The 144179-nt window shown below is 39.1% G+C and overlaps 1 protein-coding gene across 1 annotated transcript; it reads right to left on the bottom strand.

Annotated features, from left to right (window-relative positions):
* Positions 1-56580: 56580 nt before the first annotated feature.
* On the bottom strand, positions 56581-142996 carry HIBADH (3-hydroxyisobutyrate dehydrogenase). Its single transcript, XM_052799372.1, has 8 exons — positions 142861-142996; positions 134211-134371; positions 128941-129050; positions 126331-126452; positions 70732-70865; positions 70080-70156; positions 62895-63051; positions 56581-57569 (listed from the first exon to the last, which is right to left on the bottom strand). The coding sequence occupies exons 1-8, from the start codon at positions 142940-142942 to the stop codon at positions 57411-57413; spliced, it is 1002 nt and encodes a 333-aa protein (XP_052655332.1). The 5' UTR covers positions 142943-142996; the 3' UTR covers positions 56581-57410.
* Between the last annotated feature and the right edge of the window lie 1183 nt (positions 142997-144179).

Below are 144179 nucleotides of genomic sequence, written 5' to 3'. Positions count from 1 at the left end.
AATTGATTGCACTTTTCAGTGATCATATGTCTGACAATTTGTTAAAGACAGAAAGCTTTATCTTCTGTCATATTATTAAAAAGTCATAATACTCTGATAGACTTTTTTTCTGTTTTTTAATCCAAGCAAGCAGTGTGTCTCTGTTCTCTTTACTCATCCAATGCTTTGTCAGCAAGACAAGGAAGAATTTAGATTGTATTTCTAAGATGAATGCAGTTGTAAGCGATGCATACCATGTTCACATAGCAAAATCATCTCACTTGGCTCTCCCTGGCTAGGGAGCATTCTCCTGAGGAGGCTGATCCTTGCAGAGTTGGAAAGCCAAGAGCAGTGCCAGGTGTCCTGAACCTCCTCCCTACTATGTATCTTGAATACACTGAGAAAATGTAGGTGCAGGGAGGAGTTGCATCTCCTTGCCACACTTCTCAGTGGGCAAAGGCTTCCAGCTGCTATCAAGCCAGTGCTAATGTGCATGTTAAGCAGGTCTATGCAGGTACATGGTGGCAGCATACCTTTTTTCTCTGAATATTCCAGGAGTTATCGTCTCATTGGAACAACTGTGCCAGCAAAGTGTCCCTCCATGGCAATCATAAGGAAGGCATGCAGTAGAAATTTGTAACAAAAATATTTTGGCATTCCATTCATGCTTGTAATAATCCTTCCAGATGGCACTAGTGGGAGAAGACCTGATGCTATCTCGCTCTGTAGGCCAACCTGGCTCTCTAACTGAATCCAGAAACAGCAGAAAATAAAGTGCAGTGAGACCATGTTGGCTTCATCAGTTTTTGGGCCTTGAATTAGGGCCTTGAACTAGGACCCAGGACTGGGAGCCAGTGTAAAATCCTAGCATCCTCAAGGCTACTAAGTGTCCCAAATTAAAGATTAGTTAAAAATTCTTGGAGAACATTTTGTTTTCCAGGTCAATTCAGTGCCCTATCTGTAGTCTCCAAATAGGCGGGTATTATAATGCCTAATGTTTAGGCATATGCCCGCAGTGCCTGAGCGTGTCTTGTGCAGCTGGCAAGGGCTGCTAATGCCATGATGTGCCCTTTTGCTCAGGAACCCAGCAATTAGGGCTTTCCTGCGGGATATGAAAGACCTGGGACCAAACTGTTCTTCTACCTCCTGGGACATGCACGCACATCCTCTTTGAAAAGCCCCATTGCCCCAGGTGATGTGGGAAGTTAGATTCAACCACTTTGGCTGAAGCTGCTCTGCTACATGTAGGATAGTTAAATATTCAGGGTGAGGAAGGAAGGAGAAAGAACAGCCTCCAGTTGGTTGGGCCCATAGAGGGACAAGCAGCAGTACTAGTGTACCCTGTGCTACCCGCTCCCCACAAGGTCACCATTCTCTCCTCTTCCTGGAGGTCCTTCTCTGGCCCCTGACAGTGAGCGATAACTGATGCTGGGATCTCCAGGGGATCACCAGAGTGGAGAGGCAGGCGTGGGATGTGCTGCAGATGGGTGGGCAGCAGCTGGGGGAAGAAAGAGTCTCCAGGTGCTGCAAGCCCTTTATTTTTGCCCTGACTGGACGGCCTCACCACTCCAAGATCTCTACAGGCGATCACAACATTTATTCTAAAGAATATTTAAGTCAAACACAAAGCGACTAAGCTTCAATAGGAGAAAGGAAGGCTTCCCCACCCCAGAACGCTGTAAGAGCTAACGGACAGACAGAGCACGCCTTTGTACAATATGTATTCAGATTCCCTTGGGCTTGAGGGAGCAAAGGCACTTAATGTGACGGTGGCACCTAAGTCCTCTTGCAGAACCAGCTGTAATTCCCTACTAGCTGAGAAACAATCCCATTTACAGTAATTATACATGTGTTTACAGCTTCCAGAGGGAAAACAAATAAAGCAATTAATGTAATTTGCAAAAACAAAGTGACTACTCCACATTAGGAATGACTCACCTGACAAAAAATATTTTCTGAAATAATCAATTTTTTCACAGTTCAGAAATCTTGGAAATAAAGAAATAATTAATGATTTTTGTAAAAAATTTTAAAGAAATAGTTAGTGAATGTTCTTTTATTTTAAAAAAGGGTGTAGAATTACTTAATCTCATTAAGATAACACAGATTCTTCCAATAAAACTACATGCTTTCTACCGTAGGAAGATTTTGCCTTAAGAGATTTTGAAGTCCCTGAAATGAGTACACACTATAGCACATCCAAGTTCTGTGGGCTGTGGCACGTGCATCTACAATAGCTATCGCACACAATGCATATATAGAATCTTATATGGTAATCTTGCGTCAAGGGAAATACTCTCTTTGACTTCAGTGGGAATCGGAGAGGCCCTTAAGGATTAGAAGAGTATACCATAACAGAAACAAAGCTTAGTTTAGATGTGAATCACAATGCTGCCATTGAGTTTATGCTCAGTTTAACCTATTAAACAATGTGAGATGAGCAAAAATTACTCATTTCAATACTGCTGATTTTGCAGACTTCAGAAACTGTGAGTATGAAATAAATAACTTGCTTTTAATAACTTTCAGCATGGATAATATATTTAAATGTAGGAAGATGTAAATGGTGTATTTTTATTGCATTGCTGGTTACCTCTCTGTATCAATTCAGATAAATGCGGAAGTTTAAAATTACAAAAAACTGCCTAAAAAAATTTGTCTGTTCATCACAAGTAAGACAGTAAGACAAGTTGGTAGACCATGCTATTGTGGAAGGTTCTGAAGATTGACTCAACTATATCAATACTGTACTGTATAGTCTATAGTATACAGTACTATAGATAGTACTGTATTTCCTGAATGACTGGCCTGATTGTATAGCTATGTCTGTATCATAAAAATGCAATGACAAAATTGCATAAAGGAAAAGACTGGAAGTCACTGTACACAAATCTAAGTAATATTCCTCACCTTTATTCTTCATTAGATGGATTTCCTGTGTCAATATACAGTGTTCATTCGTAAAGACAGCACTCTGAAAAGACAAGATCATTCTAAAGGGCTCTTATCACTTGAGAAGTGTGTAGCTGCTGGGTGTTGGGGTTTTTTTTAAATAAATAAAATGAACATTTCTTAGAACCAATGCTTTGGGAGTTTAAAAGGTAAATTATTCATATTGCAAGACAGGATGTATAAGAACTAATTTATCTGACATATTAGGGAATGGCAGGGAAATTGGTGATTATGAAATTTGTTTGCTTTTCTGCTGGCTAATTTGCTGATATGATAAATTTTTATGAAATTGTCCTCATGCTTGGTAGGTAAAGCTGTGGTCACTTTCTGCATAGCTGCTTACCTTTGTGAAGTCTTTTCATCTGTCTTCTTCTACTGGATCTAGTCTGTGACCCTTTTCACCATCAAATCTTAACTCCACATACAAAACTGAACAAATAGCAGAACACACAAAACTCTCTAATCTCTTGTAATACCTTCCACGAGCCTTAGTTTGTCTGTTTTCTCCCTTTTACTACCTTTTCCCTCCAGCTTTCTTTTCCTGTATCTCTTTTTTTCTTGCCATGACCACAAAGAATTGAGACACAAGGATGTGCTCACTACCTGCAGACATATAATTTCTATGCAGAGCTGAGTCCCTTGTACTCATAACCACCTTGCCCTGGACTCTTTCCTTTGCAACATTCCCTGTGAATGTAGCTTCCTCAGTGTAGCAAAAATGGGTTATCAAATTCTAAGGAAGCACAAACAGTCCAGGGTATCAGGTGACTATGAGTATTACTGGGGAGCATTAAAATGCATGAGGACTATAACTCAATGTTCCTCTGAAGATCTCTCATGCTTAGAAATGGAGCTGCGGCATTTGCACAAGTTTCCACGTAACTTCTTTCTGAAATTCCACTTTCCACTGGTCATATATTCCTTCCTCCTGAGCTCCTGCACAATTAGACCTTTATCTGTTTTGTGGTTTGTTCTCTTTGGCTCTGCCTTACTAGAAAAATGAGTCATGTTTAAGAACAGGACTGGGCAACCTCCAACAGTGCTTTTGCCTCTGTGAGTGGAGACAGAGACTTCAAACTTGATGGGTACACAAAATCCATCCATGAGACATTGGACACCACCAGTTTCATGTGGGTCAAAACCCTTTTGGGTAAACTGTGACTTCCAGAGCTTTGAAAGTATTTAACTTCTTCCTGAAGTCACAGCGTAGCAATCCCCTGAGCTGAAGATGATCTGTCCCTGGACATGAGCTTCTGCAGTGCCCTGCTGTTGTGCATAGTAACTCATCCTGCATGACCTATTATTTCCGAAAGAGTCAATGTACAGAGGGCTGAGATAAAAATCACAACTGATAAACAGCCAAGTGAAAAAATACTTCATGTGTTTCTAGGATTTGGGTTTTAAGTCTCACTGCAAGTGAGAGAGAAAAAGGGAGAGAGGAACAGAGAGAGGGAGGGAGGAAATCTTTCTAAGTCTACAAGAATAAATGTCCTCCTGAACTTTCAAAATCTCCTCTCTAAATGTGACTTCATTATCCTATTTACAATAAAAATACTGTATTATGACATATACCAACCTATAAACATAACATATATCATGCATGGGCCACTTTATACCCAATCCAATTATCTGGATCAGTGCTGTAATCCATTTGGGTAAGGACCCAATTGTTTGGGAAACAGATGTTGATTTTATTTCAGATACAGTTCTGGGATTATTGTTCCCTGTCTGTTTAAAAATATTAAGTTAAATTAGATTTTAAGATATAGCATGCTTCATTGTGATTTCCACTGTAAATCCTGTTGAATGCATGTTAACTTCCTGCCTTCTTACTAGGAGGGAGAGAAAATAAAACTTTTCAATATAGAATTCTTTTTCTGTGTGTGATTTTATAGCAGCATGTATGAATGAAAGTTGGAACCACCTTTCAAAATAAGCTGGTAAACTTATAATTAAACAGATGACAACAAATTTGCAAAAGTCTCTCTGGAGACGTGCTCAATAAGACTGCAAACTATATATGTTTTTTTATTAGTAGTGACTAATTTTTTTGGAATGGATGAAGATCAGATTTGCAGCAATTAAACTCATAACACATAAAACCTCATTAAGCAAGTTTGTATACAAAGAACACTGTGCTTTAGCTGTTGCTTTCCTAAAGTTAATTTTGTTTTCCATCTGCTTCTTATCTGATCAGCAAGCATATAACGAGACTGGTTGTATGAAAGGCCTGTAGCAAAAAATTTCTCTACCCCAGTGAAAAGACACAGTAAATTGGGCCAAGTGTTAAGGGCTCACTTTAAAATTCTTCATAATTCTACATTGTTACTTTCAAAATCATTGTTTCCAAATTCTCACTTTTCTTAGCCACTCTTCTCTCTAAATTACTTTTCTGAATGTTGAGTGCCAAAGCTGTAAGTTGTTTCAGCCTGATCACAATATCAAATCAGTTTTAGCTCTAAGTGATTGTGATCTCCAATAGGCCCACTGTCCTGGTTTTGGCTGGAATAAAGTTAATTTTCTTCTTAGTAGCTGGTATAGTGCTGTATTTTGGATTTAGAATGAGAATAATGTTGATAACACACTGATGTTTTAGTTGTTGCTAAGCAGTGTTTGTATTAAGCCAAGGACTTTTCAGCTTTTCTTACTGCCCTGCCAGTGGAGGCTGGGAGTGCACAAGAAACTGGGAGGGGACACAGCAAAGACAGCTGACCCAAACAAGCCAAAGGTGTATTCCATACCATATGATGCCATGCCCAGTATATAAACTGGGAGCAGTTGGCCGCGGGGGCACTGCAGCTCAGGGGTTGGCTGGGCATTGGCCAGCGGGTGGTGAGCAATCATATTGTGCATCACTTCTTTTATATATTCTATTATTATTATTCCTTCATTTTCTGTCCTATGAAACCATCTTTATCTCAGCCCATGAGTTTTACTTTTTTTTCCCCTGATTCTCTCCCCCATCCCTCTGGGGTGGGGGGGAGTGAGGGAGCGGCTGCACAGTGCTTAATTGCCAGCTGGGGTTAAGCCACAACACCAACCAAATAATTTTCATTCCCCATTCTTAAAAAACCCCAACAAATGTTTCCAGAGATCTTTGAATATTCCTTTTAAACAGAGGTGATTCTGTTTAGCAAGACCAAACAAAGTTTTGTTCACAATAAGTGTCAAGAAACTCAAGACATGGCCTCATATATTTCCTACTGTAGCGACCCCATTAATATGCCACCTTAATGGCCATGTGCATAATGATGCTCCTCTGGCCAGGATTAACAAGCCTTTCTTTCGACATGCCGTTTGAAGCATGTTCCTGCCATGACCTATTTGGTACCGGGGTGAGAGGGCTAGCGGCAACCTGAAGCATGAGACCATTCACCACTGCCGCTGTGGCTGGGGGGTGAGCCTGTGGTCTGTCTGCCGGCCAATTTTGGCTCTCGCCGACATAAAAAAGACGACTCCTGGGGCACTTTAGGCTCCAGAGGCCAACTGGAGAAAATATCTCACCTTGTCATGTCTGTCAGACAAAGAAGCTCTTCTTTCGTTTTCTTTCAGTCTAAGCCCCAGTTGATGCTATTCTCAAACCTAAATCTTGAATACTTTCACTGGCCATCAGGGAGGACTATGGTTAAGAGCATGGAGGCTGCTCCCATCCTGCCACTAGCACAGGTGCTACGAAGCCCCTTGTGAGGCTCACAACAGCTCCCACATTGTCCCACGTTTCAGAAAGGACAGTGGTTGCTTTCCTGAGGTGATTCATGGAGCCAGGCAGATGCTGGCTTTACCCGTCACTAAAACAATTGTCATAAACCACCTGAGGAATTAAATAAAGAGGGCGAAAATACCTACCAGAGCAAAGGTACTGCATAAGGCAAAATCCCGCATGTTCTGTAGTCTGAGGTAATGATACTTTCAACTTGGTCTTGATCTCTTACACAGAAGGGTTAAACCTCAGAGTGTGAAAGAGCGGGACTAGACATCAGAGGGTTACCAGGTATACTAATTCTTTACATTATTTTAATGTAACCCACTATGTACATTTACACTTTATATACAAATCTGCTTTATTTACTAGATATTTGAAAATCTCTTCATGCTACCAGTCATTTTTTTTTTTCTCACGGTGAAGCAAATGAGATTTTAAAGAGGAAAGTTGCATCCAGCAGCCAAAGATAGAGTTCTCTGGAGTAACAACCCCTAATGCCTCCTGCTGCTGCAATTGCCATAGAAACAGAAATGCCACTTATACTGCTCTCCCTCATCTGTAATGAAATATTGCCACTTGAGGGGATTTAGAGGGTTGCATGCAAAGACCTTGATCCTGTGAGGTGCTGAACACACCTGCTGAGGTGCTGGGACCCTCGTTCCCAAGGTATTTCCATGTATCACATCTGTTGATTTTCAAAACCAAAGGAAGGTGGATGTAAAAAGACTTCTGAGCATGTGAGCCCTGCATGCCTTTTAATTCTTGCTGAAAGGGCTGAGGGTTTAGGACTTAACTCATTTCCCAATGCTACTGTCTGGGACTTCTGCTGTTTAAACAGTAATAGCTCTGGTCCCTTCACAAGTCTGCTTGGTATGTATCTGAGGGTAGAACGGGTCACAGAAGGCAACCTCTGATGCAGCACAGACAGATGCCAGCACAGCACTAAGCACGTTGGTTTAAATTGCCCAGTTCTTACTATTTTCATATCCTTATTTCAATCCTATCCAGTCAGGTGGCTGAAGCATGATATATTCCTTATTTACTGCTGAAGGTACCAGAAACTATCCAGAGCAAGCAGCCAGAGAACTGTCTACAACTTAAATAAAATTCGGGGTTTTTTTTAGCTCCACAAAGGGATCTCGTTTTTTACAGGGAAAGCAAACTGGGGCAATAATAATCAAAGTAATATTTACCCCTTAATAACTGCCTATTTTTATACTGGTGCTAAAGGTTAATAGCACTGTTATTTACTCCTCTGCCAAAAAGTACTGAAGGATAAGAAATGTAGCAGTCAATAAAGCTGAGCCGTCAGATAAATAACATTCATATTACTCTCTGACAAATTCTTTTGCTACATGGGGATATAAATAACACTAAGAAAGCAGTTCCTACATTACAAGTTTACTGATGTGTAAAATGTAATTTTAAAAAGAGCCCAAAGCACCAAGAGCATGACTCGCTGTAACATGATATATAGAAAGAGATATATGGCATATCTAACACCTGTAAGGAGAAGAAACTGGGAGAGTGAGACATCTTTGTGAAGGTGGGATGCAGCACTAAAGTGGAAAAAATGGAAAGAGCAACTCCCATTCAGAGAAGCGATGATAGCTTTATGCTCTGAATGAAGCTTCAAAATAATAATGATAATGTTTCTGTTTCTGTGTTCACAGTCCTCAGAGGGATGGATTGGCCAGGAACAGGCTGGGTCTCATAGCAAAATGCATTTTGTTTATGTTCAGAAAACACGAGCTCCTGATGCAACACAGGAGATTTATCTCTGAGAGTTTTCTTTTCCATAAGCACCCAGGATGGACCAGGCTGCATCTCTCCAGCAGCTAACAGCCACAAAAACAGTGCCCTTTTGGCCAAATTGTCTGGCCTTATAATAGCACTTCGTCGGTTCAGCCCCTTGAAAGTGAAAAAGAGCGCTGTTTGCATTTTTACATTGGGTTTTGGAGTGACTCAGTAAGAAGACACATATAGGTAGGCAGGCAGGCAGATAGATAGATAGACAGACAGAGAGGAATGTGTTTCCTAAACTAAACAGGTATAAAATATTGGCATTAGAAAAAATGGATGTGGAAAATGGCAGCACGCATGAAATGAGTGTTGGGGGCAAGAAAGAAATGTGGAAATGTTCTTCAGTGTTGTTGATGCTTCATATAGACATGTGTCCCTTTGTAGTGTGTGTGGTGGAGAAAGAAGGAATTGCTTCATCCAGGAGAATTGTACAATTTCTTTTAATTGATCTGCCTCCAGTTTCTCTATTGCTCGCTCTTTCAGAAGGCTTTCTTTGTGATGCTTTGGCTACAAACCTATGTTGTCTGAGCTACTTACGTGGAGAACATTGAAAATCAGTGAAATTCTCAGCTTCATCTAACATAGATCATTAAAATTATATTCATACCATTACTACGGAGAGGCCCTGCAGCCCTTCCTGCACTCTCCTTTGCCTTCAGTCCCTGGCTGGGGAGAGCCGGTGCTGGGCAGGAGGCAGGAGTCCTCCTCAGACCCAGCTCTGCCTTGCTGGGGAGAGCTGAGCTGTTCGACAGTCCCATAGCTCCCGAAGGGCTCTGGGGGGGGTGGCTGTGTGGCCCTGCTCGAAGTGCTGTATAACACCATCCTTTGGATGACTGCTTCCAACAGGTTTTATTTTGGAGCTTATTGAATAATTACACCCACCCACCCCCAGTCTGAGGTGGGTATTTACAGGAGCTCTTGTCCTGCAAATTGCTGTGTGCTGTGTTTTCTGCTGTTTTGCATCATTAAAGAGAATTTCTGCATCGTGTTACCTATCAATATGTACAAATTATAAAACTTCCAATTTCCTGAAAATCTGATTTGGGAAAATGTTGGTCTTGCCTATTGTTTGGTGCAATAAACAAGCCTCTCTCTTATCACCCGTCAAAGACCCCAGTGACATCTGCTCAGTGCCTGTCTTTTGTAGGGGGGAGAGAGAGGTGAAAGAAGGACAGCCAGAAAAAAGAAGGGTGGACTGTAAGCTAGTGACCTTACAGCTGAGCTTGGCTATTGCTGAGATGGATGACTGTTCTTGAACAGTCCTGGATTTTGCTTTTTTATGAGAGTTAATAAAAAGATAATTTAGGTTTATTGTCCATGTTATTAGTATTTTGAAATTTCTTGGAAATATTATGTTGATATTTTAAGTTCTATGTTTCCAGAAAAATTGTATCTCCTCTTGCTGAATTCCAAATGATCATCCTCAGAGCATTAATAAGCACACAAAGAAATGAGAATAGGAAAGCCATTTCTAAAATGCCAGAAATGTCTTTGTTCAGCTAAGAAAATCTGTAGCACAAACCAGGAGAGGCAGAGTATTTAAACCGTAGCAGCATAATGACAAGAATAAGCAAGTGTACTGATGGTTTGGACTAAATATGTAAGTAAGTAATACATTTCAATCAGATCTTGACACTGTGGGATTATTTAGATGCAAGTGGAAAGATGTCCCTTCAGACTTTTCCATACTAATGGCAAAAGCATTTTGTAATCCAAACAACTTCTTCCAAAAAATAAAGAAATGACTCAAATTTATATTAATTAAGTATATATGGAGAAGTACTTCTGCAGCAGAGGAGTGAGACCTCTCTAATTTCTTTTAAAATGTGTTTCAAACATGGTAGCTGCCATAATCAAAAGGATAAATTTTGCAAACACTATGAACATATCCATTTGGGAAGTCAGAACAAATATGATGTAGACCCGTCTTTTGTCATAGATAAATAGTTCTTTTTCTAGCAAGCCCTGGAGTATTTAGAGCAACCCAGCAAAGTCCAATGAAGTGTCAACTCAAGCCAGAAGCATTATTATTTATTGTCAGTTAGGACCTTCATCACTTACCGACATCACTGGAAATATTACTGGTGATTGATACTGATGGCAATGATGATTACTCTTGCAATAAGCTTAATTAAAATAATGAAGTACTGTTGCACAGAACTTGGTTGTTGCCCAGGCAGGATAATGTATAAGCAGCACAAGGAAGTCATCAGCTCAGAGAGTGCTTCATATTTCAAGTGTGACATCGCTAGGGAAGCAAAGAGGCATTGTGTGTCATTTCTCTACTATTCCTGCTCCATCTCCTACATGTGTGCATATACAAATAATTGCTGGAGTAGACACAGCAGCTATTGCCTCTTAGATATTAATCCTGACTCTCTACCATAATGAAGTGTATATTGGTCATAGTGGTGGTATTGCTGTTTTTATAAGATGCAAGTCTCCGAGAAACTTTTTCTTGTCATTATTCTTCAGGAAGCTCTTCTCTGACCATTTGGTTGTGACAGTTTAACTGATCTTCATCTGCCACAGTGCGTAACCCATGCAGTCAAAGGTTGTAAGGGACCTGGAGGGAGGAGAGTAATTTCTGACCTCTCTTGTTCTAGGTAGCCAATGCCAGAAAAAAACCCAAGCGCTAAGGTGTAACATCATCTCATTATTCTTGGGAAGTCAACTTAAGCTCTTAGCTGTGCACTTAAAAGCTCAGAATATAGATGTAAACTCTGAACCATCCAGGCTGGCTGAACTTATCTCAGACCCAGGTCTCCCACAGCATGGGGCGCAGCTATAAAGACCATGGGCAGTTCCAATCTCAGAACAGGAAGATCTGCATTTATAAAGGAGAATACCATCCCCTTATTCTAGGTTTTTTGGATCACGTTAATTAAGACAGTAAGCTGTATAAACATTTAAGGGCAAGCTGATTATAAGGGTTTTCATAACAAGAGATTTATTTCTGGCTGGTGTGGCTTAATGATTCAAAGTGAAGCAGGGATTATTTAAAAATCATTTAAAGAATCACGCATCTGTCATTAGGTAAGACACAGACACTCATTTAGGAGGAAATTTCATAAGAGCTCAGGAAAAAGCCTTTTCTGAGCAGGTAAAACACAACTGTTCAATCAAATTAGGAGCTAAGTCTAGAGTTGCAACCACATTGTGCCATTGAGATGGTCTAATTTTGGATATTCTGTCAGTTGTCCTTCCCTATTTCTAGGTCAAAGATTGATGATGTTTAATGTTATTTTGCCTGGAAGCTTGCACCTTGTCCCTTTGCCTGTCCATAGCTCATGAAACATGCCAAGTATTTATTTTTCTTCCCTGCTACTTCCCACTTACTTTAATTCACTGAGCACTTCCCTTTGCACTCACACCAAAATTTTGAATATAACCTTCCTCTTGAATGAGAAAATACTGTAAAGCTAAGCAGTATTTTGTATAAATTACACACTCTGCAAGTGAAAAGGAGGAGACAGATGATGTCCAGATGAAGGAGAAAGGGCACGGCATAGGCACTGGTGTTACTCGTACAGACCTGCAGACTCCTCTGGTATAGCTGAGGATGCACCCTCACCAGCACCATTCCAGTTGCCCCAGCTACCACTGTTCCAGTACCACTAGTGTCCTCTCGATTTATGCCAATAAATTATTTTGCCTGAATAAACTACCTTTTCTCATTAGTTAAGCCTGTATCCTGTCTCTGTTAAGGGGAAGGGAACTACAAAACAGATATGCAATCAGCTGAACAGTGATGGTTGTAAAACTGGTTTCACATAAGATGATATCAGGGTTTGAATTTTCTTGTGCATACCAAGAAAGTATATTTGCCTTTGCAATGAGATGTTTTGCTTGTTAAACACCACACAAAGTGCCAACTGCAGAGTGGGAAACCACCTGAATCGTCTCTTACAGTCATTACAGGCAATCATACAGATTGAGGTCTAATATTTCTTAAAGAGGGGAGAAATGGTTCAACTAATACAGATGTGTTTGGCTAAGCATCCTGTTCTCAGTAGAGGATGGCATTTTCAGAAGATACATTTGACCCAGTTTTGTAGCACAATAAAATCTCTGTGGCTTTGTGTCTTGATATACCACCAAGAAACTGAGAAAAAAGTTGCCCCATTTAGGCCATTTGACAAACTTACAGGGAAATGCATTCAGCCGTAGTTTCTAAAGAATTGTGTCAGGAGTGGAGCAGCGGAGAGAGACCAAAGGGGAAAGAGGAGAGGTGTGTGTGTCTGTTCCCTAAGAGAAGTCTTGTCAAGGAGAATTACTCAGAGGACAGGCACAAGAGAGTTTCAGCTAAGCAGGAATAAGAAGTTTATTTGGTGAAAGTAAAGAAAATCTGTTGTGTTAACCAAAACTTAAAGGTTAACTTGAGCTGGTATGGGGAAGGAATGGGGAAAAAAACAAATTAGTATAAAGCAACTTAGTGCTCAAGACTAGAAATTTGGGGGTGATACAAAACAAGACAGCTTTACTTACAAAGCAGACAGGTGCTCAATTTTAAGTAAATGTGCTTAAGTGCTTTATTGAAAAAGAAGAAAATAGGCAACATTTAATGCATTTCTACACAGGACAGTGGTGCATGTTATAAAAATTAAGGCTTCAAAGAGTTCCCACAGAAAAAGTAGTCCTTCCTTCAAAGAATCCAAACAGAGAAAGGATGTAAATTTTCCTTTCAGACACCAAAAGGGTCTATGCAGACATGCTATTCATAACCTGAAGTCATCCTTTTCAATGTTTGTTCACCAGTTTTGCTTCTAATATAGTGAAGCAAGGAGTCTCAAAATGCACCATCATACCTCAGAAAGAGATCCTGGTGCAAGGTCAAATATGTGGGCCAGTTAGGGAGTTAAGAAGAAAAATTAGAACATTTCAACTATAACTCCCAGAAGGTACCACAGACATGTTCCTGTTTAATTGTTTTTTGAAATGCAAGTTTTCAGTTCTGCTGAACTTTTTTTCATTGTGAAAAAGAAGACTGTTCAGTAGAAAAATCCGATGACAATCACTTTTTCCTATGTTTGTCAAACTTTTGAAAGGACAAATGAATACCAACTCTTTTCCGTCCTAATATTTTTTTTTTAGGCCCAGATGCAGAACATACACATTTCATGCAAGCAGGTCATTAAAAACTGTATCTTACTGTTAAAAATTACCTAACTGTTATATCTCAAAACATAATTATAAATGCAAAGTCATGAATATGTGAGGGTATTTCTAGTGGGGCTCTGTGGAGACTGGTTCTCTGCTAAAAAGAAATATTAATCATCTTGTATTGAAAGTAAAAGTTATAAAGCATGTCTGATAAGGATGGAGGAAGTGGTTAAATTATGATGATAGGTCAGGTATTATAATCCTTGTAATGATGTGATGAACTGGAAACAGTCAAACAATATGCATTTTAACACAATTTAACAGTTTTCCCCCTGTATTTGGCACTGGTGAGGCTGCACCTCGAGTACTGTGTTCAGTTTTGGGCCCTTCACTACAAGAAAGACATTGAGTTGCTGGAGCGTGTCCAGAGAAGGGCAACCAAGTCGGTGAGGGGCCTTGAGCACAAGTCTTATGAGGAGCGGCTGAGGGATCTGGGGCTGTTTAGTCTAGAGCAGAGGAGGCTGAGGGGAGACCTTATAGCTCTCTACAAGTACCTGAAAGGGGGTTGTAGTGAGGTGGGTGTTGGTCTCTTCTGTCAGGTGGCTGGAGATAGGACGAGAGGAAATGGCCTCAAGTTGCGGTAAGGGAGATTTAGGTTAGATATTAGGAAAAATTTCTTTACTGAGAGGGTTGTCAGACATTGGAATAGGCTGCACAGGGAAGTGGTTGAGTCACCATCCCTGGAGGTATTCAAAAAGCGTGTAGACGGGGTACTCCATAACATGGTTTAGTGGGCATGGATGATGGTTGGACTCGATGATCTTGAAGGTCTTTTCCAACCTAAATGATTCTATGATTCTATAATAATTTACAAGGTCATATAGGTAGGAAAAAATCAGGTAGAGAGAATGTATACTACTAACACTGGGAAAGAAGTGATTTTGGAAAGGACTGAGAGGTCACAGCAGACAGACTAGTAAATATGATTTCTCAGTGTAAAACTATGGCCAAAAGGGTTATGTGATGTTTTGATATATAACTGAGGATAAGAGGGTGATATTGTCTATAAATACAGTATCAGTTAATTCACTAGTAGAATGCTGTGGCTCTTTTTTAGTGTCCTTCCTCAATAAGGATATCAAACCATTGGTTGAGAAAAGATCTATAGGAATAATATGAAGCCTAGAAAGTTTGCCTTATGAAAGAAATTCTATATATTTAGCTTATGAAGGTGAAATTTAAAAGCTAAATTAATTCTGGTTTATAAACATCCACCCAAAGAAAGAAGTTCTCAGTAACTCTGATGCTTCTCAATTAACAAATGCATAGCATGATCCAGGCAGCAGAAACCAAAAGCAGAAGAACTGAAACTAGAAACATGCAGGTTTTAAGGCGAACAAGGCAGCTCTTAAAACAGACTGATGATAGAGGAAGAAGTTTTCCACAGCCTGATGCTTTTAAATTAAGATCAGGTTATCCACTAGTATTTGTGCTGTAGTTGAACTAAAAGCGGATATCAGCAGCTGAGCATCTGCAGTCTATGCAAACAGTCTGTTAAGATGATGTTTATTGCTCCATATAGTCTTCGCTGTTTATCGATATATCGGAAGAGGACCATTGTACGCGACACATCATGGAACAGGCTGCCCCAGCGTGTATCTGAGGAAGCAGATCTTATCAAGTACAGAAACCAAAGATAAGGTAGAAGGCCACATTTCCCTACAGACAGCATTATACAGAGGGAGAGGGAGAATAATCGTCACTGTAAGAGTGGATAGTGAAGTAGCAATGCTGCAGAGAAGGCAAAATGGTTTAGGAACTTGAGGTAGGGTCCTATCCAAATTACGTGAAAAAGCAGTATGTTGATATTAATTCTAACTGATAAATAGAAATTAATCCATACTGGAAAGATTAATTTGAACTATCCGATCATATCTGGTTCTGATCTCACTATAGCTACTCTGCAATCACCTGTCAGCACCACCTGAAATAGCAACCCCCCCCCCCAAACAATTAAATAAAGAAGAGAACACAGACTAAGCCAGGGACTATTATAATGGCATGATATAAATCTTACCAGGATTCTTTTGTTTTCCTATCTCAAAGATGACATAACAGAAATTGGAGAGCTTGCAAACAGCTAAGGATGATAAGGAGTATGTAAATGCTTCTTATTTTGAGAGGATTTACATTAGGGAGAACACAAATTTAACAGCTAATAATAGGATACAGTGTCATGTCTAGTATAAAGATGGGACACTGCACTTTTGGTTACCCTCTATCTTAATTAAAAAATGAAAGACAGTCAATATAATTAAAGAGAAACTTTTTAAAAAATGAAAGACAGTCAATATAATTAAAGAGCAACTTTTTTTTTTTTTAACAGTGCCTAACCAGTGCGACACAGACCCTCATTTTAGCCAAGTACTTAACAGGACTGAAAAAGGTAAGACCGTTGCCTAAAAGAATGGCTAGCAGCATCTTAAACTGAATTTTAAAAAGATTTTTCCTAAGCATGCAAATAAACCCTCATGCCTGAGGACAAAAGCCAGCCACTAGACGACAGAGGGCTAATGAGCAGCTTCCCTAACGGAGCAGTTACTCCAGAAGGCCTCAGCTCAGCATTTCTTCACTGGTTAGGAAAGCATGTTGAGTGGAAATGTTCAAAGGGGTAGAGAACAATTAGGTGTGCAACTTCCATCTAAAGCAGGGGGAGGAGAAGAGGTGAATGCCAGACTTCCACCAGGCTGTTGAAAATATTCCCATGCCTGAAGTTAAGCATGTGCTTAAACACCTTGGGCTTTCACGGTAGAAATGGGACCCTGGATTAGAGGACTCATGGAGTGGATCAAGCATGGGGAGCCCTATGCTGCTGTACAATAAAGCTGAAGTCTCTTTTCCTGTTGTTAATCTCTTTCCTGTCTGTTAGCCTCAAGGCACAGTGAAGAGTTAATTGATTTTCATCCAGGAAAAGAGGACTTCACTGAAAAGTGCAGTCATGGAATTTTTTATTTTATTTTAAGCACCAGGCACACCTGCCAGGCCTCCAATTATTCCTCAGGAGGAGAAAGTCTACTGTTTTTCCTGTGAGGAAACCCTCTGATCCAAGCACTTGTCAGAGGTTTGTACTTCATCTATGCACTGTGTTAATCTTTCTTCCCTTTTAAAACCTGGTTGCTGGTGGAGGTTTGGGAATGCCTATCCTTTTGTATAAGTGTTTAGTGGTTAGGGCATTTAACCAGAGAAAGAGAAAGCCAGGGCTACTTTCCTCCTCAGCCCAGGAAAATGTCCCCTGCAGCCCTGCTGGCTGCCCAGCAATGAGGAAGATGAGGTTTTTGAGCCCCTTGGGCTGAGGTGGCCATCCAACCTGGTCCCATCATTCCTGGGGGCTAGCCCATTGCAGAAAAGGGGAGATTCCTCCATGTAGCATCTTCTAGAAAAAAGCATTCTGTGTGGGACCTAACCCTGCTGCTGAATGCTGGGGGTCTGGAAATGCCCATCAGGTCATGCCTCCTTGTTGACTTAGGGAGCCAAGTTGGTGCAAACACCACCTTAGGCCAGAGCTAACCGTAGAGTTGTGCTGCTTTTCGGAGGAGAATTGTAATATGATAATTAGGAAGCACCATTAGGAACCAGGAGGTGAAGACAGTCGTTTTGCACCATTTTGTGCAGTGGCATTAGGTGTGAGGTTAAGCTCCAGCACAGGCTGTTGAAGCTGCATGAGGGTGCTGCCTCATTGCAAAATCTGGACAAGTTTGGGTGAAACCAAACTGCAAGATCTTCTCTGGGAGAGCACAGAACTCTCCAGTCACTCATGGACATCTACTGGTGCTGGTCTGAAAGCTCCTCAATTTGTCCTCAGCCCTAACACAGACAATGTGGACATTGGATCCTAGGTACCAAACATTTCCCTCTACAGATCCACTCCTGTTGCATCACTTTACATGCAGATGAAGCCTTAAATGTAAAAAATCAGTCTAATTCTTATTTGAGAACCTCTGTCCTTTTTTAAGTGGTTTTCATCAGTCATGTTTTGAACCGCTGCTGCAGTACTCTGCCAGAATAGTTTTTATAGTACTACATGGGGAAATGAGACCCGCTTTGCTAAGATTTGAAATAAAAACAAAAAAAACCCCCAAACCGAAAAGCAAAAAGCAAGAAAGATTTGTCTTACATTCAAACTTGCACAGGAGGCTATAATGGCTCTACATTTTTTCAAATACCAGCACGAGTTCTGTTGTGTGTCTTGTACCCACTAATGGATTTTAACTTTATTACTATCCAGTTTTATTGGAACTAATCAGAAGACTGTAGGAATGAAAGGACTCCCAGATTACTGAAACAGTTAATTTTTTTAAAGCCAGGCTACTGAAGTGCAAGTTAAAAGGGAGGAGCAGATCAAATCCATGTGTGGGTCATTTAAGATCTCAGTCTCATTTTTGAAATATAGATTATCCAGGATAACATGAATTCAGCATTTCTGTGTAATGTTGGTTCATTGATTGATCCCTTAGGCCAACAGGACTCGGCTGTAGATAGATACCTAAAAACGAGTTTTAAAACTTTACCATCTTTTTATATTTTATAACCTGTCAAAAAAAAACCCCAAACCAGTTAGAGGCTCTGCCTTTTCTCAAGTTCTGATTATCACAGCAGCAGATCTTCAGCAGAAATAATTTTTTCATACAACTAAATGGTATTTGCCACGAAAGCACACGTCGAGTCATGACTCCGGAGAAATTCCTGGGTGAACAGTAGCAAAGGTGAAACAAATGGCTAACACCTGCCAAAACCTGCATGGAGAGTGCTGATGTCATCAGCAGTGCCATCACTTCGCAGGCAAAGCCTCCACTCAGGTCTTGACAGGTAAGGGTAGGAGGCTATGACCTTCAAATAGTCTATTTTAAGATGCATTTTCTGTGTGGTCTTTTTAAGTCTCACTGAAGCCTGGGCAGGACCCAGCCCTTTACTCATCAGGTCCTTATTTATGTTTATTTATAAGCTTTTCCATGGAGGTCATCCTGGTACTATGTGAGTGCATTATGTATATTAATGGCCTTGTCCTCAAGCTATGCTAGGAGTGATGAAAGTGCGATTCCTCCCTCTGACAACAGGGAACTGATGCAAAGAGGGGCCAAGGTCATGCACAGAATCTGAGGCAGAATCTCCTGTGACCCAGCCTCAGTCTTAACTACTGCTCTTGTTTTTGGTTAAGTTATAGCTACTTACTTCAGTGGGAGCTGAAGCTTTCACGACACTTCCCAGGGTCAAGTCTGAAATGACGTATCAGTAATGTGATAGACAGACAGTCAGACGGATACACATATACACAAACTTCAGAACTAAAGCTTCATGAGCCGTTTCACAGACATCCCTGGAGCTCTGCTGGGCCCATTCTGTGAGCAATATGGAGCTGGAGGATGAATTTCTGGCTCCACCATGGGCTTAGCATGGGAGTATTGGCAATTTATTTAACTTTGCTGCAGTGTACTGTAAAACAGACATTCTGACGCTAGAGCCACCCTGCCAAAGCCTTTTTGAACAAAACACTCAGATCAAAAGCAGTTGTTCAGATTTTGATATCCTTCATGAAACAATTGACTTTTCAAACCTTGTTACCCTAAAAATACAATACTGTACCCTAAGAAACCATCCACTGAAGCACAGGGAAGGGGAATACCCGGTCAGTATCACAATGATGCTTAATACAGTTAATAGCAGCAGCAGCAACAATAACAAAGTATAGTATTTGCCCATTTGCCAAGGCCACTGTTTGGAACAAAACTGCACATGGAACTAGTTAACCTGTGTGATAGTAAAATACTAGCAATCTGTATTATGTTGACATTTAATAACCAGTTAAGAAAGATGAGAAAACACAGAGGAAATTGCAGTCCATCCTGAGGTATGCTGAAAAGAAAAACAGATTACTCTCATCTCTTAAAAGACTACCATGCTGTAGCATCAGAAATGATAGTCCAGGCTAAATGGCAATGGATTTAAGGTTTCAGGACACACAGCAGCTGAAATTGAAAGTAATGTGGATGAAGGTGATGTGTTTAGCCTCAGGAAGCATGGAATTAAACTGTCTGCTGGTAGGAGGTGAGAGGGGAAAAAGCTGGAAACGCAGCAGTCCCTTGTTGCAGCAACAGCAACCCACAGGAAGGTGGGAGGGGGAAGGAAAGAGGGGGATGAAACCACAGCAAGTTTTCCCTTCAGCGTACCTAGCAGGAGATTAACAAAGAATATGCTTAATTATCGCTTCCTGCCCACCTGCCTAGTTCCTTGAAGAACCAGAGCTCTCTCAAATAACATTCACTCCCTTGGCAAATGCAGTCCTAATGGAAGTGGTTACAAATTAACCAAGTCAGTTTGCTTCTTTTACCTAGAAGAAATTGCAATTATTTTCCTCTACCTTTTTTTCAGACCTGCTGGTGAACTTTCACTTTTCAAGGATCAAAATCTGGATGTCACGCTGGGGTAAATCAGCATAACTTCTGTTCAAGGCAGTGATATTACCTGCATTTACACCAGTCAGTCATCCATCAGTTCTGGATGATCAAATTCACTGTCCTATTTACTGCCTTCAGTAATTCCGTGTTATCCTAGCCGGTGCTAGATTTATTTTGTTAATAATTCATGGGTTGCCTTCAACTTATGACTCTCTGTGCTACACAAATGATATGGAGTAATTAAACTACCTTTAAAGCACCTTGAGTGCTGTTGGCAGGAACAACAGCAAGTATTTAAAAGAATATTTAATACCGTGCACTGCCGGCATGCATGCTGGGAAACAAGCTCACATCCCAGAGCCTACCCTGGGCCAATCACAAGAGAATGGCTTAATTGGTTAATCATATAAATTACAGTCACTTAATCATTTTAATCACCATCAGCCAATTAGCTTGGAGTTATGGGCTCTGAGGTAACAGTTATGCAAATGTTTGTTCCACTGCAAGCTATTAACAGCCATATTTTCTATATCAAGCTGACAGTGACTGATGTGAAGAGGGAAGTGAAGAAAGTGAGCATTTATTTAGTTTAAACTTCTCTCCTTCTAATCAGAATGAAGCAAATTATAGGAATAGCCTTAAAATAGAGCAGTTATCTTTTTTATCATAGAAATTATTCTCCATCAGTTATGCTAGTGTGGGCACACTGAGGTGCTCTCCTACATGTTTTTGCAGAACACTACCATTGCCCCAGTGTCCCAGCATTCCTGTTGCTATTAATGAACTGTTTCACTAGTAGGATAGGAATAAATGTTAGCATTCAGTTACTGGAAATCTGCAATAGTGAATGAATGCTAGTTGGTTACAGTTGATCAATGGTGGATAATTTCCTGGAACACATGCACGAAACCTTTACTGTGTAACTTTGAGTCTTACCTGCTCTGTTTCTGTCAAAATCACCCCGAAGTTTCATCTCCATGACCATTGTGTCATTGTGCTGGCTTAAATGACACTTACTAGTCACAGCAAGGATCAGAATTTAGCCACAGGTCTTTCTCATAGGTGAAAGGGAATGGATGAGATTTTTCAATATCCTATGGCTCATTTACATTGCTTGGGTAAAATGGGGCAGCACAGCAAAAACCCAGACATAGGAAACGCAGAGCAGCAGAAGCGTCTTTGGTACAGTAAGACTTATGGGTGCATTGGAGCTGGGATATACAAGAGTTTTGTGTGATCAGATATCCACTGGTATTAGTTCTGTTCAGGAAATACATTGTTCTGCCCCATCACCAACTCAGTCTCTCTTGATAGGCATACAGAAGTTTCAGAGCTTCACTCCTATAATAAACCTGCTATGGAAAAAAAAAGTGTGTGTGTGTGACATTTGTTAACATTACTCTTTTATAGTATATATTTATCAGTCAAAAATACACTTAGATATCTAGTAGATATAGTAGATAAAGGGGATGTGACTGCCATGATTCTTTGGAGCACTCAAAAGTTTGTCACTAAAGGAGTGACACAGCTCTCAGAGAAACACTTTAGAGTTGCAAAGCCTCACATAGAAAATGCACTTGTTATAGTTGGTGTGAGAAGCCACAAATTGCCCATTCTCAAAAATGCCTCACTACCATCAAGAATCTGAGTTAAAAGGTTTCCACAAAACTCCACTAGTTTCGTAATATTTTACCTTGATTTTTTTGTGTGTGGTGTTGTTTTAGAACATTTGGAGTTGCAAAGATCCATATTTGAGGCACTAAGAGGCGTGATTACATATACACACATGTCACTGTCATCAGAGTTATGTATTATGGCTTGAATTAAGTGTGCCTACTAAGGACATCAGTAGAAAGAATAATACACAGTTTTAAGCCATGGTTATTTGAAACCAATTAACCTGTTGGACTCTATAATACTCAATTAACAAATTATTACAACATCTATTAACCATTTATTAGTCCTTTATCAGTTACTCATAAATAGAACCTTAAGGTAAAGCATGATCATTTTTGCTATTTAAATTAACAGTCAGTTTGGGGAGATGATGTATGGGTTAAGAGTAACTTCTTTCAGGACAGAGGGGCTGATCTTGTCAGGTAGAGCAGAAAAATAAAACCTCTATGTATTAACCAACAGAGAAACAACTTGCAGCTGAAAAGGCTGTTCACAAAGTGTTTCCTCTTTGGTGCAGGGGAGGAGGAAAGAAATATATTTCCAAGTTTCAGCTCAGTATCAGTGATGCCATGAATAAATGCGCTATGTACGTATTCTAAGTACCTTAATGAACAAAGAGCTACAAATAGGTTGCCACCTCTGAAATGCAAATTTACCTGGCAAAGCTGGGGAAAAAATTGCTGCTACAGCTGCAGATGGGTCTGTACATGCAAAGTAACTCTGATGCCAACCAGTAAAGTCTGTAATAAAGGCAGCCAAGCTGAATGGCAACTGCCCAGAGGGCAATCCCATTCATAACAGGTCTGTGAGCTAGGAAAATATTTGCATACAAATTTTATGGAGGAAATTGAAATTGAGATTAGAGCCTTGATCTTATAAAAAGACTAGACCAAGCAGTGCTCTGTGCCCACAGAGACAGGATCTGTCCGCGGCACACCACATAAGCACAGTGCCATGCCCGCATGGATGGCACGGCCCCGAATGGCTTGTGGATCAGCGCCATGGCTGCAGGAAAACCCAGACCTGAGGCTCAATCCCAAATAAGAAGACCAGGCCAGGAATGACATGTCCTCTCCTTGTAAAGGAACGAAATGCCTCATTTCACAGTCCCAGTGCCCCAGTGCTGTTGCATCTTTTGATGACCTCATTTGGGAGAAATCCTGAAAAATACTGAAGTGATACTTTTAAATTTCTGCCTTTAAGCAATACCTTACCTTTCTGTAGCACCAAGGAAGCTACCGTTGAGCAGCGGCATCTTTCATCTGTGTTGACAGGGTCCCCTGGTCTTTGCCGTGCCCTCGGCAGAGATACTTATGCCTGGTAAGCACTGCTTTTTCTGTCAAGGTCATTCCGCAGCTTCACAGACATGCTTTGCCCGAAATAAATTAATAATGGAGCACACCTATCAATATTTATTACAATTACTCAGGCAGAATGTAAAACAAAGGCTTCATCCATCATCAGCGTGCAGTCAGACCATTGCAATGACCCCAGGACCAGGCCCCCAAAACCTTCACCCCCTGTTAATGGTGTTATGTCCTGTCAGAAGCGAGGGTTGGAGCTGCTCTTTGCTTCTGCAAGGAAGATGGAGCCAGGTAAAGAGTCCAAACAAGAGGAGATCTTCCTGCAGAGGAGGGAGAAAGCTGCTAGGGCTCTAATTAGACTTCCACTAAAATATTTCCCTGTGCCAAAGAGGAAGGGTGTTGTCTAGAATATTCATTTATTCTATTAGGCCGAAACCCTCCAAAATCCTTCTATGACCCACATGCCAGAGGATGTCTTTAAGATGGTGGTTGTGCAGAACTAAGTGGTCATACTATAGCCTGTTGCTTTTCATCTTTAAAAAAATAAATACAGCTGTGATTTTGTATGTGTGTGTGCACTCTTTAAAAGCCTTTAGGAGAAGAAAAACATTATTTTCTTACTAGTTTATTGAACAACCACCAACTGTCATATTTTGCATCTGCTACTGAAAAAAAAGTTTTGTGGATGTTTAAAAAGATGCATTAATGACAGGTTTTCTTAATTTCTTTACTAGTGTTATTGTTTTCCTATCCCTACATTCACTTCAACTAAGCAGTGTGCGAGGAATGCCAGATCAGGCTTCCTGAAAATTAGGCTCAATTAAGCCAGGTGGCCTTTGATTGTTAACAATTGATTAGAAAGCAAAAGACAGATTTACAGCAAATTAGTCAATAACTGAACTTTTTTCTTTTTTTGGTAAAAGAGGTCTCCTTTCTGCCTGTTGTTATTTGTAGTATTTCAGTAAGATGACTGTATTTATGTTACCATGTCTTGATAGAAAGGCTTTTTTTATTCTATTGACAAACCTGTCACTTAGAAAAGAACATAATGCCGCTGCTGTTTTTACTGATTAGTGATAGCGTGGACTATATTAAATACGATAATGATCTTAATATATTGCCATTTAGGTACACGATGGTGCTTGTTTTCTGCTTGTAGGGAGGTCACACTGTACCACGTTATTTGTTTTCATTAGTATGTTGAGGGCGGAGAGGTACATTGGTGCATAACCCCAGAGCAGGAGCAATCTCCACTTGGGAACAGTGCTGTGCAAATGTTTTTCTCTCTGATATTTCTAACCTTACAATGAGCATGATGAATCTTTGACCTGCCTTAAGCAACAGTGTGCCTAAGGAGCAGCTTGCATCACAAACTCGATCAATATTTGTTTCAGGCATTTTAGTCCAGACAGGCAAGTTATCTGAGGTTGTGAATACCAGCAAACACAAGTAGATGGCTAGAGTTAAATTCAAGAAAGGGCCATGGCAGCGAAGTGCAGCTCCAGTGGAAGTTTAGGCACCTCAGGGAGCAGCATCTGAACAGTGGCTTTCTGAATCTCAGTTTTGGCCTGAATATCTGTTTGAACTGAAGTTTGGATGCTGGTACGTCCACTAGCTGTAATACCAATTACAGCTTAGTAGCAAGGTAACTCTGAGAAAGATCGTAGCCACTTCTTGTTTGAGAGGCCTAAATATTTTTGGAAATCTGGCTCCATAATCAGCTGCACAGAGAAGCATCTCAACAGCCCATCACCAAAGCACAGGCAGCCAACATGAGCAAGATTTTCTATCATTCTTCCTCCCCATCTCCCTGCCTCTGACATCTTCACCAGGCTGCAGGAGAAAATGAGCAGGCGAATGATATGCAAACCTGAGAGATGGGTGCATGGAAGAAGGCTCGTCCTTGTGTGGCCTGCAGTTTGAAAGCAGATACCAAAATCAGGAAGGAAAACAGTTGGACCCTGTTTTTCCATGACAGTCAAGTAAGAAAACCCATGACTCTCCTTCAAGCACCAGTATAGCTGGGTGAGGCTTGTCTTGGGCATGTCAAGGCATTGAGTGCGCTCAACAGCTATTCCACTTTGGTACAGGGCACGTTTTCCCCACTGCCAATGCAAAGGCAATGTATGACTGCAGATTTCTTGAAGGCACAGGGAACTGCAAACTCCCCTTTGACTTTCTCTCTTTGCAGTGATTGCATGTATGGACTCAAAAGATGTTTAAGGGCCACAGGGAAATTAAGACAACATCACAGCTGTACTGCTTAAGAAATGTAGGAATAGAAAGGACATGGTTAAATTAATAGGGGTGTTCTGTTGTTCAGATCTGGGAACATGGAATACAAGCCAGGTCTGGGCAGTGAATGTTAAAGCAGCAGTAAAATGGGCAACATTAAAAGTATAAAAGGACTATTATAAACTCCTGATTTAGCCTTCTTAATAAAAACTGAAAGCTGGCATTGCTTCCAGTAAGGGCTACTGAAAGTGTGACTGTGTTAGTACAGGTGGGGCCAGGGGGAGGGAAAGGAAGAGAAAACAGAGCATCAGGAGAAAGTGTGCTTTTATTGTCTGATTTTGAGTTTTATTAGCAAAGTTTGTAATGAAAAAAGTGTAGCTGGGTTGCTCCACTTTATGTAGTGAAGGACAGCCTGAAGAGTCCGCACAGAGAAAGAAGGAACTCGTCTTTTTAACATGTTCCATTTTCCATCTTTAAATCCAGAGATTTCAGGCCCCATGAAGCAGCCGAGGCAGAAGTTAAACTAAGGAGGAGACAGAAGATTTTACTTTCTTCTTTTTGGGCTGGCCATAAGTCAGAGGTCATTTGACTTCTCTTAAAGCTCTTTTATTGTGCATTGAGGTAAGTCAAATCACCTTGCACTGGGTATGGGCTAAAAAAAGCCAACTACTTTTAGCCCACAAGAAATCTGACTGATCATCTGGAGGGTTCCCTATCTTTGTCTCTGTTGACTGCACAAGGGCCTTCATCAGCTATTCTTCCTCACTGAAGTCCCTTAGCTACATGCCGAACTAAGGTGCCATGAACCTGGGGATACTGTGGGACAAAACACGACCTATCAGGTTACTGTGAGCAGCTCTTGTCAGTGTCACTTCCACCAAAACCAACCACCTCTTCTCCATGCACATTAGACTTCTAGCAACGTGTCACCAGTCAGAAACCCAAAGTGCTGATGGCCTGACCCTACCCCGGACATTGGCTAGAGACTTTATTATTAGCTTATGACCAAGAAAACTCTGTTCTGTTTGTTCTTTTCTCATACACCATATATTGAATTAACTGATGAATTTTCCCCTGAAGAACTCTGTGTTCTTCCCATCGCTCTTTCTCCTTTAACTCTTAAGGATAGCATCTAAAATAATTGAGAACTAGAGTTAAAATAGCTAAAAATGAAAAAGTTGTTGACCCTGATCTTTCAACTGTTCCTTTCAATTTTAGTTACTCTTGTAAAGACTTTTTATGAGGGACGCAGAGTATTTTTATTATCTTAACTAATTCCAATTATTTTCTCAGTTGTGTCATGCAATATGCTACTATTGATTAAGTTAATGCAGATTTTTTTTTCTTAGAAAGAAGTAGGTTAGATCTATTTGTGACTGACCAAGGCATTTGGTTTATTCTTGCCATTTCTAATTGACATAAATCAGAATAAAATAGACAAATAATTGAAAGACCATTTCCTACCAGTTTTGAATTGGTAATGGATTTAGATTGACCTAAGTCTGCAGTAACACAGGTGTGAATGAGGATCATTGAGTATAATTAATTTCTGCTTCCTCAGTGAACAGTACAACATATTTATCTGTATGAATGTCTGTATTTACAGGATAGGGCTTCATGAATGATTTGTCAGATCAGCTTCAGAGAAATGGTGATATCTGATGATGTAAAGAATAAGGTAGGTGGTGTACTGAGTACCTGCCCTCCCACACAGAGTGTTCAGCATCTTGCAGGACTAATCCCTAACTGAGGGCTGTTATGATTCACATTTATAACAACCAGCTCACCCTAATAAGAAAGGAGCTACATTTCAAACTTTGATCCAAACGTAAATTGGCTGCTGGTCAATTAAACAGAAATTAGATCATCACTCACTAGGCCAAAGGCATCAACAATATGTTGATGTATTTCTCAATAGCAATTTCTCGAAATCATTCTGCAGCTGTAATCAGAGAAGGCAACAGAGGTTTGTTTCTCTGCTTTCTTGTAGCTCTGTCCCTTTTGGGTCTAAGAGGAGGCAGCTGTGGTTGTGCTCTGGTGTATGGAACCTCTGGAGATCTGATGAAAGGAATCAGGTGACAATTTGCAAACTGTGGTGTCTGATGTTGCACTCCTAACTTGAGCAGAGTCTCATACCTCCCGTGCTGGGTGGAAAAGTCTATTTTAGAGAGCTAGATGAAAACCCATCACTAACTGGGAGGTAGGTATGGACAAGAGTAGGAATTTCCATAAATTTAGACCCCTGAAGATGAAAAAAAGTGTGGTAAGATATAGGACAAACTGTCCTAATCACTCCTTGAATTTTAACAGAAGAAATTATGCAAAGAGGTGAGGAATCAGCATCAAGTGAGATACTAGTGCAGTAAATACAGTAATTGTTCACCAAGGAGAATAGTATATCACAAATGCTTTGTAAAAGGCTGGAAAAGCAGCTCTTTGATCCTGTGTTCGTCAGTAATACATGTCTTAAAGTCTGTGATTGTTTACTATGCATCATGTTCCTGTACTTCCATTTCTATTTTATTCCAGATAATTATAAATGGCTAATATTCCCAAAAGTACAAAGCTACAATGACGTATTTTCATCTCCTTCTGAGGACTTCATGTCATTTTAAGAATAAGAAAACCTCCCCTAACTAGATCAAGTGTTTACTCCAGACCAAAAATATATCCACAACTGTAAAAGACTACGAGAGTGTCTCCCAGTCCAAAGGGTGTCTGTAGATTCCTGTCAAAGATCAAAGGACTGTGTGAAGGGCCATGTGTATGTGGGAATCTGTGTGCAGTTTATGCACTCTGCTGGATAAGAAATGCTGTGAGCATGGCTGCAAAAAATTAGAGTCCCTTTTGATTGTGTTAACCTGGTTTGTACCACCATTATCGTCATTTAACCTTTGTTTTGAATGAAAGTGTCAAGGATTATAGATAGAAAAATAATACTGGAGGACTGTTAAAATGGACAATTTTCTATGAGGCATCCATTTCCAGTGGCCTAGCAACTGCCATGAAGACTCAACAACCATATACTATATATCACCTTATTTCCAAAAAATTTCTACCTCTGCTCTGGTCTGAGTCAGGTACCAAGCTAAGGGCAAAGGTTAAGCCAGGTCATTTTAGCAACAGAAACTATCCTTTCTGACTTTAACAAAGAGGAAAGGACAGGAGATGTGGGGAAGAGGGACCAATAGTTTTAATACAGAGAATTTGACACTGGAGGCTGGCGAGGAAACATGGAAAAGTAGAAGTGAAGGCAAGACAGGCAGAAGGCAACTAGCTGGGTGAAGAGGGAGGATTTGGAGACTGAGAAGGAACTGTGGGATGAGAGAAAGGAGACAGACTGCATCAGAGGCACCACTGAGGTTACCAGGCTGTGAAACAGAAGTGTGCCTGAAGGGACCAGGTGGGTCGCACAAGGCGCTGAGCGGGGAGGCTTGGTCTGACTGACCAAGGAGACAAGAAAGAAGAGTCCAGATATGAGGCAGGATTGAATGGTGAACATGAGGAAGAGGGGCTGCCCAGCTCAGTGAGGAAGGGCGGTGGGGTAGGAGGATACTGCACTCTGTCAGAGAGGCTGTAGGAGACCTGGCAAAGGGTTGCACTTGAGAAGGGGAGAGGAAGAGGAAGATCTTTCCAGAACTGGAAACGGTAGCTGAGATCCCCAACCTGAGTCTTACTATTCCTCTGTCAACAAATAACTATGAAAACTGGTAAACATTTCTAGTACTAATCTCCCAAAACGATGACAGCTTAGTACTATTATTGGTTACTCCATTAACTCACCTACTAGAGGTCCAAAGGTCCAGCTCTGCTGATGACCCGTAGGAGTGTCAGTGTGATGCAGTTTGTTTTTCCATATGCTTTCCTGAAAGCCCTAGGAAATTACTCTCACAAAAGCATATTAAAAGGACTTTATTAATATAACAGAGTTAATCAGAATATAAGCTAGGAAATGCCAGAAGTGCCACAACCAGCCAACTGTTACTTCTCTGGGGTGTTGCAGTCCCCACTAATAAAATATCACAACCAAAATTATAACAAAAAAGCAAACAGATTTTTGGGGGTCAATCATGCTGTGCTCACTTTGAAAATGACTGCATGGTAAGGCGAGATTTTAAAAGTTCCAAACAGAAGCAATTAAGTTGGTGAAAGAAAATATAGCTATTTGCAAATATGCCTTCTCCTCCTTCACTCTCCAGCGCAACACTACTCCTAAGGGACCAGTTAATTTCTGCATGTGTATGTACTGTTCTTTAGGTCACAGTACAGCAGACTGAGACACAGAAGTTCAAGCCAAAATTGTTTTGCAGTTAAGAAAGTGTTGCAAGGTGAAGTTGTGAGGGGAAATAATAAAAAAGGAGGTCTTTAGTATCATAATTTTTTTTTTTTTACTTCAATGGGTCTGAAGCATATGTTTTAATCTAAGGTACATGCTTGGGAAATATTGTTTTGAATTAAGTCAGACTTAGATGATTAAGAGAATTAATGAATGAGGGCCAAAGCTATATACACTGCACATTGTGTAATGTTTTGGTTTAAGGGTCTCTGGTTATCAGAGAATAAAACTGACGTAAATCATGTTAGTCACATACATTAAGAATAAAACCTGAGAAAGGACTGACATACTTTAAGCAGCCCACATTGCGAGCACCTTACGGCTAATGGAGTCCTGCCTTACAGCAAGGAATTACTTTCCAGCAGGCCAGTGAGATACCAGCACAAATTAAGACTTTTCCACTGTCACAAAGAACACTTTGGATTGAACCAGGGTCTCCTGAGTCTTAGCCCAACCTTCACAGCCCTAAGCAGTTGTATGTAAACCCCTTCACGCTAACTAAAAATAGGCTAAATACATTTTAAATGGCAAGCTTTTGAGAATTGTATTTTCTCAACAACCAGCCATGGAATACAGAACAAAGCAGAGCCCAAGTGTTAATTGCTCCAACCCCATAATTAAATGCAGACATACTGTACTCTGACTGTGATTTTTGAAAGCTTGCCCACTTGGTTTTTTTCAGTCCAATAAAAAAGAACACCATCAATTTTTTGTTTGAGTAAATGCAGTTTGCAAGAGCTGACGTGACAATAGGTCATTGGCATAATTACGATCAGAAATGCCTTCATGCATTAGCTACAAGCAAAAAAAAAAAAAAAAAAAAGCAGTAGTCAAGCCACTGCAAATTATTCTGCTTATTAACATCCGGTATGCTTTAGAAAGCAGTGAACGCGCATGTGTTTATTTTGCGGTTCTGTCGGGGAATGGCCCTGGAATCAGATTTAATGCATGCCTGCCTGGATGAGCCCCTGCTCTTAGTTGGACAGATGCAAGCCTGTTTGGCCCAGAAGGCAAACACTCACATCAGCACAGTACCATGAGCAACATAATGTGCGTTGCTTTGCTAGTATGCCTTCATAGCTCTGGACCAAAGGCCAACCTACATACATCCAGACCAAAGCATTTGCAACTAGAGCCAGTGTCACTCTTCCTGCATTCGTGTCTCATGATCTGAGCCAACACTAACAGTTTTCACCTAACCCACAGCATGTAGGTCGTGCTATCCCTCTCCAAGTCTGACCTTCACTGCTAGCTCTATTTAGGAACTAAATGCAAGTTGAATATTTGTGATTCAGATGTGCCAAGATCCGGCCTTTACTTCCCAATTTAATTCAAGTGGTTGGTTTAATAAACAAGAAATCCCTTCCAAAAATGGAATCAACACATTATATGCCTTCAGGGCTCGGACGCCTAGGCTATCTATCTTCTGTTTCTGTTTTATTTGCATCCTGCACATTTTCTTTGAAAGTGAGTGTCTAGGTCTGCAAACAAAACCAAAGGTGAGATTTTCATATGATTACTTGTGGATGCTTCAACTGAACGCCAAATTTAATAGGCCACTGTAACATATGAGCAATAATTTTCATTTCCTTTAGAGGGTGGGCACCATTAGGGCATTGCTCTCGTCACCACCTGTATGTTGGTGAGGTCCCCTCACGTGGGTAGGAAGGCTGGGGTGTTGTTGCTCTCACTGGGGGTGTCCCCTCTGAGGAAGCCTTGCTCATGTGCTTGCACTTTGGAAGCGCACTGAACCAAAATGCAGGTTACCCTGTGCACACAGTCCACCTCCTTCCTCCTCGGCACCACCTATCCATTGGGCATTTACCATCTGTCTCCAGATTCCCATGCAGAGAGGGGTTAAAAGCATTGCTACGCTTACATCCTATGCTCAACGGACTTTGTACCACAATGGTTTCTGCTGTGCCCCAGCAGTACTGGCTGGTAATTTGAAAGGTGCTTTATGATCCCTGCAGAGTGAAATAAACTTGTAAGTGAGAGGTAAAGCCTTGAGCCTGAATAGTGCTATAAAGCTGTTTAACTTTAGCAAGTTAGACAATCTCAAATAATATCCCCTTGGGGGCTGAGTAAATTCTTGTGGGAGAGGAGGAGGATCAAGATATGGTGAGGGAAACGCTCGGTAGATGCTGTACTGCTGGCGGTGTCAGGGCTTTTGCCTGCGACACAGACCACGCACCCATTGTTCCACCATCCGCAGGCCACTAGCCTATGCACCCACCTGTGAAGGAGCTCTCTGAGACTGCAAAGAGGTCTTCTGACTCTCATTTGAACCTCCAAAGTATCTCTAAATCTGATCTGATGATTTCCTGAACAGGTATACCTGGGGTTTTTTTTCCTCCCTTGGTACCCAAATATAATACAGCTAGTGAATTAATCAATGTATTTTTTTCCTTCCATATCAGTACTGTATCCTGCTGTCACATTTGCATTCTGCTTTACATATTTCCTTATAAATAAGACACTAAACCTGAGGAAGCTGTGGTTGATTTAGGGAATCTCTGACACAATTCAAACGTCTTCCTGGAAAAATGTAAATTGTTCCTTTCTAAATTTGTCCTATAGTTTCGAACCAGAAATATAATTCTTCTGAAGCTGTTAAATATGGTGCAATTATTAAAAGGTTGTGGTGTGCTGAACCAAGAGGCAATAACATAACTTCAAACAGGTAAACCATCCTGTAAACTGTCTTAGAGATCCTTATTAATAACAGTAAATAATTACTATTAGTTCTATAACCAAACTGTTTTAGGCCCATGGGAATGCAGGGAGAGAGCTGACTTCTCCAGTGAGAACTGCAGCCATTATTTTGGCAGCATTGAACCTAGATTTATGGTATTCCATTAAGAAGGAATGCATTAACTCTACAACTGTCACCACTGCATTGATGTCAAAGGAAGTGCTCTGCCTGGCTTTGCTGACTTGATTGATGGAAAATAGTATATCCGTCTGGTTGCTCTCTCTCTGATGAGAAAGGCAAGTATCCTGGATCCCTGAAGCTATAGCAAAGCTCCATTTTTTTTCTACTCTTGGCTAATTTTCCTGCATTCTTTGGCCCTGGCCATGGAAAAGGAAAAACAAGACAGTTGACTTTTTTACATTGCTCAGAGAGGAAGCAAACCAACAGGCAGAGAGCAATGAAGTTGAACCCTTCTCGCCTTCCACTCCAGTTCAGTTTCAAGCTTGAACTTTGCACAAACGCTATCACCACAGTGGGCCGAACTTAAACAGCGAATTCAAACAACTACAGGTTTGGAGATCACTGCAGATTGAAACCCAGTCAAAATCTTGATTGCGGGATAAAGATTTCTTACCATGGATCCACTCTCCCAGCAGACTGCAAAAATGTTGGATTCATCTTTGGTGAATACTTAAAATAGCACCTATTCCTGTAGCACATTAAAAAGGCACTTATTTTTTGCAAAGCAGGGAAGTGCTACTATTGCTCTTGAACAGACAGAGAACTGAGACACACAGGAAATGTCTAGTAAGTAAAATAACCAGGGACCATGGTCTGGCCCCAAGGCCAGGCAGCACAGTGTGGCTCAGCTCTACATACCATAGTCTCTTCTTTCCCTTCCCCACCCCCTCAGACCCAGGGTATTTGAGTCGAAATTGCCTGCTGGGAACGGTCCCTGGCACATGCTCTCCCCTGAAGCGCGTCTGTGTGTTGTCTGGAGGAACAGCAATCAGCACAGCCAGGACTGTGCTGGGGAGTGTACTAGCAATTAAAGAGCATGGACAACTGCCGGCCTCTGCTGCCGCCCTGCTCTGTCTGTCAGGGTAGACGCAGCAAAAGGAGCTGTGTGTCCTTCCACGGACCCATAAAGGGCTTGGCAGAACACAAGCATTCAAGCCCATAAACATGATCCTTGAAACTCTCATCTAAACCTATTGGCATTTCAATTTTTAACAGCAAGCTGAACCAGATGGGTAACATTCTGCATCTGCGCATGTCCCCAACAGCTTCAGTTGTGGCGACCCAGGATATTTGCCTTTCTGCCCTGAAAGACTTCAACCAGATCGGGAGGGCACTATTCTTGTCAGTCAAGTCAGGAAAGTAACATAAGGAAAAGACAGGATCCATGATCAGATTCATTAGATTTGCAAACGAGATTCCCAAATGCATGCGTGCACGCACAGACAGAGCTGTGCCCATGCACACACATGCATGCACGGTCCAAGAGACAGTGCCTAGTAAAACTTTTCAGAGCCATATATGCAGCAGACAGGATCTGCAAAAAATAGTGCCTAAGTCTCTTCATGAACCAAGCGGTGTCCCCACAGTCACACTGGGGTCTTAATCCTTCCCGTGTCTGACCCTGCTCCTGTCTGTGGAAAGCACAGTGGACCAAGGACTTGAAAAATCTGAATTCCTCAAAAACCAAAAGGACAGGACCACAGCTAAATTACATACCATACATAAGAGATGGAGAAATCAATAAAACATATTTTTCTGAGTTTTGTTTTCACTTTGGGTCAAGAAGTAAATTCAGATTATGGACGATACCATTTTATCAGCTTCTTGCCCATACACATTGATGGTTTTGATTCTCTGTCTTAAAAAAAAAATATAAATTTAGGATGCTTTCTGTTAGTTTTCTTCCTGTGTTATTATTAGAAATCGTCCCTGCAGGCTTAAAACTAATGTTCTCTTCACAGAAATAATCTCTATTATTCATAATATTTTTGGCCTAAAATTAGTCCTTCCACAAAGCCTTCCCATCTCAGCTGAAAGATTAGTCTCTTTACTGTCTTGTTTCACTGCCTTCTTCTGTTACTCATCTGCTCATACTTCATCTCATCCAAAGCTTTTGCAAAAGCAAGGGGCTTACAATGAACTCATTAATCAGCGTTTCTGGAGTAAAGATGTGGGGAAGTCTCACCCCTGCACATCCTCTCATCATTGCTGTGCTTATCATCATCTTAAATTGGTTTGTCAGCCAGCCGCTCACCTCAGTTGCAGTTTCTTGATGTGCCAGCATCACACTCCCTATAAGAAAACATAAATTATGGCATGTAGCGAGGTTCATATACCGTTGAGCCAAAATAATCACTCAGAATTTTGTTACTGACATTTCCCTCACAGCCGCTTGCACAAATGGTGTTTCTAATTCAAGTTTTTACATTTTCTTACTGCCCGTTTTCATTCAAGTCTCATACTTTTATTAAATGTGAGCTATTGAACTAACTCAGTTCATTGAATTATTTCACAAATGATTAACACAGATTATTCCAGAAACCATCATCCTATAATTCTTTACCTTCTAAAATGTATTTACGTATTAGGTTTCTCTAAATTGCCCCCATGTAAGAATTGAGACTGCAGCATTCTGGTGGTGCTGCTTGAAGACTACTTGTATTCACTGCATGAGAAATTCAATGTAAGCCATACAGAGAGATCATAAACATAGCTGTGTACAGAGCAGTTTGAAAACTGGTCTTTTCCACAATAGGGAGCATTTTTTTCTCCCTATTTGCTTGACCACCATCTTGCCCTTTCTAACACACTTAGTCATCACTGTTTTAGAGTACCAGGCAATGTGATTCAGCAATCTTCAGGCAAAACATAGTACAGATGTGTTTGGTCAGTCTGCTGGCTAATTGATAATATATCAGCTGACAGCCTGTGGGGGAACTAGCTGCAGATGTCTCTTGTTGAGAGCCGTGTAGCTGTGATGACCATTATGAGTGCATTAAGCTTCAAATTTTGTATTTTTGTAAAGAACTGACAAACTGATGGACATTTAAATATTCTGAAATAAATATGCTAAGCATATTCCTGACTACCAGATTTTATTATCAAAATCTGCAGTTGCCAGGGTCTTCTTTTTCATATATTCATGGAAGGTATAGATGGAAAGAGGCAGCATAAGCTTTATTTGATAATATATATTTTTAATTGTTTGCATAAACCCTGGTAGGAAAGAACTCTGTGCAGCAACCTAACACACACTCTCATCTTTCTGTTTGATTGCAGACTTCCAAATAACCATTGGCAGGACTAGCAGAACACAACAAGCATATGTGTCTCTGCTTCAGTTTGTATTGCCACGACAATTATATGTATGAAACCAGTTCTTTACGATAATAGTGCGCTACCATAACAGACCCAGTCAGTTTGGTATGACTCTTCAGAGGATTTAACTTTTTATTATATTGAATCAAAAAGAAAGAAGCAATCTGACTGAATAGCTGACTCTTGAGCTAAAACATGTTTTATCCATTCATTTTTCAACAAGCTTTCAAGACTGTACTGCATAAAGTTTATTTTAGCTATCAAAAAAACTATCAAGATGTGTTACTCATTTTAAACAAATGTTCCTATTGTAGTGTCAGATTTACATGTTTTTCTGGCTCTGACTCAGGTGGATTCTTCATGGGGATCAAAGTGATAAAGTTCATTACATCAGGAAACTCACATCAACTTAGAGTACTTCAATGAAAGTGAGTTTCCTTTGCTGGAACAACTTAAAGTACATGCATACATTTTGATGTTCCTGGTCCCAGTCTTGTGATGTTCTCAGCCCAAATACTCTCCTTGGCTCCAGAGACACAGAAAAGGTCATGCAAGTATTCCAAGCTTATACCCATTATACACAGGACACAATGTTGAAAGTTGTAGCTTTAACAGAACCCAAAGTTATTTAACTACCACGAGCCTGATGCATCATTCAGGAAGATTTTTACTGTCTTCTGTGGGTTCATGATTTTGTCAGCAGGCAGACACAGATTAGGTTGCATATTTAAGGAGCTATATAATATTTAGTCTATTACTGCCAGCTTCTCCTACAGAATATTGTCCTACTGTCCAAACAGTAACGTTCCTTTACACCTACTCACCTATTCATGAAAATGAAAGTAAGATCAGGTAAAGAATGTTTTAAACCATTTTTAATGGAAAAATGCAGATCCATGCATCAGAACATTTTGTCAGAAGATGTCATTTACATAAATATTACAAAGGTTTGGGGGATCTAGAATGGAATGGCTGGTCAGAGGGAACAGGGTAAGTTGTGAACACACAGGGTCAAGTTCCCAAACACATTTCCTGTGTTTGCCTCAACTATTGAAATGCTGAATCTTCTGAACTGGAATTTTTTTCTTTCCTTTAAAACTAGTTTAGCTTGAGGCTTCGTTGCGTTGCAAGATAAAAGCGAATGTCAAACACTGGGATTTTTTTTCCAGAACAGAACTCTTGTTTTCCAGCCACCCCTACCTAAGTGAGTAAAACTGGTGATGCCATCTTTTATTTGCACGAGCTTTCTGATTTCATACCACATTATTTTGTTGGACAATATTTCTTCCTGAGCTGATCCCTGTAGCTCACAATTACTAGTCAACTGTGTTTTCAAATGGTTAAATATTTCCACCAACAGTTGCTTATCACAAATGTAGATTATGATACAGCTGTCTAAGTTATCCCCAGATTAGCTTTTTCCACCACATGGTCTTTAATCTCTAGAGGGAAATTTTCTTTCACATGCCCACCTGGATGGAGCCCCTTTTACAATTACCAGTTAGCAAGTACTTCCGTTCTGTCCCAAAACAGATCCTACAATAAATGGAGGACATGAGGCAAAGACAGACTTGAAGCATGCAAACTGTTTTATGCCATGATTACAGACAATGTCAATCTACCACTATATTGCCCAGACAAGTACTGCCAGCCTGTGTGACAGAAATGTGCTGACCTCCACAAAGATAAGTACTCAGCAAAATGGATTATTGCAGAGTTAGAAAGTGATGGGTTGAAGGCATGTGTTTCCATGGGTTCCCAAAGTGCTAACTGTGAATATTTGTAAATGATGCGTGGATAGTTTAGATCTAAGCCTAAGTGCTGCCTAAGTACCTACAGAGTTTTGCTTACCAAGTGGCTCTGAATAATGACCAGCGAAGACTTGCAGAGTTATGCTAAATACAGAGCAGTAAAGCTACATGATATTCTATAGCACTTTCCTCTCTCTCTCCTTCCAAACCTATTTCTATGTCTGGCATTAGAACCAAGCCCCAGTGAGACTACCAAGCATGAACCCTTGCCATCCAGGTCTTAGCATTAAGTCATATTCAAAGACTTAAATCCAGTCCCTCCGCTCCCTTGTCTTTCACAACCTGGGGAGAAGGATCCTCTTTGAAGATGAGGGCAAATACGAGAATCTCAGGAGAACAGGTGATTTTCACAATGTTGAGATGAAATCTTGCTGGAGACCCTTATGGGATTTCCCTGCCATTAAGCCAGAATCTGAAACCTAGCCAAGGTTTAGCCTTTAACTTGAAACCAAAACCCTGATTTAAAGCTGATCTTGACCCACATCTGGTCAACATCTTCTGAGTTTACACGCTAAAGAAACCTCCGGCTGGTTTTGTTCTTTTTAAAGGTCATGGGCTCCTGTTTGACAGGTGAAGAAGAGAGTGTTTTCATTTTATTAATATAGCAACTTATGTTTATATAGTATTTTTTTATTCCCAAAATCCTAAAGTGCTTTAGAAACCATACAAAAGGATCTCTTAATCCACTTCTGAAATACAGCTCTTAATGCAATACCATATAGCAGCTTAGTAGAGGATGTATGCCAGAAGTCTTTAATGACCACAAACAGATGGGACCTTGGTTTTAAGTTTCACCCAAAACACAGTAGCTTCATCAGCATGGTCTCTTAAACTCCAGACTGGGTTGGCAGTTCAATTCCTACTCTGAAGAGAGATTGCCACCTACTAAATCACGGATGTCACTCACGGCAGCACCAACACATTCCTCAGAGCCTTTCTGCTCAAGCCCTTGTCAGCCACAAATCCGCTCCAACCAGTGAGATGCAATATGCCTATGCTGGAAAGTGTAAGAAAGAGTGGTAAAGGGGAGAAGAATATCAGAGAAAAAACCTTGCCACCCAAGCTACACTTTCTTCTTCCAAAATACAATCTACCTGTCAGATCTACTTTCAGTTATCATCTTGTTTATAAAAACCACGTACAGGAACTTGCTTAAAACATAATACCACTGAGACATAGAAGTCAAGCTATTAACACATTAAGCTTAATCAGTAAATTACTTTAATTCATGTATTGATCACATCATCTATTTTAAAAATAAGCGTAACAGCCCCTCTGGTAATATAAAACATGAACAAAAAGAGTATACATTTCAAATGATACCTGAATTATACCTCTCCCCAGAAATCCTAGACTCATCCAATAACATTGGCAATTCACAGAGGCTGTCTATTTTTCACAGAGTACATCAGCAAAAATAAATTTCTGAATCAACCTGAATATTTTGATGACAAATTATCTAAAAAAGTCTTTTCGCATTGTGGTAAAACTTAGACTTAGGTCCTTAACTTTTTAAATATTAACCTTTTAAAAATATGTAGAGATGAAAAACAATCCTTATGATATTTATATGTATATGAGTCTGATTATGTAAGAGCAAAAAGTGAAAAAAAGATTTGTCGTAAGGGCAGATGAGACCAGCAAACAAGACCAAAATATGTTTCAAAAGACAAGGCTTGCAATTGCTAAAGCTGAAGGCTAAGTTTTTCAAAACTGACTAGCAAGTTGGGAAGTCTCATTTTTGTATGTCCTGCTAGATACACCTCTAATTTTCACTAGAGGTCTTGACTTTGGCACTCCAAATTGCAAATGCTATTTGGATATTTTATCTGGAAAGTGAAATTAAAGGAAAGAATCATTTTTGTGGATTGTATCTATGGTGAGTAAGTCGAAGGAGCAGACAAAACTGCATGTTGCAAGTTTTGAACTCAGCCATTTTCATCTTCCGAGTAGAAGGCCATAAGAATAATACAGGAGTTGGGTCCACTTGCATGAAACTGGAAAGCTATGACCACCATATCAGGCTAAGGCAGCTGCAGAGGAAGAGTCCCAGGCGATAAGCAGGAGTAATGCTGCAATGCAAGAGCTAATGAATTTAGTCTCATTTAATTCCCTTCAACTTGATCACATACTTTTCCTGTAAAGTAGTTTCTGAAGAGCTTAGCTTGGCCCGGAAAAATTAAGAATACTGCGCCAAAATAGGAGAAACAATATCAAGTCAGTTTTTTGCTTAGTAAACTATGCAAAACCTTACTGTACAATTAAGGTACACAATCCAATTACTAAAATATGTAAAATTGAAATAATAAACTTGTAGTTTGATTAGATGAGGATATAAAAGCTGTGGTAGTAAAGTCAACATTTGAATCCATCAAGTTTATGAAAATTATACTAGCAGACCATGCATATATTACTTAAGCATGCAAGCATTACTAAAGTATTCAACATTTATTAGGGAAAATAGTGGAAGTTTTGTTTTCATCTAAAATCATATCACATATAAGCATGACCTCTGTCACCTCTGTAGTGCTAAATAAGTGAGCTTATCATGCTTAGTGGCAAATGACTTTTCAGTAATTTTCATTGTTTACTAGTTCCCATTAAAGAAACTTTCAGGACATTATTTTTCATGCTGCAATGTATTAAAATAATCATAATTTTATTCATGCAAACAATGACAAGCATTTTTTTCACACAGAAAGTGCAAAAGAAGGTCCACCATGCCAGTCTGCCTAACTCATGCTGAACACAGAAATGTTGTTTCTGAGCTATGAATGCCTGGTTCTATGAGAGAATGTTTCTAAGTGAAGCTATTCAGGTTTCTGCCCTGAAGCTTTCTCAGTTTGCAGACTTCAGCCTTTACTGGTTGCAATAGAAAAAGGAAATGCAAAATCAAAATTTCAGATTAGTCTTTATATTCCATTTGTAAAAATGCATTCAGAAAAATATCTATTTTGAATCCGAATGCACCAAAACAGATGGAGTGTGGATAATTTTCTCCCATGTGCTCACGTTTCTATTACAAGATTGTTTCATATACACAAAAGCAAAGGGTCATATATTATGCAAATGGCGAATAAGAAGAAATGCAGTATCAAGTCTGAGAACCCATCATGTGTAACAACACCTTGAGGGCCACTGTCAATTGCTAAAAGAAAAAAAGGTGGCTGCTGCCTAGGGATGCATATCTGCTCTATTTATGGCCCTTCTGCTTCCTTTATTGTCCCAAATTGACACATTTTCCTTGATCTCTTTCTCTTGCTCCAGAGATCCATTCAAAGGTTATTTTCCCAATGAGGAAGCAAGGCTTTAGGCAGATTTGTTATCCTGAGTTTAGCAACTGTAAGGCTAATTCATCCCTCTACTTGGAGGGGAGATATCTGCTCATCTGCTGACCACCTCAGTCTTTTTTTCAAGCCTTCCCTGTGGCCTTTGGCAACAGATTTCTGTCTCCTGTCTTCATATCAGGCAAGTTAGGCTATCTCCTCTAAACCGTGACAGGCAATGTCCCATTGCTTGAGGGTTTAAAACAGTTAAGAAAGACATTGTTTCTTTTTTTTTCTTTCTTTCTTCTTAGTTGCTGCTATTAGCCTTACCCTCATGTTTCAGTGAGTTTTCTCCCAGCAGGGAAACTGCCTGCTGCAGGGTGCTTTGTTGCTTTCATAAATCTCTAATTAGGTCCCTATCTGATTTAACAAGAAGTCAATCCTGTCCCCAGTCATCTTGAAAGCTTTACAAATCTTTGCTTTTTGAAGATCCCAGTGAGAAAACAGCCTCCTACCTATCCCACAACTAATCTTCTCCACTTGCTTTGAAGGTGTTTCCCAATACCCTAACCTCCTCTCTAAATAAAATCGGAGCAATTAAATAGGAAAACATTGTAACATACATTTCCATGCTCAGAGGATGTCTGCCAGAGGGTTAGGAATGGTTCCTGGCTGAGGATAAGGCCCCTTACTGGCAACAACAGGGTTCATTAAAGCAGGTACAGCTCCATGATGCTTTGGCAATATCAAGATATTATTTGAATTTCAGAACCTTTGGGGTTTTGTTGGAATTTTTTTGTTTGGTTGGTTTTGTTTTTTCAAAGGGTTAATTTACTTTAATGTAATCCAGCAAGAACAATTCTAGGCTTGACAAAAGAGGGCCACCAGTGGAATTTGCTAACATTTTCTTCACTCAGATGTTGGTCTCTTCTTGCTTAGTAGATATAGGAGGAAAATGGAAGAAGCAGCTGTTTAAAAGTTGGAAACACAGTCTGGAAATCGAGACCAGTAGAATACAAGCATTGATTGTGCACTTGAGTTCCCCCCTTAGGCTTTTAAAAGGAAATTTAACATTTCCAGAGTTTGAAGAGAGTATTTCTGTACACATAACACAAGTGGGATTAAGAACAAGCCATTTCCCTGATAGCGAAAATTGAAATAGTCATACTCATGTTACCCCCCCTCCACAACTTACATGACCAATTCTTTTGTGAATTTTGTCCCCAGGGGAAGCCCATCTTAACCCAGTGGTTGCCTGTGAGGCCCACCTTTCTCTGCAGCTTTCAGGTCAAATGCCAGGGATCTGACAAGATTAATACATCTTTCATGAAGTCATGCAAAGCACATTGTGAGAGGTGCTGCGTGCCCTCCACTCACTGGATCAGGCCAGTAGGAAACTAGAAAAAAGTGTACAAAACAGCGAGAGAGCAAGACAGCAGACTGGAGAAATTTCATGGTGTGCTTTCCTTGTTGTCACACTCTTCTCTCCACATCCATCACTTACTGCTGTGGATGACAGGAGGCAGAGCTATATGGTCAGACCTGACCTGGTGCTTTTCTATTTTTACACAAGACTACAGCTCAAAGACAACTATTTCACAGGAATTGTTTCACTGCATATATATGAGCAGACAGTCACATAGGAAACAAATCACAGCATTTACTAACAGCCATATTAACATGAGGTGCAAACTTCGAATTTTTAAAGATTTCTTCTCCAAGCAATTCTACAAGCACTGTTGAGTCTGAACAGGGAGGAAGGAAGGGCTGGAGACACAGCTGAGAACATAATTCATGTCAATAAGAACTTCAGTTCTTGACATCGAGACGATAGACCCAGAAGTAACTTCTATTGCTATGACATAGAAGTAAGTGCCAAAATCCATCAGAAATGCACCTGTATCTCACATTTAGCTATCACCGGGAATTAGTACTACAAATCATTAGTACAAAAAGCTAAAAAACCCACCTGAAATCATGAAGGACAAATGTATTGAATGGTAATTACTGCATCTTTACAAGGCCAGAGCCTCTGTTTAATACTGAATGCAAAGAAGACGACAAAGATCCAAAGATGCTGTCACACAGCCTGTAGTGATCCTGACTGTGAAAGCCAGTATCTGGGTGACTGAGCTAGAATATGTTTCTTAAAAGTATTCTCAAGGATGAATTTTCACTTTTCCTTGTGAACTGTTTGACGATTAATTACTGTCGCTGTCAGCAAACAGCACTTTTATTTCCCTCACTTGAATATTTCAGTCTTCGGTGTCGAACATTGGAAGGGAACTGGAGCTTGCATCTCTGCTGCACTAAAGGGCTGGCCAGTCTCGGACATGTTCTCCCATCATAAGGAGGTCTGCTCTTCACCTCCTCTTTGGAAAGTCAGCTGACTCGTGCTTCCTCAGCATTGTTCTTCAGGTACGTTTTCCACTCACCAAGACCACACTTGTGCAGCAGGATGCCACTGGCATGGTTAGGCCAGGCAGGGTGGGAGAGAGAGGTGTCTTTGGCCAACGTAGCAGCACTGGCAGAACCTACCAAAGTAGGTGATGCTCCAGCAGTAAAATTACACTTCTGCTGGTGTAATGTGTCTATAGCTGTCCAAAGCACAGCTTTGCCTGTGACAGTGCGTGCATGTAATGAGTGCTTTCCAGGTTGTAGTTTTTACCAGTATCACTAACATACGCCCCATGCAGTTGGCCAAAACACTCCTGGAACTTTATCCAGGATCACATCCAGCTTTTTAATGTGCGCATATCTCTAAATATCAAAGCTAGCCACCTTCTCCTAAAAGTAACACTGGGACATCACCAGTGCTAAGGAGGAGCAATTAGGATATTGATGTGCAAATGAGTGGACTGGCCAAAATCTCAGGTTAACTCTAATTTAAAAGCTACTTGGTAGAGAAATTGTGAGACACAGCAGGTCACTTCTTTGGAGCTTGGTTTTGCATGTCAATACACAGCATGCTCCCTCCTTAAAGGTAGATGGTAACTGAAGAAGGAACATAAGGTAGCCAGGGGCGGTTTGGAGGAAGATCTTTATGAGAACAGAGATTTAATTTTGGGGGGTATAAGGTCTGTGAGTAAAGACTGGAAAATTCCTACATATTGAACATGCAGACTAACAGTGGAATAAAAATGAGAATTGTCACCCGGCACTGTTGTGGAAGCGCATCAAGTGTATTGCAAGGGACGTGTGCAAGACATTCTTTTGATCTAAATCAGAAGAAACAAAGTATAAAACCAGCTCATCAGCACACTAAAGGGTCAGGAATCCTGTGGAAAGAACTGTAGACACATTCACACATTATAGTAATACTGATGTCGTGTGACAGTGATGAGCTATAAAGAAGGGATTGGAGGGATGCACCCATTTGTGATCCCACATACAAAAACCCTATGAATGAAAAAACCCAAGAAATCTATTAAGATATATTGGATCTGTTAAAAAAACTTGCATTCCACATTAAGATAACAACAGAAAACTGACATTGCTGCTGCCTGGCTCTTACCTCCTGTTAGGTACATTGTATTGTTTCCAAGCAGTGACAAACAAAATTGAACATTTCTCCAAAGGTCACGTCTATCACAGTTTTTATTTTCTCATTTGATTTAGTGTTTTAGGGTCTTGTTATTTATTCTATGTTACCTATTCGGTGAATTAAATCATTCCTCCTCTGGATAGAAACCAAATGTTATTTATAGAGTTGAGTGAATATTTCACAGCAAATAGCCTATCCAGTCAATTAAAATTTTCCTTCTGTTCATTATTTGTTTATGATCAGCTTGCTATTTGTTATGTCAAATTAAGGATGGTAGTGCAGCCTAGATCAATGGAAGGTTTAGGCTGTCATGCACAAAATCATCATACTTCATCAAGTTACAGCAAATGAAATTATTGCCAGTTGAATTCTAAGTATATTCTGCTGCCCATTATCAGAAAAGCTTTCAAATAGGACATCGCCGCTACATTCAGGGTGGCCTGGCAAAGTTTGCCTTTCACCTTGATTGAGACTATCACGACTCACAGGGCCCCCCTACTAAGGGAAACACAAATTTGTAGCACCTAGTACGGTGTCAGACATCAGCTCTTTCCCACAGTAAAAAGCATGAACATTTAAAGCCACTGCATGCTAGGAAGCATTTCTGACTTAGACCCCTAACTATTTTCACTCTGGCTCCTTTTACGCAGCTGGTTTGGCCACCAGCACAGATCTTTCACCCAGAGCCTGCTTTTTGCTGGTTCTGGTTACTATAGCATGAATAGAACAAGAAAGTTTTATTTTAGAAAGGATAGTTTACTCTCACTGAGGACCCGGGGATCTCTACAGTTGTGAAGTGGTCCCTTTGTGGGCAGAATGCTACAGTGAAGCCACAGGTTTCTAACCTCACCACAGGGTAGAGGAGCATGAAGCCATCTCATTGCAGGCCAGCATGCTTGGGTGTCTGTGGGAAACACCTTGGTAGAGGATGCACAGAGAACCAGAGCTCGGTCCCTGTCCCTCCCCAGAGAAGCTCTGCCCTCGGGAATTATGCTAACATGTGCTTTTGTACATGACAAAAAAAACATACTGGGAAGAGTCCAACAAAGGGCCATGGAGATGATGAAGGGACTAGAGCATCTATCCTGTGAGGAAAGGCTGAGTGAGCTGGGACTGCTCAGCCTGGAGTGGGGGCTGAGTGAGGATCTTATAAATGTATATGAATACCTGAAGGGAGGATGCAAAGAGGATGGAGTTTCTGGGCTCTTTTCAGTGGTGCCCAGTGACAGGACCAGAGGCAATGGGCACCAACTGAAACACAGGAGGCTCTGTCTGAACATCAGGAAAACTGAGCACAGGCACAGGTTGCCCAGGGAGTGGAGTCTCCGTCCTTGGAGATACTCAAAAGCCATCTGGACATGGTCCTGGGCAACTGGCCCATTCTGGGATTCTGTGGTTCTTCCACACACCTGAGGTGGATTCTTCCACACAGGGGTGGCAGACCGCTACTCAGCATAGTGGTGGCTTCAAATTTCAATGGGTTGTCCTTGTTTACCTCTTCATCTATGACAATGTTAAATAGACCAGGTTCCTAATTCTGACCCTGTAATTCCTGACTTCTAGCTATTTAATATTTGGCTACCTGTCATCAACAAATTTATTGATCTTAACTCAACTTTCAAGTCCAGACAATTTGACCCTCTGTTAATTTTTGAGAGATCCTATCATACAGTAATACAATTCAGAAGTCAGCTATACTCTTCATATTCACTATTTCTTGCAAAATTCTTTGGTTTAATGATACAATCTGATTTTTATAAAACACCTGACACTTTTTGTAACTTGAAGAGCCACATTCCAATTTGAATTGTGCCACAAAAATTAATATGGGAGAAAAAGTCCTATCCTACCGAAATAAATGGTAAAATTTCCATTGACTCCAGAAGGACTCAGATTTATTTACTTGCTTAAGGTAGAACCATGTCCACCTGGCACAACTCAAGTCAAAGATGGAAATAAAGATATGTGCATGCATCAAGAATATCCACTGCAGTTTTTCTCCTTCATATTGATAAAAGTACAATACTTCTCAGGTCTGCCATACAGCACAGCTGATGAACATGCCTATGCTATGCTAATTTTTCCCATAGAGGTAAGGAAGTCCACAGGAAACAGAATTACGTTCAATATCATATGCTTTTTAGTAAATACTTCGGCAACATTCTTTTAGTACAGTACAATTTGTTAGCCTTTATGGCATGCAGTAAATTAATAAGACCTACACACTGATTTTTATTACTTTAGGTAGAAAGACCACAGCCTTCTCAATGTAACTAACTGAGCAACTGTAAATTACTGTTAACAACTACATGAGAGAGAAGGAAGTAGAAAAGTCACCTCCACATTGATGATTGTTTCCTATTCTTCCTTTGTGGGTTTTGAGAAGGGAAGCTTTCAAATAAAATAAATAAATAAAATAAAGGGGAGACTAATGGATTGGAAACCCTGTATCTCTACCAAAGCTGCTGAGGACTTTGTAGCTCACCATCAAAGGAATTCCTTACAACTAGCAGGATTGTCAGCCATTATGTTGTTAAAATACATTTTTCATGAATGTAAATGTATTTTGAAATCTTTTAAAACCCAGGGTCATAAAAACAAGCCCTCACAGAGAGCAGTTTTAAAATCAAGTTAATATATCTTGTTGCCAGAATAGTAACCTGGTTAGCTCCATAAGCATACAAAGCTAACTGAGTATTGCAACTCCTGTATTAGAAAAACAACCATTTAGGCCAGTATCAGTATGCTTCCCGGAGTGAGCATTTACAATATGCAGAATATGGTCACAGACATGACATTTCACCAAACAGAAGATACATTTCAGTGTGGATCTCACTTCGGATGACATAAAGACAATCCCCACAGAAGTCCATGAATGTGCTTGGATACAAAATCAATGTCAGTAAGAAGAGGATCAGCTCCACACTGCTGGAAGGCTAAGGCTTGCAATCTCACACTGATCTGATATGGCACAGGTAGAATAACAAACAGAGGTTTACAGCAGCAGTGAAAAATCAGCTCCTCTGAAAGAACGTACAAGATCTGTCTACACCAGCAGCACAGTAGGAGCAAATCTGGAAAGCTACACAGTTGGTTTTGACGAGCCAGTGCCCACACTGCATGTGTTTTGTATCTGGACCTTTCTCCAGACCAGCTGCACAGAAGGCCCATGAGCAAGTCAGAGTGCCAGAGACAGACCTGGAGCACCATCCTGCTCTGTAGCTTCATCCGAACAAAAACCCACTCACTTACTCTGGGATCGCTCCGCAATGTGAATCCAAGTATGGTAAATACAGTCAGAAAATATGCTGTAATGCAGGTTCCTGCTCTGGACTACATCACTGGTTTAGGCACAGCCTTAGAGACTGATATTGGTGAAGCTGTTTTTGAAGGATGAGTGAGAGGACACTTGATGCGAACATAGTCAAAAAGCCAATTCAGGAAGCAGGAGCAAGGTACAAGATGTTAAAACAAGAGTGAATGTGGTGACATAAAATCCAACCTCCTTAATGACTTGACTACACAGTGTGTATAACACCTGTGTGAGTATTAGGGGTTGCAAAGGTGCAAGAGAAAAAAGTGTGGTTCAAATGGAGCAGGAGAGCCAAGGGAGACAAAACACACTAGTTAACAAGGAAAAAGAAAATTATAGTAATGGCTGGGGTGGAACCATATGCTGCCTTTAGGGATGAGAATGATGTGTCTCTGTGGATGATGTTTTGGGACAAAGACAAGCACATTCAGGTGTGATGGAAGAAGTGAGGAGGAGACCACATGGCAGAGTGGCTATGGGAGGAGGCAAATGAGAGACACTTTGTACAGACTGTGATCTGGAGGCAACAAGCAAAAGAGAACTGTCAGAGAGGGAGAACTGAGAACCAGCAGCAAAAGAATCAACAGAAAGGTCAGGTTTATACAGACTAAACTGAAGATATTTCTTTGTCCACTTTGGAGATGACATGAACCAATATGAGCAGATACAGGCACCTAAGAAGTGGCTGAAGATGGAAGAGAGTTCTAGAAAGCTCAGAAAGGTGCAGGTACTGCTGGACGTGTGGGACAGCTGATGTGTGAAGGCATGTGGGTCCCTGAGCCCACTGCCACCCCTGGTTGGACTCTGGTCATTGATAGGGTTTGGGCTGGCAGAGAAGGAGGCAGCAGCTGTAGAGCTCAGGGGTCAGGCACAGCAACAGAGGATGTCTTGCCTTGGATCACAACTTTGTCCCACGAGGTTCCACTCTTTGCCTGCAGCCATACTCAGCACCCAGGGCATGAGAAAAGCAAGCCTTGCAGTGTTTTGCAATGCATGTTTGAATAGACGTGGTCTAAAGTGGCTAGAGACAAAATAATTTTCTGCCTGCTATTTATATCCTTAAGCATAAGATTTTATTATGGCTTGTTGAAGAGCTACATATTTTACCGAGCCCTTTAAAATAATTCCAAGAATTTGACACACTGGTTTCCAAGAAGAGAGCAAAGAATTCCAAAAGGTGTTTTACATGCTGTGAAATTGCAGGTTCTTTCCTTTGTTCTAAATTTACTAGTAATTAATTTCCTCTAGCAATCCCATATTTGAATCTTGGCACTATAAAACTGAGGGGCTGAACACAAGCCTTCAAAGGTAGATGGCTGATGGGCTGATGCAGAGTGCCCTGTAATAATGCAGATTTTATTTTTTGAGGAAGTGTTTGGCTAATGTTCTTATGATAGCCTAAGTGAAAAACTAGCATCTGGCTGATGAAATAAATAAAAGAAAACCAAACAGGGATTTACAGGGAAGAGTTTCTAACTATATTTAGCCTGTCCATGGAAATGATATGTATTTTCCTCAGTTCAGCCTTCCACCCCATATTTTCAGGCACAAAGACACTAACCTAAGTTTACTTTCCAAGCAAAAGGGGACACAAAATGGAAATAGTGTAAGCAGTGAAAAAAACAGATTCATAACATTTTTCACTGTTAGTAGGGTAAGGCAGAACTACACGATTAACTTCCCTGTGTCTAACACTGGTATTCTGTTTTAAAACACACATACCTACGTTATACCCTTATTTATATACCTGTCCCCCCAAAGTTTGTGAGATCTTTAATATAGAAAGAATCTAGTCTATTGCTTTTAAGACCTTTCCAGCTGCAGCAGGCTTGCGCTGAAACGGCTCACACTGGTTTCAGCAATACTTTGTGTTTTTTTCCCCTTTTGATATTTCTGTCTCCCCATCAGAAATAAGTTGCAGTTTTGCTGCTTGCTCAATTCAGAAGAAAAGCAAACCATTGGCCAGGCTGAAATCAGCTGAGAAGTAATGCACTCTAAAATGCGAAAGCCACTGAAGTACTGTAGCTCTTCTATACTCTAGGGTGAATCTCACCATCTGCTATGTTTGTGGCTGAGACTGACCTCCCTTTGTATTAGACAAAAGTAATTGTGGGGATCAAAAGAAGTTTAAACAGGGAAAAATGCAAGTGCCAACTTTGCAGGCTGCACACAATTTCTGCACACAAACCAGCAAGCATCCATGAGGCATTTATTTTTATTCAAAGGCGATGAGTATTTTACAGCCTAGTGAAATCCTCTTCAGTGAACACTTCAGCTCTGGGATCCTTCTCCCGCAGATACAAGCGTCTGCTTCCCAATTCTCTCCCATGTACACTCTTTATCCAGCCAAGGATGAAAGCCACCAACGAGCGGAGAGAAGTAACTCTTCTCCAAATTTCCAAGTATGAGCTATTTTTCTAATTCCCACACTCCGGCACTAAAGAGGCTCAGCAAACATGCCAGACTGCCAGTCACCAATTGCCTATTAACATCTATGCAGAGGAAAGGCACTATTTCCAAACCAGGATCCTGCCCCTTCTCGCAAAGCAATTTTCTACTGAGATTTCTTACTAAGAGGAACCCAGTAGCTTTCCTGCAAGTAAATAGCTCGTTAAGGCTGGGAGTAGGGTTTGTGTGCAAAGACTGTCCTATGCAAATCAGAGCTGATGAGCACTTAACTAATCTGTTTACAGACCAGAGCTGCTGGGCAGGCCTCAGCGATTTTCTATCAAAGCAAAGAACCATTCTTTATGGGCATCTGGTTGTCCCTGAATTGGTAGTTTAAGCATATACCCTTGCTTCAAAGAAAGATCAAAGGATTTATTACTTCTAAATGAGTGCATTATTTCCACTTACTACTTTCTTGTTTGCAATGTGTTATTAACAGCACCATGGCAGGGTTACCTTAAGACTCGAGTTTCTCATAGATTCCTGAACGTGATTCTAGATATTACACGTAGGCTATAATACGCAGGCTGTTATATAGATGGAGAAGGAAGCAAAATACCAGCAAACAGATTAGAACACCCACTTGTGGAAAATGGATTTTAAAAAACCCAACAAAGCAAACCAGCTATATTTTAATACAAGAAAATGACTATTTTTCATTTTTCCTGTAAATGTAAACAATGAGTCTGTTTCAAAATGACAGCCACAGATCAGTGGACAGAACCAGTTTTGGCTCCTCTTCATATGAAAAGAAACACACATCGCTCCTACTCTCAGAAAAAGCTGAGATACCACAGTCACGAAGTAGCACAACGACCAGTTCAATGAACAAATTCCTATTACCCCATAAATGCCTGCCATCCCCATCCTTTTGGCTTACTGTTTATAGCTCCGTTTACTTATTAAGTCTGGAAGAAACAAGGGAGACACATTCATTATGTGCTTTCTGGCACTACTGGGAGCACATGGAAAGCAAGAAAGACCTAACATCTTATTTGCATGTTCACTGAAAGCCTACAGTCAGCTCGGGCACAGCACTGGAAAAGGAATTTTCGGGCGGAAGTGCAGAAGTAGATTCCAGGCAGCCAGGGCCAAGGCAGACAAAGCTGCCAAAACTAGAGCCACAAGCAGCCCCAGGGAGAATTTGGAGAGGCTGGTGTGATGTTTATTGCTCAGACAGCAGAGCTGGGTGGTGTGATGTGGGACAGGAACTGCATTCTGCTGGCTGTGACTTTAGTGGTGGTATCTAAAGATGTCTGCGGACTCAGTGTCTCCGTCTTTATCGTGGTGCTGGAGGGAGTAGATTGCGGTTTCCTTATCTGTTTTACAAGGAACCACCTTCCCCTGATAGACTAGTAGGTCGCACAGCACAAGATGTTGCCTGCTTCTCCACTTTTATTAAACACCGACTCCGTTTGCATCCACATAAGCTAACACAGTTATCTACCCAGGGACAAGCAAAGGAAAAAAGTCATAGTAATAGAGGTAGGGACTGGATCCAATGGCTTTCCAGTGAGAGTAACATGTTGGCATCAGGTCCTGTGACCTAACGATCTCCATTTGCTTAGCAGTGTTTTTCTCCCCTTCTCCCGACAGGGACCAGAAATTGCCTATTTTTGAGCACGAACAGCAAATGTAGCTGTAACATAGCCAAATGCAGGGAAAAAATTACCAATTGCCATACTGTGGGCTCTTGGTGCCATGCAATATATAGGTTCAAACAAGGTAGAGCTTGTATGAAAACCTTGTAGTAGAAGTGGAGAGGAATTCAAGAATATCTTAAATCCATGTGTCTGAAGCTCCAGCTTCAATCACCAGTGAGTGATTGAAGTTAGTCTTTTTTGTGGACTGCAGACTGACGGCTGCGTGACACAATTACACAACACCAAGGGGACAGACTTGTTCTAGGCATCGTACAAATGGAGGAAGAAAAAAACAGGGCACAGACTGCCATGATGATGCTGTAGAACAGCTAACAGCTACAACGTCCAATGCATTAGCCTACTAAATATTAGTCATTGAAAGCTTCCAGGCTCTATAGTCATGGAATAACATGACTGGAAACGAAAAATGGCCTGCTATTGCTGGCCACAAACTAGCCAGTTTAGGTACTAGAAACAGCCTGTCTACAGAGCACTGCTGCCTCAGTATTTACCCAGCTTCCCAGGAAGCCTCTGGGACTAGAGAGCTGCACATACACAAACAAGCTAGCTTACAGCTGGCGCAGGTATGCCTGCAACCAGTGATTACAGCCCAGTTAACACTGTTAAATCATTTGGAAGAAAGCACTCAGAACAAAGTAGGCAGCTTAGAGATTTTAAGAAGTATTCCTTAAGTTACTTCCCATATCACTTGCTTCCCTGCAGCTGTTAGTGCTGTAAGTCGCCTGCATAAATCCAAGCTAGTTTTGTCATGCATCTCAAACTGGAAGACAGACAGCAGCAACACTTGATTTTGGCCAAATAACGCTTACATCTGACCACATTTGAAAGCTATTACTTTTGATTTACTTGTCTGATTTCGCCTTTGAATTTCAACAAGGCAGAATACAATTCATTTCTTTTCTAAAAATACTATAGGGACTGAAATGTATTGTAACAATATTTGCAGTTCTTTCCAGGGTAGCTGCATTACAGGTACGTGCAAACTTATCTTTTTATCAGTTGTATTTCAGTTGGTTTTGTCCAGTGCTCCAAGTCTTTTTGAAATCAGTGAACTTCATAAAACATATGTTAGCACGTTTATTATCTCCATATACAGCATTTACTTTAACAAACAGAACACTGTCATCATTAATGGAGGCTCAGTAAAACTAAATGAAGAAACAGACTGAGTTACCTCTGACCTCGAAAATCCCGACCTCATCTCAGGGTCAAGGTCAAAAGGAAGAGTTGGGTGTAAATGCAGAAAGAGCCAGACGGCTTTTAATTATACAGTAGTTATTATGAGACATTTAGTACTTTAGAAAGGTTTATCCACCTGTTTCAATTTACCCCAAGTGCTCACAATCCATGATGAATGCCAAAACCAAAAAAAAATCACTGCCATATGGATGCCTAGTTCCATGTCATACATCTATTGAACACACCAACCATAAAAATATTCATTCTCTGTCCACCTAAGAAAACTTTGTAACTGTTGCTATTATTCTTATTGGAAGAAAATTAATGTGTAACTGTGCCAGCAGGCAGGACAGGTTGTGACAAATCACATATAGAAAGCAACAAATCTTAAGAATACCAGCAGCCTTTAAAGACCATACATCCATTATGCTGTTGCACAGAATGGCAAAGACATCCTTGCTACTGAAAGCTTGAGCTTTTCAAAAGCACCATTTATTCTAATTTGTAGACATTGAACTGAACTTCTCCCACTACTGAAATACAATTTTTTGGTTTTGCCAGGCTTGCAGTAAGAGCTCTAAGAACTTGATACTGAAGTCAGAAAAAAGGCTTCCCCTCTGCAAGTCCCCTAAACTTTAAGAGGGTCTTGCCAAACCTTAACTCTGAAATACTGCAGAGAACCCTAGCTCCACCTATTGTGTCAGTGCACAAAGAAAACGCAACAGAGGTTTCTGAAGTGCTTCAAAGTTTCCACAACTTATTAGCCAGCCTTGAAAGACAGACAATATTCTCAACTTTTCTTGAGAAAAGCTGAGTTATATTTTTATATGAAGGAGGAGAAGACAGTAATGATGATGTAAAGCCAAATTGAAAGCAACAGGTATCACTACCATCAAGTTAGTACCCTCAGAGTTGTGCCTGGATAGATCTGGTCTTACAAATCAAGCTGGTGGACTAAAAGCATAGAAAGACATCCATTGCATAAATACAGTAGCCCTTGTATGATGCCAGCCCTTCTCTGCTTGCCCCAGGGGTGGCCCCAGTCTTTCTGCTCCATAAACCGTTTAATAAAATCTTCTTGTGGCAAAGAAACAGAAGATTTAAACAGCTGAAAAGACAGGTAGCTCTGTTCTCAGGGAGGCAGGGAGAGCAGCTATTCCGTCCACCTCAGCATCTCTCTCATCCGCTGTGGGACAAGGCTGGGATGGAAACCAGCAATATCAACTTCAGCAGCTTGTGCTGGCTCCTTCCTCTCACAGCCACCACCCCATCTTCTCATAATCCTGATGCCAGTAATGTGGCACAATCCCTACCAGAGGGATGTGCTTGAGCTCCTCTGGAGCTGCATCTTGGCCACATCTGCACTGGAATCACATGGGCATTCAACACACACTGTGAAATCTTGGCAGTATTGTACTTATGGCAAAATTCCCATTGATTAAAGCAGAGCCAGAATATCACGTATAATACTTTTACTTGGTCAGAATACCTCCTCTTCCTCCCGAGGCTTGTAAGAACCATAAATAAAGTTAGAGCAATATAGTACTCAGCAGTTTTAATAGAAGGCCTCCTCTGTTAAACGACCACCAAAAATAGTTGCTTAAGACGGGTTACACTGAATCATAAATGAGAGAAGGCTGCTTAGGATTTTTTTTAAAACCATCACTACTTTTATTGGTTGTCAATGTTTTCCTGTTAGTCAATAAATGCATTTGATATAGGTGAGTTTCCAAAGTAAGCATGATGGGAGGGCTAGTTTAACATTCAAACTAATTTAAAAAGAAGTTACCTCAAGTTTCCCTTTGGGACATTTACAAAATATGCAGTTAATTTGTTGCACCTAATTTGTGTGTATGTACTGGGAGGTAATTACTGTAGAAATTCAAACAATTTTACAATCTTTCTGTTCAACTCAACAAATTACAGTTTTCAGCACCTGTTTCTGGCAGTGACAATAGTTTTAGTACTTGCTTAATTTCCACAGACCAGAAGTATCCCCCAAGCAAGGCACATTATATACATATGCACATGCAGAATAGCCATAGCTATCACGAATACCACCACCATTATATGTATCCAGTCACACAATATCCCACTGCAGAATTAGGAAAAAAAATATGTATTCTAATATAAATTGTATTACTGGCTTCAGGTATTGGACATCATTAAAGGTTTCAAGGCACTTTCTATAATAAGACTTATTTTAAAAGTTGTTTCTAACTTTGCCAAACTAACTGCTTGTTCTAAAACTTTACATGCTGGCTGTCTGCCCTGAAGCTGGGGTTTGGGGGTTTTTTTGTTTGTTTTTAATTTCAGCCAAAATCCTCCTCCAAGAAGGAGACCACAGAATATTTTGTTGGTTTGCCAAAATAGCATTCTGGCAGCCTTTCCTCCAACTTGAGCACCCTATGCTTTGGAGTAGGAATTTAAAATTTGATCAGAGGTTGTGGGAGAGGAGAAATGAACCCCAGGAAACCTAAGCTACAAGCCTTTGGGAGAAACATAAAAATAACAACAGTTTCCACATGCTTAACAGAGACTTTATGATTTCAGAAGCTAAAAGCTTCAAAGAGTGTGTGTCTCTGAGCATATTCTCTTCCCTCATGGCTCCTAACATTTATGCGTGCATATAATGTCTTCAGAAAATAATTACGCTTCCTGCAAGCCCAGGGTTACAGGTAAACCCAGGGTTACCAGCAAACGCATTCAGAGCAAACACTGCTACAGGCTGGGGTGGACAGTAGAAGGAAGCATCTCTCCGCAGTCCTGCTGATGCCAGCCAGATCTCCAAGTCAAATACAGAGGAGACAAACTTAATGAGGACTCTCCTACAATTCCTTACCTAATCCATTATAAAATTTCGAAATGAACAAGGATCCTACTGACAAAAACATCCTTCACTGCTTTACCCCAAATTCATTATGAAATTAGATCCATCCTTTGTATTATATGAAGCAGGAGTCCCATAAGAAAAAATGTTATAGTATGTGATCTTGTTATCAAAGGTCGAACCACACATCTGCAACTATGGTTCCATGTTTCTGTGTCTTCCAGCACTTGAGTGGTTGACTTTGCAATTTTAATAGTTTCTACTGAAGGTAGTTTTGTGCCTAATTTCTGAATGAATGCAATCCTGTAGAAACAGTAGTTTTATCAAAAGAGAAACAATTTTTTTAAAAGTAAGATTGCTCCCAGTAGTCCTACACTCATATATAACATTAACGAGCCCCAAATCCCTGAATAACCTAGAATGTCAGTTTTCAAAGAAAACTGAAAGGAGAACAGATCAACCAGTACTGTTTAAATTACTTTTGTATGTTACTAATGTGTTAAAACATAATGTCCGAGTTCTCAGAAGATTATTCACAGACTTGAGCTAATTCAAGCACACAATTTTGTTACCCAAACGTGCATATATAAAAGGATTCATCATACAGCCAAAGTAGGAATGTAAATGCATAACTGACGATTAAGCCTAGAGCCTGCAAATAAGTCTGAATGTGAATAGTTCTAGTGAAATCAACATGAGTATTTGTATTCATAAAGCCAAGTGTGCACCTGCACTTTTGCAAGACCAAGGAGATGGTGAATGGTTAAGGCAATACGTATGCAAATATATTACCATCTGCATTTCATGACAAGACCTCTTGAAAAGCTTGGTTTTGCAAGATAATCTGTAGAAAACCAAGCAAATTATAAAATAGGACCACAAGTTTTTGCTTAATTGTGTGCGTACAAGAATGCATCAAAACAAAAAGCAAATAATCATACAGCAAATATTTACCAGTATAGATTTTTATTTCTTTTCAAAATAATGGCGTTTGTTTAGATTTAAAATACTTCAGTAATTACCTAAAACAAATGTACACTTTGTTAGAACTTCTGGTAAGTGCTGTTCTTGAGTTCTGAAAATGTGTGACAGAATACAAGAAAATATAAAATTGGGTTAGCAAAATACAATAATGGAGCTTTACAAGAGGGACACACATTCTATGTTATTTTAACTAAGTCTATCAGGTAAACATGCTGTAACAGCTCTCCACTTAGAAACACGTGCCTATAAACTTAAGCTGCAACCTGAATCCCAGGAAAAACTCACTACTGATCAACTCAAGGCTAGTAGGTCCAAGGAAAAAAAAATCCATCTCAAGCTGTGTTTCTTCATCGAACAAATCTTCCCTTTTTCCATAAAGTATTAATTTTTAATTTTAATAGATCGCTATATATCATAAAATCACTATATTACATTCTCTTACTATTCAAGATTCACCTAAGTTTGTAGCCATAATGTAAGTTATTTTACATGCAGTTAAGTATTTCATAAAAAAAATATTTACTTATTGCATCTAGTGAAAAAAAACCTTTTATGCTTCTTAAAAAAAAAAGAAATCACTGTATGGCTAATTGCCAAACAATCCTTTCCTCTGGCTTGCTTTTTCAAGAATTATGAAAAAACCCTGGAGTTCATTGTGATCTAGACAACCAAAGACGATTAGTCTGTATGGGATCAGGATACACAGTATTTGATTACACCCACATACTTCTCAAACAAGCTATAAGGATAAAAAAATGTGGTTTTTTTATTGTGTCCATTTCCAAAGGACAGCTCACAAGGTTTCCTCCTCACGTAAAAACTGGAACACAGCTGAGAAGTCTTTCAGGGCATAGCCTTTTGCACACATCATCCTGTAGATCTGATGTGCTTGGGATCCCAAAGGAACTGGCGTCTTTGTGTTGGTGGCAGAAATCTGGGCCAAGCCAAGATCCTGTGAGGAGGGAGAAGAGGGAGGAAGAGGGCAGAGGGGAAGAACGGAAGGAAACAAAAAGAGAAAAAGTCAGGGGAGAAACAAGGATATAAATAGTCATGTACATATTATAGGTTATTTGGCTTCCATTGTGAAGAGAACTCTGGTGCCAACAAATACAATACTCCAGCCTTAAAATTTCAGTCCTGGAAGAAGGGAGTCTTGTTTAGTTTTTAATTTTAAAAACAGTAACTCAATGTTATTCAACAGAAAAACCTCAAACTTTGCAAGGCAGGCAACCTCCTTCAGGACAGGAGAATTTTAAGATTCTAGATCACTATATAACCTGGTAGCAAGACTCAGACTCTTTTTTCCCACTTTGTTATGTCATCTCCAAAAATAAAATTTCCCTGGCTATTCACTTAAACATTTCACATAGTTTCTAATGGTATCATTTTCTTGTTTGGGCAAGACAACATCTTTCTTTCTAAAAACAGGTTAAAAATCAAGCAGGAGAGATTTGAATAACAACAAAATTGAAGAAACTTGGCATACATACATTTACTGTAATGTGACCAGTTAATAGCAAAATGAGAGGCACAGGCCACTTTCTGAATATGAATGGTTTGCAGCCTAACTGGAAGGATGTATTAAAGAATTCCTTAGGGGACTGTCTGGGGTCTGCTACAACTCAAGGTTTTCTTTAATGACTGAAGATAAAAGGATACAGAGAATAATTCTACTGCATTTTTAAACACTAAATTTGGGGCAAAAAAAGGAGGGGTGGTTGCAAAGAGCTGTCCTCCAAGAGTCCTTGGTCAACTACAGCTATAATCTGAAATAAATAGGACTGAACTCAAAGGCAAGTACCAGGTACTATGACTAACTATAGTTAGCTAGAAATAGTCAGCTGCATGCATGCTGGACAGAAATGACAAGCTAGGCTGGAGGATGTCTTGAATTCTGTGCTGAATCAGACATGAAACAAACCAAAGAAGGAAAAGCTAACAAGGGCCTGGATATATAAACAGATCTCTTGTTTAAGTATGAAAGTAATGTCTGCACTCAAAGTTGCCTTTATAAAGTCTTGCTAATGAAATCGATTTTGCGGTCCACATTTCAAGAAAGTTGCAAAAGAACCTCTCAAGTGTTACTAGGAAATGTCTGGATTTTCTGCCCATCCAGGACTATGGTGGTTTATAGAATTTGCTGTGGTTTTATTTTTTTTTAAATAACAAATCTTTGATACAGAAGAACTGAGAGACTGTAGTGCTGCTGAGAGCACCTTTGGCTTCTCAGGGATGACTTACAAGACAGGTCTTTACTTTCTGTGTGTCTGGATTTGAATTAGCACACGGAAATTCAAGATCTTACTCTACTCTCTAAATGTCACTTTGATCTGTAAATCGGCTCTATAAAGGTCATTCTGATACAAATCAGAATTATAGTTACTCTTCCTATTACCCTTGAATGACTTCAAGATCTAGGAAAATGGGAAAAACATACGTATCAGATGTCACAGGATCCAAAATATTCTTCATCTGCATCAGGGCAGATCATTCCTTCTTGTCTAGCAATTCTGTTGAAAGACTGATGACCTGACAAATCTAGGAACAGTTGCTTTAACCTCACTTACAGTAAGATATTCCATGACATATTCCTAGCCCTCTTCTCCTAGGTTTAGAAGAACCCTCATTGTGAAACCTGTTGCCATATTATCCATTTTATTCAACAAAGCTTAAATCATGTCATAGAACAGTAGAATGGCAAAATCATCTAACTCCAAACTAGTGAAGGTGCTTGGTTTTGTAGTGGTGACTGTGAGCTGTTTCTCTCTGAAGGGGCATTCACAGAAGCAATCCCTGAAAATTCTGAATAGAATGCTAACACAAATACAATTTCATAAAGCAGGTCTATTCACTTTAATAATGAAACTCTGGCTCCAAGATGGTTGAAACATCAGACATCTCCTCAATAACGGAATGGACGAGGACTTCTGACTCCAAAGTGCAGGAAGTTTGTTTTGGTTTTTTAAATTCCATTCCATATATTAGAGCTTTGAAGAAAAAAAAAACCCAAAATGCAAGTAAAGCTTATCTTTAGCTTCAGGTTGTGAAATATTCTGCACCTTTTCTCTCGAGGTTGGAGATTCTTCGAGTGAAATAGTACAAAACAGCTCTGAAAGAAATTTGCCCTTCGCTGACCTTTTTGGAAAAGTAAAAATCAGTCCATAGCTTATGGCTCCTCTCATACTCTTTGGAACTGACAACATCTTCCAGATGTCTCACTGTACTGCCTATTCTAACCACTTTTTTCTCAGCTTGGAATCGGGAAACAGATTCTCTTTCAGAATCTGCTTTCAGTGCTCATTTTGGAAATACCTGGTTCCTTACATTTATTTTGCAGTTCACGTAAATGAAACTGCCATTTGGAATAAAGCCCAATGGCTGTCTTGACATGAGTCAAGAATAGTATGATATAAATCTAGCTCTTCCCAGGATTCAAAGAAGACATTTAATTAGCAACTGTGCTGTGAATGAAAGATGGAACTTCTGTCCTGCAATGCCTCGGACACAAAGATGGCAAGGGGAAGTAAACTAGATCCTTTAAATGCAAAATCTTTAGAGCAGGTTTCACATTAAGTTGACTAAATTCTATGTTTCAACATCAGATTTCAAGACTGAAGAGCTTTCCAGAGGTGTCTGACAAACTTTTCTGTCCCAAACACTAAATAACGATCCTCTGGTTTTGTTTGAGAGATCCATTCCTGACAAAATATTTTTAAGAAAGCCTTTGACTTCTACCATATCTGATATGTGAGCAGTAATTTGAAGTTTAGTAACTGTGTTTAGTGACCGTGTTACTGAGTCACTCTTAGATATTTTCATTGTGGAGTACTTTCTTCTCAACCTCAGGGTTGTACCTACCTCTTTCTCCTCTGAATATAGCTTTTCTTTTTTCTTAAGTGGCAAAAGCGTGCTCTGTATTTCCCAGAAAAAAAGTCCCCACCTCAAACAGTTCATAAACTGCATGATATGTCACATACCAGGATGAAATGGATAGTAGCAAAAGTCTGTCCACAAACTAAGGAGCAGCATCTTAAAAGATGTCACCACTGCACCAAATAATACCCTGAACATGATCAGCTGTCTTGGCTACTTACTCATTCAAGTAATTTTCTGTCTATGTAGAATAACATAGCATTGTTCAACAGGCACGAGAGGAATTTAGTGTCTTTCCTTCTTACTGAGGATTCCAGCCTAAAGAAGGCACTCTTCAGGATGGGCAGGAGAGGCATAGTCAGAAGAGGTGAACAGCAATTACAAACCTCTCTGATGAACTCTCCTCTTAGTTATCACTGTTGCTTTATAACCAAAAGCTGGCAGTTTCAACAGGCACAAGCCAGGCTGCTATTCCTCCAGTGAAAGGAAGATCTTTCAAGGCAGCTTCCAGAGGAGATGAAGGTCCCTCTTAGAAGCAGACCAAAAGAAAAAAGCCCTTTACAAAGAAATTTAAAAGGGAGGGAAAGAAATATGTGCCCCATCACTTTTATACTATGAGGTTATTCTGGACAAGAGTAAGAGTTATGAATCACGAGTACAGAGATTGCAGTGTGAAACAGGGCACAACAGCCAGAACAGATTCTGAAAACAGCGCACAAGATGGAAACAAGAGCTTTGAGGCAGGGCCAAGATCAGGTTGCTTATCTCTAATCAATAGCCCTTGCAAACTCCAAACAATAACCTAAGAAGTTTTATAAATCAATAATTTAAATAACACTTTATTGTCCCCTATGTTCAATGATGTGAACATGACATAAAAACTGCTGCTTTACAATATTTTAACACATCCCTCAAAGAAATGAAAGCTCCTGGTTGTTGGTCCGTAAATGTAAAATGTCACAGGCCAACCACTGAGGGGTTTTGGGCCATGCAGCATTAGCAAAATTTTTTGGTGCTACCATATGCAAAAGACTCTGGACAGAATTTCACTAATTCCACTAATTGTACAAACGCACCAATTGACATAAATCAACTGCAGAACGACAAGAACAGTATCAGTAGGCAGGTATTATGTACAGGAACTCCAGCACTGTGGAGATTTGCATGATAATATCTGAGTTTGATCACCAGCTCTGAGAAAGTTATTTTAGTTTTAAGTGCTTAATTTCCACTGTATGTGGAAGAGCTGAAAATGGCCAGAATGCCTAACCAGTTGGGAGCGCTCATAAACTGGTATGCCTAAAACCTGTCCTGTATGAACTCAAACGCATCCCTCAGGACAGTATCCCCAGGAAACTAATATTCAGTGTGAAATTATTTCCTGCACTTACATGCTTAGATGAGAGATCTCTTCCAGGGCTGGTTTTATAATTTACCTTAGGCAATCATTGTGCTAAATGCAGAAGTAGTTCAAGAGTCAAGAGTTCTATAGCTCCTTCCTCCAACTGTGTGTCCTCATCAGTGGGATGCAGAGCCTTGACCTCCTTGCCTACTTTCCTCTGGCCTCTAAGAGCTTTGTTTTCCTGACCACAGAGTGACTCAGGACAGTGCTTCTCCTAGAACAGCCAAGAGCATGGCAGTAAGTGCACTCTCCTGGGATGGGACAGCTGTAGGTTACAACTCCCTCATGCTGAGAGGGACCTAAACCCGGATCTCCCACTTTGTGGACAAGTAATTTAGATTACTAGGTTATTACTCATAAGAAGCACTACTTCTGCCACCAACAAAGACAACTCAGGAGAGCTCACAGCATGGCGCAGATACGTGCAAAAAAAGTCTGCTGGGGTGTGGGTTGAAACCTGTCTGCTTTCTGCATTCTAAATGGCCTTAGGCAGAAAGACAAGCACATAAGCAGTTGGCTTAGCAAGAGAAGGGATGCTAGAGGCCATGTCCAATAGCACAGTTTAAGGTATCTGGAAGAGATTGAGCCCAAAATCTTAGATGCTTATGCCATTATTCGCACCTAATTAGGTCACCTGGATTTCCCCGAATTGCTCTCTTGAGCTTAGGCTCCTAAATTCTAAAGCGGTCATGCAAGAGGCACCTAAATGGCTTGCTGAGCGCTTGCCATACATGCAAGTCAATCAGGACTCCTGGATTAAGGCAGAACTCAAAAAGACAGTGTGTATAATTTCATTGAGTGGCTCAGCATTAATAGTAGCTAGAAATAGGCTGCAGGCTAAGGAAAAGCCCCCTACACAACTCATTAATTCAGAGCTACAGTAAGAGGTTGGGTTCCCCTTTGTTCATGCACACATATTTCCCTGTAACCATAAATTTTCATTGAGAAGAACATTTGCTAGAAGCCCAGAGAGAAGCAACTTCATGTGCAAATGTTACGTACCTTAGCCATGAGTGTTGTTCCAAAGCCTCCTTGATAATTATTAGCAGATGGTACTCCTTCCATCACTCCAGGAACAGGGTTGTACGTGTCGCTTGACCAACAGCGACCTGAGCTCATATTTAGGATTTTGGCCAGCAGCTTTGGGTCAAGGCCTAATCTGTCAAAGGTCAAGGAAGAGAAGTGTTAATGTCAAAATGCACAAGACATGGGTGACTTGCTTTATATCTTAGGACCCTACCGTCATTCCTCTCCCTTTATTATAAGTCATGAAAAATGACAGAGTATTGATATTGGGTGTAGGGATGCTGTATCTTAAATTAAAGACCATCAATCCACAATTTAAGCACTAGGTTTTCAGAGCTTTTTTCCTTTTGCACTAAGCAAATCCCCTTCGCCTAGCAATTTTGAAAGTGCGAGCGAAATAAAGGTCCTCTGAGACAGCAGTTCCCTTGTATTTCAATTACTAAAAGGCATTTACGTTCTGCTACCTACTAGGTCACATGCTTGTTTTTCATATCGAAATTATATTCTCTAAAGCTGAACAAAGCAAAAAAATCACAAGCAAGTGCAGCAGTGTGAAAGTACTTGTGCGATGTGTTTATACGTGAACACTAGTGCATTTTTGATGTAAGCAAGGTAATGCAGATGATCCTGCTCTAATAATGTGAACAAAAATGCTACACTTCTCCAAAAATATTACTGCTGTATACATCTGTACATTCTGTGCTTTGCTATTATTAAATCTTCATTATATACTCCTGCTTATGAGGCAAGTTTGCCTCTCACTGTGACGTGTTATCTATTCACAAACATATATTATAGTTCTGGGTCAACTGTTGATAAGGTTACTGATCCTGATAAAACAAAGCTTGTCCAAGTAGAAACGTCTTATGTTCTATCATGGAGCTGATGGCATAAACTGTTGCTCAATGTAGATGCTGAAAGTTCTTCAATATTATAGGAAATTAACCCTCTTATGAATTCACATTCATGCTGATACTAAGTTGCAAGTGTAATTTTACACCAATAGCATTTATACCGACGACGAGGAGCAGCAGCAGTTTATCTGGCCCTGTACAAATGTTCAGTTACGCTCATGACAGAAAAGAAAGTAAGGGAATTATATCCAGTAACAATCCAAGACGAGGAAAGGACATTTTAAAAGGGATATATCACAACCTTCTGTAAATGTTTTTTATAGAAGTCAACACTCTTTACATTAGCTCTTATACCACAGACTTTTTGCAGATCTCCATAGCCATGGCAATCCTAACACTGCTTCCAGGTGCTGTAGCACCCGAGGTTTTAATTTGTAGATAAGAAAAGCTCATTACCAATGGAATAGTTGCTAAAATTTATGTCTATTTATTCCAGCAAGCATTTTGGATTTGAAAAACTACATTTAAGACAGCGGGCCCTGCAGCATGGTTTCTGTTCTCATAATGGCACGTGTCTCCTGCAATTCTGCCCTCCTTATGCAAAGCAAGATCTCTTTCTGTACCGCAAAGGTAGCTTTTTAGCACTACTGCTGTGCACTCTTATTTATGAATTGCTGCAGCAGCCCCTGGAATTCAAAGGAAAGTCCCCTGCTGGACTGAATGGGATCAACCTTTATTCTCCTCCCCATTTTTTTCCAACCTTCTGACTCAACTGAATGCTTTCAACAGCCATTTGTTTAAAAAAAATATGTATTTTCCAGCACCGATATGTTTTCAAAGTATTTGCATTGTACTTTTATCTTGCATAGTGCATCAAAGTCTTCATCAACAGCCACTGTGAATAACTGCTTTAATTGTTGTCATCCAAAAAACCCACATTGGGAGCAGACAATGCCTGAGCTTTGAGATACACAGAGGTTGCTTTTTTGGCCAAAACAAATCTCTTGGCTTGTTTGTTTCCTTATCATTGTTACATCCAGATCAGTATTTTTAGCAATGTAGTGCCTGCTTGTGCCATATCTAGCTGCATGCACAGGCCCGTAATTACAGCTGTCAGTACACCGCAAGACAGAGAGCTTATTATTTCAAAATGCATATAATCCTCCCACAGAATGCTCTTCTCACAGTGTTCCAACTACCTCTCTGTGAAAGTATACTTTAAAAGATATGTGTGTATCATACAGATATGGAGAATATTGTCTGCACTAGGTCTGGCAAATTTTTGCTCTAGGAATAGAAAAAGGAAGACAGTGTCAGTTTAAACCCCTGCTTCTTCAAATTTCACTGCTCTTAAACACCATGCAGATTCTCTTCAGGAGACCTGAACCTATTTTTTTTCTCCTTTGCAGCAAGTGTATCATTAATAAGAGCAAGTTAGAAGTGCTTTGCATTTCATCTTTCTGAGGATTCATCCACTGGTGCATATATAACTGACAGTTAAAATTAGACATATATTAAAGTCAGTTACTGAAGAAGTCCTCTGTCTTCCACTGTGCCCAAAGCTTGTAATGGTCTGAAACCAGCTAGAATATACAGTAATTGTCATTCAGTGAGAGTCTATCCTAGAAAGTCATGCTTCAGTGGAGAAGACTGAGTTTCCATTTGAAATCAACAAATTAATCCAAGACAGGTATCTGAAAGGGCAAGTTTAATAGGAAGCAGCTACTGGGCTCTCAACCATGATAAAATGTTATTGCTGTTTCCCTGTAAATTGGCTGGGAACATATGATACTCTCTGCATAAGAGCTCCATTGCTGTTCAAGAGATATACTGCTCAAGCTATCAAAATGATGACAGTCTGCCAGTCCCCATAACAACTTGCCATTGGATGTGGCAAGAGCTTGTGCACGCGCGTGTGAATTTACAATTACCAAAATGTTCTTCTCCTTTATACGCAGAAAAGAAGCCCGTGTATTAACTGTGCTTATAATAGAGCAAAAACAATTGCTTCCCTCAAATCAATGCTTCTTCAATAACATTCCTAATGAACTGAACAGCAGAAACTCAGCAATGGACACACATACCAAAAAAAATGGTTAAAATAGGATCCCTTCGAGCCGCTGCTCAAAACTCAAGTTTTGCTGAGCTTTGATAAAACCACGTACTGAAATTTTCATACACTCCACCAAGAGTTCAGTCTGGAACAGACAGAAAAATTGAAATGGCATCTCACAAAAAAGATACGTCCTGTCTGATTTTAAGGTATAACAACTGAAGTAGCTGAACTGTTGAGAGTTTCCCATCTCAAGGTACTTCGGATAAATACCATATGAAGTTGCAAATATTCAAGCAGAACCTTAGGACCCTTCTACCACAGCTAAAAATGACTTTGCCGTTGGCGTTTTAAACAAGGTAAGTGCTTTCAAGTGTCATTACTAACCTTCAAAAGACTTAGCTATAGCCCCATGCCAAAGCAGAGCCACAGTGCTCTTGGAGGAATTATTTTTCAAGGCACTCTTTCTAAAATTTGCAGTGGAGGTGTGCCCGGGTCTAATTATCCCTCAGCCTGCAGCATAAGCTCCTCTCTATGCTGTTGACTCCCATTTCTGCTCATGTCTTCCACCTACAGCCCAGGGGTGCTCACAGAAGCCAGATCTAGAGACTGAAACTACATTTAGACTCAGCATCAGAGGGCAAAGTTCTTTTACCGTCTTTTCACTTTATGCATTTAAAGAGCAAGCAGGCACAAATCCATATACAGTAAAATTCCTTAGGAAAGAGCTGTATTTGCAGCTTTTGGCATAAATCTGGGTGCCACTGCAGTCCCTTCTCATAGAGACAACTTTCTCTGCTGTTGGAAGTACAAAAGTGATTTTGCAGTGAGGTTGTTGCCACAAAGTCCTTATTGCTCTCCTGGTCCCTTATATCCCAACCATATTAAGCAATCTTGTCCTGTCTTGTGTCACCACATAAGCCCTTCCCTGAGTCTGTGCAGGCAGCTTCTGAAGGGACTGCCAACAACTTCCATCTGACCTAAACACAAACCAGGTATCAGCAGTATTTCATTTCTGAACTATATTTTGCTAGTATTAGACATTGTTTCACTGGAACTCAGGGCTTAGTAAAAGAAAGTCACTGACACTGAGATGATCGGCAAAAAGAAAAAGAATAATAGTCTCTGGCTGCTGACAGCATCACTTTATGTTTTTATTTCTTATTTGTGAAGTTTACATGTACTCTGTGTGTTGGTTTGACACAGTAAGTCACTACAGTATTTTGCAATATGCACATTATCCATAAAATCACATAGCAAAATCTACTCAAGATTTTTCTACTGACAAGTTGCACTATCATGCTAGAAAAAAAGAAAATACAAATGACAATGTGAATTCATTTCCAGAATGTCTGCCACACCTTCTAACTTTTAGTAGCAACATTCCTAAAGCATCAGGAAATTAATGAAAAAAACAAAACATAACAAAATAGGCATTTCAGTGATCAGAACTCAGGATGGATTATTTTTTATAAATTAGTTACAGAATCTAAACCAAATCACTTCTAGTGAAAATGAACACCTTCATTAGTAAATGAAGATGATTAGTAAATAAAGATGATGTTAAAGTAAAGTAGAAAAGCAAGTGGAATATAAATGCAGAAATTACATAGCAATATTGCCTATTTTTCTGGGAGTTTATTGTGGAATTTCTGCTCTTTTATGTCAGTTTTCCCTCCTCATCACCACATTCTATTTGCTACTTACGTTGAAGTTTGGAAAAATTCTACAATTTCAAATATAAAATAAATAAAACAATAGCAGATGCAATTTAAAAAATCTGAAATGAATAAAACAGTAACTCTCTGCTTCAAAAAATGAAAATTTAGGCTGCATGGTTTATGAAAAAATTAGAGAAGAAGTGGTTTATAAATAGAATTAATATCACACTGTTTTGAAGACTTAGGCTCAGAGTATATATTGGTTTCTGGAAGGTGCTGTAATATGACTTTCTAGTTACATCTAGTTCAGTCAGCAATATTTTGAATAATTAATTATCCAAAGTCCCTAAAACTCAAGATTTAAATGATGTAGCAGATATACACAATGCATGACATGAAGATATTTTATATTCTATCTAAAAGTTAAGAACATGTCTAAGCTCCACAATTCCTGTTATGATTTTTTTTATATTTGCAGTGTCTTTTACCATTATTAGGTCAGACTCAGACTTTCTTCACCAGGTACGCATCAATCTAATAAATCAAGTTCAGCTTCCTACTCTCTCCAGACTAGGCAGCCACACTATCCTTTCAGTTTTAGACTTGAAAGAAAACCTAATAAATTTATTAATATAGCAAAATTCTAATAATTAGAATTACAACTGTTAACTTGTACATTAGAAATTTGTACACACCAAAAGTGGAAAGCTCTTATTCTAGTTATAAGCAGAAGTCATCTTCTCCATGATTTAAATAACAGCACATTAAAATCAATGCAAGGGTTCTAAATTACTTCATAAAGCTTTAAATTACTGCCTCTGTCTTAAACCTCATGCAGTTTCAGACTAAATGAGATTCTGCACTTTGTATAATTTGGCTTACAATCAGCAGGTTTCTTGTACAATAAGTACAGTTCCTTCTTGATTATCATGATTGTAGGGGAGGAAGGTTTGTATATTGCCACCTTCACACTGTATTTTTGCTTACAAATGCTGAATACAAATTCAGCCAAAATTTAAACTGGAAAAGGACAAAATGAAAAATGAAAATTCTAAACACCTTCAAGCTACAGTGACTGCAGACATCAACTCATTCTGCACAGGGCTTACATGCACAGAATATCTGTTTTCCAAACCTCTTGATTTTATCTTCAATTTTAACTCTAATCATTCATACAAATGTAGATAAAAATATAATGAAAAATCAGTTGCATATGCTTTATTAAGTGAACCATGACTTAAAACAGAACCTGATGAAAGCTTTACACTACACTGGATTACAATAGTTGTAAACAATGCTACTGTTTCTATTATGGCTTGATGCAGACATGCTTCAGTATCTTACAGACTCTCAATTTTAAAATGTAAATGGTACAGGATATTGATAAACCAATTAGCACTGATGCAAAGCAAATTCCTCTTTTATCTCAATTACAACATGACAACTTAATAGGTCAAGATAGTCTAACATCTGAGACAAGGGCAATTCAATAAAACAACTGCATCTTGATATGGTAATTAAGAGGAAATGTGAATCCATTACATTGCCTTGTGTATGTGTGCATATGTAGGCATTCTTTTTTATTTATTTAAGCATTTGATGCCCTCTTGCTGTTTTTATAGTGTATCAAATCCACATGGTCTAAAGCCCAGTTGATAAGTATCTACAATATCTGTAGTTTCAGCAGGCCAATTTTAAGGATGCAACTGTGCAGATAAATAATTCATGAAGAGCCCTTAAAAGATACACAATTGCAAGATAATCTCTGCAAATATAGGACTTCTCTGTCTATAAATTTGCAAATGATTTAGATCTGGCTAAAATAATTTATGAAAGGTTCAAATACTGTGATACTGAACTGCTACTTGCATGCACTCTATTAGAAAACAAAATCTCAAAGACGACAGCAAAATAAATAGGTTACAATTGGAAAAGAAAAATAATTTTGCTTGAATATGCTGCCACTTACAAGTCAGATGTATCACCTGCTAGAAAAGAAATGGTACTCCTAGCATTGACAAGAGTGTAGTGGACCATACTCCAGCTTTTTGACAAAGTAGGAATTTTGGCAATTAGGACAAACTGCATTGATAAAGTTGAACAGAAAGGTAGATGTTCTTTTTTATGCTTTGATCTTAATTTGATATACACACTGTGCTAGAAGTTTTACTTTACAATATATTTTGGAACAATTTAACCAAGTAAACAAAGCTAACAAGAGCCATATGGGAGTATAACACTCTGAATACACTGTACATTAGCTTAGAATACAAACAAAAAGTTACCTCTATATTACCTCTGCATGTTTATAATGCAAGACAAACATTATTGTACATTGCACTACAGCAGAACAAATAAACTCTTAACTTCAGATGCAGAATGCAACAACCTATACAGCCAATACAAGAGAATATTCCTGTTCTGAAGAGCCCTACTTTAGTTAAATAACCCCTTTAGCATGTTAATGACTTTATAAGATAACTTCTGGCAAAAGTTTATCTATGCCACCTAATCATCGTCAAAATTAACTGTAAAACACAAAAACTGTTAACACAGAAAAAATGCTTCAATCCAATACAAAAATCAAACAAACCTGATTCCAAGATTCATAGTCTCAGCAGTTCCAATCATACTGATGGCCAAAAGCATGTTGTTGCAGATCTTTGCAGCCTGAAAATAAGTTAAACCATCAATTAGTTTCTGCATTTTCATAGACGTAACATGTAGGAATCTTCTTTAACTAGGTCCGGGACAGTATGATCAAATATGTTCTGACAGCTCTCTTCTAAAGGTAGCACCAGTGAGCACAGATCTACGATAGTATGAAGTTAGTGAAAGCTACCCTATGGTTCCTTCAGAGATTAGGAAATACTTTTTTTCTTAGTACAGTAGCTTAGTTAGTATACGTGGCATGCAGGGGCTCCTTGTCCTTCTGAACATTCAGTAAATCTAAATTCAGAAGAAACAAAATCAAAATCTTTGTCCTCTGAGAAGTACATTCTCAACAAGTTCATGTGGAGAAGCACCAGGACAGATGTTTTGGTGCTAAGCTATACAACATGCTGGAGAAGACTGCCATGAGGTTATTTTATAAACACTTGGTTGAAGACAAGTAAACAAGCAAACAAGTATGAAGATATATTATCATGCATTTAGTTCTGGAATAAAAGAGTAGGTATCATTAAAGAAAAAAAGCAACAAAAATAAAAGACTGAGACAACTCGTAACCCTTCAGGAAGCATTACCTGTCCAGTTCCAACCTCTCCACAGTAGACGACATTAGAACCCATGCATGTCAGCAACTCTTTGGCAGCATCAAATTCTTGTTCCACTCCACCAACCATGAAAGTAAGGTTTCCAGCTCGAGCAGCTCCAACACCTTCATCAAGACAACATTGGATTTAATATCACTGTTTTAAAAAAAACTTAAGTAGTTTACCTTACCAGTAAGGATCTGATGATGTAAAATTTATGTGCTTAATACTTCACTTATGACGAACCTCTTGAAGTCTATGTGAAAGTAAGCTTACAGTCCCAGTACTTACAGGATCAGAGATCTTAATTTTCAAACATTTGATGAAGATAAAGCCACCTTATCCTTCAGGCATACTGGCAGATAAACAATTCACAAGACTTACAGAAAACTGGCAATGTCACTCTTTACAGTTTCACATGAAGAAACAATCAACCCTTCCTGCAATTTTGCACCCCACAAAATTCACCGTATCTGAATTACTAAATAAAATTTCTGTTTTGTCAAACTAGTCTTCACATATGACTATTGACAAACTATTGCTCAGTTAACTCTGCTTTTACGAGCTTTTCCAAACCTAGGCTAATTTTTAACAATGCTTCCTGATTTTTGTAATTGAACATCTAAAAGTCACAGGCATATAAAACCAAGCCTTCTGAATCTCTGCAGTTTACTATGTTTCTAATCTGAAGCAAAATTCTACTTAATCTGAGAAACTTTGAGTTAGTTTCCTACACATAACACATATACAATGATGTAAAGAACTATGTAAAAAACAATGTAAAAATGATTCACACACACACAAACACATTATTCCCAGTTTTATTCCTATAAGTCTGTCCTGTCTTTACCACAGGTCAGTAAGCACACACCATAGTTCTTTGATTAGACAGTTCCTAAGCAAAAAAACAGCAAATTTTTCATGTGATATTTATCATCTCCATGAAATACTTTATTCCTTAAAAGAAGCCTAATTCTAATATGAATTACTCATACATCCTTAATCTCCTCATGCCCCACATTTAATGGGTAGAACTGCTAAGAAAATTTGGCCCAAACTGATGAACACATCAGCTTCCTCACTATTTTTCACTTCAGCAAGAAGCATAGCCACTATAAATTTTCTGTGCTATGCATCAAACTTTGGTCTGTTAGGATGTACAGCTGCAGATAATGACCTACTTTCAAATTAAACGTGCTCAACCAGGTACAGTGTTCTTACAGAATGCCCAAGTGAAACAGTTTGTTCTTCCTCCACGTGGCGGACTATTTTGTTTCTATAGTAAGTCAGGCTGCTCTCCAGCTCACAGTTCTTTGTCACCAGAAGAGCTCAACATTCTTTGTCACTAACTAGCTACCATAATAAACATGAATAAATGTTTCTATTGAAATAGTTTCCAGAGTGTAACTGGAACCGCCTTCACTGATCTAGATGTTGTGTAGCAACAAATGAAAATGCACCCTTAAAAAGCTTATCAGTTGAAGACAGAGCTTTTTTAAAAAACAAACAAACAAACAAAAAATAAAATCTAACCCCAAAAAGCAAAAAAGTTATTCTGTTAGAAATATATCTCACTTAAACAGGACATTTCTGTTTTCCATGTTCCCCATTAATAAATGAAATTATGCAATAAAAAACAATAGAAAGAGAAAAAAAATAAGGCCACAACTAAGCCACCATGGCAACCAAGTTTGTGCACAAAAAGTTCTGATAAAGTGGGCAACCACAGCAGGCTAATCAGAGCTTTTTTCAACTTAAAGCCTTAAGACCATGTAAGTGCTGTATCACAGCTAAAGAATGAAGTGGTCAGTAGTGAACTTTGCTTCTGACATACTGCCCTGGTTTCAGCTGGGATAGAGTTAACTGTCTTCCTAGTAGCTGGTACAGTGCTATGTTTTGAGTTCAGTATGAGAAGAATGTTTATAACACTGATGTTTTCAGTTGGTGCTCAGTAGTGTTTAGACTAAAGTCAAGGATTTTTCAGCTTCTCATGCCCAGCCAGCGAGAAAGCTGGAGGGGCACAAGAAGTTGGCACAGGACACAGCCAGGGCAGCTGACCCAAACTGGCCAACGGGGTATTCCATACCATGTGACGTCACATCTAGTATAGGAACTGGGGGGAGTGGGGACGGGGAATTGCCGCTCGGGATTAGCTGGGTGTTGGTCGGTGGGTGGTGAGCAATTGCACTGCGCATCATTTGTACATTCCAATCCTTTCATTAGTACTGTTGTCATTTTATTAGTGTTATCATTATCATTATTAGTTTCTTCTTTTCTGTTCTATTAAACCGTTCTTAACCCACGGGTTTTGCTTCTTTTCCTGATTTTCTCCCCCATCCCACTGGGTGGGGGGGGAGTGAGTGAGCGGCTGCGTGGTGTTTAGTTGCTGGCTGGGGTTAAACCACGACAGACATCAAGGACGGTTACACTGCAGCTCCTCACACTGAAGAATTTGAAGAATTTTTGTTTGCTTTCCCATAAAAATTTCAATTGATGCAGTCTCTGTGCGACTGCTGTGTGACTATGTCTAGAAATGCCCCTTTTTGTATCTATCAAGCATTTACTTCCCCCATCCTGCCTTCCAACATGCATCTTTTGAAGTTACTGAAGAATTTCAGACAAATGTGGCAGGTCAAGGTCTCAAAAATGGTAAATACCTATCAATTATGTGAAAATAGGCAACAGAGTAGAGGAAAGAGGCTCCCACTGATGAAGTAGCTGCTCAACCTATATTACAACCTAGAATCACAGGATTGCTGGGGTTGGAAGGGACTGCTGAAGATCCTATATTTCAACCCCCTTGCTCGAGCAGGGTCAGCTGGAGCAGGTTGCCCAGGACCATTTCCAGTCAGCTTTTGAGTCTCTCCAAGGATGGAGACTCCACAGCCTCTCTAGGCAACTTCTTCCCGTGTTTGACTACCTCACAGTAAAAAAGTGTTTTCTTGTGTTTCAGATGGAATTTTATGTGTTTTAATTTGTGCCCATTGCCTCCTGTCCTGTCACTGGGCACTACTGAGAAGAGTGTAGCTCCCTCCTGAGCCTTCTCTTCGTGCTAAACAGTCTCAGCTCTCTCAGCCTCTCCTCATATGAAAGATGCTCCAGTCCCTTCATCATCTTGATGGCCCTTAGCTGGACTCACTCCAGTAAATCTGTATCTTTCTTGTACTGGTGAGTCCAGAACTGGAGCATCCAGAAGAACTCAGTCAGATCCGCAGCTTTGAAAAAAAAAAATCAGTCTATATATACAACACTGTTGACGTACTGAAATGTCTACAGTGGTAAAGATCTTCCTGCTCAGGTTGAGAGACACCCTATTTGCAGCCAATCCTTAAATCTCACCTGAACAACTCCTCCCCAGGCAATTCACAGGAACTGGGCTAAGAGCAAAGCCTAGGTTTAGAGCTAACACAGACAGGTCACTGTCATCTTGTTGGCTACCAGTTTACTATGTACATGACCGCAAAGATTGCTACATTAATAAACACAATGATTTTCATTCCATTCCTCTAGCTATTTTTATTCAAACCACATAATGGCCTTTACCACTAATCCTGTGATCTGACCTGCAGCAAATTAAGTAGACAATTTAAGTCAAAGCTTACAAACAAAATCCAGTACTATCCATCATAGGTCAATAGCCTTGTATCTAGATTACGGACTGCTAAATAGCTTCAGAGAGTCATTTATTAGAGCAAAATTAATGCTGACAATAGTTTTCAGCTGGTTAATCTTCTGACAGCTGCACTCTCTCACTTGTTCAAACACTTACATTTCAAGTAGAAAAAATAAATTAGTTAAGTAGAAAAAAAAGAGCAATTTGTTGTATAATGCAGAAGGCTTGGAAAATTCTCTTTTTAAAAACAAAACCCTGTTTACTTCATGGTAAATTTTATCATCTAGGGTCCTTGCCAACTATCAGCTATTTTATCAGAGTTCAACAAGCAATGCAGCAAATCTATAACACTTGCAATTAAAAAAAAATTTTGGCAGGGAGTCTAGCAGTGCAAGAACTGTAACTTCAGCTAAAAATAGAAATAAAAAAATCATTAGACAAGAATGCACAGCTTTATTTCACAATCACAGATTCCATACCAACAACACTAGCCAGTAAAGTATTATCAGCTTCTAACAGTAAAGAGAGCAATAGAGAAAGCAGAGCAGCTAATATAATTTTTCACCTTTTGACTTTTTTAAAGATCTCTTACCACCTAAGATAGTGCTTTATGTACCACTGCTGATTAGGGTCAAAAGTCCTTCAGAATCTATTTGTTCTTTCCAAAATACAAAAAGCTTCTTCTCATCCTTAGGTTATGGTTTTCTGAGAAACTGTATTTGTGATTAGTGTGTGTAAGATTTCCTCCGCTGCAAAGCAAGACACACCTGTGTGCAGAATCCTTTGAGGAGGTCACACCAGCAGATCCCACAGAGTAGCTCAACTCCAAGTCAGTAGGTCATAACACCATCAGTTTTTCCCAGAGATATAAACTGACAGGAACAGGTTTGCAGATAAATATGATAAGAGATGTAGCTAGTGAGGGGGCATGAAAAAAAATTACTCTGGGAAAATGCATGGTGAGAAGTTATAGAGTAGCACTGCAGTATGGCATAGCCACCTGGAGATGGGTTTCCCACTCTGGTACTAGAAGGTTTTGGACTAAGATCTGAAAAATTAATTTCTTTTATCAGAAGAGGTATATAAAGAACGGCTCTTCAAAGCATCCTGTCGCATCTGACTGAGTTACTTGTGGGGCAAGGATTAGTTCAATCCATGTGCTTCTCACTTTGATCGCCAACGGATTGCTCAGTGAACCTGATGCAGAGCGGTTCCCGAGTTCAAAATTTTAGATGAAAACGTGAGTGGAGGCTTAGAAGCCCTCATATGACAGTAGCAACTGGTTGCAGCTATCCTGGGACAGTTCGGACATGACCTCAAGTTTTAGCCTCCAGGCCAGGCAGCCTGGCTCAGTAGCCAACCTGCCCTTCCATATTTACTTTTCTGTGCTTATTACAACAGTATTTAACATGTTGAAAAAAGTCTTGTAATTTGCCACTGATGTTTCCAGTTCCAAAAAAAAAAAAAAAAGAAAAAAAAGGTCTTATCTCTATAGCTACATCATTAAAGCAGCTAGGTTTCAGTCAGTTTGCTTATTAAGAATACAATTTGCTAGAAAAAAGATGTTAATGCAAAGATGTTACATGATAGTATCTGCTTTTGGTTTCAGTTTTATTACATATCCGTAAGAAGAGCAGAGTGCAGATGAGTTAAAACAAGTGGTACTATAAGGCTACACATTACAGCACCATCACAGTGGTGATGCTGAAAACTGTTACACTGCTGAAAACACAGAGCACCCAAGCATATCCCTGTGTCAAAATATTTAAACCACTGTTGTGTTGCACCTGCAGATAAAAAAATTTGTTGCTGACGAAGTTGAGAAGAAAAACTGAAACAATGTGAATATAGCTGCTTCAGAGACTCCAAAGGACAAGCTGGAGATGAGAGCTGTAACATCAAGATGCTTAGGCAAAAAAAAAAAAATCTATTTTGTCACTTTTCTATTCAACATGTAGTCTATTGAGCAATTTTAACAACTAATTTTGTGACCTAAACTGGATAAAAAAATAAACAAGAAAAACAATGCTAGAGTTTTAATCCTCTCTCCTGTTTTACAATGTTGCACCCTCAAATGTGAGTTGAGGCTTTGCCTGTTAGGCTTTTGGAAGTGCAAGGGAACACTGGTCCTTTATTCTGATATTTTTGCAAAAATGCAGCTTAAGCAACTGTAGTTGCCTCAAACAAGCAGTTTCTTGTCATGTTTGCTGTCTTTCAGATAGGCTGAACTTGAGAGCCTGCATCTGTGTATCTTGTGTGTGTGCGTTTTTAAGGGCTAAGCAGTTCTTTTTAAGTACCTGCCAGCTCACATGAAATACTTTCTCTTTTGCAACTCACAAAAAGTTAAACCAAGATACACACAGAAAGATTAACTGAAAAAGTTACTATTGTTTTGCTACATATATAAATCCAAAAACAATTAAAAGGCACGTATAGGCAAAATCAGCTACAAATCCCAACTGGAAATAAAAGCAGAACATTTTAAATCATACTATAAATTTAAAATAACCACAAGGAGACTAGTTATTTTATAAAATATAAATAGGGTATCAATTTTTTCTACTTGCTTCGTAGACAATGTCTGCCATCCTCAATCTATTTCCAGGAAACAAGTAAATGATACAGTCTTAGAAAAAAAAACCCACAACACTCTACCACTTAAAGGGCTTGTGTTTCTCCCTATTATAAAAATCAGCATCAAAGCTAGACCTATGAAGCTATTCTGCTGCTGTATAACTAAAACACAGTAAATCACTTAATTTGCTCAAAAGAACTTAAATGTTTTAACCAGTCTGCCATCAGCAGAGATAAAGAAGAGGGCCAATGGGACCGGGCTGCAATGTGAGCCGTCTTTAAAATGCAATTGTTCTAATCATTTTCTACAGATGCAGCCTCACAAGGGGCTGCTGTCACAGGGACCATTTACGACTTGTTATGGTGTCTCTATTGTTTACCAGCGACATTCGCTAAAAAGGCGACAGCTGGGATGGAAAGCTGCTCCTCAACGAACAATATAATCCCGTGAAAGTAATCAACAAATTTAAGGGTGTTAATTAACTTTACACTTTATCATGTTCAATTAGTTGTCCTTTCTCAAAAAGATTGCCGTGCACAATCGGTTTAGAGCGTGCCATGTTTGATTTGTAAGTGATCACTGTTTCTGTTTCAAAGTCTATGTCAGATGTTCTCTTGGGTTTTAGTGACACAGATGAATGGCTCTGCACATGTTAGGGGGTGATCTGGTTTAACATAAACCAGCATAACATAACCCCTTGTTAACGTATCGCTGGCCTTTCAAGAGCAAGAACAGAAACACCCGTGCACGCGGACGCACACATACATGCACAAAACCCCTGCGGCAGCATCACAGACAACGAGTCAAAGTTTTGTTTTTGCTGAAACGCAAAGACACAAATAAATGGGCAATTTTTCATCATTATATCTCAAAGAAAGACTTGTCTTTTAGGGGCACGCTTGGGATCATTTCTTCCCAGCAAGATCCCTAGTTCTGCCGCATTATGCACTATGCACAAGCGCCTTCGTACATTTTACATAATGTACGCTGCCTTTTCTAATGGCAGCTGAGCAAACGCTGGGTAGATGTGCTAAGTTCTTGTGTATGTCAAATTCTGCGGTGGCTCTTAAATGCCTGTACTGCATTTATAATGGCAAGGATTCTAGAATAAAGTTGAATTAATCTATTATTAAAATTTGCCAGTTTCCCTTTAACGCACTGTTCCTACTTGCTAATGGGACAAGGCAAAGCTCATGATGAAGAGACAACATACTTGGAAGTACACCTTAATGAAAGTCATTGCTGCTTCTCTCCTCTGATAAATACAGCTTTGCATCACCGTACCTCATAAACTACTGATGTTTGAACAAAAATGGAGATGGAGGTTCAGGTCAGTGCTTTGAAGATTTATACAACGAGCACTCAATATTACTCCAGACGAAAGCATGCTTAAGAAAGTAGAAGCATCTCTTTTACAGCATAATCCAATTATACATTAGATTATGGCTGTACAAAGAAAAAAGCCTAGTGGATTTTTATTCTGCAGCAACAGGCAAATTAAATACACATTATCATCATTATTTTAAGCAGTTACATTGTACATAAACTGCAAAAAAACCCACCCACAAAACAAAACAAAATAAAAATGCAAAGAAAGCCCAATGGAAAAGTTGTTAACTCTGAAAGCTAATAATGGACTAGGTTAAATATTTAAGAGGAAATTATAGACTATATCAGAAATAGCTGAAACCACAAAACAAAGCAGTAGAAAACATTAGTTTTCTGCTAGGAAGAAGATCTGCAGGGAGAAGGGAAGCGGTCGATAGATCCTTAAATTGGACGCAATAGCTGTTCTTCTATCCCAAGTTGGCAGCTGCTACATTTGCAGACCCGGTTCATTATTTACCCATAATGACCATCAAGCTCCAGTCAAAGTCAGATCACAACAACTGTCAGCAGCTCTTTTAATTAGCCTTGTTTGAATTCAGATAAATATCACAATGGCCCAGCTTCTGCTGAAAAAGCAACAGAAGACTGCAAGGAATAAGCTGTTCTGCCTTCCTAACAAACAGTACAGTAAAAAAGTCCAGAGAACAAAAGTGTGGGGTTTTTTTTTTTAATTGAGGAAGGGATGGTGATGTGCATATTATTATTTTTCCCTCATGCGATATTCATATCACGACCTACAATTCCTGTTTAGGGGCAAATTTGTGCATTTTAAATGCCAATCCAAAGCGTTACTCCACAATCTAAAAGGTAAACTTTAAGAGATGGTTTACAGGTACTAATTAAATGTCTAACCTCTGTGAAATCATACGTTTTGAAAAACTGAATCAGAATTAAGGAATGCACATATTAACAGGATTATCCTCTTTCCTAATTTATCTCCTTCTGTTTGTTTATCCTCAGGGAACATAATCTTCTGTTGCATCAAGCCACTCTCATTCTCCCTGTGTCAGCAGCAGAATAATAATTCCCTCCTCCTCCTCCACCCCCCCTCCCACAAGCACAGGCAAGAACGAAGACGAGTGGATCAGACTGTATGCATCAGCATTAATGCTCCATGCAGCTATTTTCCTAGCAGTAGCAGAGACTGAAAGAAAGATGCAAGAGAGGTGCACAATATGCTACCTGCTCTGGGCAGCCCAGCATGAGAGGGAGTAATTAAACAGATTTTGCCTCCTAGAATAATATGAAGGTAGAAGACGCAGCCAGAGACTGCTTTAATAGCCTTTCTTTAGAACTTCCCTTGCTGTCATGGTTGGGTCCCTATTTTGCTATGTGCTGTCCGAAGACAAAAGACAGTACCAAACCCTCCAGTCCCCCATGCCAATCTGAGAAGTGTTGCTGTACATGCAAGGATCTTCGGGGAACTCGAGAACATACTTAGGGATTTACAGGAATCATGAGGATACATGTATATAAACAATAAGTACATACATGTGTTATAGTAGCAGAGGATATCCCTTTTGGGCACAGAAAAAATCATGTAAACATCACGAGGAACTGAAAGTAGAAAGTAGCATAGAGGGAAGGATAAAGAACTGATTAAACAAAATAGGCAAAATGGTAATGAGAAGCTTTATGCTTTTAAAGGAAGCCCCAAGTGGAATTGTATAGGGATTAGTAGTTGAACTTGGCCATGGATGCTGGAATAAAATCTTCAATCTGATTTAGATGTATTACAGAAGGACACCAAAACACAGAAAAGAATATGCCCTCTCAATAAATCATGCAAAAACTGAGTAAAAGCTGTTGTTGAGGCAGTTTAATATGAGCGGAATGCACCAGGAAAATTTTACAAGACAGTATTAAGTAGCAACTGATGCCTCCAAAGGATTAGCCAAAGAAAATAAGTTGCAAAAGGCAAATGCACACAAAAAGATACTTTAACTTTTTCAAGAGAAGTACAAGCTGAAAGGCCTCATGAGATCATTCTGTCTGCAGTTTTTTTAAAAGCATTACTTTTAGTTCTAGTCATTGTAATGTCAAAGAGAAATATCAAAGCACCTGAAAAGTTACCAAGTAAAAAGGTTAACAGCACTGCAATAAGAAAGGAAATAAAGTACAATTGGTTAAATTATTTGCTTATTTTTAATACCCAAAATACTGTATCAAAAACATTTAAAAACAGTAGTTCATGCCAGTCATCTTTCCTGTTCTCTCCCTTTAATCCATACTCCACCATTAAAGCCCTAGACAACAGAAAAAGCCCTTAGGTGTTCTTGCTGGAGTACCAGATTTAGCTTCTCCTTTACTCATCCCTAATAATCTAGATACATAGTCTAAATCTCATTTGGGGATGCAGTCCTATGCAGAAATATTAAAATGTAACAACAATTGCAAGTATCTACCGTTGTGGACAGCAAAACTAACTGCATAGAGCTTAGCACAGTTCAAAACAAGTATTTCATTTTTTATCTGAACATCAGCAAGAAGGCTAGACAGCCAGTGAAAACAGGAGCAGTATATTCCATATATCCAAGATACCAAAGTTTCAAAGCAGACTTCATGACAGTCCAAATGTAAAGCACATGGCACTAAGCTATCTGGTTAACCATTGCTAGGTTCTGAGTAAGTGCAGCATCAAATACAATAGAAATATCAAATACAAGAGAAACAAAGAAAATAACTCATCATCTTCTTGCCCCACACTACTGTTTGAATTTCTAGTCTTTTAGGGGAAGTCCAAAAATGAAACGTGAACATGCTCACAGCTTCTCAACTACACGGGCTAGTGTTAACCCTCCACACAACTAAAATTCAGCAGACAGGCTCTAGTACAATTCCTCTCTTGCCCGGATAAGGCTTCAAGTCCTAGAAATAAAACTTCATCTCAATCACACAGTGCAAAAACAAGAATAAATTTTGTCTGGCATTAGAAAGGTCACAGAGCTGAATGTTTAACACCCACTGAGGTCATCACAACCCCACCTTCTTCAGAAGTTTCCACTCTATGCAGAAGAAAATAGACTGTTATGGGACTATTGGAGAAAAAGCTCAAAGGGATGAACATTTGTAATGTCCCCTTAGAAAAAGAGAAGGTAAAATCCCAGAAGAGCTATTCTATCTAACTAGAATCCACAGACAATACCAAAATGAACAACATCAAAACCCCAAAAGCTTAATGTTTGTGTGGGATAGCAAAAGCTACAAATAGACCCAACAGTCCACCTTGGCATCACAGCTTTTCATCTAATCTGTTTTGACTGAGCAACATGCACGCAAATTCATGACCAACAAAACCAGATGTGCGGCCAACCTTGCTGAGCTCTGTAAATTACAAAAAGGAGTTAGCCATATACCACCACATTTGCAGATTTTGCTAGTTGGACTTGAATGTCTCTGTCTGGAAAGTATGAAATACGCATGCATTCTACCTTAACTCCATAGCAAAATGCAAGTATGTATATACAGCACTGTGGAATAGATATATAATAGCTGAAAACCTTTTATTATAACATAAACCCAAGAATCTTTGAAGGAAAAATAAACCACAATTTTTTAATACTATTGTTTACATATTTCTCCAGTATTAATACAACCATAACAAGATATTAATCCCCTTTTACAAAAACAAAATACTTGAAACACTTTAGTCCTTTATGATTTTCTTTACCATGTTACCCTTATATAGGGCCCCCAAAGCAACAAAACACTGAAGCATGTTTTTTTGCTGAATAATGAAGTCATTAAGCACATTGCTAAAATAAATAAATAATCACACTGAGGTATACATTTAAATGGCACTGCTCAACAGGTATGAGTTCAAGTGTTCTTCTTAATAAAAGGTTTGCTTCTTAGAAAGCCAGCTGCAGAAGCCTAAAGTCATGCAGGGAAATTTCTGTTGATGCATTCATTAGTCCTTTCCTGTTATGTAAGAAAATAAAAACATTGTAAACACAGAAAAATAAAACAAAAAGCATTAAAATGGGGTGTAACAGCATAGCATACCTCTTCCTAAGCATTTCTGGCTTATCCAGGAGCTGAAGATGTAGCAATGCCATACGCCAATTCCAAGCAGTAGGGGCATATTTACATTCACAACATTTAAAAACTATCTAGTATTTAATAGCAGGAATCTAAAAAAATTTTAAAATAAAAGAGTAACATATAGCCAGAAAGAAGTGTCAGGCAGGTAATTTTAAAATAAATCCATCTCCAGTATTTTCTGCCAGAGAGTTGCCCAGCTGTGGGTTTTAATTTTACCTGTTTTGGGTACAGCCTGACAGGACAACTGATATAGCTTTACCAACTGAAATCAGAAAGAAAGGCTTAAAAAATAGGACTGAAGACTGCATTGCACATTTTGGAATAAACTTTTGAACCTTGTCCTTTAAAGTGTCATTAGTGGTATGAGACCAAGAATTTTTTTGATAATCTGAACCACCATCAGAGTACATTGCTTCAGTATGTCTGTCCTTTCTGCAAGTGCTTCAGCATTGAATCTTGCCTCCAGATACAGTAAACAGCCCACACAGTCTATCTTTCAGCTTCTCCTTTAAAAGATGCGCTTATTTTAAAGCATGCCTAACTCTACATCCATAAAGTAACAAAGCATTTTCTGCTGCCCAGTTTCTGCATATTCACAGTTAATTCTCAAAGCTTTTATTTGGCACTGAAAAGGCAAACCAGTATAATAATGCAAGATGACAACAACTGCTAGAAAAGCAGCCTAAATTGGAAAGATACAGAGCTTCCATTTAAGGAATCCCTTCGTTATAAGGCCTTTCCCAGTTCTATTTCCTGTTTAAGGATCCTCTGCACATAATTCTATTATTACTCCTCTGCAAAACAGATAGTATATCTCTTTCAGAGAACTAGATTTAGCATTGCCCTCCAGCCTAAAATGCAATGTACTTTTCAGTCTTCTCAAATGTACTTGATGCAACTTATCCAATGAGTTCAAACCCTTGTAACTTAATAAAAAGTCATACTTATGTATGAACTAATTCTAAGTTTAGTATGGAATTATTTTTAAAAAAGAGATACTATTTTTGTCATTACTTTTATTGTTTCAGGATGAGCAAATATGCAATCATATGGTTTAAATTTACCAATCTTTACATGCTCCAAATGCTGCACTTTCGTGAAACAAAACACATTTTCACATTTAACTGTACTGAATGACAACTTAAGGAGACCCACTACAAAATAATTCGTGTACCTCTTTTTTCCCCACTAATTGTAACTATTCCAACACTACAACTTAAGCAATTTTGCACAAAAACAAATTAACCTTTTTTCTTTAATGTAAAGGTATCTAAAGTCAATACTTGCCCTGGTCTTCCATTTTAAAAAAAGAGTGCATTTTGCCTATGAGCAGAATCAAGAGGGTAACAAAGTTAATTATTTCTCATAATCAGTAATTATGATTAGATAAGAGAGTCTTTGGTAATGAACTGCTCTAATGATGGAGGACCTCCATCCTAAGAAATATAATAGTACATTAACATAACTGTGTATGCAAAGTACATAGAACTGCTGCCACAGTTAACTTGTCATTGAATGATTAAATAGGAATTCATAATTAGAAAAATCCACAGTGTAATTTATTGGCCTTCCTGACAGTTCTGGTTCATTAGAAGTTGATTACCAAACAGTGACCTCTAGTGGCCTACTGTTTTTTCATGCGATCTTGCTTCTCTTGGCAGTTTTAGCTGCTATTTAACGTAAAAAAAAAAAAGGCAGTTTGAGGAATTTAAAATGTTCCCCTTCAAAATTCCTTTTTTTTACTTCTCTTAAAGTATATAGTGTGCTAATTGCTTCAGAAAAAGGTTTCCCTTTCTGTAACCATTTATATAAAAGTATAAAAATGTACATATATGTGAAAAAAACCCCAACTTCTTAGTTTTAAAGTTAACACTGAGGTTAACACAGTTCTCATGCTAATTAATATTTATATAATGATTAAACATAATGTTTTCTAGAAAAAATATATAATATATTAAAAAAAAATCACTTCTCTAGTGTCAGTTACAAAGACCTTGAGAAGCTCATACTTCAAGTAAGCCTTTGTATCTTAAAGTGAAGTGCCTCTAAGCATTGCCTTTGAACAGAAGTCACTTTTGCACTAAAACAAATTATAGTGGCTCAGATGGAAGTGGCAGAGGACAAGAAGGGAGAACACTCCTCAATTTGCTGCTCCAGGTAGGAGAAAAAAGCCCAACATTTCATATTAATTTGAGACGTCAAATTGCTAAACACATGCCCTGCAATACTAAAATTTCATTTTTAAAGAACACAACTTAAATTTAAGTAAGACTTCAGTTTAACTGTAAAATCTTTTAAGCATTAGTGAGTGGAATTTCCCCTCACTCAACATTATTAATCTACTGTTAAGCTATTTAGACAGTCTTCTATTTTAAAATTTTCCATTATGATAGATACGCTTTTTCTTGCACTAGGACAGTGGCTAATATTATTTTTTAAAGTATGAATGTTTTTAACAGGAAGTTGCACATCTGAAACTAATATAGAAGCCCTGAAACACAGTATTAAATAAAAATCCACTCAATGAATACAAGCAATTTAGATTTCAGTTGTTTTTGTTTTGCATCTTGTTCTTTCTCCAACACTAACATTTTATAAATGATGCATATGCATTTTTCTTTGCTTTTGTCTAACACAGAACTGGCTACAAAAATTATGACCCTTTATTAGAGAGAAGCTAGAAAATAAACCACATAATCCTGTTTCACACATAAACAGATTTTTCTGAGAGAACTATTCCAGTCTCACAAATGGGGAGAAGTCCATCATTCTCATATGCTGGAAACAGCTTTAACAATTGCTATAAACAGAGAAATGGACAGCTACAGGATAGAGATCCCCACCCTGATTTTCATGTATGTGTGTGCCGATGCGTGCATGCACACACACAGAATTCTAGCTGTTTGTGGCGATGATTTAATATAGTGACTGGATAATGAGCTGTGCTCCCCGCAGCAAGTGAATCACCATTTAATGCTATTATCAACAGTTCATGACCCACCGGCATGAAATGTCAGCCTGATTAATCTGAACACTACTGACCTCAGAAAGGAAAAGCTACCTTATTGTCAGAATTTAAAATATAATAAAACCATACACAGAATATAAATACCTGATCAAGCAAAGCCATTAACAGAGAACCTACTTTATTTTGCTCTACTGTTTCTTTTAAACTTGCTAAGGCACATTTTAAAAAAAACAAAACAACTTTTGTCTAGTCAAGCAGGAAGCAATCCATTAGGACCTATTATTTTGATGTACAGTGAAACATTTCAAAATGGCTGTCCAAATACAAACCCCAGGTTGATACAAATAAGAAAAAAAATTAAAATATGCTAGTGTAGGACTTGCTACTGTCAATTCATATCAGGAAATGATCAGAAATTGTTGCTTTTCTAAGGTCAATGAGGCAATAAAAATACCGATCTGTAAATAGGAAACAGTTTATATGAGTGATGCTGCACAGCTCATAGAAGAAATCTACCTTAACTTAGTAAGACTAATACACTTCAAGAAGATTAGAAACTTGTGCCAGTTATATTCATGAATACAAGGGGAACCCCCCCACTTTTTATCACATTTACAGTGAAGATTTTTTCTTTTGTAATTCAGTATCATGATACAGCCCCACTCAACACAATTTTTATAAATATATCTATTCTCTGTGGAGAATAAACCATGAAAACAAGAAACAACACACCTTTTACCAGTCACAATGAGGGTAGTACAATTTTGCTGTATCTTGTCCACATCTCTTTTTAATTTAAGCTGGCTAGGAGCCTTATAAAAAAATGCAGAACTTTTAAGCCAGCTTTTCAGGATTCTGTACATCACAGTATATAAATAACCCAGGGTGAAGCTGGTAGGACTACATGGCATTTATCTGCCAAACTATATTAACTGACACAAGCATAGTAACTACTATGGTTTATTGTTAAAACACAGTACTGCAAAATAGCTGAAAACTGCTGCAGTTACTTTTAAAATGAAAACCACAATGGTTTCACCCCCACTTTGTATCGTTGTCACCTGGTACTGAAAAGGTTAAGGGATTTTCAGGACAAGGGACTGGAAAAGAACTGAGTGAAATTCCCAAAACTGCCGACATATGAATGGAATGACCATGGGTGAGACGAGAATGATCACTCCAAGTATTGACTTATAACCACTGGCAGCCAAGGGAAGAAGAACATGTCAAACTGACTTGACTAAAACTTGGACAAAACATGAACCCTGATGTCTGAACTCTCAGTTCAGAGCTCTGCTGGAAATGTAAAGAAGGAATAAAGGAATTCTGGACACTTACACAGGAAAGTAATTCATGCTGCCAGCACAGACATATGTTTAAGCTTTGCTTTTCCATTCAGAAACCAAACAAGTTCTTGTATGCCAGTTGACTAATAAGTGTTGGCTTGTTTTGCAAAGGCTGTCTTATGTAGCTGCAAATACTGCTAGCTGCAGTGTGCCCAAATGGCTAACAGTATCTGACAGCAGTTTAAAACCTCTCCTGCACCCCTCCTCTGACCTTACAGAGGGAAAGAGGGATTTGCCATACAGTAGCACAGCCATGGCGTGCTCACTCTTGTAAACATCAGACCTAGTAATAAGAAGCATTAACACAGAGAGGCTGTATTTAGGTCTCCATCAAGCACAAACTGTACACCTGTCTGCTAGGATGCCCCAAATCCTTTCTGTTATCTGTAACTGATGACCACCTTCATGATCATGGTGCCCTCTTACTCTATTGCAGATTGGCTCACCTACGAGTCTTGCAGTTAGATTCCATCTTCTGCTCTCGCAAAGCTATGTAGCACTCTTTTGCTACCCAAAGCTGCTTTGCCTCTGTGGTTCCTCACTCTCCACTCATTCTACGAGCCCTTTTAGAGACTCTGTTTGCCATAGTCATTTTTGTTCTGTCTGAGTATATTGCTTTTCACCACTTTTGCCTCCTGGAGAGGAAGAGGAACAAGGGAGTGGGGGCTTGTTTTTCCCCTTTCTGAACAGCTCCTTGACACAACCAAAGTCCAGCAACAGAGCAGTCCATTCAGGCTAAGGTCACAACCCTCCACAGTCCTGACTGTGTTGGGTAGATGCTACAAGTCACGTCAAGTGGCAAATTCTGCATACACAGTGTCAAAGATACAACATGTATTAAATAACAGTTTAACCACAATTCCTATGTTGGACAGACAGATTCCCAAACCATCTTAGATATATCTTGAAGGAAGGTGGTAGTGGCTTACCACAACAGTGGCAACATGGAAGACAGCATCGATGCTGAACTTAGAGAAAAAAGGGACCTGCCATTCTTGCCTAAAGGCAGGCAGATGACAACCAAATAAATCCAATTTTCCAAACCTTGTGTAGTTCAGTCCACTTTATTTACCTGTTGTGTTATTTTGTTTGGCTTCTACTCTTCCTCATCATGTAAGAGGGGCATATAAGAGAACAAAACAACCAAAATGTGATAGAAAGATGTTATTTGTAACTCAAGCATTATAAATAAACTCAGTAAAATTGCAGGTATCAACTCTAGAGTGGAGATGCATGTAGTAATAATCAAGGAAAGATATAACTAGGGTTTGCAAGGTGGAGAGGCAAGGATGGAGGACAGAACTGCATCCTGTCTAGGAATACAGTTGAAAGGAAGGACCAAAAATGAAGTAGAGAACCTACATGATTCATACACTAGAAGGAAAGAAACAGCCATCCTTAAGGGTAAACAATTTTCTCAACTTGAGCCACATTTATTTTCTATTTTCAAAATTTTTGATATAGAAGAATCAGATTGCATTAGAAATACACTGAATCATATGCACTGAAGAGATGTAATTATTGTTAATACTGAAGAAAGAAGTCAGAGAGTAGCCCAAAACCTCCTGTTTTCAAGTATTCTCTAGAATATTTTGGCATGCATGTAATTGGTTCAATAGATTTGGACTGTTTTTTCCTCCTTACTCGCAAAAAAATAATGAGGAAGCAAGAACCTGGAATAAACAATGTAATTTGGCATGTTTTCTACTTGGTTTATAGCTATCTATAAAATGCCCAAGATCATTCTGAAATGTTAGCAAAAGAGAAAACAGTGGCTAGAATAATTTTTTAAAGTATGCTTTTAAAAGCTCTTAAATGAAAAGAAAAAAATACATTTGCTTCATAAGGAGATAACATTATAGTTTCAAATTAACTTTTTAAGTACACAGGAATGTAGATGAAGAAAGAACAGCACTTGCTTGATACAAACACAGAAAATAAATTTTTAAAGAGGTTATCCTGCAAGCTTTCTGTGCTTACTCTGGTCTTACAATATGTAATTAGGAAGCATTCTTTTTTTTGCCCCCAAATGTAGCCCAGTCAGAGATTTGGGCTTTCATTCATAAAGAATGATAAGGAAACAAGGAAGGATAAGTGAACTACAGCAATTTATTTCAGAATACAGATTTAATTCTAGTAAACACTCTCAAGCAGCAAAGTTTTCCTAATTTTTGTATTGTCTCTTCTCTTAGATTAAAGGGGGAATCATGTACATGAAGTATGGCTCTGGCTCCTGCTGTATCCCTTATTCATCAAGATACTACAGTTCAGTGGGGGCTTTAATAAGGAAAATATAGAAATATGATCAGGTCAGTACTTAATATAAACTTTTTTGGCTACCTATCCAGAGTCTCAGCAGGAAGTCAATCTGTGTTCTCTACACTCAGAAACCTCAAAAAAGAGGCTTTGATGACACCTGCATATCCCTTTTCCTGGAGAGTGAGGGAAAGAAGGAAGAGAGAAGAGAGTTGTTTATTGAGAAACTTACAAAGCCTATTTAATTCTATATAATTTTAAATAAATAACTGCTCCAAATTTTAATTTAATATTCAAAATGACATAAAAAATTAAATGCCTGAACCAGTTACTGAGCAACTGGCATAGAAGTAAAGCATCTACACCAGAAATTACTAAAATTGGCACAGACTATACACAGACAGTAATCAGATCTGCTAAACACAGCCTTAACATTATGCTCTTATCAGGGAAGGTAATCATACCTGCTACAACATTTGAAATACCAGCCCCTTAATCACTTTTGGCTAAACATATAAGGTGCATTTTGGCATTTCAACAATTCAATTTGCTGTGTGTACAGTACAGTTTTTCAGACTACATTCCCTGTCTCTGTGCAGCCTCTATATATTTATATCAAGTACAACTCCTCACTTCCTTTGTGCAAAATCCACACACACAAAAAAAAGAAAGGGATCAGAATCACGTACAGGAAGCAAAGATGCAGCACTTACTTTTAAAAAAGCTTGTTTTCTATCTTGTGTCAAGGGTTAACTAGAACTCAACATAGGAAACAGTAAAATGATTATGCAAGCATCTCCAAATGTTGCCAAGTCTCCCTTCTTGAGGTAGCTGTTCAATGTTTTGATTAGAGATTTGCACCACTGTTCCAGGAGAGATGGGTCGGTCAATGGTATTTCTCAACAATATTATATTTAAATCCATGCAAAAAAATTTAAAATGACAGGTTAATGTCCTAAAAAGGACATTTCCAGAATCAGATAAAAGTGCACTCAAAAGGTTTCTGCTTATTTAGCATGTGGACTTACAGGGATTATATATACATCGGACTTAAAATATTTCCCCACCCCAAAACAATATATGTAACAAAAATTCAGGGTGGCAAGGGAAGAGTTTTGTCGAGTATGTTCTCTACATGCCTACTTTTTTAATCTGATGGACACAAACCAGTGATTTGCTCAGTCATCATTGCTGTTTGAACAGAAATGCTTTTGAGGTTCCCATTCTACAAGCCAAATCTTTTGAGTTTTATATTGCAGCATCACAGGACTCAACAAAACTTGTAACTTGTTAGTTCAGCCTTCTTTGATGAATAGATATAAAAATTAATTAAAAGGTTTAATGGCATTATTCCACTTCTTTCAAAGTGGAACTTTTTGTAAATTACTTATTGCATGCTAAGCATTTCTTACAGTCAATAAGAAAAAACCCAAGTAAAAATGTCTAAAGGCTATAAATCAATCAAAGTGGTCTTTATTTTGACAATTTCTCTTATTCACTCTCCATTCATATGGAGTTCTTTTAAAAGAGAGAACCCTTTCTGGACAGCCTCTGAGGTGGTTATCAAAATGCTCTTGATAAAAAGAAACCCACCCATTCCTCCAAATTGTGAAGTTTTTGGTCTTACTTTAACAGTCTAATCTGTCTCTTCTTGACGCACAAGGGAACTCATATATCCTGCAACAGAACAAGATGGATGAAACAGATAAATTACAATAGGACATTATACAGTTGATTCCAGACAGTGCCAGAGGGGCACCAGCCTGTCAAATCCACGTGCAGTAGTTCAGGCAGGGAATTCGAGCCATCTTACAGAGAAATGGAATAGGGACCCAGCATTAAATTAGCGTGCTAGAGCAGACTCAAAGACTGGATGAACGGGATGCTTTGTGAGGCTGTTTCACACTGATCTCACCCATACAGAGTCCTCTGTGCATAGGAAGGCCTTTGCTGCTACCAAGTATCCTGAACTTAGTTGGGTACAACATACTCCTTCATCAAAAAAAGACTCCAGCCTGAATAAAGCCAGGGTGCAGAAGCCCAGGCAGGGAATCCCAGCCCACCTGCAGAGATATGAACCATTAAATTAGAGAAGGAGTCTTATAGGGGTCCCTCTGCTACCTTCAAATTACAAAGTGGGTAGAGGAGAGCCTACAGCTAGGTTGCCCTGACTTGAGAGTGGTAACAGAGCATGGCTACAGTAGAATTAGGCATGACTGTTAAAGGTACCCAAGCTTTCAGATGTGGAAGGTAGGGACTAGATAAAGGTTGTGATAAGAAGAATCATAATCATAAGTGACAGGACTAATCAAGTGAGGAAGGCAGATAAACCTGGTGGCAGAATCGACTGGTCGGGTTTACAAAGGCTGAATGCTACTTAACAGAAAGAAAGAGAACACAATAAGAAGGAAGGGACTAATGTTCAACTTTGACATAGAATTTTTCAGAAAAAAGGTAAAAGTTAGGGCTACTGATTTGACGGAAGTCTGTGGATGACTACCCCATAGGAACAATCCAGACACTGATGCTTGAAGAACAGTAGAAAACGGGTCTCTCCTCCAGCCTCCCCAAAAGAAAGTAAATTAATAAACTCAGTGAAGCAAGAAGATCCTTAAGAAATTAGGACGGCTAGGGATACTACATCCAATAAAAAACTAATCTTAGTTCCCTCAGTTTGTGGGGGTTTGCATACATCAAAAAAGGGACTGCCCAAATCAGTAGCCTGCAAGTTAGACAGCAGGCATCTACTTGTTTCGACTACGTCAACTTGTAAACAGGAAAAAGTAACTTCAATGAGGACAGAAATAATAAGCAGATGAGAGTATGTAACTCCTGCTAGTGGTTTTATTACTGTTTTGGGAGTGGAATGACCTGGATTCTAAACTCCTGGTGAACAGCAACTTTCCCAAGTTTGGGAGGGGTAACAAAGTTTAAATCCATCAGCTTAATGCTTAGTGTCTGGGGCTCAGGGATGTTAGGACCAAGCAACTTGGAACAAGAGAGGGATAGACCTAATTTTTCACATCACTTCTTGGAGCATGATAGAGGAAGAGATTTCTAGTATTACGCATATTCTTTTCCTACCAATACAGAATATTTGCACACACTACCCAAGTAAAATAGTTGTTGCCTCAATTGTTACTAACACTTTCCTTCACAGTGTATTTCCATGAACTGCTCTGTGTAACTGAACCTGCTGAATTTAGGATACAGCAATATTAGTACCCGTGGAAGGCATACAGGGGAAAAAAGCTCTAGTACTTTGTCTTACAAAAGTATTCAAGCGCATAAAAAGGCATTTCTGTCACTGACTGGGCATGCTTGGTTAGATGCAGAAATATAGGTATTGAAACTAAACATGTAGAAACTAACACCAAGTGATAGATTTCCAAACAAAATACTGGAGAACAGGTTAGTCCTGTCCTTGTTAAAGGATGGAAAAAGCTTTCAGAAGGTTCACTCTCAGTGGTAAAGCAGCAGCTATTTAACAGAAGCAGGTTTCTGGAGCATCTTAACAACTCTCACTGGTGACTTGTTACATCTTACCACTGGTCCCTGCAGGTCCTGTACCCTGACAGGCAGAATGAAAAGATTCTCTAACGGGGCCACTGGCTGTCAGAAGCCACCAGCTGGCCTGCCAGGGCTTTGCAATTGCAGAGGCCAGCTGACAGTCTGGGTGTTGCTGACCATGCTGAGAAACGTGCCACCCAGCTGCTGTGTGGTCACGTCCATCTGGAGATCTCCAGCCAGACAAATCTCTGGGCCTGTCAGATCTCTTCAGCAAGCCTTGTTATGCAAATTCAATTACTCAAGTGTGCCCTATTACTGCTGGCTAACTGCTCCTAGAACCAATCTCACACTGACAGTCAGCTCACATTTTTACCCACCAAAAGTACCTCATTTATTCTTGCTCAACTATTCCCTTGTATCATTAAGGCAGAACAGACAGAGTCCATAGTACTGTAACCTCTCTGCAGTGGGCTACTATTCCTTGCAAAGAGCTTAGAGAGAAATTAATTTAAAAACATACAGTGTCTAATCAAACATGAGTTAAAGCCACACTATCTACATAATTTACCACTAGAAACAGGAATTATAAAACTTTGACAGAATTCTAGGTCATGTGATGAGTATTTTAAAAAGCAAACAAATAAACATGAAACACAATATTCAGGAAAGCAGTGAATTGTGCTTGAGGTATTTGCTTTAACACAGGGCTACAGGTAATGAAAAGCAAGATTTCTTATTTTATCTAGCACACTGGTGTTTAGGTTTGTTCAACTAACAGGACTGCTGCAGCAATAACCACCTACTTCTTTCACGTATTTATTTATTGAATCTAATTTAGATGTAGTCTGAGCTATTATTTAGTTTTCCCTGACGCAGAGATATGAAAGATTTTATTTAGAGCATTCATCATGTAAATGCAACAATGTATAATAGAAAAGTTTGGTGAAGATTTAGAATGGAAGAGTTAAGCATCATATTGTTTATTTGCTCAGTATATAAATAAAGGTTTCCGCTCAAAACATCATTGTGAAATTGCATGCCTTCATTTTGAAAAGTTATTCAAAACCTGACATAGGAAGCATTAGCAGATAAAAACACTGTTAGCTAGAACAAACTAGTGTAAGTATCTATATCTAGCATATAAGCCAAATTTAAAGTATTTGTGTATTTTCAGTATTTCTGTGTTTACTTTCAAGTAAAAGAAATATAGTTAGTGAACAAGAATACTGGAAAGGTTTTCTAAAGCAAAGAATGCAGCTATATTGAGTACAAGACTACAGCATGGTAACTTAGCTAGATCAATATGCAGTGTGTTTTAAAACCAATTCAGGTCTCAGGGCAGATGATAACAGACCAAGCCAAGTCTTCCTAACCTAGTTCTCTTGCCCTTCACAGGAATGAAGTTGCCTTTCCAAGTGTTGATTCATCTTTTCAACTCCTTTCAACAGTGAATTTCAGTAAAGAGAAAAGGATTGGGGGGAGATTTACTTAAAAACCTTATCATTTACCCTCAAAAGGTTTTGTCTTCAAAAATGGCTGCTAAACAAATTTTTTAAAAACCAGTGTTGGAAGACTGTGGGGAAAAATATTAAGATGCAATCGTAAGTCTATGAGTTGATTAATGCCTAGGAATCTGAGCTGTTGTGAAGGAAGATATGAGTCAAGCTTTGGGAGAAACTGGAAAAATGGCACAGCACACCGTGCTGGCAGAACACTTGGCATGAGCAAGGGAGATGGGAAGAAAGATATATTTGAGAGAGAGGCATTGCTGTGTTAATTCTTGAAAGGGGAAGACGCACGATGCAGACAGATCAGAAACCAGAAGGATTCCGGGAACATACTTTCAGCAGACTGCAAGAAATGAAGACTTTAGGTGAAAGACAATAGCAGGGATACAAAGAATTATGAGAGGCCAAGGAGAAGTTAAAATACACAATATGCCAAGGCCTGAGATGACTGGGTCATGGACCAGGGCCATACCAATAGTACAGGAAGATTCTCAAACAAATCTAAGTGAAACATCTGCAGTATTTAGAACACACCCAAGTTCTTGGAAAAAGAGAAACAAAAGTCAAATATGATAGTAGGACTGGAGTTTGAAAGAGAAAAGTACTAGTGATGGGGAGGGACACAGCTGACTAAAACTGTACAACAGCAAAACCTTTCTAGGATTGTAAAATAGTGGGAGGGAGACGGAAAGATGTTTTTGCAAAACAGAGCACATGGTAAAGAAAATAAGACACATCTGCAAGTACATCAGAAAATGGATGTTTGAATTCAGAACAAAACTGTTACAGACAGAAAAAGTGATTTTTGAAACAGCCTCATGTTTATTCTTCAATTTTTATAAAGGTACCCAAATTCAATTGAGCAAGGTAACTTAAGTAAAAACTTAACACCCTTACTGACGGATCCTAAGAAATGGTGTAAACAACCCCAAAGAAGTCAGGAAAATTACCATTCCCAAAGAAAATTATTTTTGTTGAATTGGGCAGGGGTAGATGGGAAAAAGAACAAAAGAAAACTATAATGGAAATGCACACTATTGGCACATCTGGTTTTGATTTAGGAGCACTGCTTTTGAAGGAGCTTTAAGAGCCTCATTCCTAATGAAGCCAAACACATTCTTGTGAAAATCAACTGAGGGATGTGCATGGAACTCACACCCCTCTCCCTATCCTCTCCTTCTTAAGGAGGTTGCATGAAAAAGCATTTTCTAAAAAAATAGGAGTCTGAGAGACTACCAGATCTAAAATGAGTTTCATTCTACCTTCTATCCACAAAAACCACAGTATCCCTATTCAGGGACAAATTAGCACTCTGGGAAAGTTCTGTTTCATTGAAGTAATCTTGAATGACACCTTCCAGGCAAAATAATACGGACAGCTCTGATGACACCATCCTCAGGCTATTGGTGTCTGACAAAACCAAGTCAAGTTTGCTACAAAATTTCTGTAACAATAATGCAAATATTGTTGTCAGGCTATTCTTCTCTATTTATGTGACATTAACATTTATTTATTACAAATCAAGATACAACTTTTAAAATGGAAATTAAAGAAGCAATACTGACCCACGTTCCATTGGCGAAAAAGACATGGACAGATAATCCAAAAATAGTTATTTCAATAAAACGGAGAAAATCTAATGTCAGCTAACTCGGTCACCTGAGAAGTACCCTCAAGATGATAGGATTCCATCACTTGGTATTATCCAGTACTGATCCAATCCTAACTATATCAACTAGTAATTTCACTTTCTGTATTCCTTAGTCACAGAACTGACAGCCAAGCTCCTAATAGTTCAGTTTCTTGCTAAGAAAAAGGGCATAACTATTTCCCACCAAGAGAATGAATGCAAGTAGACATTAGAGAAATAGCTCCTTTTGTTGACTCTTTTATCCCAATTCTGGTTCCTAACCAGAAGTAACAAGAGGTGCACCGCACAGGTAGTTCTAGACCAAGCTATAAAACCACTGTGGTTTTCCTCCAAAAAATGCCAAAGAAATCAGAATGTCTGTTCATGCAACTCTCACAGCAAATTTTATTCCTGCATTATGCAGTATTCTGCACCGATGTTTCACATGAAACATGAGCTTTAAAGCTCACATTGTCCAAGGTTCTCATTAAAACTGGTTGAACAGCTTAGTCTCCCACACACATACATTCAAAAATTCCACAGTCAACAAGAGTCAGGGGGTTCTTTTTTTTGATCTGAAAGGCTGAAATCCTACATGAGAATAACATGAAAATTATTTATTCTTCTGTCATTTCCTAGGTGCCTGATGCAGTGAAGTATGAAAATGTATATGCCTCCTAGATTTTTGTTTAATCATGTCTAATGAAGCTGTGGGTGTTCTTGGTAGATATATATACTGATTTAATTCTTTACTTTAATCCTAACAAGCTTCTGCCCTAAATGATAACTTATGTTAGTGCATTCATTTCATAGATTAATACTGCATGGCATTAGAAAAAAATTGAGTGCTAGTTTTTAGTTTGTTGCCTTAGAATTTGGTTGATTGCCCCTTTGTCATAATACTTTGAGAAAAGCCAAACACGGACAGGCTTTTTACTCAATCTACACTGCGCCAGTGTATACTTCTACCACTACCTACTTTCAGAGATTGAATTTTTAAAAGGAAACTATTGTTATTTTCATCATTCTCCTTTGTTTCAAATTCCATTTCAACAGTCTGAAAGTCTCCCCATTTTAGGTGCATCCTTGTGAAAGCAGTACAACCAGAATATGTTAGCCATAAAGCTGTGTGTCACATCCCTCATTTCTATAATGGATTTACATTTTAGTATTATTTTTTGAGACCTGCTTCTCATATACTGTAACATTTATTTGTTTTGTATGCTGATCCATATTAAACAGAAGCTTTCACTAATTAGCATGCAAGGATATACAGTGAGTGGCTTTAAAAAAAGAAAATGTCTTAAGTGCATTCAGCTAACTCAAAATCAGGAGCAATGAGGAGTTAATCAAGTGTTTTTTCCATAGTGAGTACCATTTTATATTTATCAACACTGAACTGTATTTGACTCCATGCTGCTTGATCATGTATCTTAATTTGTTGCCTTACAAATTAACTGAATGTACTTTCGTCATCATATCCCCCCAAACCCCAATGTATCTCGGTCTTTTCAACTCTCAAGTGACCAAAATAATTTTGAAGGACTTGTAAAAGATGAAACTCTTTTTCTCTTTTTTCCCAGATAACTAGTTCACAATGTGGAGATGAAATTGTTGGGGTGGGAAGGAACTCTACCACCCATAATATTTCTAGATTCACAGAGTGGCAGCAGGTAGTGAAAGGTGCAGAACAGAAAGGAAGAATAAGATAGCTGTAGTTTTCCTGATCTGAAAGCAGAGACAGAGCTCAGAGATTAGAGAAGTAAATCTCTCATTAGATCAGAATCGGTTCACTTAGGGCCACTGCCACTGATTAAAGGGCATTTTAAAGGGTTAAAAAGAGCAACCTCTATGTCTAGCAAGAGCTTCCATTCATCTGGACTGCCAAAAAACGTTTGGTCCTCTCCTTTTGTAATGATTCACTTTGGCTACCTAGCCTGTCACATCCAGTCACTTACTGATGGCAGCCAGGGTTTTTCCTGGGCTCACTGGAATACTGTTGAGACAGAAGAGATCCTTTGCACTGAAGGTGGCTTCCGCATGGTGTTGGGATCCTTTCAACAGCAGCTGTTGGGTATCTGCTGTACCTCTCCCACATTCCCAGCAACCACCACGCTTCTTCTCAGAGCCTGTTTTCATAAAGGAATTAAGAATAGACCCAATCTATACACATATATTAAGAGCAGACATCAAATGGGCCCAGAAGAAGAAAGTATCTGTGTGGGCCTGAATGCAATTCTTTCAGTGTTTAATTTGGTGCAAAAACCTAGCTCATCTGCTTTTACAAAAAACTTTTAAACCTTTCTATCAAAACACAAACCAGAGGAAGAAGATAACAAAGTAGGAACACGTATGTTCCCTGCCTCAGCTCATTATGAGCAGAGTGCTGAATGTTTTCTGTGAAAACCATTCCCTTATGTACGTGAGATTAATAATGGAGTCTGTAAGGTCGTTCTTCAGCAATTTTCAAGTTCTCTGAAAACTGAAGTGGTCAAGTCAGAAATATAATCAAGGCAGAAACAGAAGGATGTCTATGACAAGTGTTCACCTTGTAAAGACACTATGACAAGTAATTTATTCCAAAACAGATGGGAGCCGTTATTTCCATATAGCAAGATTCCATCCAACCTGCACTAAACCCCACAGATATAGTTAATCTGCAAGATTTTAACCCATGTGATCCAAGCACAAGAATAAATAATAAACACTTCCCAACATTTCACAGAACTTGCCAAAAGATGAACGGTAGACTTAAGACTTTGGAAAGAAAAAAAAATAATTGCAGACATAGGCAAGGACATGGCCTAACAGAGGCACTTGTAAAGAGGTTGCAATGGACAAAAATTATTTGGACAGTGCAATTAAGAAAACAAAACCAAATTTTACAGTGGCTCCCTCCAAAAGATATACAAATCTCTAACATGCAAAAGAATCAGGAGTTGCTCCCTCCTTTATCATTAGGTGAACACTCAGGGACAGATTTTTTTTCTTCATAAAATTTGATATTTACACTTACCTTCCATTCCACCTACCTAAAAAGAACATTTAAAAAGACTAAAACACAGGGGCACAAGAACATTTACTACAGATGTATCTCTGCAAATTGTTCTGCAGATACAGACTGTATTACAATAATGACTACTTAATAAAAATGCATTCTACTGATGCAGATCTGCCTCATGAAATTCTGAACTTGACTTATTTTTGCTCCAAACTTTTATTTGTACAATTTTGACAAAACATTAATGCACCACTACTGCAGCTTTATTACTTTGTAAAAGGAAGTCTGGGCAAGAAATACACAAGTTCACTCTGTACACAGACTTTTCATTTCTTTCAGCTCTGCCCTTTGATTTTACATTTAAATATTATCAAAATTGGGTGATAAAAAAATCCATAATCATACTGAATTATTTTCCAGTTTTTAACCTTGTGCCAGTGTCACTAGATTTCTGCACTGAGCATGTTTACAGCACAATCTGCACTTCTTGTCAGACAAACAAGCCAACTACAAAACAAGTTAACTCACAAACTCAAAATGTACAACCAGAGCAACATAAAGTTCCTGCTCCTTTTTAGAGCTCAGGTATTTATGTAGTACAACATAGTCTGACATATAAGCACAACTTCAGACACTACCAATAATGCAATCAACCCCAAATGCCTGTAGTTTCCTTCTGAAAAGAATGCCCTTGAGAAAATTGTAATTCTGATCAAGATATAAACCACAGAAGAACAGACATCCAGGGACATGGGAGCATTCTTGGGAGCAACAAGTATGATTATTACCTTGATGAAAAAAGGACAAATGATATATCACCCAGTTGTGAGGCTGATGCCAATTACAAATACATCTTTTGAATTTCAATCATGTTCTCTGGCACAACAATTCCTTCAGCGTCTCTGAGGTCTCATATGAAAAAATGTTTATGCTAACTAAATCTAAGAAATCTGGATTTAGCATTTTTGTTGTTTGAGCAAAAACTACAAGTCACACTTTCCTCTGCAAGGTTGCTTTGGCCAAACAGGCTGTTACCTGCGATTTGTATTTTTAACCATTTAATGGACAGCATTAAGTAGAAAGACTTAAATGAAGGCACTATTGGTATACTTCCCAGTCCTGACAAGCCATATCTTCTTTATGGCAAAGGAAACTCTTAAGTTTCTCCACTGCTCCCAGCATCTGCTACTGAACTTTGATGAGCTGTAGAAAACAAGTTACGAGTCACAAAACCTATGAGTGAGGAGACAAACATGGAAAAAAATCTGCAATACCAGGAATAAAAGATGATGGCAAACTACAGAGATGGCTTGAAGCATATTTGCAAATAGGAGACTGGGAGGAGAAAATGCAGAGTCACAATGAGACCCAGGAGACCCAAGTCACAAATAGGAGACCCAAGGAGATCAAGGAGAGAGATTTATACTATATGAAGTTTTTCTTGCATGGGAGAAGCACTTTCCCTTGAAACACTTCACTGGAGGAAGTTGAGATGATGCCATATGGCCACCTGGTCAAGGCAAGGAAGAGTGGGCCAACAGAAGGCTATCATTAAAGAGGTCAAGAGACATGTACAAACCATCAAAGCAATAGCTATACCACAGATAAGATAACTCACTAGCAAAAAAAAAAAGGACAGTGGATCAGAAAATTTAATCTTGTGGAATGACAGGCAGGAACTTTTTAGTCATAATTTTCAATCATTCTAGATAAAGGAAGCTTCGTTCTGGCCCCTTGAATGGCTTCTTTGCTATTTGTTTTGTCACATGTTACATGCAGTTTTTGTACGCTGGCTGCTTCCAATCTGCTGTGGGGTACAGCCTGCTGCATCAGTTTCCAAACAAATTGAAATCCTACAGCAGGCTCATCTTAGCTTCAAAGCAGGAAGCACTGTATTAAATTTCTTGCTGCTTACTACACTGCCTTTTAAGGTTCTGCTGAACACACAGTCTGTGGGTCATAGGTTCAGGACAGTAGTACCGTGCAACGAACCATGTGCCAATCTCCTGCAATTCTCCCCAAACCTCTACTGCAATAGGCCCACCATAATGGTGGTTTGATACTATCCCTTTCACTAGAGCAGCCATGTCCTCCCTTTTGTCCTGTCATTCTGTCATCCTGTTTATGTTGATCAAGTCTCTGCTCTAGCTGTATTAGCTGAGGGATCTATTCAAAAGAAAAGCTGCTCTGGCCAGCCCCCCGCCAGCCACACTGGATACCCTAATAATTGCAGCAAGTGCAAGAGGATAATAATCATTAGAATAAACATTATCCTGCAGTCCTAGCAAGGACAGAGATGGAAATGGACATTTTATTAATTACTTATTTCCCTTCGTTCTCAAGAGCAACATTCCAAATCTGCTCTCATACTGCATCCATTTCTCTCATGTTTAATGACTCAAAGTTGATAGTGCTGGTCTTGGTGATAAAGTAGAGCCACTGCCAAAAATGGAACCCACAGGAGCATTTCTATAAACATCTCGCCAGCCACCAGAGAAGGGAGTAGATGAACTTTGGTAAAGTCACCTTAGCTGTTATAGTAAAATTGCATGAGTTACATAAAGAAGGACGCTTGTGCTCTAGGTACTCTGGAAATACTGTGAAACCTCAGGTACCAGAACTGGAGACTATCTCAGGAGGAATGAATTGAAATATTCCTTAAGATTCATCACCCCAGTGAGTCACAACATTCACTCAAGCAGTACTTCTCCAGCAAGAGTGTAATAGTACCCCACTGCATTACTCTCAGTGACCTAAGCTGATCTCACAATATTTACCATTTTTTCTAGAGATGTTCCCAATTATGGATCTAGCTATCCAAGAGATTCCCTTCCATTGATAAATACAGCCTCCAACAAATACCATCTACCATATTAATCTACCAACAGCAGATTTATGTATGCAAGTTATGGAAACTGTATGGCAGTTACTCCAAGATTATGGATTTCGATCCTGTGAAAAGAAAATTAAAGAAAAGAATATGAAGTCACCCACTAACTACAATGCATTCCAAGCTAAAACAGACTGTGTGGTTTTCCCCACTTATAAATAAAAATAATTCCTTATAAACTAAGCAAGCCTCAAATGAAGACTTTTATTATATTTTCTGCTTTACAAATAAAGCAGAAGCAGCTCAATTATTATGGGAATGGACAGAGGAGTTCTGTAACACTGAAATTTAGGTGTAAAGATTTACAGCTCACGTATTGTTCATAGTCAGAAAGGGGTTGACTATCTGACCTGTAGCAAAATACATTGGTACTGCTGGTAAGACTTATAACAAATACATGTGTGCTGCAGCCAGTGCTTCTGCTACACATTTTTCAAAATAGGTTCTTATAATCTTTTAACTCTAGTTCAGTCAGAAATTAAAAGAAATTAATTTCTGAGACCCTATTAGAAGTGCTTCCACATAGTATTTTTTCAAAATATTATTTTTATCCAACTTTCATCAATTACTCGTGCACCAGTTCATGAGAAAAAGTTATTCCTTTGTTCATCCATTCATAGAATACCATAAGGTCAAAGATTCAGTAGCAATAGCTTACTTGCATTCTGGCAGGCCTCCAGGACAGTGTTTTTGCTTTATCTGGCCACTTAATATCTTCTAACAGTTAAAAGGGTCTTCAACAGAAGTTACTTTGCATTTCCACATGATATTGACAGGAACGCAAGGACGCTTCTTTTAAATATCATGTATAATTAGATGAAAAGCGTTACAGAATAACACAATTTGATCTCATTACACTTGCTGCCAGACAGCAAAAAAACAAAAATGCAGCAAAATAAATTTCTAGGGAGAGATAACAGAGCATATTTCTTAATATCCTCATGTTAAGAGGGTTACTGAAGTATCCCTCAACATATGTAAAAATGTGGTCACAGTGCCATAAATTCAGTATGTGGGAAGTGTTGGTACTAATTACTGGTATAGAACCTTGACATTAGACACTGCAAAAAACAAGCATCAACTCGACTAGCTCTTTGACAGCAAAGAGGTAATTATTAGGCTTCCACTCTTAAGGAATTCCCAGGACTTATTAATGCTAGCACACAAAAAAACCCTGATCAGAGAAGAGTAGAAGCTTTTTTTCACTGTGATAACATGAGCCACCTCTAAGAAAAAGATTACATATAATCAGACAATAAAAGACCCACTTAACAACTTTGTCATGGGTTTGCTATAGATGACCTAATCATATAATCATTTTTCATTTTCACAGAAGCATCCAAGAAGGTGATTGACTAAATATGTTAACAGTTTCTTGAAGGCTGCAGAGTTAGAAAAAGAACTATATATTGCCTATTTACTTTCCTTTGGCTTTGTCACGATCTATCCAGGCAAAGACCAGCCACCAAATTTGTGACTGAATCCATGCAGTGAAAACAACATGCTCAAAGAAATTATAGGATCATGTATCAACTTGTCTGAATTCTGGATCCCAATCACAACTTGACATTCAAAGCCTATTTTCAAAACTACTTAGATAATGAGAATCTTAAATCCAGCTACATGTGTCTTTGGATCACTGGCACTGTTTAGTATTTTAAGACCAATTCTGAGACTCTCCGAACTGTTATGTTTAAAATTCCAACAAGTCTAAGTTATAGTGTTCATGAAACAAGACACAGAATTTTCAGATCTGTCACACCTCAAAAATATCGGGACTGACTACAAAAGTATACCTACAAAGAGATTTCATTCTTCCATGTGCTTCTTTTCCCTAGTATTTTCAGATATAACTCTGGCATCTGTATCTGACCTCTGCACACCGGCTACAAAACCTCTTCACTGAGAGAGGAGTTTGGCACTGAACCTGGTTAACCAGATAAAGGTGGTGGAATCTCCATCCTTGAAGGTTTTCAAGACTTAGCAGAAGAAAGCCACAGCCTACCTCATCCAATCTTGGCAACAGTCTTGCTTCAAGGGGGAGGCTGGACTAGCTAACCTCCAGAAGTCCCTATAAATCAGGACTTCTCTGAAAATGAGACACCAGGACAGTATGCTGGTATTTCTTTCCCAATGAGTGACAGCAAACATCCCCCTTAAACAGGCCAGATTTCAGAACACCCCTGGCATGCAAGAAGTAGTCTGGGATGTGCTAACCAATATTGCTTTCTATATTTTCTAGTTTTGCAATGCTTTCTCTGGTTGTTTGTGCTCAGGGTTCAAAGCCTTGAGGAAATCAAATTCTTCATCCAATAGGTCTGTAGTTTTTCTATTAGCCAAAGCAAGCTTAACATTAACAAAGCTATTCCTTTATGGTATAATATACTCATTCAGACAAACTCCTCCCACAAAAACAAGACGTAAAAGCTTCCCATTCTTCATTTGGAGAGAGACATAAACCCTTGGCACTTTGAGTTCATCAGTACAGAATTCTCCAAGCCAGCACCCATATGCATACAGTCCCCTCTCTTCCCTGTGACCCTCTTCCTGGTTCCAGTTAGTAACTCTGGATCTGTCTTACCTATGTGGATAACACTTCAGCTTTTTCTTGGGCAGTCCACAGTCCAGCAGTGTCACATTCTCACCCCAATACTCATTACAGCATTTTCTACTTAGATATTTTTCTTCAGACCCCACCTGTCTAGGAGAGCTGCATGCTTCAGAGACTACCTGAAGAAAACCACAGATGAAGCAAAGCAGCATCTTTAGCATGCTGCTCTCACTTTTAGAAAAAATTTCCCCCAAAAAAGTCAAGCATCCCCTGCTCCCCAAGAAATTTTAGAAGAAAATTTTAAGCTAAACTAAGATTTCTAGGACGGTCTTATTTCTCCTCGCCTTTTGACTTCCTGCCTTTAGAGAATGTTCTTCCTCCAAAACAGTCTCCAGCACCTTACTTGCCTGTCCATTTTTACTGGGGCGTACATACCTTTCCCTCCTTGCTTTCTTTCACCATACACATCCATGCCCTCAGTCATTCAAATTGGCCTGTCAGTAGAAGAAAACCACATTGTTCAGTAGTTCATTGTCATTCAGTATCTACAGCTCTCAACTGCTATCTTCTAGTTGCTTCCCATGCATACCCTGGATAAAGTACTGATTACTCCTACTGTTTGATACTCTTACTGTTGATTACTCTTACTGTTACTCCATTGGTCTTCAAAGGATACAGGTTATTTTCATAATATAGGACACAAGTGTGTCACTCGAAAAATAAAGTTAACAGAGGAATACAGACACATAGTTGATACTATGTTTAGAACTCAACCACCCCCATTCAACAGACTGTGTGGAACTGACAAAGAATATCAGTTTTGCAAAAAATGGTTAACAAATATTTTTTCCACTGTCTAATCATATTAATCTGAGTTTCCTATAATACTATACATTACATATATAATAAATATGTTGTTTAAATATAATTTCAAAGCCATCTCAGTCTTGTGAGGCATTGCAGTGTTGCAACTTTTAACCATTGTAACAATTAAATGATTTTACACAGACACAAAGTTTGAGATCACAACATAATTAAGTTACTGACAAACTGAAAATCTATCAATTCTCCTTTCTATAAAATTTTTATAGTAGCAACAAAAATTATTTCACTAGATAATCATTAATGCAACAGAAATAATTCAGCAAGAAGGTAAGGTGTATGCTACTACAATTAATGTCATTTTATGGCTTCAATACATATTTGTGTGGAAGGCTGAATGCAGTAAACACATCAGAGAACATCTTATTACCCAATAATGCACACAGTCAGCTACCTCATTGGCATTATAAAATGGTTATTTTAGGCTCTTGTTGTTGTAAGGAAATTGCACACTTTTTGTTGTTCATTTTGTTGGGTCATTTCTGGTATGTAAGGTAGGGCACTGTAAGATAAGAGAAAAGAACACGGATATAAATGCACACATGTATGCTATTTAACATGTCCTATCTACTAGCACCCAAAAAGTATATAGTCCATAGGTGAGAACTTTAAACAGTTTATGTGCACTATTACTTGCTTGAAACATTATTTCTGAAGTCATGAAAAAAAGTCAAATCAGGAACAACAATGATGTACTTAAAATTTCAAGATCAAATGTTCTCAGCTTACTAGTTGTCACTTTATTTAATAGGTGTTTTATTTTTAAGACAACAAAAAAAATCCAGAAGTATTTATATCAGCGACATTGTTCACAAGCCAGCAAAGGACAGAAATGCATGCTTTTCCAGAACGCGTATTATTCCTCCAAGAAAGGAAACGCCTTGCTTTTTGCTCTAATGAGTGGGGTATTTTTAGTTTTTTCAACACAGTAATAATCTGAAACAGACAACGAAATACACACACACACACACAAGATGTTCTCTGACACCTTCTCTTCCCTCCTTCTTGTCAAATGAAGTAGGCCATAAAAGAATTAAGATTTTATATTCCAGTTGCTCTTGAATGGTTTTTACTCCAATAGCCACGTTTCCCTCACTGTTCAACACTGCAACCACTTGTTTCACAAACACTCCAACCAACACCCCACTACCCCACAGAATAGTTTTTGTTATTAGAGTTACTCGGTGTCCTGGGAGGGGGAAGTTCTGCAATCTCTCACCACACTTTATCTGGTCAGGCATAGCCCTGAGCAAAGGTACAGGAAAGTGTAACTATGGGAGAAAGACTTTCGAAATGAGTACCAGGACTGACCTTTGAAAAGTTACTGTACTTCTTGAAGACACTGTTCCTAACTGTTCAGTCCTGCTCCATTATCCAACATAAGCCAGCTGTGAATTCTGCTTCTAAAGCAGATTCTGCAGATTCCAGTTTTGAAACTTGCTGGGGCTTCTAAGGTTTTTACCTTATAATCTCTTTACTTATCTATTTTACACCCAATTTACAAAATTATAATTCTCTAATCCCAGAAAATGGTGAAAACAACGGTCCCGGCAATCTACTTGAGAAGTTTCAGGGTGTTTTCTACAGAAGCAGCTTTAATTTCTTCCTCTACATTTACTTCCAAGCAGATATGAGCTGGAGGAAAAACCAGAGGTTAGGAGTTTCATATGTTATCACTAGTGTGGTATCTTTACTTTGCCACTAACTAGTGTTTTGTTTAAAAAATAAAATGAAATAAAAAATTTGATTTTGTTTTATTTTACTAGTGGGATTCCAGTACATCTGCTACAAATTGAGAGTCTTTGGGAATATGAAGACTTTTTTTTCCCTTTAAGAAAAGGCCTTTCTGTACTTTTTGAAATTGCATGTAGGGTTAAAACAAAATATTACTAGGAACATCAACTGCAAAAAACCATATGCATAGCCACAACCTTTGCATACATGTAGATGTATCTTAAAAAACCCCAACTTTTGACAATAAAGTAGCCAAACATTTTTCAGATTTTCTGAAGAACACATGCTGCGTTTTTAAGCATTTCCATTTTTACTGACCCAAGCCAAAAAAATTTACAAACAGAAGAATGAAAAAAAATTAGAAGTGTCTATGTAGGAAATAACTCTTGTAAAGTTTAAAGCAGTAACTACACAAATACTATAAAATCCAGCCACTCTAAAATGACTGTAGCTTTAACTGATTGTAGTAATTAAACATTCCCATTAGACACTTATACTGAATTTTCTATTTTAAAAAAATATGTTTCTCAAACCACTTTAAAAATGGGCAAAGCAATACACAACACTGTGTGGTTTTGACACAACATGTGTACACACACGTATAACCCAAGTTTAACGAAAAGTCAAAGAAAATTCTGTTTTCTAAAGTCATTAAAAGACATTTTAGTACTTTGTTCTTCCCCTTTCTTCCCCCCACTCCCCAATTTTTATCTAGCTAGCTCAAGCAATGTATCAGATCTTAAATGGATACTACTCTATTTTTTTTCCTTTATCCAGACATTCTCGTTTATCATCTCTGTGCTTTGAATCCCATAGCAGCTCTCCACAGTAGTGGTGTCACACTGAACTGAAGCGGTACACAAGGAATCAAAACTGTGTTATGGTTAAACAGCTCTATAAGCAAACCACTTCAACTTACAGAGATTCTTTCCTCAGCAACCATTATTTTTAATGAGGCCAGTTTACTTTTGGAATCTTGGCAAAAAACAGTCATTTACTCTAGTCCTAGAGCAATGACTGCAAACTGGGCAAACATAAAGATTACATGCAATGTAAAATCTGCATGTGCATATCATTACACAAAAAACCCATGATGTGCTGGGAAAGAGGCCTGTCAAGCTATCGTGTTTGTTAATGAAAAGAACAGTTTTATTCCAAACCAGTCTACTGTATCAGATTTGATAGAACAAGTGTTAACTAAATGTCGTGCTTAAAAGCTTTGATGAGAAAATCTAACACGTTAAACTAAGAAACAGTTCAAGGACAGCAGGAGGCAATTCCAGAACACAGGCGCAATCTATAAAGGCAAACTACCACAGCTTTTTGATGTTAAGTAAGTAGCAATATCAGTATACAACAAAGCTTAGAGGCAGACCGTTGTATCAAGTTTAAAAGTTTAATATCCAGGGTCAAAAGCCTCAATTACCTATTCTACTACTACTTTTCTTAGTGAGGAAATCAATGTTAAAGTATGATTTGCTGAAAGCATTACTTAAATTATCACATGGGGGGTTTTTTATTCCCTTGGTATCTGAATTTTTAGTATTTCGGTTATGTTGCATCTCAGATACTCAGGCTACAGCAAAACATATACGTTTGGAATTCAACAAGGTGGGAGGTCAGAGACACTTACTTTGAAAACATACACATTTCTTAAAACAGGTTATGCCCATTAAATGTCCTAAGAAAAAGGGCAACAGCACAAGAGGAGTGGCACTTAGTAGAACTGCAGATAAATTACTGCAGTAGCGCTTCAAATTCATCCATTTCAGGAGAAAGTATAAAGGCACACATTCAAAAAATACAAAACTGGGGAAAAAAAATGCCCCCTTACTCAAAATAAAGATTTACTATGTTTTTGACTACGTTATTGTATTAAATTTGTCAAACAGTCTACATGACGTTACTGGCTATTTACTAATTTAGTTAATTGGTGAAATATGATTTTATAGTTATTTTTTATGTGTATGTGCTTTCTTTTGTCCATTTATAAAAGAATATGGAGGGTATGATTAAATGGTAATTGGAAATGGAGGAAAGATATCTTTTTAAGGCAAAAGAGGAAAGAACCCCAACTTCATAATTGTACTTTTTCATCTTTATTTTGAATATTAGCAAGATATCTTTGCACTCAACACAGAAAACCAAACAGATTCTTCTATGTATTCTATGCCACTCCACAGCTTTTAAGAAATTATTGTGACTGTCACTCTGGATGAATCTAAGCTCATTCATTAAGTTAAATAAGAACATACTTCTGTTGCTACTACCTTACCAAAGCAAAAAAAGTTTAGCCAATACCCTGACATGGCAATTTCAACACTTTTTACCTTTGTAAACAAAATACAGAATTAAATCACTTTGGTTTTTAGGAATATTAATCATCAGTATCAGATATTCTAAACTAAGCCCTAAAAGTTAGAGAAAATGAATGGGGTAGAGGGGAGAAATGCCTTCTGTACAAATCTTTATGAATTATCAGTTGCCTATTTTGAGCAGGCTGGGCTGCAATGCCACCTGGTGGCTTAGAAAAAATAACAGGTTTCTGTTTGAACAGTGCTTAATGGCTTGGAAAATATGCAATATTCTATAAAAATACCAAACATGGCAACAATGTTTAAGTTAATCATTTGCATTTCTTCGCTAACAAGTCTTTTTTCATTCTGTTGCTCCCAGTGTGCAATATTTTGAGTTTTAAAGTTCACATGTCCAGATCTAACTTCAGCTGGAATTTTACAATTGTTTTCAATTGTGAGTTGAACTTGCCGATGAGTATATTATACTGTAAACAGTTGTACACATACACACAGAGTCTAATTCACAAAATTTATGCCAAAAGTCAAATTTTCCCCCATTTGAGGAAAAATCAAATATAGCAGAAGTCTAAAAGGAGGGTTACTGAAATGCTTTGTAAAATTACACTGTATAATTAATTCCATAGTAAGAACGTTTTTATGGTGTGTGTTGGTGACCTTTTATTACCATCAAGTTCACAATGCTGGTGGGCTGCCTTTTAATCCCTCTGCAGACAAAGGCCCTAAATAAACACAGATCCCTTCCTGGGAAAAAGTCCTCTCTGGTTAAATGGTAAGGAAATGAGTAAATCATTAGTAATCTTTAAAGCCAAAGCTATAAACTCAAGTTACCTTAAGTTAAAATGAAAGTGTCCTGCAAGAGTTTCAAAGTTCTGTCACAGATAGAAATCTCCAGCTCTTGACTCCAGACTAGGCGCCAGCTGATAAACAAACAATTTAAGTCAAGAGCTGGAGAATTCCCAGCTTTTTCATTTAATGGCTTTGGCCAAGAGTATTTATTGCCTCCAGTTTTATTCTCACTTAGCTCTAAGAGGAAATTTAAACTCATCATTATCTTAAAGCCCCATATGGGCCACAGTCAACTCACCTGATAGAGCTCCTTTTACTCTGCATAAGTTCTACTCCCCACTAGAAGTGATGTAATAGTGTAAACTAATTAAATGTAGTTTTAGGCTGACTTTTTAATAGGCTAAATAAATTTTGTTCAATATGGTTTATATTCCCACTTGGGGCAGTAATGATTCCAAAAAGTTTAACTTTACAGTTTCCAGCCTAAACTATTAGTAGTTTACTCCATAAAGGACAATTGAAACAAACAAACAAACAAACAAACAGTCTTCAGAACAAGAGCATCCAACTGTTAAAATCAACTGCGTTGAAAATTCTTTGCCATGAATTGATTCATTGGCACCAAAAGGTACACAGAATTGTGAAAAAGCAGACTGCGTGACAATTCCAATACTTCGAACAAAACATTTCAAGAATGCAGGGACATACATGCAATTAAAATTTGGTGTTTAGTATTTGTTCTGGTTTTAGAACGAAAATAAGCAAAGCTACGGAGCTGGAAATTAAATATTAACTAAGCATCCGTGGTTAAGCCAAGGTGTTGAATGTGGTGAGCAAGTCCAGCATGGAAATATTTTATCCTAACTCAACAGGAAGATAGCATCATCCTGTGCCTCAGATGCCACCTTCCTCCTTCTTCTGTTCTAAAAGTATATACTAGGAGGAGGTTAGATTTCTTTAATACATATTCTAGTGCTTATTTCACCTCAGAGATTATTCAATCCATCACAATTTAGATTCAGCACTTGCACCTCATCCCAGGCATCTCCCCTTAATAAAACATATTTGTCCTGTATATTAATAGTTTAGAATCTTTTCACTTAAGAAATAAATTTCACAAATGTCAGAGATGGAGAACTGTGCTTAGCAAAAAGTCTGACTACCATTCCTAAAGGGTTAATAGAACTTAAACTTGAAACCAGGAGGTTGTATTCCCCTCCCACCCGGCCCCCTCCCCACAAAATACTTTCCTAACCTGACTTGGCTGAAAAAGCCAATTAATTGTTCCAGTGTCTGCCAAGACTTCTTATTCCTTTAAAAATGCGGATAGTGTTTGAGACAGCTGGCTATTCCAAACCCAGGTAACACCCCTACATGTGGAAAGAATGAGGGAACATGAATTATGATTAGTATTTTAAATGGATTTGTAATGAAACTGACAGACAGATATCTTAAACCTACCATATTTCCAGCATATATTATTTAAAAGGAAAAACACAGTGTCTAGATGTCTCTGCTGCTCCACTGAGTACATAGAAGCAGTTTAATGCAAATTGCACTAAAATATGTGGAAGTAGTTTTTCTGTCTTTGTTAGGAACTGATAGTACAGACACTATGATATCATGTAAAACACGCACACACAAAGCAACCACCAAGTGACAGGCAAGAACCTTTCTGAGCCTGAGCCATTGCAAACCCTGCAGAAACTAGTCATTTTAGGTCAAGTTAAGGTCATTGGAAGGCAGAGAAAAGAAACACTTATGACAGTTGTATGCCAAGTATCTGGCTTAGCATTGGACAGAGAACTGCAATTAAATCCTTAATTACTTTTTAAAATGAATAAGAGGTCTAGAATGTACTACAGTGCTAGGGAAAGAGACAAAAAAGACCATAAAACGTTTTGCAACATCTCTGCTGATTACGAAGCTCATACTAAGAAATTGCTGCTGACTGAGCTGTACATGGATTCAATGTAAAGACGAAGGAGAAAATGCAACATTAACAAATATTAACTGTTAATAACTAAAACACTAATTCATATAAAGTCATGATTTTACTGTGTTGTAATAACGTGAGTTACTGTCGTGGTTTAACCCCAGCCAGCAACTAAACACCACGCAGCCGCTCACTCACTCCCCCCCCCACCCAGTGGGATGGGGGAGAAAATGAGGAAAAGAAGCAAAACCCGTGGGTTGAGATAAGAACGGTTTAATAGTACAGAAAAGAAGAAACTAATAATGATAATGATAACACTAATAAAATGACAACAGAAATAATGAAAGGATTGGAATGTACAAATGATGCGCAGTGCAATTGCTCACCACCCGCCGACCGACACCCCGCCAGTCCCCGAGCGGCGAATCCCTGCCCCCACTTCCCCGTTCCTATACTAGATGGGACGTCACATGGTATGGAATACACCGTTGGCCAGTTTGGGTCAGGTGCCCTGGCTGTGTCCTGTGCCAACTTCTTGTGCCCCTCCAGCTTTCTCACTGGCTGGGCATGAGAAGCTGAAAAATCCTTGACATTAGTCTAAACACTACTGAGCAACAACTGAAAACATCAGTGTTATCAACATTCTTCACATACTGAACTCAAAACATAGCACTGTACCAGCTACTAGGAAGACAGTTAACTCTATCCCAGCTGAAACCAGGACAGTTACTCTCTTATAATCTCTTACCTTTTAGAAGGGGTAGCAGTTATTTATATTTGTTGATAGCATTTCCACTATCATCAATTAAATACACCAGATTTATTGTATGTCTTTCCTGTAACTTCAGATTTAAACCACAGGTTTTATTTTTGGAAATAATCTCCCATATGAGTTAACAGGAACACTTGAATGTAATATACTTTGTGCACTTTTGAAAATCCTTCTACAATGAACATGTACACTAAAACACAAGTAAGTGTGAGCCAATATTGACAATTTCTAAATACTGGGAAAAATTACAGAAGTTTCCACAAATATATGAAAATTAACACAAGAAAAGAAAATCAGGGACTGTTTGTTTGGGAGAATGTTTACATCTTTCTGGCTATTTTCAGTTTGTTTGCTTTTTTTTAAGGAAAAGAAAAATGTTGAGAGCCTAAGTGCAACACTTACAAATAGGGCCTTCATGCCTGAACTGTGACTCCTCCAGCTTAATTTTCCCCCTCCCTAAGCTTAATTTCCATGCAGTTTATTTAAATACATAAAAACTACAGAGTTCTATCTCATCATAGTGAGTACTTATTCATATTGACAATTAAATTTGTTGCCTTTCATAGGAACTATCTGATTACGGAGGAAAAGTAATGATGGGCTGCGCAAATTAGCTCCAGAGTTCTAAAGTATCCAAGTTGTATTGCCCTCTGAAAACACATCCACAGCTTGGGAAGTTCAGATCCAGTTGAAGCAACACACACAGGTGACCAAGAGCAGGTAGATACCTTCCTAGTGAGCGTTGTCAGTACAGGTACATAGTCTAATAACACTTGGCAAAGTTGCAGACGAAGTTCAGTGGTTTCAGCAACCTACATGAGCATTAGGAACAGTTAAAACTCTACCCTAAAGCCACGCACCAATAAAAGAAACACTTCTCCAGTCTATGCCAGGTACTTACAGGCAAGTACCTTTCAGCTAATAAACCTTCTCCAGTTCTCTCTTTCCCCCAAAATCCTGTATACTTTGTCATTGGAAATCCAGGGCAACAACTGGAATTTAGAAAATGTGTTTTATTTCATCAGCCAGTGTAGAAGATACTCAAGTTGTTATAGAATAAATTGATAGAGATTCAAGAATGCTCATTCCCAGCTGTGACCTCATAAGAAACAGCAATATACCTACTAGAGTGGATGAAGGGAGAGGAAAAATGGACATTATTTCTGCTTCAATTAGAGAGTTAGGAAGTGAGGGACGTAATTTAAAGTGAGTCAGTCATTGCTGTTCTGAAGAGACATAAATAGAGTAGTAACGAAACATAACAACTTGCAAAGCCTAAATACATAGTTCTGCTCCAAGGTCGTGTCTGCAGGAGACACTACTTTGAAAATAACCATAAGACATTCTAACCCAAAGCATCCCATTTCCAAGAAAGGCAGAAAGGAGTATAAGTCATTGTGCCACGCTGTATTTCAACAAGGTTTAAATAATGTATCAATAAGGTTAGATGCTCAAAATAGCAAACAACAAATCCTTGAACTTAGGTGACACCAAATAATAAATCCTCTATGTTTAGTTTGGGATGAAGGGTATTTCCAAATAATTAAAACAATTAGCTTATAACTGCATGAAAAGTCCAGCCAAATCATTCCCTGGATGTCAGCTCCACATACTGCTTTGAAATACCTGAGTTTCAAACACAGTAACTCAGTAGTTTAAAACAGACAGATTACCCCACAGACACTTAACAGACACTGAGGACACACCTCTTCAATTTGCACGAAATTCCCATCGAAATGGATAGATTAAGTAGATGCTTAAGTGTTTTATGCTGAATTGGAGCTTTATAGATGTGCTCTATTAAGGCACTTCTAATGATTTTCTTTCCCATGACTGCATATAGTTTAAATTTCTTGATCCTTAGCAATAAAGGGATACCAGTGAAAATATTATTAAAACAAAAGTTTTGATAGTGATGAACTAATCATGAGTCTTGTGACATTTGCCGTTTCTGTAAACTTCTGTTTCCAGAGTCCAAAGCTGAAAATAGCAGGTTTTAATATATACTGAAGTTTTTGCCTTCAGTGCTTTTAAATGTTAATGCCAACAAACTAAAAATAAACTAATAAAATTTAAAATGAGTTGTCTCTAAAACATTCAAGATTTGGAATGTTTGACCTATGAATTCATTAACATCTGGAATTAGGAAAGAAAAAGCAAGATGGAGAAGACTTTCAAATGCTTCAATGGGATCTAATGCCCTATGGTTCAATAAACTGTTGGTATCTGCCACTATAATTAATTATACTCATGCTTCCCTTCTCCCTCTTGTTAATAAAACAGAAGACAAAATACAACAAAGTAGTTTTATTACTTGTTTGTCCAATCAGTAATCTGCATGAACCACCTGAAAAAAGAAGACCTCAAAATGATGAGTACACAAGAAGCTGCCAAGCCACATATCCTCTCCCCACTTTGTTTTCCATTGAGTAGCTTTTTCTTGTGGGCAATTCAATAGCAAAGGAAAAAAAAAGCTATTGTACTTTACTGCTTCTTGCACAATGTGATGAAAGATCTCACTCAGAAACTTGTTTTCTATTTTCAGCTGTACTATTTGGTCTAATAAAAGCTTCTACCTCTCTGTACACAATTTCCCTTCTTTGTATTCTTAAACCACGATGTAAAAGATCATTGGTACTGTGTTACTATGATTAGTACTGAAACATTATAGATACGTATTACTCGTGTGGGAAGAATTTAATTAGCATAATAATACAGTACTATGGCAAGAATTTATGACTAAAAAAAGAGTTGAAATTCCTCTGTGGTTCAGCATTCAGGATCAAGGGAAAATGGCAACTCACACCATTTTTACACTCCGAGGATTACTGCACCCAAGCAGTAATTTACACACATCCCACAAGAAATGGCAGAGCCATAGGAAATGCCACTCTTAACCACATAGGGTTACATTTGACTGACAACTGCATTCGGCATGTCTTTTTCCAATTAAGCTCCGTCTGTTTCCTTGGTTGGACTGGCTGGCTTGAGGCCTCTCAACAGAACATCCACTGTATGTTATTGCATCCACTCTCCCCCAAAACCTTTTGCTGCCAGAAGCCAGGGGATGCTTCCTCAAAGCGTGTCATCGGGTAGGGGCAGGCGAGACAGGTGGGTAGGTGGGAGTAGATGTGTGGCACGTGAGTTTTGGGAGCAACCTGAAAAAGCATGGGTTTAGTAACTTTGACACATCCAAGGAAGGGTTAAGTACCTACAAAATAAAATAAAAAGCACCATTTTTCTTTCATTATATAGTCTGACCAAAAAGCTTCTGAAACCAAAATTAAACAGTGTGTTCCCTTCCACACCCCAACATACACACTCTAAAACAAATAATGGCCAAACTGATTTAAATGAAATTCTGTAGAAGAATTTGTGCTTGGATGAAAATGGCACATTTCAGCCTGAAGCAAAAGTAAAACCGCCAAGTTATAAACCTCTCAAAGAGGGGTTTATAATGGAAATGCCAACAGACCCTTAACTATAGTGGAGCTGTTAGGTGCCAACATATAAATAATTTTAGTTTTTGTGGTCACTTACGATAAATTAGATACAGTGCAAGTGGAAACAGTAGGTTTCTGATTCAGTAAACAGCAACGGCCAAGAGTGCATGTTTGGATTTTTAGACAAGTATAACATAGATTTGATGCTGGCTCTGAAATGGAGTCTATAAGGGACGTTTGGACTTTTTAAAGTAGTAAGCAAGCCATATTCTGAATTCTTGAGGGCTTGTAAAATAAAAACTCCTTAACAAGCTTTGCTGCCTACTGTTTCAATCTTCTAAGAATCCTTTAACCCAGTTACCAAAAAATGCTCCATTCAAGATTGGTATAATTGTCTACTAAGTAAAACAATATACTAAGTGAGTAAGTGCACATAGTCACATTTAGTGTTAAGAATTGCTAAGCATACTAATACAGTGGGAAAAAAGTGCCAGTGACCAAACAGTAACAGATTAATCACCTCCTTCTTTATTAGGTGTGCCAGTTGCTGCACCACTAATAGAAGTGCCTTCCTATAGTCCAGTTCGTTCTAGCACAGGAATGTCGCATTTAGGTGATCAGGTATGTTCTTTTTGGCCCTGGGAGGCATTTATTGCATTGTTTCACAGCAGTCAAGCCCCACGCCTTAGCATGATATGTTGAAGCAGTGAGGGATGCTATTAGTGCTCTCTGCAGGAACTTCCATCTTGGAAAGGGTGGGAGCCCTCAGAGGCAGCCACGATTCAGGCCGAGGCTGCTAAGAGGATGCTCCATCTCAGGAAACTCTCCTGCTTGCCAAATGCACATCAGCTTCTCATTTAGCGCCTCCGCTACAAAACCCTCCCACTGCCCCAGCATCACTCCTAACTCCCCACTAATATAAATTCTAAGATGAGTATCTGCAGAAATAGGAAAGCTATACACACTCGTAGTTTAACTAGAGCTCTACTACAACAATGTTTCACATGCTGATAACGCTACCGAAAACTCCTTTCCGCAATTGTCCTCCAACTTTTAAAAGAGAGAGGAAATCTCTATTCTTCCAGCATACTCAATGTAAAACGCCTTATTCAAGACAAAAAGCATTTAGCTGCTCCCAAATACTGCATTCGGACTACTAGCAATTGTAGCAATTCTGGGAAATAGTTTAATCAGAAAATGTTGGACATCAGAAGTCAACCAAGTTTGAAGAGCTAACTATGTATAGTCATATACCTGAACAGATTATCTAACAAGTTACTTTTATATTGATTTCTGAAAAGTCATGATTTTAAGCAAAACCAGGAAATCTAACACAAGTGAAACACAAGTAGTACACTCCTCAGCCAGAGCTAAAAGTCAACATGACTTTCTCTGTACTCCCACTGGCAAATATACTAAGAGCCACGAGCCACACATTCCCACCATACATTCTCAGAAAGCAAAGAAAACACAAGATTGAAAACAAAATTACAGCAGAATGTGTTGTTTTTGACACATATGGTTAAACTATATAGTTACTGTGTAACTAGGATCTTACACAGTTTGCAGCAACTCATATCAAATAAAGCAAATGGATAATAATTACATGTCAGCTTAGTATTGTTGCCAATGACCTAAAGTACACACTAAAAAAACCCATTAGTTTACCAACAGTTAAACAACATAAAGGGATACTATCAAATTATTATGTGGATTTATTTAAAATATGTAAAGATTTTAATAAAGTGTTACACAGTGTTTCACACTTCCCCCTCCTCCCCCCTCCTCCATTTTACTGCAGACAAATTTAACGTTCTTCCACAATACTGAATAATTAAAATATAACTGCTTACAGAACCAGGAACAGAAACTGAAGGGTCAGCATTATGGTGACATTTCCATGCGTTACTCCGTTCCTGTCAAGCCACCCTTTAACTCTTCTTATGAACAGATACAGGTTAAAGCTGTCTAAGGTCTATGAAATTCCATGCACTGTGTCCCAGTGAAACTACAGGAATGAAAATTGTAACTAAGTTTTAAGGGTTAAAGCTGTAGGTCAAATACAGTGCAGTAAGTAATTTGTTTTCACTTCAGGTCCCTGGGTTTAACCCCAGCCAGCAACTAAGCACCACGCAGCTGCTTGCTCACTCCCCCCGCACCCACTGGCATGGGGGAGAGAATCAAAAAAAAGTAAAACTCATGGGCTGAGATAAATAGAGTTTAATAGGACAGAAAGGAAGAAAATAATAATAAAATTGACTATAATAATAAGAAAACAATTAGAATATACAAAACAAGTGATGCACCATGCAATGCTCACCACTCACCACCTGATTCCCAGTTAGTTCCCAAGCAGCGATCCGCCCCTCCCTGGCCAACTCCCCCCAGTTTATATACTGGGCATGACGTCATATGGTATGGAATACCCCTTTGGCCAGTTTGGGTCAGCTGTCCTGGCTGTGTTCCTTCTCAACTTCTTGTGCCCCTCCAGCCTTCTTGCTGGCTGGGCATGAGAAGCTGAAAAATCCTTGACTTAGTATAAACACTACTTAGCAACAACTGAAAACATCAGTGTGTTATCAATGTTATTAACATTATTCTCATACTAAATCCAAAATATAACACTATACCAGCTACTAGGAAGAAAACTGTATCCCAGCTGAAACCAGGACAGTCCTATGTTGTGCTTGGCATGAAGAGAACTGTAGTTAAAAACTTCTCCATCAGCTCTGGAACTGCATGACTCTCCTCTGTCCTCTGCATTTCAGTAGATCAAAGCGGTGAGCCAACAGGACTAAATACTGTTGGACAAACTGAAAGGTGAATGTTTACATAGTTTATAGGCTCACAGCTGAACCTAAATTCTTATCAACAGTAAAAGGCAATACTGTTTCCCTTATGCTTTTAATCATATAAATCATGTTTTTTTAAAATGTGGTTGGAGGAGGAAGAATCGGGAAATCTTGATATTTCTATGCGCTCTCTGTGGATTAACCAGGAGCAGTCCTGCTAAGGACAAAAGCTAAAGCTATTGAATTGACTCACAATTGGCAATACTACAGTAAGCACTATAAACATGGAGTAATTTTCAGGTGCTTGTTTAAAGCGCAGAGGGAGTACTTCTGCTAGAACATTCCCCCCTTTTTTATTAGCACAACTTAAGAGACTTGTCAAAACAAAAGGTGCCCTCCACTACAAGAGAACTTTCTGCAACGAACCAGTGACTCAGAATGGCTCCAGATCGTCACGCATAAATCCCATCCTTGCCCAACTCATCACCATGACTTTAAAAAGGAAACACAAGCAACCCAGAATACTAGCATCATCCAGATGGGGGTCAATAGAAGATAAGCATTCATTCTTACCAGTCCTGGATTCAGCCATTTAGAGGATCAACAAACAATTTAATTTCAAAGGCCTGCACTACAAAACAAGGGCAGTTGTCCCTGCCTGCAAAGTTCCCCCATCTGGGTTTCTTTTTTTTTTTTTACTCCTTTAAAATTGTTTAAGTGTTTAATGGGCCTACAAAGGAGTCTTCTTCAACACAGAGTAGTTTGCATGAATGTGTCCTAAGACTTTGGTTCAGGTACTTAGGATGTTAATGTTTCTTCTCACAGTCTAGTGTAAGATCTGCACATCTCCCTTGCTGAATAATAGACAAAATTAAGTCTTCAGTGGCCCAATCTACCTAAGTAAGTCAGGTTTCTCTGGACTGTTTTTGTTTTTAAACAACAGGAGTTGCACCTGCAGACTGAAAAAGTCTGTTTAAGGCAACACTGAATTGCAAGTACAACTGCTTTGCATGAAGATTCATTATAAGTTGCCTTTTCTCCAGTGATACCTCCAAAGCTTGTAGCTGGTGGGGGCTGTCCCCACACTGAATGCTGCTGTGCAGGCACAGTGTACTCCCAGTTCTACTCTGTGCTGCGCCTTCCAGTTTGTACTTCCTACTCTGGTGTGCATGGTGCTGAGCTTGGTGCTGACACATGTGCCATCCACATTTAGCATAGTGCGGGATTAGGACTCAGGAGGAGTCAGGGCATTATTAAGGTCTGGTGCTCATCATCCCCACTATCCCAAACATGGGAGTCACACTAGGTTTTTTGACTAAATGAAAAATATACAGTGTGAACAAGAGGCTCCGTTTAAAGAGCAAAAAGAGAGAAAAAGAAGCCTATGAATGTTTAAAACCAAAACAAACTTTGTAGAAAGCTTCAAAGTCATCACTGCATTCCAGAAACATTTCCAAACACCACCTGCAACTCCTTAACTTAAAAAGTTCTCCAGAAAAAGCAATCAAAATTCAGAAAATGAAATAAATTAATTTTTATTCCCTAGGACTTATGATAGGCTGAAATTTGAAAATCTTTCTTACTCTGTGTATCTCAGAACACTTGACAGGATGAGCCAGATACTAGCATTAAAGTAACCACAAGCAAACAGAGCAGCTATTAGGAATGCAGTAACAGCTCACATACAGCCGTGGATATTAGAACCAGTTTTACTGAGATGAGGAATGTTGGCTCTAATTCTGCAGTTATCCCTTACTCTTTTTCAAAGAGTGCCACAGGGATTTTTAACTTCCATCTGGACAGTTTTCCTTTAACTGTTTTTGAACACTATGTGTGAGAACACAACAGAATTGTAGACATTAGAGATGGAAAAGACCTATTAGATCATGTAGCCATCCTCCTGCCAGTTAAAGATTTTTCCCTACAGAATAGTTCCTAGCACTTTGCCCAGTACAGTTTAAAGCATGTCAAGATACTTGGCTTCAACCATCTCCTTTGGAAAAATTATTCCACAGTGTATGAAGAATGTCATTAGGAAGTTTTTCCTGGTAGACACAGCATGCATTTTTCTTTCCTTAATAATTTCCAGCCTATTATTCCTGGTTATATCCCACTGGGCTAGCCTGAATAACTCATCTTTACACCTTCGAATAAATGGAGACAGATATGTTTCCCTACACATCGGTCACAAGTTGGCCAGACTACACACAATTTTATAGCCAAAATATACACTATACCTTAATAAAATCAGTCATTCCACCCTTTTAGTCATTGTAGAATAATTGCCTCCACCCCAGTGAACATTTTTAGATGATACTCTCAACAAATTTGTTTATTCTTCCTTGCCTTTGCTACCTTTTGCATTCTCCATAAAATAAAATAAAAAGCATAATAGACTCACAGAAGAAAAATACCCTCGCAAAGTCAGCACACCAGTAAATGTGCTATCTAACTCTTCTGCAACAGCAGCTGCTGCCAACCATTGTGATTGCTGCACAGGGTTTGTACTTCCTCCCTCCCCAGTGTCAAAATATGTATTTTGCCAATGTGCAACATTTTCAAGACCTTCATTCCTTTCCATCTTCTCTCCAACAGAAGGTGTCTATTAAACTAGCTTTATTTTGAGAAACATAAGTATTGTTAAATAGTTTAAAATGTAAGTTATTAGGAATCAGAAACTTTTTAAGCATCTCAGATTTCTAAGTATTTCTTTGTCCTCATTTCAGCTTCCTTAAATCAGTTCACCCAACTCTTCCCTTTTTTGTTATCAGTTACTTCCTGCATTACTTCTACCTCATTTAAATTTCAGAATAACTCAGTAACATTTTTCATACTAACTTTAACATTAAAGTTGTACATCATAATTTCTACTACCATCCCTGGATCATAAATTTTGCAAAAAATGAGTATGATCAGATGCATTCAACAAAAATGGAAACAGAGAAATTAAGAAACATGTCAGGAAAGAAAAGATTAGACAAGACATGGAGTGACTGAGGAAGAGCAGAAGAAGTAGTGAGGTGATAAATGCTATGCTCAGTATGATCAGCACAGAGAACATTGTGGCCATTCTGAGTATACACATTTAGGCTTTAAAAATAAAGCATAAAAGCATAAATCCAGAAATAACAATGGAGCAAATATTGCTATGCCTTTAGATCTTTTCCTCACCAACAAGAACACCTGCCATTGAGGGGGATAGATCAGAATTATTAGTTCTAAATTCATGAACCTGCTTTGTCTTGACAGTGTTTCAAGGATCCTAACAGATACTCCGATCACTGCATTAGCAGTCCAAAAAGCCAAAACCAAATAAAACCTCTATAACACTGAATACAGGAGATTCCTTATTTCATGCCTTCTGTTTATCAAAAAAGTACATAATCTCTCAAATTAGAGACGTTGACTCAACCAACCAACTCTTCCACTCCCATGAAGTCATAAGATTGCATTTCTCTAAAAATGCACAAAGCTAAAGAAACAAAGTAAGCACAACCTAGGAAAGCCAGTTAAAAAGTAGCTCTACGAAGGCTCTCCAACAAAATAGAGGTCTATTAAACCAGCGTTACTCTGGCAAACATATCAATGATGCTACCTTATTACAGTAGAACTTACAAGCTAAGAGATGCAACGTTTGAACCACTCATTACTATTTTTTATTATCTAGTCTAGTCTTACAACATCTTTCAAATCATCTTTGCAAGCATTAGTGTGCACAGACATAGTCTTACTCTTCTGCAAGGCCCTCTCCTCTGCTTCCCTTGGAAAAGACACTGCACTAAACCTTCAACATTCAAGTAAGAGAAACACATTCACCAGTTATTCTGTTTGGCCTATTTAATCTCAGCTATCAGTCTGATCATGCCATTGAAATACATTCACTTCTCCAGTTCTGAGATGTCCTCTTTTTTTTTTTTTTTTAAGCTGGAATCATGAAATATATTGCTCTTTGAAAGGAAATCAACAAAAAGATCTCCACAGTATTTCTAAACAATCTTTTTCTTTGCTCCATGTTAAGTACAGATCTGGCCATACAGGGAATAAGTCTGCAATTCACCCTTCTAGGAGTCACATTTTAGTTTACATTACCAGAGAGCTGAAGCCTCAATTTGTCAGTGTTACTACTAATATTCTTTCCATCACTTAATAGTTAGCTGGAGCTTATGGAAACAGTACTATAGGATGAAACAGTTTGACATGACAGCTGGAATAGAAACTCTAACCTTTTCTAACCAGCTCCAACCTGGCAGGGGGGTTGGAACTAGATGATCTTTAAGGTCCCTTCCAACCCAAACCATTCTATGATTCTATGATTCTAGCATGACAACAGTTCTCTACATGACAGCTCTTATTAACAATTAGCAATCTGACTTTTTTTTCTATGACTATCTTGGCTAAAGTAAACAGTGAGGGGAAAGATCAAACTAAGTTGCACTATTGGATCTAAAGAACCATACTTACAAAAGAATTGAAAACAGTTTATCCGTACTTCCAAAAACAGAAAAGCAAATCAAGCTGTCACACCTTTTTCTGAAGTTCCAGCAGAATGCAGTACAAGGCATTTTGAGCAGAAGAAGAGCTGATACAATGTCAAGAGTCAGTGGAAGGCAAAACAAGTTGAAAAGGTAGTATCTGAACACTAACAACACTTACAATGAAGAAAGCATCACATGAGAAATAAAAAAAACATTTCACCCACTGTACTCCAGACAATGCATATTTTGTATACTGAATTAAAAAGAGAAATGTTACAGCAGCAGCAGTGAAACCACCAGTAAAGTTTGCTCTGGATTGCAAGGTGAGAATCTGTATCATACTTTCAGTGAAACCAGTGGGAGGACAAACTCGACACCATTCTTAAAGGCTAAATTTAGATCCCTTACTCAGCCAGAAGTGTCTTCAGTGCCAACAGAAGTCGGTTTTAAATATGCTTCTGTGATAATATATGCTTTAAAATCCTTTTATACATACAAAGATGCAGAATCCAATCTTCGCAAAAAGATAAATTTACTCCTCTAGATTAAAAAAAAAATAGATTAAATAAACATGGATTTTGAAGATGTTTCCTCATTTGTCATATGCTCACAAATCAGGGCAGCACTGGGAACTGTGACACAACTTTCTCATGTGGACCTGCAAGAGATCCTAATCCCAGGGTAAAGCGATTGCTATCTCTAGACAGCATTAGCAGCATAATCTGCATGCAACTACTGAGATGAGAAGTATTTTCAAAAGTCAGTTAATACAAAATAACACTATAGTAACTTGGTGCATCAACTTCACTTAATGGATTCTGACTGTAAGCTGCAAGTAATGCTGTAGTCCAATCATATGAAGAAGATGGCAAAACTACATTGGGCTCTGAAAAAGATGAAGGGGAAGAACCTTTCAGGGGTAAGGCTGCAAAAAAGCCGCTAAAATCTGGCATTAATGCTAGGCCTTAAGATACTTCATTTGCAATGTCAGGACAGGATTAAAATCACCACTATTTCTCCATAAGGTTTATAGACCAAGCAATTTTCAAAATATTATTTAGTTTGTGAAATAACTTGTTCACAGTGCAGATGAACTTTAACATCCATCAGGCAACACCCAAATACCTAAAAACACAAGTGGAATTGTCTGCCAACAACAGCTAGTAAACAGACAGATCTAAAAAGGACAGTTCAGGCATGCTGCTTTCTCTTCCTCCTCACTGCATCCCACAAATGCCCTCCCTCACACTCCTGCCAAGTCTATTGCATTGCACAGCAACAGAATAATGCCTGCCAATTTCTAGAGAGCTGAGCATACTTCTCCATTTAGTGTTTTGTCTAAAGGCCAACAATGCAGTCAGGATGTACAAAAATACCCCAAAGACTTGATGTGTTAGGTCTTGAAAGATGGAAAGAACAAAGCATAACAATAAAGCTTTTTCCAACATACTAAGCTTCTCCACGTTTCTAGCAACTGCCCGCTTTAACCATGATTTGTACAGAGTGCTCCTTGGCATTCATAAACACATTAGGTACTAGAAAGCTAAGTCTCAATTCTTTCCCCCTCCTTCAGAATATCACTCAATCTGTAACTGACACTAAACACCAAATAACTGTATTTAGTTAAACAGCTAACACCAAAAAAGCCATTTGTAGTCAACTAGTCAACTGTATGTTATCATATTAACCCAGTCTCAGCATCCCCATTTTCTCAAGGAACAAAAACCCCCAAAACAGCTAGGGTTGTTTTGGAATCAAACTTTTCTTTCTTTCTTTCTTTCTTTCTTTCTTTGTAGTTATAGCATAGTCAACCTTAAATCAAAAACTTACAGGTAAAAACAAATTACAGACATTTCTAAAGGGTAAATAATTCCCTCAGGTAAACAACATATTTGGGGGAAAGTGATTGACGGGAACCACATAGAAGATGTCAGAATTGCCCAACTGATAGGTAGAAGGCCATGCTGTGTTTAGAAAAGGATCAGATAGATATATAATCTACTCACAACATATTTTTTTCTGTGGTTTTTATTCCCAGGCTGACAAGTTATCTAACTTTATAAAACAAGGACCAATATTTTGGCTGGGAAGCAAGAATCTTGTCTTCTCCATTACATTCTTCAATATCGCCTACCTGGGTCTTTCTACTTTCTGTTCACACTAGAATTTGGACGAAAATTTTGGCTTCTAGTGTGTAGCCAAATCCTGCCTTAGTTTTCAGTTGAAAATTAAAAAGATGGTTAGTTTTTGCTCCTCACTCACACTCAACTTCATGACCTGAAATTCAGGCTATGCTCTTTCTAGCTTGTGCATCATACCTTTTACAAATTCTGTAAGGCCAAATTCTCTCCTACCCTTTGCATTTTTATTCTCTTTCAGGTATAACTATCTTAATTACCTCATTAAAGACAGGAAAATAAAGAATTCTCACGATGCCACTTAGATTAATTTTTAGAGTGCAATATAAAAAAACCAAGATTTTCCCACACAAAATGGGTTTTCCTCACCTTCTAATTCTAGGGGTTTTAGAGAAGAATTCAATAATCACCTATGGTTCTGTTTTCAAAACATTAATTTTATGCTTCTGCTCTCTGCTTTCTGTCCACAAAATAAAGATTTCCCTGCTCTATATTATTTCTTAGAAGAGATGAAATACTCAGAGATCAATAGTTAGCAACTTCCAAGAATAGACAAGTATCACCCACATTCTTCAACTGTTATAAAACCAGAGGAAAGCTCTGTTTTTTCTTGACAATGAAATCCTTTATTCCCCCCTTCATTCTCTCCTTTTTAATTAATGAAAAAGCAGCAGAACTGCTTAATGGTAACCAAACAATCTTTCCCTAACGGAAGGAGAGATGGAGAGTAGAGAGATGTGAATACCTGCATAAAAATACAACTTTATGAAAGAAGTTAAATTAAAAGGACCACTGTACCATACCATGGGAAAGCTCAGTTTCTCCAGGTCTAACACAAAAGCATATTCCTAAACCTTAAAAATGTTCCTAGAATAACATACATTTCTTCAATGTAACAGAACAAAAAAAAGAATGCTGTATATATAGCAAAGAAAAGCAACTTGTACCAACAAGGGTACAAACCGGTGTGGTGGCTGAGATTACAAACAAAGAGACATGTCCAATATGAGGTAAACCGTTAATGAAGACTTACCTCCAGAAACTGGGGCATCCATGAAAACAGCTCCCATTTTTTCAACTGCTTTGGCTAATTCTTTTGAAACTGCAGGGTCTATAGTACTGGAATCTATTAGCAATGAGCCTTTCTTCACTTTCCTAAAATAAAGATTAATTATTAAGTATTTGTTGCACAAGACATCTGCAGCTATTACCATGGCACTGGCTTTCCTCAGCAGGATAAATGTACAGACACTTTTTGGTACACTAATAAACACGAAGTTTTAAACTCTGTTGAGCTGCTCATGTATACTGCTGAGTATATATACCACACAGTTTTGAAGGAATTAAACCACAATAAAACCTGAACACAAAAAAGGATGTTCTTCCTAAACACTATTATAAAGAAATTACACAAAAAGGGTGCACTAGGAAAACCTGCCATCATGCAAGCTTGAGCAGCATATCATATACAGATCATATAAGATGCATTCTAAGCAACTGAACTAAATGTTGATACAGCCTAAAATTTCATATATAACAATACAAATTTTTTTCTCTATATATACAATATCGTAAGTTCTTATCAGAATAGCCTGACTGCATTCTTCTAATTATTGCTACGATTTATTCTACATAGAGATCATACCTAACACCACAAAAGCCCACTGCAGATTTAAAGCGAAGCACGGAGAAAAATGTTAGGTCTTCCCACTGATAGCTAGTAAATTTAGGCAGAAGAATTGCATCCCAAACTGTAGAACACAGAGTGTTGTATATGTGTTTAAAAAAATGCAATTAAAGTAAAATTTTTTAATGCCCTCAACAATAAAAAATTTATTATATTTTTATCCCTCTTCCCATTCAATTGCACCATGATTTCATGTCCACTGGACCAGCAAACACCATGAAATCAAACAACATAATTTTTCAGTCATAAAAAGGTGAGTAATTTAAAGCTACACATGACAGGTGAAGAGCTTTGCTGCACCTTGCATGCTGTTGGCCATACAGTGAATTTCACTAAATCGAATTACCTAGATTGCTGGAAATAGTCTCTCAATATATACATACAGTTGTGGACCCCCCTGTAGCTCCAGACTCAAACAGTGACCCATACACAGAACTTGTCCTTTTTCACAGAAGGGATGAGCTGCTGCAGTTAGTTTGGACACATGCAAACGAAAACCAGCATGGCAGATACAGTACTACATCATCTCTCCTTATGTTCAGAACAAGGAGCAGTGGCACAGGCTCCTTGGTAACACAGCAACATGACTAAGTTAACCCTTCAACACTGCAGAGCATCAATGTTTTCTTCAGTAAAGCTTAAAAAGCTTCAGAAAATTATCAAAGTCAAACCATTCACCAAGGACCAGGTCACTCAAAGTGACAATTAACCACTACTGTCATATTACGCTTCCTTCTCTTGAATATGGAGGCTGAGAAACTGCAGCAGCACAGGACTGCTTTCCATATCCCCTGTTCCCTGCGGTATTTTCCACACCTAAGTAGTCAAAAGATTAACTGGCTGTATTATACCTGTAAGCACTGCCAATCAGTCTTCAAAGCACCACCATCCTGGATACAATTCTCCCACAGCTGTTTGCCTAGCTTTGTGGGACTGATCCAATTACCCTTCTTCCCTGAAGGGTCTAAGCTACAGATACTTAGATCTGCTCAGTCCTACTTTGTGAGGAATTAAACTACGGACAGTAAGCGAAGGAAGCAACTATTATTTCCTATATTGCAAGGAGGACAAAAATCTCTCTCGTCTATTTCATTTTCTTATCACTGCACTTTAATATTGCCTACAATCAATACCTAAAAAAGATATCATCGGTTTTAGACAATCTGCTGTACTTTTGTCTTCTGTATGTTTCTTCCTTTACATTATTAACCTGGATAGCAGTAAGATCCTACATGATCCTCAGAGGTATTGAGTAGCCTTAGTCAGCCTGCCAGGAGCAGTGCACATGTGGCCAGAAGAGCCGTTTAAATACTATTTATTTTTTAATTTGGCAAGTCCAAAAACTCTGAGTATTAGAATTCTGCAAACTACGGATTTTAGGCTCAGTGCAAATCCCTCCACAAAAGTTAAAAAAACCTGTTTCACATTAAACAAACTCTTTAGATATTTTCTTGTGTAATAAACAGACAATAAGAGTAGAAATCAATAAAGCTTTGTCAGCTATTCTACATTAATGCACTTTAATACCATGAGACACAATGGCATCTCTTCAGAACATTTCATTTATAGGATTTCAAGTTAAAGAAAAAAGTATTTGAGCAAATAATTGTTGCCAGCAAATATTTTAGTTATACTTGTCTGTAGTACATTACATTATGGTAAAAGAAACATGCAACTGAGAAGAAAGATAATAGTCAGTTAAGTTGCCTCAAATTCACATAAATTATTATTCTACTGAAAATAAAATTAAGACTCTAGCCAAAATCCATTCAAAAGCAAGCACAGTTTAAGAGCACTCATGTAATTAGAATATCATTAGTGACAAAACAGAGGAGAACATCAAGTTAAGTGCCCTGAAGGCACAGCAAGAGTTGCACCAACAGCAACCATTTGACAAACAATGTAACACAGCCTTGAGTAGGAGTGGGAATTCTCCAAACTACAAAAAATTCTTACTTTAGAATTCCATTTGCTCCTGTGTAAACTTCTTTCGCATTGGGACTAGAAGGCAGCATGGTAATAATTCTGTCTGCTCTTTCTGCTACATCTGCTGGGGAATCTGTTACCTTTTGAAGAAAAAAAAAATTATATAAGCTTACAATTCTTGAAAAAGAGATATCAAACATGTTTGCTGAGTTTGGTTTTAGTATTCGTAGGTCACCAGTCACAACTAAGCTAGGTAAAAAATTAGAACACAAGAAAAACTGCCTTCCTAATGAAAATGTTGATTAATTGGATCCAGTAACAGAAAAATTAAAAAAATTGAAAAGGATGTCCTATCGCAGAAGTTCCTCCAGAACATCCGTCAATGGGGATGCTTGCATCCCATCAACCCATTCACGAATCTTCAATTCACAATAAACCATGCATCTATACAAAATATTGCTCTACCACGTTTCTAAGGAGGGACAACACGAAGGATCACAAAAATCTCACTTTTTTTCTTGTCTTATATACAGCATTGGAAGAGAGGAAGACTGAGTAAAAAAGAAAAAGTTACTTAATACACCTCTTGAGCCTCACATTAAAAAAAACCAGATAAACTAACTGATGTTTCTCACAATATTACAGTTGACATTTTTAAAAAAGAAAATTACCAGCTCAAGCATCCTTCACCAAAAAGATCTGAACAAGTTTCAAAATATATTGTTAGGTATTGGTTGTTAAATAAACATACTGAACTTTAAAGGTATATTACCTTCCCCAGCTCATTTTCAGAGGCAGGCAGTATGGTATTTAAGATACATACACAACAAGTGAAATACTGACCGCTGATGTAGGGAGTTTTATTCAGAAGGCATTTACCACTAAGATTTTTGTCCAATACTAGTTTTAACTAATTCATTTATTTAAAAAATGCATTGTTAATACATTCATAGCTCAGGGAAAACAGCAACAAAAAAATACAGCTTATTCTTTTATCTTTAGCCCACAAGGATCAAATCTGATTTCACTCATTCAGGTAGTTTTACTGGAAAGAATTAAGTTCCAAGCAGGAAACAAGATGAGCAGAAATTAGATTTTGTTTGTGGATAGGACTTATAGTATTTATTTTCCAGTTATTGTTGCTGAATGACGAATAATATTGCAATGATCTATTCTGCTAGATATATTACATGCCTTGGGTTTTTAAACTTTATGAAATATCTTCAGCAATATTCTATATGCACTTCTTAGTGTTAATTAATTAGAATTTCCATATCACATGGCTTTAGGATTAAAGAAATTGCAGGTTAACAGCTACCTGAAAATTTCATTTCTTTCCATAATGTAGACAAATCAACAAATCGATGACCTCGTTTCACCATTCCTTATCTATTTATAACTACAGGTATTTGTTATCATTTTTGTTAGTTTTGATACTAAAGGCCTTAAGTAAATATATTGTCTTTTTATATACAATGTGTTCATAAGGTCTCAGCATCAAAGAAATCATGTTATATACATTTTTAAGAAATGCTGAATAACATCTTGAAGGATTTCTGGGGTACAGCATAAGAAACTTCTTGATTTCTATTTGAATTATAAAATAAGTAAAAGTAGGGAAGACTAGATATATTCACTGAACAAAGCTCTCAAAAAAAAAAAAGTAAAGGAACTGGCATAGATGGGACTTTGAAACATGCAGGTTTTGTTTTGAAAGAATACTACACAAAACATCTGGTATACCACACAGTTATAAAAGAAAACACACCCTAGTCTAAAGAACAAAGGTTAGGAGGAATAAATGAGGCAATTATAAGCAGAAAAGCTTCTATATCTGATTAGTTAATTTTATGACTTGCTTCCCTGGAGACCGGAGAGCTAGCTTTATATGGGAGTATGACACCTTTGTCTTTAGTTCTGAGTATCTCTAGTTTGGTTCAGTCCCAATGTGTATTATTAGAGGAGGAGAGAGGAAGTGTGTAATTGGAACCTGAATTTATATACGTCTTCTTATTTGAAACTATTATCTCCAGTATTCTTAGAGGTTTGCAAGTTATCAGCCGACGACTCTGTGGCCCATTTTCATCTTTCAACCAGAAGCTGAAAAACATACTATATTGGGCACACAAAAACTACATCAGCCTCACATTTCCACTTGGCTATGTAGATAGGATATAGCTGGGTTTTGGTTACAGGTTTAAACAATTCTTAAGCAACACAGACATACAGAAGACATAGCACAGTAGTCATCTATGCAGAAGTTAATTTATTCCATCCATGTCTTTCAAAATACTAACATGCCTTTTACATGAAGAAAATGAGATTAAAAATGTACACAGACTGGGACAGTACTTCCACAACCATACAAAGGATAATAATTTTGCTACCTTGAAGTAAGTAGCAAAAAAAGTGGGCATTGAAGTGGGAATTGTCATTCTTGGCTTTTTGGTACTGTTAACAAATATGATTAATAATCCCAGAGAAAACCTACATACCTGGTTCAACAAGCAGCATACAGAACATTTTTTTTTATTTGGGTCTTCCTGTCTCAGAAATAAAGCTGAATGATTTGAAAGCTATTAAGAAACGTTAAGCATTTGAAATCATTCAGAATATGCATGTAACTTTAAAAAACATACCAAATACTATTTGCTGATTACTAACATAGACCATACTGGCTCAGAGTAGCAGCCCACCAAGTTCCATACATGTTCTGATACTTGCCAGTTCAAGCAAACTTTTGCAGTATGCAACTGGATCAGGGAGACTTTTCTTCATACTGGTCATTGGTTTATGCCCTCCAATATGCGCATCTGCTTATTTCTGTTCCAAAATTATTTCCTATTTTTTTCTTTATATTTACAATAAGTCAATTAATAACTCTGCTTGCCCGAAATGCCATTCTTACTGAATACACCAAAGCAAGCTCTATTTTTATGCTGCTTTATGCATCAGATGACTTCAGTCACACTCTCAAACTTCCAAATCTGAGATAAGATTCAAAGATATGTAAACTGAAGCAAAATAACTGTGTGACACATATGCATTCTGCTGTGCGAGAAAGAAAGTGATGACTATGTGGAAGGGGAAAGACAGTAGAGTGTGGAGGCAGCCTGCTTGCTCACAGCACTGTTCAGTCTTCTCCCTTGCTTGTAGCCTTGCAACTTTCTCCAAGTTTCACCCCAAGTGGTTTCATATAGAATGAATCATAGAATCATAGAATGGTTTGGGCTGGAAGGACCTTAAAGATCATCTAGTTCCAACCCCCCTGCCATGGGCAGAGACACCTTCCACTAGACCAGGTTGCTCAAAGCCCCATCCAACCTGGCCTTGAACACTTCCAGGGATGGGGCATCCACAACTTCTCTGGGCAACCTGTTCTAGTGTCTCACCACACAGAGCTGCTCCTGCTCAGCCAGTTTTCCCCTTATTAATCACCATCAGCAGGCAGGTGGCTGCCTCCAGACATATACTACCTCCCAGTTCTTTACTTCAGAGGCTAAAGAAAGTGGAGTCACAGACTATGCAGGCTTATGATCAAACATCCCTCATTCTCCATATACCTTGGTAGTAGCACTGACTTTAAACAATGGACATTTGACAACATTTACTGTCTCTTGGTGGGCATCTTTTCACCTCTGTAACACTCCTGATGGTTTTACCCTACCAGCCAGACCAAAGAGAAAGCAGCCCTTTGAGCCCAGTGCTTCTTCTACAGCAGTTTCTACAAGCCCCCCTGGACCCACAAGTTTCCAAATGCTGAAAAAAATGTTGGGGTAGGATTTACACCTATAGAACAAGAAGAGGAAGTTATGTTCACATATTTTCTTTAAGTGTGTTTTATTTGTATTTAAGCCTACCCATGTATTCTCTTTGTGATTTACAATCTTAAAACATGATTTGGGCTTTATTTTTAAAAGCATTACAGTTCACCTTTAATATCATGTTAAGTCTTGCAGTGGATGCCAAGGATTCTATTACTATGGCAATAAGCTATCCAAACGGGAAGCCACAGCAAAAAGATCCTACTGGAGAACATGAATTAAAAATACAACCAATTGTTCAAAACAGACTTCCTTCCCACTTGCCCAGCCTCTTACTCAAGACAGGTCTGGTTCAGGCCTGAGGCTCTCAGCTGCTTTAACAAAATAAAAACAGCAGCTAGGAAAAGAAGCTGAAAAGCTTACTTCCCCGCTTAAGGCCTAGATTCTGTAATTATTCAAGGGGAGCTGCCATTAATTATCAACAGGTGCACTTTATCATTTTATCTTTTGGGAATCTTGATGTTACCTCATTATTTAAAACAGCTCCAATTAGCTCCAACAGTTTAGACTTTCAAGGCATACGGTTCCTCTGCCTAGATCTACCTACAATTTCCTTGCCACTGCTGGAAAATTCCCTCCTATCCTCTACACTGTCACATCAGAGTATTATTTTTGCATTGGTTTTTCCTTACTTGAGTACATTCTTTTGTTTCAGTGTTTGATGCACCTATCCATCCACCCACAACTATCTAAACTGCTATACCTTTGAAGTATGTAAAAAACATTCAAATATGTTTCAGACACTTAGAAATGACCCAACCATGTGAGAGACTGAATGGGTTTCTGGGTGTATTAATAGATCAACAAAAGCAATAGCACTGACTGGAACAGGGCCAACATTTTGCAGGGTATGTGGCAGGAAGGTAAACCTCCTTAATGTGATCAATTTCCTTCCCTCTTTTTTCCTTTTCATTCCTTCCTCTTCTCTCACCATAACCTTCCTCACCTCCAAGAGAATAAGCACTTAAATAATTAGATTTTTCCCCTGCCCCTGAGGACTGCACCTTGAAGCAGCAGGAAAGCTCATATGTCCCTATAACCCTTACAGCTATGCCAGCAGGAATTTTTAACTAGGGTCATTTAACCTGAAAAGGTCAAAGTACGAACCAGATGAAAAGCAGCCCACTGGCCATCTAGACCTGGGGGAAGAGGAAGCAGGAGAAAAGGAGGTGAAAGAACAGGCCATCAACCTACTCTCATAAAAAGGGGGAAAAAACCAGCTAGAGAAGTCCAACTAGGTAGCAATTCTGGCTAACAGCATGAGAAGTCCAACAAGGTAGCAATTCTGGCTAACAGCATGAAAATTGCTTAGGGTAGAATCATGTCTTTGTCCAGGTGAAACCTCCTAGATTCAGATGTTTTAGTTCTGATTGTGATCTTAACCAAGAAAAAACCCAGATTATTTAATTGCATTGCATGCAAGAACCATTCAACACTTACAGTTATTGTTGGAATAAAGAAAGTTTATTACTATACCTGAGCACCCAAGTCTTGAAATTCTTTGCAAGCTTCTGGGAACACATCATATGCAATAACTGGATATCCATGTTTTACCAGGTTTTTTGCCATTGGATTTCCCATGTTACCCAGCCCAATGAATCCAACTGGGGTTTTGGAAGCCATTGCCCTGGAACACACTGATTTCAAAACAATAAATATCAATATATTTGTATTTTAGAGTAACAATGCTGTAATAAAAGCTAGCATGTAATCTGTTTTCATTGATTTAAACAACTTTACTGCTTAAAAATCGTGAATCTTATTCTACATAATTTAAACCATAAATTATAGCTCACATTGGGCCACACACACCATCCCAGAATGATTTTTCTACATATCAAAGAAAAATATTTTAATTAGGAAAATGTGGGTGTTTCAAAAAGTATAGTAATAATCAAACTTCAGCAGCATCCCTGAAAGCTAAGATCTGAGAAGAGCTCAAACACAGACTTAAAATATGCAGGCTTGTCTGTATTTTATTATGTGTCTAAAACCTAAACTGGATATGCGAAATCAAATTTTATACGTATTTTACAGCCTCCTTATTTACAACTTTGGTTGCAGCCTTGGGACACAGTACCTGTTCTCTAGAAACGGACTGAGGCTGCCACTTTACTTCGTGCAGCCCCTCACAGATAATAACTCGACTCTTCTGATCCTGCACTCAGATATAAGCCACTAACCTAAAGGTGAAAGTCTCCATAATAAATCATTGCAAATCCTTTGAGCCATGTAATCACAGTTCAAAAGCAAATACTGAAAACCAGAACAAACTATAGTGTAAATACAAAATTATGAAGTCTTTACAGAAATAACCCCTATATTCTATTTGCTGTACTACCAAGACAGAAATATAAAGCATAACCCACAATCTGTGGAAAACACTACAGCTTCAGTCAGTTACTTTTTACAAATAGTTAGCGAGTATCAAATGCTGGACAGTAAGTAGCATTGCAGGCATTCATCTAATGCAATCACTGTCTCATCACTCTAAACACTCCTAATCCAAGAGCAGCACAATCTGGCAATGCCGAGATTTCTTTGCCAATTACACAAAATAATTTCTCCTTTACGACAAAGGAAAAAGTTATGCAGAATAAACACTAAGGCATGTGGCAACTAAGCAGCCAGAAACAAGGCTAACTAACTACAGAACTGCTGTAGCTCTGAAGTGCACATACAGAAAATGTGCCTAAGCTGGATCGAGACTCTAAGAGGTCTCAATGCTTAGCAAAGAATCCTCTCTAGGCCAATAACACTTGATTAATCATTTTAAAGTCTTTCTGACTTTAAGCTCCTTCTTAGCCAGCAGTGGTCATGCTCTTTCATCTGCAGCACTATTTTGGAAGTGCCACATTTAATAAATCAGGTTCGTTGAGAGAACTTTGGTCTGAGACAGTTTCCACAGATGCCTGCAGCAATTACATAGCTAGAGAAGTAGCACAATTTAAAAGAAAACTGCACTGGGAAAATGCTTAGTGCAAACTGAGATAAGTCAGGAAAAGAGCACATTGCTTTTTTAAGAAGTGCTACATGTCAAATCTAGGGAACAAATGAACAAAGAGCCTAAAACACCATCATCAGCCATAGTAATCATCTTGGAGTCTTTTCTTCTCATAGTTTCTATGAGTCAGTCTTCCCCAGTACACCACTTACACTAATATAAAATTGCTCCTTTTGTTAGCCCGAAGCTTCCCGCCTCCTGAGAAGGTTCAAGTCCTGGTTTTCAGCATCTTTGTTTCTCTACCCCTTAATAGACCCAGTGGATCTTATTTACCTTGACTTCAGTAAAGCTTCCAAAACAGCCTCCTCTAGTATCCCAGTAGCCAAATGGGTAAAGTATCCACCGGACTGCACTGCAAGACTGCCTGATGGAAGAAATATTGTCTGGACTGTTGGGCTTAAACAACAGTGATCAGTTGTTCAAAGACTAGCAACAGTCAGTTATGCATGGTGTTCCTAATAGGTCAATACTGGGGCTGCTGCTGCTTAAAAATGTCATCAATGACTTTGATGATGGGGCATAAGCACCCTCAGGAAGATCATGTGTGACACCAAACCGGAGGGAATGGCTGAAAAACTGCTGGGCAGGGCTACCATTAAGAAAGACTGGAGAAACAGGCCTCAAGAAGCTCAACAAAGACAAATACAGTGTCCTGTACTTGGGGCAGGAGACATCATTGCAGGCTGAGGACTGGCTAGACCAGTTGCAGCTCTGCAGAACCTGTGGATTCCCACAGACAACAAGTTAAGCATGAGTCAGTAGTGCATCCTTGCAGCAAAAGGTTAATGACATACTGCGCTACATTAGCAAGAGCATACCCAACAAGTCAAAGAAATTGGTGATTCCACTCTACACAGCACAATACACAAGAGATGTGGCCAAACTGCAGACAGCCCAGCAGACATCAAGTAATATGACTGAAGAGCTGGAGAATACGGCATATGAGCAGAGGCTAAGGGAACTTTGTTTAGCTTGGACAAGCAAAGGCTAATCACAGTCTTCTACCACCTGTGGAGTGGGAGGGAAGAAGAGTTACAGAGCAAATGAAGCCAGATTCTTCACAGATGTGCACAATAGGACATGGGGCAATGGCCAAAAGCTGCAGGAAGGGAAATTCTGGTTGGAAATAAGAAAAGCATCCCTGATGAAGAGAAAGGTTCTGCCCTGGAACAGGCTGCACAGAGAAGTGGTGGAACCTCCATCCTTGGACCACCCTGAGCAACCTGATCTAGCTTTAAACTTAGCCTTGCTTCCAAACCTCAGTTTTTGTTGTTTCTGTGAATTCCAAGTAACCTCACCAGAAGCATAAAACTGGCTACCATGTCTAGGCTCATTCTTGTAGACTCTTCACTTTTATCCTGATCTCTTCTTTTCTCATACCATCTCATGGACATCTAACCATCACCTCAAACTAAACATCAAGAAATCTCTTAATCATCTTCAGAAAACTTTCTTGATACCTTTTTTCTGTATCAGTGCTGACACCAGCAATGATGGCTGTCACTTATACCTACAGCCTATAAGACCCACCCATGATCTGCTTAAATCTCACTGATTCTTCCTTCATTTCATATCTGAGATCTCAGCTACTTCAGAATCTGGCCACCTGCCTCAACTTAACAGACATGATCTTGCCTTGATCTTTATGGAAATATTGGGAATTGAGAAGGACATTTTGCCCGTGCTACTTTCTGTCACTCCTCCTCTGCATCCTGCCTTACTTTTCTCTACCATGTCACTTAAGACTGCTTTGCTTTGACTACTTTTCATGGCTATCATCACATCTTACTATTAAGACATCAACTGGTAATTGGGACTGCAATGACAGGCCTATTGCCAACAAGCATTTCTATTACTTCTCTAAGGCAGCTCTTCACAATGTAAATATCCATGAAACTAACTCATTCTTCTACTATAAGGCCTTCCTTAAAAATCTTCATTTTGCAATATCCCCAGAAGCCATAGCAACAGTTAGGCTGGAATACGAGGCAACATGCTGATCAGTATTATGAGGTTTGTGTTACTGTATTCTATTATTTTGTCTGTCTCTGTTGATTTTCTCCTGTCTTAGTTCACGAATCAGGGAAAATTTTCTGTTGTGTGCTAACTACAACATATTCAAATCCACAGGAGTTGGGACCTGTTAGAGAAATAGTCCAATTCCTGACTCAGTTTCTGACTTCTTAGTTTGGTTTAACTTTTCACAGCCCAGTGTTAAATTAGCCACTTTAAAATGATATAATTTGATTAACAGCTTTGAAAAACCCCCAGATCCCCCAGGTACTCAAATACAGGAAAACTGCTTTAAAGAACTGATGAAATTAGCTAACAGAAATACCTAATAGAGCTGATTTCAATTAAATTTGAATCAACTGCATTTAGAATCATGGCATATTTTTTAATGACTATATAAGACAGTGGGGGTTTGCCAAACGGAGGATATTTAAGAAGACACACATCTTCATATTAGATGAAACTCCACGGGTGCTATCACGGAAAGTGATGTCCAGCTTGAATATCCAGGCACTGTTTACCATTTGATACATGGCACAGGCTCAGTTTTGAAATAACTGTATAATTCACACATCTAAGGATTGATATTCTGCAAGCCCACATACACATACGCTTAACTAATCCCATCAATTGTATAAGCATTTGCAGAAACTGTCCCTGTGGTATTGAGTCCATTTTACTTCAACCATAAAATCTACAGTAACCTGCTGCCATCACATGGCTGGAAAAATGCCCAGTCCACATTCAATTTCTAACAGAGGGCAGAACATCAGAAGTAGGAGCAATAGAAGCTACTTTTAAAATAATCACTGATATCATGTGCAACTAATCCTCCTTCACTGGGAACAGAACCAGGAACATAGGTTAATCTATAGATAAAGTTAATTGTGAGCAAAACCAGCTACAGCTACACTGACTCCAAAGAATTTGGGCCTTTCCAAGGAGATTCTTCATTATTCTCTTGAGGGAACATGTGCTTGCAGAGCCCGTGCCTATGAAGACTCCATTGATGAGGAGGATCAACTTATGACGCTCTTGCCATATTGAGGGCTTACAGACAATACAGATAAAAATTACTTGCTTTGAAAAGTCAGCCTACAATAGAAACACTTGACCCAATCTACAATTTCACAAGAATTTTACTTTAAAAATAATTTGATTAAAAAATCGGCAAGAGTTTATGAATCTCTCAATGCCTTTTCTTGAACAAAATACATTCATTAAGAGAGTAAATTCAGAAATGCACAGATTGCAGTCCTGTCCTTAGAATACCTGCCCTGTCAATGACCTACTGAAAGCAATTTTCTTTTTAACCTCAACGATGACAGTTACAATTTTAGATCATTTCAAATGTTTACATTTCAGTTTACACTACCTCCCAAAGTAATGACTCTCACAGTTTCAAGAAAGAATTTCAGCTCCAGTGGTGCCTTGAATTCACTGCAAATACTAGACTGCACAGACACTATAATATGCAGTGCAGGGGACATCTCTTTGTATTCAAACAAAAAGGAACTAATAGCTGGATAGGACCATGGACAGTAGAGCTGGAAAAGGTCAAATATGCTTGTACTCTGAGGGAAAGCACAGTCTAACTGGCCAAGAACAGGACTGAGAAACCAGTAAGTCTCAAATTGTAATCTCAACTATATTACTTACTTTTTGGCTTTATAAAATCTATTTTGAACCATGTTCACCAAAATGTCTAGTTCCTAGGATGGAATCCCTAGCTCCACAGTCAAATGCAACCAATAAATCTGGCACAAGGGATAATAGCCCACATGTTCCTGTCCCATATGAATTTCCTAATCAGAGTGGTTGCAAGTCATATTAATATTCTTGATCTCTCTGGATCAGTGAATCTTAAGCTCTTTTCCAACCCAGTAGGTGAGATTTAACAGGAACATGGGAAGATGCCCAGAGGAAGCTCAACTACTGAAGTTGCTGGTTTTGCTCAGGGCTTTATGAGAGAGTACAGTTGCATATGAAGTAACCTGACAAGGAGAGGGAAACATGATGACAATTCAATATGAGCCACTAAATGAAGGATTTTACCACTGACTTAGCATCTTAAGTTCTGGTTCAAGCACAACAGAAGACACCAGCCCTTTTCTCCTTCCTGCTTTGAAAGAAAGGATCAGAGACAGCTTCTGTGTTTTGTGCAGACTTCTCTACAGAAACTCATAAAACCTGTACTGAACTAGATCCTGGAGGGAACTAGATGGAGAAACATAGAAGTTAGAGAGGCAAGCTGTACGTGGGCAGAATCAGGTCTTTCTGCTCCTAGAAGCTTTGCCAATGGAATTTAAATTGTCCCAGGGTCACAGGCTTTTAAAGGTTATACAATGATTTTGAGAATTGCACTCTGCCAAAATCATAATTTAAGAAGATTACAAGACCCTAAATTTCGCCAGCTTTACATTGAAAGCATCCCACTTGCTCTTCCTTGCCTCTGTAAAGGTCTGCTGATGAAAAACAGACATGCTATCTTGTAACAGTCAGAGTCTTCTTACCTCATTTTTCTTATCTGTAGCCATACCTCATTAAATGTTTGCTAATACATTAAAGACAAAAACATGTATTAAGTACTTTTCATCTAAAAAGAGTATCAAGTGTGCACTTGATCCCTTAATTAAGTAATGTGCTGGACTTCTGAGCAGCAGGTCTTTCTGTCATAATCCTTGCTTAGTAATTAATGCTGCTCTGCACCAGCACATGGAATCATTCGACAGTTCAAACACAGCTCCTGCATCAACAAAAGTACTATTTAACTATTAACTGAATGGCACCCTACTACTCATCCAAAACTATTTGTACAGACATTTTCATTCTCCAGCAGTGTACTGTCTTCTTTGATGAACAGCTCCCTCAGCTGATGAATCTTCATTCACCAGAAAATCTTCCTTTCTCAGCCACGATACCTCATTAACCCCCCCTTCATCCCCCCTAGCAGTCCCCAGGAAGGATCTCTCCACATCCATCAAAAACGTATTTTTAAGGTCATACACACTCTCCATGAAGCACCTTTGCCAGCGACTACCAGCTGCAGATCACAAGATTACATGGTCTGTATCCAACTTGCTAATACACAAACATACATACCCAAGATGCTCCTCCAAAATATGCCCTTGGCTATTTTCCTCCCAGATGATTTAACAGCCTCTGGTATAAACGTACAGAAGAAACAATCCATCATGGTCTGCACCAGCTGCAAAGTGCAACTGACCAAGTAACTAAGAAGCATTCAATAAGTGAACGAAGACAGCCTGCTCATTACCGAGCTGTGGTGTTGGACAGCTCTCAGAGCTGGCAGTTCCTTCACTAGGATGGCATTTCACTCAGACCGACAGTTGATGAAATCACTACTCAAAAGACAACTTCTAGACTACTCAAAACTAAAGAAAAGGACGGCAAACCTAATGAACACATTAGGGATGGGGAAACCTCAACGTATAACTAAGCAGTAGAGCTTAGCAGTTAAGAAGGCTTAATGCTTAGACCTTCATCCCATAAACACTTCTCAGAGTCAACAGGACTTTCAGCGCAGTCACTACTGACCAAGTAAATCAGAGCTTAAATGCTGTAGGTGAAATTCTGTTCTATGGAAGTTTCTTGGGAGAGTCACAATTTCTCCTTAGACTTAGTCACAGTTTCTCGTTCAGGTCTTCAGGCAAAGACAAACTATATTTTTCAACTTTAAGGGCCAGTGGAGTGTTTTGGGTTGCTTTTCACACCTGTGCTCACCCTGCAATTTCCCTGCAAGGGAAATGAGATCCCTTCCATCTTCTCTACATTAAACATGACTGTTGGAATATTGACCAAGACAGCGGATTTCAAAGCTCTTACAGAAATATCTGACAGCTACCATGCACAGAAAGTTCAAAATACATTGAAAGTTACTGCTTTCAATTGTGGTATCACAGAAGGTACTAAATACACAAACAGGTCTCCTGTATTTAACTTTACTAGCATGTGACCAATATGCCTGCTGCACCTGAGCTACTACTTAGCACAACACCAGAGCTGCCACTATAAAAAAAATTATGCATTAGTGGAAAAGAGACAGTCAAGGAAAAATAACACTGAAAGCTAATTTCAAAATTAAGTCTCAAACACTTTTCGTTGATCAGTTTAAATGAGGTTTAAAGGGGAATTACAAATTTTTAAAAGTTACTTACTTAAAAGTAATTGAGTAATTCCTGAAACACTTTGTGAAATGCCAAGATTTAAGAACCATATGCCATTTAAAATAATATATTTCTTCCACTTTGCTACTTGAAAAACCTGCACCTTTTTGTTGGGAGCCTAACTATACAGTGACAACATAAGCAACAGACTGCTATCAAAATGACATTGAAAAGACTACTGAAGGTGTATTTTCAATTATCTACTTCAGCAGCTAAACTACTTGGAAACAGTAGCGTGATTTTCAGGACTCTGAAAAGGGAGAAGGTCTAGGACCAGTTCTGGAAATACATTCTTCCTTCACTTGCACCAACAGGACATTCAAAGGCGTTTTTCCTCCTTCCACTGCCCATGAATCCACCATATGTGCGAGTGAGTGCCTGCGGAGCTGGAACAGGAGGAAGTGCTGCTGGATTTACCTTCGGTGTAAGGAAAATAATAGGATACAATGATCGAGAGGGTTGAACGGCCCAAATCTAGGTAACAGGTACTGCTAACATGTCACTGGTGCCACAGGAAGCACTTGTGGGCTCCGATAATTTCCAGGCATGCTATTTTAAGCAAATGAGTGAAAACACCTATTGAGCTAAGCCACTCCGACGCTCAGGCACGGCCTCAGATAACGCGGCAGCGGGAGCCGCTTCGCGGGAGCGCGCCCTGCCTGCGATGACCCCCCCAGCGCTTCCCCGGGGGGTCCCTCGGCGGGGACGCCGCACGGCGAGGCGGCTCCGGCGCCCGCCAGGCGCGGGGCCGGCCGCTGCACCGGGCCCGTCGGGCGCGGAGGGCCCGCGGCCGCCAAGGGCAGCGCGGCAGCAGCGCTCCCCGGCCGAGCCCCTGGAAAGGCCCGGCCTTTCCCCGCCCGGCAACGACCGCGCGGCGGTCAGAGCCGAGCCTCTTGAGCCGAGGGGAGGGGCAGGTCCTTACCCATCGCCGCGCGGGCGGCACGCACCCGCCGGTGCCAGCGCCACCAGCCCGCAGGTCCCCCGAGCACCACAGCCGCGGCCATGCTGCGCCCCCGCGCCGAGTGACCTCCGGCCAGCCGCCACCCGCCCCGGCACCTCCCCGCCCACCGTCCCTGCGGTGTGAGCGGCAACTGGCGCAGCCAACCACAGGCGCCCTTCGGCGGGACCCAGCCACTGGGAGCGCAAAGCCTCCGCCCCGCGGCCGGCCGGCCCCGCTCACCGCCCCGTGACGTTTGGGGCCGGCCCCGCCCCCCGCGCCCGGAGCGCGGAGCGGGGCGGGGCGGGGGCCGGGCAGGCGCTGGGGCATCTTATTGGGGCAGCGGAGCTGGCGGCGGGGTGGTGGGTAACTGTGTCCCGCTGCCTGCGGCTCGCCCGGAGGAGGTGTTTCTTGCCGGCCCTCCTTCTTGCTTGCGCCTGCCCGCTGTGGCCTCCCCTTCCTGCGCCGCCGCCCGCGGGGAGGCTCGGCCGAGGGAGGGCAGGGCCGAGTGTTTGGCGGAGGCGGTTTGTGGCGCGAGACGGTGGTGCCCGCAGCGGGGCGTAAACGGCGCCCTCGGGCTGAGGGAAAAGGCTTCCTTGCACTGTTTTTGCCTAGTCAGATAGCAGATAAGCGTTGGAGTTCATGACTGGCTTCGTCGTTGTGGTGGGTTGACCCTGGCTGGATGCCAGGTGCCCGCCAAAGCCGCTCTATCACTCCCCTCCTCAAATGGACAGGGGAGAGAAAAATACAACAGAAGGCTCGTGGGTCAAGAGAAGGACAGGGAGATCGCTCAGCAATTACCGTCACAGGCAAAACAGACTTGACTTGGGGAAAAAATTAATTTAATTTATTACCAATCAAATCAGCGTAGGGTAATGAGAAATAAGAACTAAGTCTTAAAGCACCTTCCCCCCACCCCTCCCTTCTTCCCAGGCACAGCTTCACTCCCGGATTCTCTACCTACACCCCCCCAGCGGCGCAGGGGGACAGGGAATGGGGGTTTTGGTCAGTCCACCACATGTTGTTTCTGCTGCTCCTTCCTCCTCAGGGACAGGACTCATCACACTCTTCCCTGCTCCAGCTTGGGGTTCCTCCCACGGGAGACAGTCCTCCATAAACTCCAGCAGGAGTCCTTCCCACAAGCTGCAGTTCTTCATGAACTGCTCCAGCGTGGGTCCCTTCCACAGGCTGCAGTCCTTCAGGAACAGACTGCTCCAGCGTGGGTCCCCCGTGGGGTCACAAGTCCTGCCAGCAAACCTGCTCCAGCATGGGCTCCTCTCTCCACGAGTCCACAGGTCCTGCCG

The sequence above is a fragment of the Harpia harpyja genome, chromosome 1, assembly GCF_026419915.1.
Source record: "Harpia harpyja isolate bHarHar1 chromosome 1, bHarHar1 primary haplotype, whole genome shotgun sequence".
In the NCBI taxonomy this organism is placed as follows: domain Eukaryota; kingdom Metazoa; phylum Chordata; class Aves; order Accipitriformes; family Accipitridae; genus Harpia; species Harpia harpyja.
This window is presented reverse-complemented; position numbering and strand designations above follow the sequence as displayed.

What these genes read in the sequence shown, in the direction of transcription:
- HIBADH (XM_052799372.1), bottom strand. Translation starts at nt 142,942, where the DNA reads ATGGCCGCGGCTGTGGTGCTCGGGGGACCTGCGGGCTGGTGGCGCTGG. An exon ending in GGATGCCCCAGTTTCTGGAG is followed by an intron (nt 70,866 to 126,330) that starts GTAAGTCTTCAT and finishes GTCTTGATGAAG; the next exon opens with GTGTTGGAGCTGCTCGAGCT. An exon ending in GAACAACACTCATGGCTAAG is followed by an intron (nt 57,570 to 62,894) that starts GTACGTAACATT and finishes CCCTCCTCACAG; the next exon opens with GATCTTGGCTTGGCCCAGAT.